This window comes from Neopelma chrysocephalum, unplaced genomic scaffold (assembly GCF_003984885.1).
Source record: "Neopelma chrysocephalum unplaced genomic scaffold, ASM398488v2 Primary Assembly neopelma1_59, whole genome shotgun sequence".
Classification (NCBI taxonomy): domain Eukaryota; kingdom Metazoa; phylum Chordata; class Aves; order Passeriformes; family Pipridae; genus Neopelma; species Neopelma chrysocephalum.
The window spans coordinates 26,212,424-26,348,023 of NW_020897714.1; the positions used below are offsets into that span (position 1 = coordinate 26,212,424).

Sequence of the window (135,600 nt, forward strand, 5' to 3'; positions counted from 1 at the left end):
GGGCAGGGGCACCTCCCAGTAGACCAGGTTTCTCAAAGAGCCATCCAACCTGGCCTTGAACACTTCCAGGGATGAGGCACCCACAGCTTCTCCAAGAAACCTGTTCCCGTGTCTCACCACTCTCATAGTGAAGAGATGCTTTAATGCCACTTCATTTTGTCAGGAACTTCTGTTTACATGGAGGGTGTACAGAACAGCTGTAACAATGAGGACAGCGAATTTTGGAACAAATTTAGAAAAGACTTGGCAAATTCACCATAACTTTGCATAATTTACCGAGACAAGACAGTTTCCCAAAGGTGTAATTCAGCCACATATTCGCTCATTAGAGCAAACATGGAAATGATTGCATACAAATTTCTGACTGGTGCTTCACTATAGGCTCAGGTTGTATGACTTGCACAGTTCCTTTTGATGTTTGATAAAATGGTTGAATTCCAAGCATGGACATGACCCTTGTAGCACTTTTACTTCTGGTCCTGACCCAAATATGTCTTCTCCTGCCACTCAGTAGATTGTTCAGCATCTGTGGAGGGGAACAGGGAGCAGTGGGGAATACACATACAGCAGTAATGTGTGGCTGTGTCAGTGGTGTTCACACACTGATATTTTGCCCACTTAATACCTGGTTTCATGGCAGTGTGGAGGGTATCCTAAAATACATAGCATTGCAGCAATAAGGATGTTTGGTCCAACTGCCAAGCACCATGAGCCAGCTGGAAATGCAATAGTAGACAATTATGAATAGAAGCACTTCAGTATTATTTAAAGTTCAATTTTCTTTGTAATTACTTGCTTTTTAGCTATTTTTTAGATTATGACTATTATTTACTTTTATTTCAGAACAGATTTAGGCTTCAAAAGCCTTAAAAAAATCTCATCTTTATCCAAATTTACATTTTTTTTCTGTTTTCATCCAACCACATGGAATGTAAATTCTTGTTTCCTTTAAATGTTTATAAAATAAACCATGCAAATCAGTAATTTTAGCAGAACAGATTTTTTGTGCTTCAAGTGTCCAGGTTACAGATCATGTTTCATGACAGAGAAAGTACTTAATTCTAACTTCCCATTTTAATTATGTTATTTTTTTAGAAATACTTTTAAAAAAGTTTTTTCTTGTTTTGAGAAAGCATGCTTATGGTGATGTTCAAAACAATAATTCAAATCGCTTTTCTAATTTTCTCTTTTTTTCCTCATAGATTCAAACTGATGCCTCTAAGCTTACTTAAGCTTCAAAGTAGGAGAACCAAAACTTGTTCCTCCTATTTCAAGAAGAAGGTAGAAAAATCTTAGTACAAAAACTGAAAAACTTTAAGGAAGTCTTAAAGTGTGGCACTATCAGAAGGTGGGAAATGCAGCTTTCAAATGAAACACGAACCTTGGCTCTATCTGTGCTCTAAATTTGAAACCCAACTTATTTCTTCAATTTCATCAGGATTTGAAAATTTATAAAAAAAAAAAAAGGATTAAATGGTCATTACTTTTTCCTCCATCTTTGGATAACTGGAAAGCAGATCTCGTTTTGTCAGAGATTTCACTGACCAGACAAAGCTGTGCTGTGCTTCATGGCTCTCAGCCCTACTTTGGGTTGGTGGAGACAGGAGAGGTCACAGCCCCACAGCCACCAGCTGGGAGCTCTGCCCACCTGTGGGCAAGGTCCAGTCTCATGCCCCATATCATTCCTTGGATACAGGCAGCACAAATCCTAGGAGGGAGAGGAAGAGATTGCAAAGGTTGTGGATTCCTCTGTGAGGTCTCCTCCTTCTCCAGTGTCACCAGATTCAGGACTCCACTGACCAAGGTCAGTCCCAAAATCATAGAAGCAGCTACTGCAGGTGGCATTCAGGTAGCAGCACCAGCATTTCACCCTCTCTTGGTCGCAGCCATCCATCGTAGTGAGGAACACAACAAATACAATCCTAGCACAGTGCTTGCTCACTTGAGTTACATTATTTTCTTTCTACCACAATTTGAGATGTATTTTTACAAATTCTTCACAGTACAATTTAATTTCTTATTTCTTAACCTTTTCCAGTGCTTCTCCAAATACTGCTCTGTACTCAGCAAATATTTTCGTTCATTTGATTATATGTAGCCCTCACATATTTACAGATGCTGTTAGAAGGGCTTTTACCCTATAGGCAGAATCTTAGTCTTGCAATCAGTTATACACCAAAATTTGCCTTTCAGAAAACACAAATTCTTTGCATTTGTGCAACTGTGGGACAAGGCATCTTAAATACAAAAACAGCTCCAGGCCCAAGCTAGTGGTCAGAAAGCTCTTAAGAATATGACATCAATTTTCTCAGACAATTTAAACGAAATGCAACAGGCATGCAACAAACAACAACATACCTTCCTAGCTAGCATAGACACCAAACATTCATGGTGTAATTTTCTCACCACAAGCAGCTTCTTCAAAAAAAATAAAAATCTATGTAATGCTTCCTTGTTAAGAACAAACAGTTCATTTAAATAGATTCATAGCTTTCATGCCAAGTTTGAGAACCTGGAAAATTAATTTCTGTGTGGGAGGAAGAAGTGTGATTTTTTCCTTGATTAAACACAACTTTCCTCATTGTAAAAAAGGGGCCTCCAAATCACTGTGGAACTTTTTTCTTTGGCCTCCCAGACAACCTACTGTGGTAGCAGTGGGAGCACATGCCATGTGTGTCCCTTCCTAGGTGTTACTGAGGCTGCAGACTACCTGTGCACAGAGAGCTTCTACAGAGAGCTTCTGTTTCTGCAGTACAGGCTGTTCGTGCTGCTGAAAGATTCCACCTCTCCTTCCACTGTTGTATATCCCAGTGGGCCGTGGTGTACCAGGACACAGAAGACACTGGGTGGTTGGGTTTGACTCCTGGGTGTGCAATTCCATGTTAGTCTGCTGCAGGTGTCAGCGCCCCTCACCACCGCCTGTGGTCCCAACTCCATGTCTCTTACAGGGGTGCTCTAAAGTGCTTTCCCACCTGATTTCAGGAAAATTATTCTGCCCTTTGTAGGGATGGAGTGGAACATGAACTGCTGGGAAAGGGCCTGGAGATGTCCTGCTTTCAGATGTCCTGCTCTGTCCCCTCAGAGCAAGGAGAGGGGATGCCAGCCCAATCCCAGGCAGACCCCATAGTATGACATCCAGGCATGGAAATATGCTAATCCAGGTCAGAGGCTGCTCCACATAGGATCTTGCTTTAACTGTGAAGAGAAGATTCAGGCTAAGACACAGCCACAAGCAATATAAAACACATTTCTCCTTTCCCTGTCACAGTGGTGGAAACTAATTTTAAAAGTATGTGCTTGTTATGAGCCTGACAAATAGCCTTTGGGCGTCTTCCTAATTACTTCAATAGTCTTGGGTGGGGTCATGGACATTCTGGTTACCTTTTTGTACCAATGGGGTCAGCTGCTTCTTTTCTGATGGTGTGTGTACACATGGGAGAAAGAGACAACTTTGGGAAGGTTTTGGCATGCGTGTCTTCTCTACTCTCCTGGAATTCAGTAATGCCTCAGCAGACTATTTAGCAAGCCACAGGCAGCCACAGAGGGATGGCACTTATTATAATAGAAGTAAACTAATGAGAGCATTAGGCAAAGAAGGAGGCAGAGTAAACCACCACAGGTAAACTGCAAAGGCACAAAGTTGGCATACAGTGCTTGGTTCCCAGCTCACCTCTGCTCCTACCATTCCCCCAATCTCAGAAGTTGATACCAGGAGGAGACTGTGGGACAGGGAGGTAGAGAGAGGTAAGAACAGGTAGCTGCTGGTGAAAATGTAAATCCTCCCGAATTTGTGGCTGCTAGGGGGTCACTGGATTGCACTGAGGGAAGCAGCCTCTGCTTCAGCATCTGAATGCCCTACCTCCCTTTCTGCCTGTCAGACACCAAACATAAAGTTCTTCCCCATTCAGCTATCCATAAAGACCTAGCAGCTCTGTTGCAAATATTATTCTGTGATTAAAATGGGACTCCTGAAATATGTACGGGCCCCTTGCTTGAGAGAGTTTCAGGACCAAGCCCTAGTTTATTAGGCAAAAATTAGAGTAACGTCAGAGCTATTATCTCCCTGGGACACATGCTTGAACCCATTTATCTGCTCAGTTTCTTTCTGCTTTCCAACTAAAGACAGCAGGTCATGCACATCCCCAGAGGGAGGGGGTGGAGGGAATAAAAGAGGTTATTGTCACAGAGGCAGTAACCTGCAAAATCTGCAAAGCTGTCTTCATCTTTTCCCTTTGCTGTCCAGTGTTTCAACAACTTAGCTCAGCTGTTGGTGTTTTCCATTAGGCTTACTGTCAAAACAAAAATAAAAAAGGAAGATAGTGGCTGAAAGAGAGAGAGAGGAAGAGAAGGGATCAGCCATCTTTATTTTAGAATTTCATAACGGATTATGTTAAATTTCCTTTTTTTTTCTTCCCCAGCTTGTTAACATTTACATTTAATCTCTTTTTGATAGTTGCCAGAATCTGTTTCAGCCTAATCTGTCTCCTTCCCTTATTCTCCCATTTTAACTAAAATGTGGCATAATCATTAGATCCAGCTCTTAAAAGCACAGAGTCAATTTTACTTTCCCTCAGTTATGCCGTCAACAGCCGGCATTGTGTGAGGAGGCAGAAGGGACCTTTTGGAAGTGAAATGTACATCATTTTGAAACACTCCACTCATCTGGTCCCATGGTTTTAGTTTAATGATCAAGAAATTATACAGGTCACAAAAGGAGGTTATCTATTACTGACCTTAATAGTGACATAGATCTACATTTAGAGATCACTGGGGCATAGAGGTAGTTGAAAGAGGATTTTGTCTGGGCATTTTTTCCTACTCTTTTTCTCAAGTCTTCTTTGGTTCCTTAACAATCTGCTAGCACACAATGCACAAGACTGTTATCATTGTAGCTGTGCCAAACTGTTTTCAGATAAAATTTGCCACACGTGCTTTCAATACCACACCACCCTTCCACCCCTTTTAACACAAGGCATGAGGGCAACCAGCTCCAGGCCAGTGAAGCCAAGCAGTTCCCAGTTGCACCAGCCTGACCAGCAAACTGGCCAGGAGGAGAGACCAGTTAGGGGCCCAGAGCTGTAATAAGGCTACAGGAGTGAATGGAGCCATGCTGGCTGGGGAATCTGTCCTCATCCCCCAACATGGAGCACAGGTTTCTCCTGGCATCGAGGAGGGATAGGGATGTTGACAGCACTATAAGCGCCTCAGTAAATGAGCTTTCTGTAAAAATCAGTGGAAATGCCCAGTATCCTGAGGCTGTAAAGCTCCTGAGTCATGTTGTGGCTAAATCCTCAAAAAACTCTGCTAAAATGGATTTTCTGTTTTGTTTTGTTTTGTTTTTCTTTTTTTTCTTTTTTTTTTCTTTTTTTTTTCTTTTTTTTTTTTTTCTCATCTCCAGCCATGCTCTGCAGTTTGGCTCAAACCTTTTCTTCCATGCTACAATTGCATGTGCATTTGTCAGGACTTTAACTCTTTCACATTTTTTCTCCTGTACTTTTTTTTCCTGCCCTACAGGACTGCACCAGTGGAGATATTCCTTATCTCCCATTATGCATCCTGCATATTCTCCTGACCTCCTAATTCCTGCATGAGGGCACTGTAAGAGCTTTTCAGTGTCTGCTGCATTATGTCAGTCCCACCATGCCAGTGGTGTTGCACAGCTGTCATACTGTGGGCTCCTACAAGTGGGGACCTAGTGCAAACAGCAGGATGGTCTGGTGTGGTTCTGCCCATCTCCCATCATACCTTCCTGTGACTCTGTTGATGGCACCCAGCCTCTGCAGCCTGAGGCCAGATGCATTTGTCTTTCCTATGCTCTGGACAGCGATACTGATGGAACCCCTTTCAGATCCACATTATTAGAGATATAAATTCTGCTCAAGGAAACCTAGTATCTGAAGCCTGGTTAAAAGACAGGATGTCACATTTGTGTGAACACAGATATATGAAAGAGAGACAGACAGAGAGGCATCTTGTTTTGCACTAGGCATTTTCATATGTCTCCAAAGACGATAGTCATAAAACCTGTATCTGTAGATAAAACTACACTGCTTTCTGTTGAGCCTGAACATAATTCGGCTCCAGAGGAAGACAAACTGAAGCCATTTCTTCAACTGTTTGTGTAATCCTTTTGAGCTTTGTGAGATCAACTAAAAGTACTAAATCCAAGCCATTATTGGTTTCGATTTTGGAACCCAAACCTCATTTAATGAGGTATATTAAGCCTAGTTCTGCTTATCATATCTCCTGTTACAGGGGCATAATTAATGCTGAGTGGAAACCAGGTTTCCTGCCCTGCAAAAGATTTAACACTGTCAAAAATGTTAAGACAAATCTAACATCTTTCACAGAAAGTTTCCTTTTGTTAAAGTGGTTTCACTTTCTGTAAGTAGTTACTCATTAAGAAGAAGAGTGAGGAAGGTGTTCACTAGGTTTATAATATTCTCATGGGATATGGAGGAACCAAGCTGGGATCCCTGTCTCCATTAATATGATTTGTTTGAAGGAAATGCAGTGCTTACGGTGGAGGAGCCCGAAGGACTCTCTCTGCATGTAGGCAATAGACAGATAAGGTTCTTGTCTCAAATGTGGGAGTTACAAGGGCTTGAATCCAAGCTTTCCATACCGTGTAGCAATGGACTGTAAAGATTTCATTCACTGAGGACTGAATGCTCTCTCAAATTTGACCAACAGTTCCCTCTGGGGTTTAGGAATATTTCCTGCTTGAAATGGTACACACATTTTCCACTACCTTAAAAAATTTCAGTTTCATTTAATTGGTGTTTTCCAAGAAGAAACATACTAACCGTACAGTTCCCTGTCACCTCTAGATTTACCTGAATCTTGTTGATTTTACTGGTTATAAAAGGGAGACAGTACTTTCTCTCTCCTTCTTGCAGTATGGCTACTGTTATCTGTAAACACTGTTCTTGTTTTAGCCACAGGTGACATAAAAGAAACTGAGTCAGTCTGGCCTCCATGGCAGGTTTTTGCTAATGTGTACAACAGAAAGAGTTGGGAACAGTGATGGTTCAAGCCCCACTGAATTAAAGTAACTTAGCAATAGGGAATTGTTGAGCTCACAGATAGGATCTAGGTCTCAGCGCAGCCCAGTACCATTAGTTCACTGGAGGTTTGGTGCAAGTCGAGCTAATTAGTGTTGTCTTTGTCTCTTGGCACTTGATAGCACAGCCCAGGACGCAAGGAGAAGCTGATACAACCCCTGATGAATGACAAGTCCAGCCATCAGAGAGGTAAGGTTGCTGCAGTGCAATAGATTCTGTACCACTGGGCTTTGTAGGTATGAAAGACAACTTCTCTCCCTGAGGGAGCTGCTCTAAGCAGTGCAGTGTCTCCCTCCATATGATTACATACAGACAGGCAGATATGCCTATATGTGTAGTTCTTCATATAGGGAAAAAAAGGGGGTGAGAATTTGCTGTGTTTTCCATTATATCTGCTTTCAGGCTTTTGTGCCAAACTGAGGAAGGGAGAAAGTGAGGAACCATCCCACACCCTTCTCAGCAACAAGAAAGGTATTTGGTTGTGTTGTCACCCCTGCACCACGCCATACACAATCAAGAAATCTTGGCAGATAATAAGAACACTGTCCTATTAATTTGGGTGGTTTGTGGGTGCTAGGCAGAGCAGAAGCAGCCTGTTCTGGAAGGGATCAGGGAAATGTATCAGGCAGCAGCAGTAAAAGCCCAATTTCCCCCCGAGGCAACGTCTGACACAATTGGCAGCTCATTTCTCCTGCCCTTGGATGTGAGCTGCTTCTGAATGCCTCCCTTGTGCTAGGGCTGGTACTGAGCTAAATGTGGGCCCGATGCCAATGATTACAATTCCCATTAGCTGGAATATACATTAACTTCAGAGGTTGTGGACCTCTCCAGCAAGGGAATTGCCTGCTGTATGCATCCATTATTTTTCTGGAAGAGAAGGAACTCTGTTTCGTGCCTGTTATTCACTCACACAATCTGTTTGTTTTGGTTTATTTGGGGTATTTTTAGGAAGCTGGCACTGTTGAAAACAGTTTTATAAAGGCCCCATGACAGTTTTGTCACCACATTGTAGCATTTTATGTTGTCAAGCTACGTGGCACTGGGTGGCTGAAGCCAGCTGGGGATGAGGACATGCCCCAGCAACAGGCAGCTCCTGGAGCCCAGCAGGATGGCTGGGAGCTTTGAATCTACCTCTGCCCCACCACCTATGTACACACAAGGCAAGAGGATGCCCTGTGAGCCTGAGCAGAGAGAGAGGGAAGAAAGAGAGAGCTGGGAAGAGAGTCTTTTGAAAGCTGCAGTGATTTAAAGCAGTTGTGAGAGCTCTTTTAAACCCAAGGTATTACCTGAGCTTTACACTCACCTTTGCTCCTTTATCCTTGATCAAATCTCCCACCCAGGACAGATTTTAGCTATAAGCCTGAGTTGTTAAATCAATGAGCTGTCCCTTTTCCTGAAGCCTAAGATACAGTCTAAGGCTTTAAGATGCTATTCACTTTACAGCTCTTTATCAAGAAAAATCCTGGTTCATAGGTCTGAAAAAATGGGTTTTGAACAACCATCCAACACTTAATGTGTTCAGATTATTGATTGTTACTTTAGTCTGTGCAGCCTAGGAGATTTAATTGGCTCCAGCCTCCTTTTCCTTTCCTACCTCTGTGTTATTTTCTGTGCTGTCAGTTAAAACTCTGTGTCTCAGCTCTTATCATTATGATCAAGTTGCTATTTCACTAAATGGAGCCAAAGAAAGTCCTGGAGAAGTGAGTAGCTAATATCTACTGTTGCTCCTGTGTGTCCTCACACCTCCCTACAACTGAAACAGGTGTCTTGATTTTTAATTTGAAGGAGCTGTTCACTTTTTTCGTCTCCTAAGGCTGCTAAACAAAGCCATGTGCTAAATATCCCAGTCGGCTATGTCAGTCAGGAATGATTCAGGATGTGACCTGTATGAATAGAATTCTTTCCTCTCTTCCTTCATCTCTATGGCTCACTACAATCATAGGCACAGTATGGTGGGTTGATTGGACACCTAAAGCACCCGAGGACTTCAGCAGAGGTGAAGGCTCATGTGTGCTTAGTATGGCAGAGACAGTCCCTGGCCAAAAGATTTTAGAGCCTAAAGAGATAAACAGATGAGGAACAAGGGCAGCATTGTCCTTCCTTTTCTGCACACAGTGAAACTAGGAAGGAAAAAAGTCAATGTTTTACTCAAAGTTTGCCTTTTTCCCAAAGCAAATGTTTGGCTGCATCACACAAAGAAAGAAATGAAAGGGTCCCTGAATTACTCTTGAAGACCTTTACCACAAAGTTTTTCCTCATATTTCAAAACTTTGCTGCTTCAGAAAATGATAAATTGGTTCTCCGAAGGTCTGTCAGCCAAGTATACTGGTAGCATGGAAAAGTAACTCTTACATTTCTGAAAATCTGCACATTCTCAGTGTATCTGAGGTGTCAGGCACACATCAGACCTCAATTTTTTTAAGGATGTTTTGATTCCCTGCACCCTACATACCTGCAAAGTGGTTTAAGTGGCTTATTTAGGCAACTAGGAACTACCAAGATTTAATTTTGCAGGAGAAATGCAATTGGTTTGTGAATCCTCAGTGTAAAAAAGCTTGATGGGGCAGGGAATGCTCATTTCTGCAGGGGGCAATGTTTCTTATCTGAAGGTTCAGGCTTTTCTTTGCAGGCCACCTGTTGCACCTCTGATTGCTTTGCTCACATGGCTGCCCAAGAAGAAAGGAAGAACTGGACCACCCTTCTTCTTCTGTCTGGAGGGAATGGGTTGAGTTGTCCTCTCATAACACTCCTGTGTTAAGTCACCCACACTCCTCTGAAGAGTCTCACCAGTGCTACACTGGAGCAAACAAGTGGGAATGTCACCGTGTTAACTGGCAGAAGCAGTAGATGGAAGTTTTCAAAATAGGAATCTGACTTTCACATCGCACTTCCCATTGACTCAGGTTTTATCTCAGGTCTTTTACAAAAGAGCCCGGCTCTGTTCAGCTCCTGTGCCTGTATGCTGATATCACAACCTCACCTGCCTCTGGTGCTCGTTCTTATCCCCACCCCTCCTCTCTCATCCTCTTTACATGATCCAATCTCATCCCACTCCCATTTGAGTCTTCACATAATGCCACTGCATTACACCCCACCTCTAACACTATCACCAAAAAAAATCCATCTTTACTGTGTCTCTAATATTTTAGTTTTATAATTATTAGCCAAAGGTTTTGCCTCTCTCTTAACCCCAGAAAAATTTAATCCACAATTTCAACAAGCTGATGAACCTCTGTTTATACTCTAAACTCAAAATCTGTGGAAAGATCTGATCTGGTTATTCTTGATAATGACTTGTGGTAATGAGTTTATGTTTAGCATTTGGTGTTTCTATCTGCCTCAGAGATGGAATTAGTTTTTCTTGATTTTGTATTGTTAAGCTCTGGTTTTGTTTTGTTTTGGATTTAACAATTCATAATATTTACTGAAGAGACTTTTTTTTCTACAGTTCTAAGGATTTAATCATAAAACTCCCTCTGTGAATGTTCAATGCTGTCATTACTGGCTTTGCAGACTGAAAAGCAGGAAATGCTCTGCATAGCTGACCTTGCTTTATGATATTAGCAGTGATTTGTGACAGATATTTCTTGTCTGCTTCATTTCAGACTTCATTTTACAGTAGCACTGCTAATAGCAATTTCTGTTGCTTTACTGCAAGTCATGGCCTTGGTGTTTACATTGGCTTCGTGCCACTGGAGCTTACAGCGGCCAACAGGTCGTAACAAAGCAGAACTGAGGGAATCTTTGGAAAGTTAAATTGTCCAAAAGGGTCGTGCTGCGTTACCCAGCAGGGTCTACATGCTTATAAGCTGGTACAAATCAGCAGACATTCTCTAAGGGAGGTGAAGCTGTAGTGATTTACATCAGCAAGTGCCCTAGAAGCCACAAGGAAAATTAACAGTCTGTATTTTATAAGTTGCAGCAAGAGAAAGAAATCAGCCTCCCATCACTGACTTTCCTGTGGTAGCTCCTGCTGCCTATTGACTGCATCTCCATGCTCCTTCCTCTGCAGATTGTTGTAAGCAGCAGCACCTTGACTGAACAAAAAAAAACCCTTGCATGTTGTCTTGAAAATTTTGGGGAAAAAAGTGGCATCCTTAATTTCTATGTAGTCTAACACACATTTGACCAAAGCGGCCTTACTAGCAAATAATTTTTATGAAGTCTTGGTGTAGCAAAGACCCTGGCTTAGCATTGCTGGGCTTAAAATGTGAGCATGCTTAACTTCATTCTGAGCTGCATTCACAGCCTCTGTTTCAGTATCTGGGCTCTCTGTACAGTGCCTGGGGAGAAAGCCTGATTTCTGAGAATGATTCACATAATCCGAGCTGAAACACAGAGACTATCTAAGTTAGTCAAGAGGAAATATCAGGGAGAAAGGGGCATATTAAATTTTGTGTCTCTTTAAAGCTTAAAGCTAGTGGGAGTTAATTTGTCTCTGCTCAGGTTTTCATTGTAAACATGAGTCCTCTCCTGATTTTTTTATCTAAAGCAGGAGAGGAAGCTCTTCATAGATAGTTAGCATACTCAACTAGGAACCAAGAACCTGGATTCAAATACCTCTTCTACTTGAGGCAACTTGAGCTTTCATCTTTTATATGATCTTGGTGATTAATGAAATATGAATGGAATGTGTACTGCTTCCAAAAAAAAGAAGATGGGTAGGTAGTAAGACCTGCATCTTATGTGTGAGCGCTGTGATCATGGCAAGAGTCATCCTCATATTCCTTCTCTCTGCCACAATGAATATTTAATTACCTCCCCTAGATAGTAACAGATTTAGAAACAGAGTTGAAAAGCTCCATCCCAGAAGATCCTGTAACTCAGGTCTTAGACTATCTCTTATGGTATGTATTCTTATCTCCTTGGGCTGAGAAAGGGTATGAGCCAGGATACCTTATAAAGCAGATGACTTTTTAAGCAAACAAGTCACATAGTAAAATATGTGTCCTATCTACTTCCTGAATATGTGGCAAAAACCTGAAGTGTGCAACATGGGACTTGAGAAGGGGCCTTTCCACTCATGTTTTTGTAAGTATTAAGGTAAGTCTCGATATTTTGTTTGAAATATGAAATAGGATGTGAGCAGCTCAATATTTTCAACGTAGATACAGTGATACAAGCATTTAAGGAGCCTCACAGGGGAACCTTAGGCACACAAGGAATTCAGATATCTGCAAAGCTGCATGTGCAGAATTTAAATTTCAGTTATTTAAATGTAAATCTGTTAAGTATCAGCTCAGCATCTAAGCGCTCTTGTGAATGTGAGCTCAGGCAGCTAGGTGAAGGAGCAAGGGAACTCTGGGGCACAAGGACGACTAAAAGGTGCCTCAAAGTCCCTTCCAACTTCCAATTCCATTGCACTTATGGCTATGTAAGGTTCATCCTGGCTGTGGCTGCTCTGAGGCTTGGTGAGATTCTGGCATTCAAATTGTTGCTGCAGGAAATTGCAACCTCAGCTGAGGGGCCAGCAATAGTCATTATGGACTATGCAGCTGAAATGCCAGTAGTCTAGTTTCAAAGGAAGTTCTTTTCTTCTTCTAGGAGCTTGTGCACAGCTATTTCTTTTCCTCTCTGTGCTCCTAGGTATGAGGGTATTTCTTGGCCTCTTGTGGAAGCTATTTTCTCTTTTTGCTGGAAGGCGCTAATGCTGTATGAGCTCTTGCAGTATCACATCACGTTCTGGGCAGAGGAATGGATCAGCTCTTGGTGTCTACCCTTAGCCCTGCCATCAGTTCATTCAGTGGATGAGTCACTTTGTGTGTATGTCTCCATTTATCCATCTCTATGGATGAAAGGAGATCAATGTCTGTGTCAGGCATATTGTTCCACTGTGCTGGCACTAGCAGACAGATACTGCAATGCCTATGGTGCAGGGCAGGACTCTGGCTGCAGAGCAGTTTCTTGTTCAGAGGAACTTCCCACACACACCGTTTTCCAACTGAAGCAGGGTAAGTCTAAAAAAAAAATCTGTCTGTTTAATAGAATATTTGCAAGGGACTCTCACAGTGACTCAGGTGTCAGGTCAGACTGCAACCCTGCCTTGGGTTTGGTAGAAGATTATCAATGCCAGAGCTGAACTGATGTCATGAGCTGGTATTCCCCAGTGAAACAGATTATTTTTCTTGAAAGTTCCACAGGCTTCTGGTCTTGGATCACACATTGCCTTGTTTCCCCTACCATTCTCTTTTTAGATTATGTTATTTCACGCAATGAGCTACTAAAAAAGAACACAAAGGGCACCTCACCTGATGCACTGGTCACTCCAGAGCATCCCCTGGGAAATACAGGATTTCCACCTATCCAGCCTGCTGAAGTTGTCTTTTCACCATGGCAGCATCTGTGATGAGAAGGAAGACAGTTTTGGTCCTGCTCTCACCCTGCCTGGGCTGCAAAAAAAAAACAACTGGCACCTTCCCTGTTTGGTCTTCATGCACTTCTTTCCACTCTGCCCTATTTCCAGGTTCCTTAAAAAGACTGTGTGGGAGTAGCAGCATACAGAGAGTCGCTGACAGCATCAGGATGAGAATCAAATGGAAAAGTTGCTCCATTGAGAGTTGCATAAATGTCCATTTTCACCTCCAACAGCCTGCCAGAGGCAGCAGTCACACCTTTCCTGTGCCTGAGAGGTCTCACAGGTACTGAGAGCACTGGAGGACTTGCAGCTCCAACACCTAGATTTATGAGACTTGGTAAAACATAAACACTCACCTTAACATGCATGTCAGTTAAGTCACAGTTAAGCACTACACTGATTTAAGACCTGAATATCGAGCAGCTGGCAGACCAGCCCTCAGCCTCCTCACTTCAGCAGCATGGTACCCTCTCCTTCTGGATGCTTCTTCAGGATGAGTTCTTCACTGTAAAGCTCCTCTGCTTGATACTTCCAAAGCAATGTAGGAAATGTTTAATATTTATAAATAGTGAGGATTTCTACCCTGCTTCAGCACTCATTATAGTTGCAGTGATTCAAACCTCCAGCATAGACAGAAACTGCCTTGAGCTGAAACTGAGCAACTATCTAATAAAATATAGTAATGAGATGAATAGAAGCTATACAGTTGAAGTGGCTTGAGCATACTTGAAAGATTTGTTTCCTGGCTTCCTCTGGAGGGCTTTTTAATAGGGAGAATTTGACTCTCGTATGGATGTATATACATCCTTAATTTCTGGGCAGATAAACATGAGTGAGCCCATGCCTGGCTTTAACCCTACATTCAGACCCATCCCTAATGTGTTATGGTAACAAAAGTATATAGAGAGAGAGCTGGTTAGCCACCCTCTTCTTGAATTGCACCTTTTGTCATCTCCTTGGCACGTAAAATACTGTCTTACATTCATGTGCTGTTCATGTGGGAGTAACCTGAGGCAGTTTGAGCGTAGGAAAATCTGTACATGTAGGAAAAGAAGTGGAGTTGCCTTTAGCAAGACAACCTTATTTGACCCTCCTCCTTCCTTTACAGCTGGTGTTTCAGCTGGGACAGGGAAGAATGAGGGGACTGAGGCTAAGGCCAGATGTTGGCATGAGGCATACAGGAGCTGAACAGATTTTCTCCATGCTGTCCTGCCAGTGCACATTAATCCTGAGCCACGGTGCCCTCTGTCTTTCCAGCTCCTGATCCTTTCCCTTAATCCTTCTATTTATACCTTCTGAGCTGGAGCCTCCTTTCTTATGTGCCAGTTTTACACCAGTCTAGATTCATGGCTGCCTGTGGATTTGTTCCTGGCTTACTCTCACCTACAAAAGAAGAGAACTAGATGTATCACTTTTAGGTACCAAACGCAGTATTCCCTATCCCTTGGTTGTGTAAATAGTCCCTATATTCCTACTTTTCATCGATTTGTTCCAACACACAGCAACCTGTTGTTATCCTGGTGCTATATTCCCACACAGCACTCTCTGATGCTGCTGCTGAAGCTGTGCCAGGTAGAGCACATATCTGCAGCTTCCTCCATACTGAGTCAGTCTGGGATAAACTCTGCCAGTGTTGTCTTCCTTGGCATCGGCATCAGCAAGGAGATGTCTACCAGTAGCCTTTTTTTTTTCAGCATCACCCTCTCCACATTCAGCCTGGCTATTGGAGATTGTCCTGAGGATAGTTAAGTGTTCCTCTCGGTATCATTGAAGAGAGTCAGTTAAGGATTTGGACCTTCCTGTTCTCTGCACTGGCCAAATGGAAGAAAAGGCCAGAGCTTGTCTTGCAGAACTGAAGTCTAAGAGCGGCATGATATGTTCTTAATAAAGGAGTGATTATATGAATCACAGTAGCAAAATGTTCTTGCAGAGCACATGCTCCACTCCCTGACTTAAGCATCCAAAGGCAGCTGTACATCATTCCAGAGGAGGGATTTGCCTTAGACAGGGGTTAGCATATAGCCCCCTGTGTTACAGAGGAGTAGCTACAGAGCTAGAATTCAAGAGTGTCTTTTAATGAAGGTACTTGTGGCTGTTTTTTGGACAAAAATAAATTCCAACTGGCCCATATAACAAATGAAACTCAACTACAAAAATGTAATGATATTTATTCACCCAGCTGCCAGCAAACTCACATGCACTATGAGTCATTCCAGATGTGGATAAAAACAAAGTCTGTCTGTGAAAGTAAGTTTCCTGATCCCGAGGAGACTTGGTTTGGGAAAGGAGCTGCACTCTGACTTCAGCTGTACTCAGAAGAACAGACAGGTTCTTCTTCAAAGGGGGAGGGAGAGAGGAAAAGCCATTATTTATTCCTGAAAAGAAAGGAAGTGGGAAATTAAAAAGCTACTATACAGCTAGACACACGTATTTTAAAGAGAAGGATGCTTTGCAAGACTTTGCTGCTGCTGTTGTTCTATTACAGTGCTCATGCCACTGTGACCCACAGATGGAGCAGAGGTAAGATTTAAACATATAAAACTATTTAAGATAAAAATTTGACTTTGTAGATTTGGTCTGAAATTATGCTGTATTATATCTGTGTATATATATACATATATATATACATACATATATATTATATATATATATACACAAGTTGTCCCTCCCAGCTCTGGTATTCTTTTTCTCCATTAAACAGTTCAGTTAAAAATTATATAGATAAATAGAAAAATAGACATGAATAAGAGCAAAAAGGTAAAATTATATATGTATTCTATTATAATAAAACATCCCAAGAACCAAAATTACATTCTTGCACGTTTTCCTTTCTCTCTTCCTTGTCATTTTTCTCCTGCATTAACAAAAATAAATTATGAAACCTTAAAGTAAAAGCCTTTGCAGTCACAGGTGGCATAATCTTCTGCTCTAGCAGGCAGATACCTGGTAATAGTAAAGACATGAATGTCTAGACTGTGTAAGGTGCCTGGGAACGCCTGCTACCCTACCCTGACAGACTAGCACACACAACATAAGGAAAGCCACCTCATGTGTTATCAGGCTTCAGCTGACAATGTGACAATATATAGTTGTGACATATTTGTATTCCAGTGTGTGACAGTAACATATGGAATGTTTTGGGACTATTGGATTGCATAGAAGATGCTTGCTTAAAAGCTAGTGATGATGTCTTTTCCCTTTTTTGGTTTTATTCTCTCCTCTGGTATTTGGCATGCGTTCAGTAGCTGCTGGAACTGGAGAAAGGAAACACCTCCCAGAAGATTTCTTTGCTTCTGATATTGAGATTTGCAGATATTTAAAGGCACCAGAGTGTGCTAAAAAAATAGAGCATTCAGATTCTCCCCTCCTCACTCCAATCTCCCCTGTCTTCCTCATTGCAGCTGGTACCTTTCTAGTCTGCTATTTGGGTTTGGTTTTGATTTTGTAAGAGAGAGAATGGCTGAGTGAATTCATGAAGAGCTACACAATTCTGCTCAGGTTATATGAATTAATTAATTGTTCCTTGCAGTTAGCAGGAGCTCACTGACAGAGCTTTGACCTGGGACTCACAATGGCAGGTTCTTTCCCCAGCTTTTCCACCAGCTTCTTGGATGATACTGCATGAGTCATTATACCTTCATGCACTTTACTTTTCTCTTCCTGTGTAATAGAGGAAATAACCCAAATTGTCATCATAAAATCCCTTAATTCTGTAGGTAAGAGTTTGTGTTCCAGGGATGACACATAAAAAGGTGAGGAAATCAGAACTAGATCTGTATATATTAAAACCCCCCACAACCCTACCTTTTGGAAGAATGATGTCACCTTACCTAAGAAATGGAAAAAAAAAAAAGACAGTCATTTTCATGTAATAATCACTGTGCAATTTAAGGATGTCCTTCACTTTTGCTAACACATTTATTTTAATAAAACAACAACATCACAACCCTAAAAGGAATCCATGCAACTATTAAAGTCCAATTTTAATCACCATGAATATTTAAAGAAAAACATCAGAACTCTATTTTGCCTTTTGGGAAAGAAGATTGTTTTCAAGCTGGAAGCTCTGGAGCTTGTTTTTGGAGACTTCAGAGGGCTGAGAAAATTCATTCCCAATTGTGATAAGGAGTTCAGTTTTCACAAATATTGTCTGCAGATATTTGCTGAGGAGGAAACCAAATTTCTTTTCCATAGCTACTGGGACTATTCAGATCTAAAGATGTTTTAGAGGCGTGACTCCTTCAGCAATAACTACCTCAGAGAACCTCCACTCCCCTGAACTATCTATGTGTCAGCCCAACCAATCCCAACCTAATGTGCAATATTTAGAGAGGGCCAAAGCACTGTCCTAATTTTTGAATTGCTTAGAAACCTAAGATAAAATCTGAGTACTGAGATATAACACACCCTCCCACTCAGAGCTCTTCCCTCTCTCCACAAATGGCAACTGAGTCTTGTTTAGGTTAAACCTCAGTCGTTTAAGTCTTATCCAACTCCTGATCTGAGTTTTGCAATGAAAAAGCAAAGGCAGATCAACATCTGGACTGACGGAAATGAAAGACAGATCTGTGTATAATCTTCATATTGACTAGTAGTCCAAATTGTTTACAAAACAATAGATAGTCTTGCTGTAATTGCCAACAGTCATTGTTTGCAATAGAAATGAACAGTCAATATTGGATACAACAAGGTCTACCTTTAACCGTTTTTTCACTAGAGGGTACTGAGGGAGCTTTGGATCCCCAGCCCAATCATTTAAGCTTTGGCTTAAGAAAAAGTCAGACATAAGAAAAGATGAATGTACTTGTGCTGACTAGTGACTGAGAACTTCAGAGTGCCACCTCCCTTTTTCCCTTTGCTTAGAAGCATCAATGAATGGAAAAAAACCCCCAACATTTCTGGCAGGAAAACAGAGAATGCTTTATTCTTTTCTTTCTCTTTTTTTTTTCTTTTATTTATTCCTTCAGCCATTTGCATTAAAAATCTCACACACTCCTCAGCCTGTCTAGATTGAACTGCAGACATTGGTCCAGAAGTCACAGGCAAAGCTTGATGTCTGGAATGGACATGTTCAGAATAAAAAAGAAAAGATCCAGAGTGATGATAAAATAATTTTCTTGTCATCATCTCAAGTTTCCTTGAGCCTCTTGCAGGCTTGGCTGTATGGAAACAGCCTCTCATGTTTTATGAAGCACCTGTCTAGGGAGAAAAGGTAATATTAGATTTCTACTGTGTTATTCCCTATGCAATGGCAGAGGTGAAGTCATATTAATTTCTTAAGTTTCCAAATAAGAATTCCATATCTTAAGAGATGTTTTTGCTGGAGAAAAAAAGAAACAAATCCTGTTGTTTGACAACAAAAATAAACAAATAAAAAAATCCCAAAGCAAAACCAAAACCAAATCCACACATTCAGCTGTGGTAACTAGAGACACTGTCACTGCTTCCCACCCAGTTGCTTTCATCAAACTTCTTTGACAAGTACCAGTCCATTGGAGAGCAGAACTCAGCTTTATGAGCATTATAAGAATTGTTCGTTCCCTGAGGAGAAACCTTAAGGTAATCCTTATTAGCGCATTTCATCTCAGCTGGCTGTAGTTTATTTGCTGTAAGGGCTGCCTGATTCTAATAAATGGCACACGAACAGTAGCATGCTTGCTGTGTGGTTACTCAGGGAGTGAAGATGCAGATTTCTTATAGTTGTGGCTTTTAGACAGTGGAGAAACAGCTGCAAGGGTAAGTGGACCCTTCAGTGGAGGCGGGAAACAGAGATGTTGAAAAACACAAAATAAGCAGGTAAAACGCTTTTCACTATCAGTGAGAAAAGGATATATTAGCATCACTGAGGTTTCACGCTTCTGGGGAGTATCTGTGCTGTTCCTTCCAGACCTCAAAAGCAGAATTACAGTCCCATCCAGATCTTTATGGTCCACATGCATTGTTTTCTACCCAGTCTCTAGTGGCTGGTGAAAGTCAAATGGCTGTTCCATAGCACCAGGGGGAACAGTTTGTTCTCCTTAAAGAATTTCTGCAGAAGGAGTTACTTGGAGGAATAGAAGGTCCATCCTCCTTAATTTACCCACAATGGTGCAAACTTTTAATATTTGGTCTAGGTTTGTGGTAACTTAGTTTGAGAGTTTGATGGAGCAGCTACTACATGAGCAACTTTTGCCCACTGCTTCTGCCTGTGGGGTTTGCTACCGCAGGCTGGCAGGTCTCTGGTGCCAGGAGAGGGAAGACTATGTAGAAGAGAAAGAGAGACTGGCTGTTGCTAAAAAGTCAGACAGTATTTTTATAAGGAAGCAGTGTTTAGTATATTCTAATCTCTGTGATCATCTGCTGTGTACCGGGTTGCTGATCTTTGCTGTGTGTGCAAAGACTGAGTGCCTTGGAGTTTAGGGCATGCCCTGCATCCCCACAGCTTTTCATCTTATTTACCTCTCTTCCCCACTACATCTCATATTGCATCCTTACAGCCAGGCACTCCCTGCTCAAGCAACTTCTGGGATTCCACCACTGACAGTAACACATTTTTGGCTTGGACAGCATGAGCAAAGAGAATGTGGGCTGAACTCAGCATGTAATTGCAACATAAATGGTCAAACACACATAAACATATGTGCCCAGCAGGCCCTAAGTATACCAGGTTATGGTCTGGGCTTATTTAGGACATGACAAGGTTTCCAGAAGCCTGATCCAAGTGTAAAACAAAATTACATCAGCTGGACCAGCTACCAGAACTTTTTAAAATGCAACATCTATTCAACTTCCTTTAGTTTCTATAAAGTCATTGTTATCCAATTCTTAAAATATGTAGTGCAAATGAAAGATGTGAAATGCTATGAAACAGAGCCAATTCTGTCTAAGCCTGGCTGTGTAAAGAATGTTACTTCTTGTGGAGAAAACGCAATATTTCCCTTTTCTCTGGCTCTCACGTGATCACTTGGAAAATTGCCTCAACTGCCCCAACTTCCCTGCTTGTTGGGTCCATTCCAATGACCTTACTGAAGCTGCAAAATGATTGATGGAGCAGCAGCAGGGATTTTTCCCACGTACCCCGAATCTGTTCCATTAAGTTCATCCAGTTCCTGGGAATGCAGGTTTGTAGTCTGGAGTCCCCTGATGCAAATTATTACTGCACCAACTCTACCTGTAAAAAAAGAAAGGTACTTCCTGAAGGGCTGTCTGGGATTGAAATTTAGAGGAATTAGCTTTGCATCTGGATGACCTGAAGAAGACAAATTATATACCTATGCTTTTACTTCCTGAATTCTTTTGCAAAGGGTTGTGTAAGAGATGAGCATAATTTTAAGTCACAGACCTAAAATTAGATCCATAAAAACCAAACCTTCCTACGCTGTAAGTAGTAGGAAGGAGGCATTAGAAGAATATTTTCTGCCTTTTAAAAAATAAGAAGAAAGGAAAGACAAAAATATGTTTTCAAGAAGGTCTGGAAAATATTTTAGAATTAATGAGCTAAGGAGGCAACTAAGTTATCTGCATGGCACAATGGTGTGTGGAGCAGAGATCACAGACCCAGAACTGAGGCAAGCTGCCTGTCATGCACATCCCAGGGCAGTGCAGGGACTCTAGCTGGTGTGCCAGCAGGATAATAGCCATATGCATGGCATATGCCAAAGGGAATGAGCTCTTCCTTTCAATGGGGATCACCTGGTTGGACCCAGTGCCACACTGATACGATCACACCGCTTCTGGCTCTGACATCTCTGCCCTATGATTTGTTGTGCAGCACAGACAGAGACTTTCCATTCCCTGTGGCAGGTCCCTTGGGCATCAGCTGTGGTGACAGCCTGGAACTATCAAACAAAGTGATATTGGAGGAAGAGAAGAGAAAAGACTGAAGAAAGGCCTGAGAATGGGTTAGTTATTAGTGCCTAGTAAAGCTGCTTTGGTGTTGCAAAAGGTAACTGGAATATAACAGTCTCTGAATGGATTTAATCTCTGTAGGATAAATATCCAATAGGGTAGGGCTGCAACTGTAATCAAAGTCCTTTCTAGCATGTCCTGATTCCTCAAATACTCCTTTAGGGGCAGGATTAATTAATTTAACCTGCATGGAGGATGATCCCTGAATCAAATTCACAGTGGATACCCAAAAGACATAAAAAGGATGCCTAAAAAAAAATCAAAGTCTCTAGTCTCTTCTAGGGCAATGATGCTAAACTGTGATGAGATCAGAGGGAGGATAGATTATGGAGGTTTCCACACTTTAGTTTAGATCGTAGATGGATATTGTGCTCTATAAAAGCAGTCATGCTGTTAGGAAGGAAGGATCTAAGTGATTCTGAGGCTTTATTCACCACAGGAAGCAGCGAAAAAATGGCTAAAGCTTACAGCTCATACAGTCACGAACTGGTTGGCAGAATCAAAACTTAGAGAGGAACTAGACAATTTTGAGGAAATCTAGGTAAGCAACAAGAGGAAGATTCTTTGATATGTACTAGGCTAAATCAGAATTATTTCTGAAAGTGATGCCAGTAGAAACTTCTCAGTGATCCCAGTTCCATCCCAGTACTGAGGACTGGCAAGTCAGTAAGATATTTGCTGCCACGTTGGTAATTTTTGTTTAGGATTCCTGTGTACTGTAATGTCACATCTATTTACCTCAGTCCCAGGTATTGAACTGTCATGGAATCTGGATTAGTTTTCACAAAGGTCCTCATGTCCCAGCTATAGTCCAGCTCAGAAGCACCTCCTGCTGTTCAAATCCCTCCTTACACTTTCACATGGAAATAGCTTCCCTCACCTTTCCTTTAACAACTGCCTCACTGCTGTTAGTGCATGCTGAGCAGCCAATGTTTTCTTCCAAAGGCAAAGCAGCTCTGTGATGAAAGAAGTAACTCATGTACTCATTCACAGACTGTGAGTCCCCTCCTGATTGTTTTATACTCAACTGCTGAGCCTAGAGACCTCAGTAGTACCTGGCATTATGCAAACACACAGAACAAAAAATAATCTTTCTTCTCCAAAGAACTTTCGGTGTAATTTCAGTGTAATTAAGGAGAGGAAATGTTAGCATCCCTTTTCAATTGTGAGGCATGGAGTAATTAAATCACTTGCCCCAGATCTCTTCAGGATGACTGTATGCATGTAGTCCTGTGTATTGTTAATACTTGTGATTATTTTTTCTTTTTTTAAATTCTGTTTCTGAAGCATAAAGTGGTTTTCTCAGAGTAGATTGTGTCAAATTCAGCAGGAGTGTAATGACTTCTCAGGCAGAAAGAAATCCTGTCAGAAGCACTGAATAGTACAATCTAATTGAAAGGAAAGTCAGCAGGTCTTAATGAACATCATCAGGCTGCAGAGGCTCTGATTACCCAAATAGTGGCAGGCAAGATGTAAATTGCTGAGGTAAAGCACTGAGTGTTGCAGCAATTAACTTTGCACGCAGTGCCTGTGCTCAGGTTCAAGGCAGGGCAGGACCCATAGGGCCAGCATAGGGTGCTGGAGGCAAACACTGGTGCTTGCCCTCAGGCACAGTCTGCACCCATTTGAACTGAGGCTCTGTGAAACTCCCCCTCTGCACCCTGGTGGCTCTGCTGAGGGGAGCTGAGTCCACCCAAACTGGAGAGAAGGCAGCTGGGTTCATGGACCTGCCTGCAGCAAAACAGGGAGCTGTGAGAGTGTCTTGGTTTGAAGTGGGCAAACCAGCCTGTTCCTTCCTTTAACTTTAGAAGCACTTAAATGTACAAACCAGCATGGCAAAAGTCAACAGGAGTTTTTCTGCCCTCAGGAATGAGGCCACAATCTCATTCATTATCTGGAATTTGGTTTTCTGTAGTAACCCTGATTGTTAAAATCTTTCATCCCAAGCAAGTTATTTGTTGGTTAAAGGGTTTTTCAGCAAAATGGCACTGGCATGGGTGAAGCTGATGCAGGTTGTCTATATAGATAGCTGATGCAGGGAAGTAGAGGGAAAAATATATCACAGCATCATAAAAGAAAAGGTAGCTTGAGGATATGCTGCACGTAACACTTGTTATTTAACACAAATAAAAATCCCCAAGGGGACCATCATCTGGGATTTTTTCACCCACTGGAAGGAAAGAAAGCCAAGGAAGGGATCCTGTATGTCTCTATTGTCCCTGTATCTCTCAACATACCAAAATCCTGTTCAATTTGGCTGTTGCTATGGCAGCTCTGTGATATATCCCCCACAGCATATTTCCTCATTCAGAGACATTAAACTAGCCCAACTCTGCACCACAAGTTGTGGGGCTATCTTACCTACTTAGTGACCAATTCTCAGCCAATAATCCCTTTTATCCTTCCTGAGATGCTCCAGGCAGCAGGAATAACCTGTCTACCCTTGTCTCTCTATCACTATGCTTGTGGCTGCATGAGCTCAGTGCTGGGCTTGAGACTAAGAAGAATGTAAGGAGAGAAGCAGAGTTAAATAAACTCCAGTACTCCCAGTTTCCACAAACATTCCTTTCCTGTGGTGAAAGCGTATGTGGGGCCTTTCCTGGCCCAGTTTGCTGGTTAGGTTTGGCAGTCTCCCAGTTCCCCTGAGAGCGGCACGCATACCGCTCGTCCTCTGGACATTCCTCCCAAGCCACAGGGAAACAGGTCACCAGCCAGGAGCCAGGCTCCAAACCACTGAGTCTCTCTCTGCTCAGGAGGAGCCAGGTGGATAGCTGAGAAAAAGTTGCTGAGAAAGGGAAAAATAAGTTGTTATAAGTGGTTATTTGGGAAGAAATGGGACAGCGGAGGGGCAATGTTGTGCTGCAGTCTCATGTTGGAGACCCAAAAGCCTTCTGTGATGTCTGCAGATCCATCCACCACCTGGCATGGCATTAGGGAAGCAGAACATTTCAGTTAGGTTTTGCCTAATTGCAAAGAGAGTAAACTGCACTGGACTGGATGTGGATATCTGCTCCAAGCCAGAACATCAGGATTTGATCTCCATCTATTTGACAGGTAGTGGCATGCCACAAAAGGAGTGGATGCTTCTAATCTCTTCTCTGTCTTGGGAAGAATACAGACTTTCTAATCTGGCAGGGATAATTTGAGCCACAAAGAAGGAGACAGAGGCAAAGGCAAAAGACAGAGATGCTGAAAAAGGATAGAGAAAAAGCTGGAGGTAAAAATGGCCAATGGAAGAAAGTAGTATGAATGACAGGAAAAAGGAAGAGAAAGGAAGTGTGGAGAGAGAGAAAATGTGATAAATGTGAATGGGAAATATTAAACCACACATTCCTTCTAGATTGGAGTAGCATTTGCTTCCTTGTTGGCATGGTATGCATCCCCATTTGAACCCACCCTTCAGCAGATGTCCATCTGTCACAGCTGGTCTTCATCTGCCTCTCAGGCTCATGGAATGGTTGCTTTTCTTTGGAGCTGCCACTGCCTTTTTCTCACATAAGCAGGACTTGAGTTTGCTTCTGGTCCCCACCAGCCTCTCAGCCCACCAGGATACCGAGAGACAGTAGTCTGGGCAATTCACCTCCAGTCACGTTATAAAGTTAAAGCTACTGCTACTGAATCATCAGTATGTCAAGATTTCTTCACTTTCCCACTCCTCCCCCTCCTTTGATCTTTTAAACTGTGTGGGTATGCAAAAAGACTTGCCACTGCCCAAGAAGCAGCCTGTTTTATTCCACAGAAGCTGCAAGAAACTTGCTGTTTTACAGGACTGTGGAGCTGCAGCGTTTCCTATTGACATCAATCATAGTAAACAGTGCCACAGCTGCACAAGTCCCTGTTTCTCCCTATCAGTCCCTGAGGAATGGAACAAGTTCTGAAAGCCCTCAGTTTCCTCCCTGGTTTTCATAATGCTCACAGCCGCGACATTACATTTTTGTTTATGCCTGGCTCTGAAGAAACACAAAGTAAGTGTTTATTAAATTTATTTATTAAACACAGATTTTATGTCTGAAGGAACTGTTTGTGTCTTAAGCCCCCTCTTAAAATAAATGACACTTAAGGCATGCTTCATTTTTTATTTGCTGCAATTATGCATGGCTTGGCACTGAACAAACTCCATTTCCAGTTAGACACTACTTGTGTTTAATATAGTACAGCATGTGTTGAGTGAAACCATTCATTTGTCATAGTTGCAGCAACTTCTGTTTTTCTGGATTGCCATGTCAATTTGGCAGAAAGTTTTGGAAGGTAATCAATCTATTGATATAAATGTATACACTGCTTGTTCTGTTGCTTTCTACCACCAGGGTTTTCAATAAACAGAGCTCAAAAGGGGCTAACCTACCTTTCCATGGACTTAGCAAATGTAAAACTCAGTTGTGTCCTAACAAACTTACAAGGATAGGAAAGTATCCAAAGATTTTTCCACACTGGGCTTTCCCATAACAGGAATCAGATACAGGCAACAAAAATCAGATACAATCAGACACAGTTAGGCCCAAGTGGCAGAGGGCACTGTGTGACTGCTGTGTTGGGCTCTCCAGCAGAAGGAGGATGACGCAGTGGCCCTGTTTACACATGGGATGTCTGGGAGAAGCCAGGGTGAAATGAATGGGCAAGAAGGTGTCCGAGCTCGGCTCAGAGGATCCCAGTTTTGACGAACAGACTACAGATATCAGGTGTCTTCTGTCAGCCATCAAAACCAGCCAAAACCTGCTTTCAGACCCAGGCTTGGGGTTTTTAGCTGTTTAATCTAACCTTCCTGCCTTACTGTACCAGGTCACTGTCCCTCACTGTGCCCCTTCTCTCCTTAAAGCCAGTCCTACTGCACAGAGGGAAAGCAGCAGCCACTTGGCTGAGGCTTGGGTAATGCTGCATTCTGAGCAAGGAGGAAATCCTTCAGGAATGCAGAGAGCGGGATTGACATGTTTAGCAATGGGACTGAGAAAGACAGGGCAGTCACAAGCTGGCAGCCACACAGACCGGGGACTAGTCTTGCCATGGTGCTGCAGTTCCACGTTCACAGCAGGGAAATGTTGTGGGCTCCAGCTCATGAAGTTTGTCTTTAAAGAGTCTGCCTGGTATACAGTTAAGTGTAAGGGATACCGTAAGAAATTGTATTTCCCTAGAAAGGCACTCCTTTACTAACCATAAATTGTATTTAGAGAGCAGGCTGCTGGTCATTTGCTGTGAATTTCTGGATACCCTTCAAACCCTGAATAACTAACTGCATGTGCCATAGATCATCCATCCAGCACACACCCGATTATGTCAGCCCTAATCTCTGTGCATGCTGTTCACAGCCAGTGTGGTCCAGCCAAAGTGAACACCAAAGCTGAACAACGTGGACTTATATTCTCCAAAGGAACATATGGGGACTCTTAAGTAAAATATCACCACCAAGGCAAAGAGCTCAGTTTCTACTTGCACAAATTTGGCAGTGAGGTAAATGGAACCAACTCATCACGTCTTAAATACTCCATACCCCTCCCTTTCCGTTTACATATTCAAAGATAGAAATGTGTATCATGTCCAGCTGGCTTTTCACACCTATCTATGATGGAGTTTTTCGCTCCTGGTTGAACTCATGCTGCCAACAAAGATGTAAGCTGTCAGAGAAGCAAATGTATCACTCCTGATGTTTCTGTATATGAATGCTGCTGAACTCCAGGCTGGACCACAGCACCCCCATCACATTGAGTCCTTCTCATTGCAATTCAGCTTGAGAATTCAGTTGGGAGCCACTACTTGAACATATTGTGAGTTTGCTTATCTGTTTTCAAAGCCCAGTGCATTTCCCTTGGGTGCTTTTGCTGACAAAGTAGTCCATGCATTATTTAGACAAAGATATAAATCACCTTCTGTGTCCCTCTCGCAACAAATTAGAGCACTCACACCAGCCTGTCTCTGTAAGCCAATGCAATGGTTAGCAGCTACTAAGCAAAGGAACTCAGCCATGACAAGCTAGTTTACATTCTGCTTCATCCTTAATCCTCAGCACTCAGAGGTCAAAACAGAACTTAAAGATTACTTAGCGTTTAGAAGTATAAATTGGGAGATAACTAGTCCCTTGCCTTACTTTGTGGCTGTGCTAAACATCAATCTACCCCTAAAAATGATTTGTTTGTTGTACTAGTGTGTTCCAGTATCTCAGACAATGATTACCCTAATATGACAAAAGGAAGTCATATGAGGATGATGTAAGATGAATATCAACAATATTCATAACCAGGTGATTTCTATAAGCTTACCTGGGATATCATCATCACTAAAAAGCTGAGGAAGATCTGTCATGCAGAATTTTCACATGATGAAGTCCAGTTTATGCAAGGAGTGCTTCTGTAGGCACAACACAACAGACATCAGACTGACCAAAAAATTTATAGCTAGCAGCCTATACTGATAACCCATGAGTGTACACATGCTGGCAAAAACTTTTCTAAATAGGCCCATGTCAGTATGCAAACTTCAGAGTGTTTGGATTAATAAGAAGAAAGCCCAAATCTAGAAAAAAACAGGATAAAATTTACAACGACTATCACAGCGTCTTATCTAAAATGCTTTTTCACAGTAACAGTGTCTTACTTACCAATCCTCACACAAAAGGAGTTAAATCAAAGAATGAACTCCCCAGCTGGTTTCATTCAACAGCATGCTAGAGGATTTCACAGTAAATCAAGCCTTCCTCCCTATCTCCAAATCTATTCTTCCTAGATTTAGAGCATGAGGTCGTTAACATTTTTCCTTAAACGTTTACTTAGACTATTTTTCCGTAAGCCAAATTCTATTTCACAAGTTCAACTCAAACAACTCTAGAAGAAGAGAAAGTATGTTAAGAAAGAAGAGCACGTAATCAAATACATGGGACAAATTGGCAGGATCCTCTTGGGCTGGGAGCCACTGAGAGATGGCACCTGTAGAGGCAGGAACTGCAGCAGTGAAAGAGGTTGAGTTTTAAATTTCCATCAGTTTCAGGAGCAGCTGTCGGCATTTTGTGCCCTTCAGATCCCAGAAAACAGGATATTTGGGTTATTTTGTTAGCTATAAGATTTCTGTAACCCTGAATCTAACTTTCTTCTCTTCCTGTGGTCCCGAGTGTGCTGCTTTCACAGCACAGGGCTCTCTGTGACCTGGCTGCCTGCAGAGCAGCATCACAGGGCTGGCGGTGCCAGCTCAGGTCATCTGAGGACCTCATCTACAGTGTCCAGCAGCCTTTAGCAATTTGCGACATTCAAAGTTTTGGCAAGGTTTTCTGCATTTAATGGTGAATCCAGTTGTACGTCAGTCTCAGCTTTATTTCAGCAGATTGTGAAACCTGAAAGATCTAGGAATAGTCAGGTTTTAGAAGAGTATGAAATAATAATGAAGAGTGGAAAAATGTCTGCTTTGTAAAATGAAAGTCCCATACATGTGTGTGTGGAGCGGGGAAGGCAGCTATAAATGTAATCCATTTTACCATTCACCCTTCATATTTCTTTGCTATGTTTATGGCAATATCACAAAGACTTTTCTTGGCCCATCATTGCATCTGCACACATTGAAATCCACTGATTAGATTCTGTGGATGATTATATTTGAGTTCCATTAATATTTTAGTATTATTTTCATAGAGATGTAGAAATTACCGTAATAGGGCCCAGACGTTCGTGCAAGTATTTTCTTGACAGAACACAGAACACAGCCTTCTCATGCTGATCTTCACTCACCTCTCCAGGAGAAACACGTGGTTCCCTTGATTCTCACTCAGGGATGGCTAGCTTTCCACCCTTCATGTTCTGCTCAGATGGCAAAGCAACTGTACTAGCCCAGTTCAGAGACATATTCAAATCCATCTTCAGCTCTCAGTCACTTTCTCAGACTTTTTGTCTTTATCATGACTACTAGAAATCATACAATGTTTTGAAAAGGTATTGCCTCCAAAAGTAACACATTGCCTCGCAAAAAGGACCAAGTATCCCTATACTTTTTGTTTACTGGGTAAGGCTGATTTATATACTTTCTCATCTAGCACATATTCATGTTATTAAGAAAACCAGCTGCAGGTGCACTGACATTTGGAACTCTGAACAGCTGGAAATGCAGCTGGGGTTTCCCTGCTTTTGAAGAAAAAGTGAAATCCCAGAGGAGAGGAAGCATAAAACTGGGATTCGTGTATTCACTTCCTAACAATTTATTTCAACTTAGATGGGGATTTGAAGAAAAAGGGAAGACATTTCTGGTTGTTTCTAGAAGGGAAGAGAAAAGAAATTGTCAATATAATGTTTATTCCTCCTCAGTTTTGAGCTGTGATGTTCATATATAGTGAGTATGAGGAATAGCTTGTTGTTTCACGTGTGTGGGTTTCATTGTGTTTCATGTGTTTCGTGTTTCATGTGTTTCTTGTTTCATGTCTCATGTGGGTGAGCAGTTCATATATGAGTAAAACAATAATAGCTATCAGTTTAGTGGCTGCTCCTAGATGGACCGTCAGACACTTAACTTGCTAACTGAAAGCATTCACAAATGGCATAAGTGAATGGGTCCCCACCATTTCTGAGCTGTCATGTGATAAGGAAATAAATTTCCTACTGTTCCCTGATAGGTGTGTTCAAACTAGATCTTTGATTCCTTTCTCACCACCCAGTCTGGGAATAAATTTTACATATTCTTTGTGCTGGTTGAATGTACTCAGGTACAAGTTCAGTGTGATGTAATCACAGAAGGGAAAGAAGTGTTTGGCAGCTAGTGTCCTGCAGATGACCCTCACTGCTAGCAGAAGCAATGACTACCCTACTTGAGGTGGTCATGCACAGAAAGGAGCTTTTGAGCCTGGTGGTTAGATAAAGGATGTGTAGGCAGGAGGAGGGTCTTCTGCTTTTCCTAACTGTGGCTGATTTTTATCCTTATGTCATCTGAGAACTGGAATCATCACCAGATATGCTAAGAACAGTTAGACTACACTTGCACCGTGAACTTCTCACATGTAGAAGTGCTGCTGGCCTCACAGATGTGATGTGAAATGAGGCTGCTAAAATCTATCACTCTTTTTTTGGTTTGCTTTTTCCCTGCATTAGTGACCAGAGAGATTCCTGGCTTAGCTGACTGTGTGGCCACACAAAGCAAGTCAGTACAAAGGGAAGGAGGGAAAACCTCCCTGCAGGCAGGCGTGCTGGACTGCCCCTTGCAGCTACAGCTGTGATTAGGTCAGACTCAGCAAAACCCTAGCTACGCAGTCACCTCTGCCTGCCAGGAAACACAACTATTCTTAACTACTGGACACTTCTTCTCTGTGCTCAGTGACTCAGTTCTGAGGCAACATGTACCTTGGAAATGGTGCAAGGCCCAAGCCTGCTCCTTTGGGATCTGTGTTGCTAATATAAAAAGGGCAGAGTACTGGAGAGAGTGATTTGATTTTGAAGGACTTCCCTTTCAGAGCAGCAATAGCACAATGGAGAAACCTCTCCGAGCTGCTGTAGCTCTGTCTTTTCCCATGAAGCAGAGCTCGGATTTTCATTGCTCTTGCTCCACTGTTCAACAGTAGCGTCATCCACTTCACTCAGCTCCTAGGGCCCTTTCCCACAGCTCAGAACCAAAACACAAGCACACCGCTGTATTCCTTCCTTCACTCACTCACTCCCTTCTCTGCTGCTTCCTGGGAGAAATAGAAGTAGATTGGATCATCGTTATATCCCTTCACTTGTTCATTTGTACAAAATAATTTCAAATGCATCTAATTAAGAGTGCTTTGTGCCTTCACCTTGTGTAAGGGCTGTTGTGAGCAATACAGATAGGAAAGGAGAGGTGGCTCTGCAATGAAGACAGGGATATAAAACACTGGTCCATTTCCCAACTCTGCCTGAAATTTACTGTGTTACCAAAATTATTTATAGCCTATGTGTCAAATCTGTGGAACAGAGTTGATATTTCCTTTCTTTATTGCTGCCTTTCACTCATGCAGTTTTCGTCATAGTCTATCCCCAGTTTGTGGTAATGTGGCAGCAAACTGAAGGACAACAATATATTTTGCTTATTCCTTCTTTCCTTTAGTTTGTCTATGTGCATTTTTTTCTTTCCACACCTTCTGCAGCAGCTTTACTCCAGCATGTTAAAGGCCTCTCCTGGCTAACTGGAACATTTTTTTTTATATGCATAAATAATTCCAGGTAGAGACCCGTCCTTATGACCAAGGGAAGAATAAATAACAGAGTATACATTGCTCCAGGCTGGGAACAGGTGAAAATGCTGCATAATGGAAATTCTATATGAGGGAATAAATTCTCAGACCATTTTAGTTAGTTGATGCTAGTAATATCTTTGAAACCATTTTACTTAAATCATAAATGAAAATACCCTCTGCCGCTCATAAACACAGGCTCAGATACACCATTTTCATCTCTAGTAATATCCATTTCTGTACACATAAGGAGTTTTTGGTCTTTCTAATACGCCTTTACATTTCTACTTTTGCCAAGTAGCTAGAAAAGTTATTACCACTCTAGTTTTTTATATGGAAACTCTGTTGCACTTTAATGTAATCTCACAGATCTCAAGGCATTTATGAAGTCAGAAGTGTATGTTGAAGTGGGTTCTGTTTTATGTGACTGAGATACTCTTTCAGAATATGTGTATTTCTTAAAAAAGAGATAAATTAGTAAAAACTAACTTAGTTTGAAAAAACGGATTATATATTGCACTATGGAATTGAATACAATATGCTATTAATTCTAAGTGTTTAAAACTGATTTTTTTCCTAAGAACAGTATTGCCTGTTGCCAACTTTTATAGGGAGATCTACTTCCTACATCCTTATTGACAAAGCTTGGATTTTCAAGGCAGAGTTTTACTTTTCTTTTAAACATTTTTTTTAATAACTTAAGAAGACGCTAATGTCTATAGTCACTTTTAGCCAGCAGTCAAGAATAAAGAGAGGCCATTGTCACTATTAAGTTTAATCTTAGGAGCTAAAATAGCAAGGATATGAAGCTGAAAGTAAAAAGGGGCAAATTCTCTTGGCAGCTACTTTTAAACATGCACTAGTTCCTGTTGGTTTGTAATTAAAACATTTTCTCCATCTCGCTGCTGTGTTCTCCTAAGGGGCGTTGGGATTTAATCTCCCAATAATGGAGATTTAAATGTATTAAAGTTGGAATGCACAAGTCTTTGCATTGCACTTGTTGTCATGGGAGTGACTTACGTGAGTAACCGCAATTCCAGATACAAGTTTCAGATGCTGGGCTATCGCACTACAGTACTTTTCCTCGCCCTTCTAGGCTTTTGTGTGTGTTTCTCCTATTTATTCCTCTTATTTTTCCTCCAGTTTCCCACTCTTCCAATTTCCCCTGTACTAGGGCAAAGTGTTCAATCATTTCTAATATAGTGGTTTTGATACAGAAGAGCAAAACCTGGTTCTGCCCTGGCAACAGTTGCAGGCCAGGACAGTACAAACACATTGCAGATGGTGCAGATGCACCCTCCTGGGGATGAGGCAAGTGCAGGGCAAGTAAAATGCATAAAACACATTATCATTTCATAATATGGCCCTTTTTGTGATCTACATTACTACTTTCACTGCCCACCACACACCTCTCACAGGTCAACATCCCTTCACCCTGGAGAAAGTGATGCTTTTGGTACCACTGCAGAATGGTAAGGACAGGTATTTCACAGTTAGCCCATGGCAGTAAATGAGGGATAGTGAGTTGTTGCTCTAGCAATGAAGCAACTCAGCATGGACCCACCAAAGAGTCATTTGACAGAAATAAAACCCTCTATGTATGAAATACACTTCTGGTCTGTATGTCAGCCCTCCAGAAGCAAGATTATCGAAGAAGAACATGAAACAAAAGATTTTTTCAGGTGTATGCAAATTTTGACACTCATGTCCTCTTTTCTTCTGTGGTGCATGGTCAAGGAGAGTTCCAAACAGTGCTTCCTGTACAGTGTCATAGAATCACAGAATCACAGAGTGAGTCAACTTGGAAAGGGAAGGGACCACAGTGGGTCAGCTGATCCAACGTCCCTGCTCAAGAATGGTCTTCTGAGAACACATTGCACAGACTTGCATCCAGAAGGTTCTTAAATATCTCCAGTGAGGGAGATTCCACAACCTCTCTAAGCAGTCCGTTCCAGTGCACGGTCACCCACACAGTAAAGAATCCCTTTTTGAGCATTTCAGGCATTTGCCCTACGATCCAAACAAACAATGACTTCTAGGAACTGCCCAGCAGTTTCTGCAGCAAAATAGCTTCAGCCAGCCTAGATCACTCATAATTTTTTCATGGCATAATTATAATGGCTGCTGTGTCTGCCTATACAATCACTTTGTGGACAGTGCTGAGTTTGTTTTCTTTGGAAAAAACTTGAATTCAGCTTGAAGAATCATCTTCATCTTTCAAAGAAGTCAGTGCTAGTAAGAAGATCTGTCACCAAGTTATCAACAAATGTCTTTTTAGTGCAAATTCCAGGCAGATTGGAGAAAAATGTCATGACACAAGGAAAATTTTCAGCTCATGAGTAGAACCAGGATATTCTCTAGGCTGACTAGCATCAAGCTTAAAATGGTTGTGCATATGGCCCAGAAGATGGATTTTTAAACTTTTGTAGAAGCTGGCATAGAAAAGAAAAAAGGGTAAGCATGGTCACGGATGTTTTATATTTGCTTTTCTAGACATGTGATGTTTGGGCTAGGGAAAAAAAATCACACCACTGAAGTATAATTCAAATGCTCTGTTTTTCTGGGCTTGTTATAGGGCAGAACAAAACAACAATAGACAATGAATTTATACTAAAATATTTTACGTATCTTACCATGCCTTCATGAACAATAACCTGTAAAGTTTATGTTTTCCTTTCATTTAGGGCGAGCATGCATATTTGTTTTCATGCGTAAATGCACTCACAGCACTGAAAGTAAACACTTTTATTACCTGCTTTACCAGTAAGATAAAGCCAAACAGGGAGAAATTGCTGTTATTATAATTTGGGATGCACTGACTTCTTTCTATTGAGGTCAAGGAGTCCTGTCTTCAAAAGATTTGAGCAGGAAAGGAAAACTTTTGCTGTGATGGACCAAGCTGGATGTACTGCTAAGCTTGTAGCAGTTTCTCACTTCTAAGGGATGGTTGGGAGCTTCTAGTAAAAAGTCAGTTGTGGAGGTCTAGGAGGACACGGTTTTACAGACCCCTCTTAATTCCTGAAACAACTGCTGGAGAACACATAAAGGAGTTTCAGAGATCACTGGTCCATTTTAGGTCCATCACTGAACAGGAATTTCTGCTGCTTCTGCGGCCACTCCCTTCTTGCACTCCCAGAAAAAGGGGACTGGTCCCAGAAAGCCAGTGATGACCAAAGAAATTATTTTCATGCTTGGTAATCTAAGACATGAGCTGCAACTGCAGCCTGCTGACTGAATTTGGCTTTTAGGACAACTCCAGCTGGACCACTGTCCTTCCCTATGCCTACAAGGGACTCATTTTTTGGTTGCAGGGAATCAGAAGTTTTGGTCCACAAGTCCTTGTTCCTCTGCTCCTTCTGTCCTTCATGAAAGGGGTCCCTCTGAAGCAATGAGATAGCCCTTTTCCATGCCCATGATGGCAATCAAAAAAATTCTTGCTGAGTCAAGTCATAACCCCAGTTAAACTGTGTTCATGTCTGAGAGCCCCAGGGAGCTGTATGAGCTTTGGAGCAATGGTCTGCATGGGACCCAATTCAGCCTTCATACTTTTTCAGACTTCATACCTTTTCACAGGGGAGGAAAAGGGCATTGATGATTCACAAATAACTGAGCACTTCTGCAGCTATGCTCTGTACTTATTGAGCGAACACATCACAGGCAGCAACTGGGAAATCATGAGCAGGTGCATGAACTGGAAAGCAAAACTGAACATCTGTATCCTCACCTATGAAACTGTGTGGAAAACCTGGGAGGGGATCACAAATATTTATCACACAGCTAATGACATACAGAAAATTCTGGCAGAGTTCTAAAGAAAGATGAAAACACCTCTAAAATAAAGCTATTGTCAGCCTCCAAGGTGATATTATATTTAAACCATACAGATGCATTAGCTTAATAGTTAGAAGCAAGTCAACAAGTTGGGAAACATGGCTAGAGCTTTTGTTTAAAAACATGGGTAGTCCTGAGGGAGAGTGGAATTGAGTCAACAGAGCTGTAGGAGACTGGACGGGCTCCTGCAGTAAGCAGTTCAGAGAATAAGAACTTCTGAGCCACATTTTGACAGGTACTTTTAACTACCCTTAGGACTAGACTTGTAGGCTGCCCACCATCTTCAGGCAGAGGCAGTGCTGCACTCCAGGGCACAGGATGAGGCCATTCCAGGTCAGGCAGGTAGGCTTGGAGTGGGTGGTTGCCCTCAAGCACACTGCACTCTCTCATCCACCTCCAGCCCTCACGCCTCAGGGGGCATCAAGGGAGGTCAGATCAAGGACCCAGTGAAGAAGGGATTTAGAAGACAATGAGCCTGGCAGTACACAGATATAGAATAGAAAATATTTTCAGTAAGGATAATCAAAACCTTACTTTTCCTACCTCACCTCTGCGAATCATAGGCTTTTTGTTAAGTGACTGATCAGCCCTGACAGAAGCATCTGCATTGGAGATGTCTTGACACATTTGTAAGAGAAGTATAAACAATAAATCAATAGGAGACTCTCCACTGACTTCAGAGATCACTGGGTTGGGCTTTCTCTATCAATATTAATTAGGGATCTCTGCTGCTTAGATGTTCATGGCTACTGCCATTGAAAAAAATGGCTGCAATATCAACATAAAATGATACATTGCTCTGCATCTTCCTATGAAATAATTGTTTGATAGCATCATAGGGAACTCCCTTGGGGAAGAAAATAGTAAATATTTGGTAAATACAGTAATACTCCCCTGCTGTTCTTTGATGCTGCCCAGACAACTCATGTCAGAGATGGAAATAAATGCAAGAAAAAGTAAAAGTCAGCAGAAACGTCTCAAATGGAATTTGCGATCACTAAATGCAGAAACTGACTGCAAATCTTTCTATTTCTCATCTTTTGTGCTTAACTAATGTGTGTTAAGTCAGTATCATGAAAATCAGAGAGTGCTTGCTCTAAATGCTCATACAGTCTTTGAGGAACTCATGAATTCATGGAGACGACTAAGGAGGGGGTGACGGTGGAAGGATTTGACTACTGTGCAGGAAGAGAGAGAAAGGGTAGGTCTGAAATAAAATGCAGATCAGGAAAATTAAATTACCATGACAAATATATATGAGTTCTAAAAGACTTTCTGAGCGGAGTCTCTAAGAACTGTAACAAAGTTTAATATGTTTTGGGAACAAGATAATGAGAAGAGGGAATCAGTGCTAGCCTGGTCCCTACAGAGGATGGCATGATTCTGTTATGCATACAGAGTCCTTTCTCACAATAGAGAGGCTCAAACTCTTATCCCTTTGAATCTCCTAACCTAATCCATGTTATCCTGGGAACAGCAGGGTAGGAAAACCCTGCTGCTTTCTAAGGCACTACCTGTGATTCAGCAAGTAGGCCAGTACTAAATCGATAATATAGCACTCATTTTTGTGGGAGTCCTTCACTGAGGCTTTTCTGGGTGAGCGATGATGGACTGAATCTAATGACTCCCAGCTCAGCTCCATGGTGGGAATCTGTGCTTGGACTGCAATTTAAAAGCAATCAGTGTGATGACAATAAGCACAACAGCACTGAAGGAAGATACCACAGACACTTTTGCCAAGGCTCAGAGGATATTTGAGATGTAAACCATCTGCATATGTAGAGGTACTCTGTGCTCTGAGTCTGTTTTCACTGAAAGGGCATCTAAAAGAGATGAAAATGAATAGTCATCATTATGGACTGGATTTCTTCCAGCTGCTTAGTAATTAGAGTTTGAATTGCCCAGTAATAAAAGTTTTAATTACTCAGCAATTAGTGCTTGAAGTTTCAAGTGCTTCACATACACTCAATTGCATTCATGAACTGTCAAGAGCAAAAGATGGAGCAGCTCCAGCAAAGCTCTGAGCTCTGAGCGAGAGGGGTAAACATCAGAGATGGAACAGCAGCAGCAAGTGGGCATAGCCCCAGTGGCCAGTCAGGCAAACACTCTCACAGAGCAGAGCCTGCAGGCAGCTTGTGACCTTTCCCAAACCCACCCCTTCCTCGGCTGGGCCAGATGAGGTTCTCAGATGGTAAAGGCATCCTGCTGGCTGGGGAAAGGATACTGCAGAGACCAAGTCCTTTATGTCTCTATTCTTTCTCCTGGTGCATTCATTCCTTCAGGCTTTTAGTCACATACCTTGCAAGTACTATTCAGTTATCATAAATAAGTTTTAAGCTAAACTCACATGGATTGAATAGGAAGCAGCTAGCTCTGTAGGCATCCTATCAAAATGCAGAGTCTGGAAGGAACTGCATATTTGTGATCTGCTTGGGTAACCAAAGAGGCAAGTTGTCTGACAAACCATGTAGTCAGGGAGCAGGGACAACTTTTCCATAAAATAATTACAGTTGCTCCAGCTTTCTTTTTCATGCCCAGCAGAGAGAGTTTTAAATGATGCTCAGGTTTTCTACAGGCAGCATGCAAAATCCATCACAAGAACTTTGGCAAAACAGGACTAAATTGATCTAGTAAAAATATTTCATGGGAAAAAAAAGCTAGTAGAGGAAGGGCGGGATGAAATTGTTCAGAAATTCAAAAGAAGCTGCATGTTCTATTAGATGTTACTCATAATTGTAGAAATCTAATTTTTGAAGAGAGAATCATAATGTGTTTGAAAAGGTGGGAGTTTTCTTTCCTTGTTTCTTACACTGGCTTCCAAATTCATCTGTTGGTAAACAAGAGTTAAAGTGGAGATGTGAAGTTTATGGGGAAACATACCAGTAGTCACATAAGCACAGATTTGAAAAAAACCCTTCCTATTCCTAAGTATTAGAAAAAATTGAACAAATTCAAATTATGATTACCTAAACATCAACATCTAAATAATATACATATAGGATAAAAGAAAACAGAGTTTTCCCCCTCTGCTCTGAAAGGAAGGAACTTAGACCTTTTAACAGCACCTGGTTACATGGTTAGCAACCTGGTTAGTAACTCAAAGCATTTAGGTCATCCCTAATGTAGTGTCAGATATTTTCTATACTCCGGGCTATACAGGTCATTGATTCCACTAATGCTGTACTTCACTGGGGTGCTGATTTCAGGGACTTTACATATGTTTGCTCTCTCATTTCCCTGAGACAGTATCTATAGTACACTTCACAATGGTGAATAAATACCTGATCATAGCAGACTGTTTTTTCTAACAACAGAACACTGTGAAGTATTAAAGTCATAATAAACTGGGATTCACCTTATTGAATGTAGCTGTCTTGTCTAAGCTGGTAACAAGTTCAGTAAATAGATGCAGACATCTGGGTGAATCACTCCTTCCAAATTTAAATGTCCAGGACAGATGAGGTCATTATTCTCTGGTGGAACTTTCTCTATTAGATAAGGAAGGACAATTCTTAGACAATTGAAACCCAGAGCAATGTAGAGTCTCAGAAGGAGAATGGACTGAAGAAAATAGGCTTTGTTGAGTGTCAGTATTGATTTCCCCTTGCACATCCAGGAGAAGGACATGTATTTCAGATAATGTTTATGTTGTAGTTATCATTATTCCTTTCACCTCTGAGGCTGCAACTCAGAGTCCAAGGTTTGGATAATAAACCATTCTGTGTTAGACACCGTATAGATATAGGACAAACAGCTAAGCTCCATCTCTAGTAGGTTGGAGTCAAAGCAGTCCATGCCATGGATTTTATTTACAGTGAGAAGTCATATTGTACAGTAAGTCTTTGCAACAGGCAGTCCTTTGGTTGACTCCTATTGAAAAGTGCTTCCTCTTTTCAGTATTTGGCACCTTATGGAATGTCTCTTTTCTATTATTATTTTCCAGCTGTGCTTTTCCCAGCTGCTCAGCGAGTCAAGAGGTCCTCAGCTGCCTTCCTTAACCCAGTGTTACAAAACTCACTGGAAGATGTGGTCCTGCTTTACGAGGTTCAGTATGTGGGAGCAGATGGTACCTTAAGCCTTAACCAAGACCGGGGTTACTTTCCACACTGGGGTTACTTTCCATACTGGGGTTATCCATTGTCTTGTCTTCATGTCACTTTTACTCATGCCAGAAGTAAACCCATTGCTGACTGTATGATAGATCACCAGAAGGGAGAGAACAGACATATATATATGTGACAATCTCAGTTCTTTGAGCATTTAAGCAGGCAGCAGTTGCCTGCTGTACCTCAAATTTGATTTCTAGCTCACCAACAGACAAAGTGAAAAACAGACCAAAAGGCTTTCCACTGAAATGTACTTTCTTCCAGAACAGTTGTGTATTAAAAACACAGCACATTTAAATTCTTTGGTCTAGGTCTCAGTCCCAAATTATTAAGGCTACAAGTATCAGTAATATCAAAGTAATCCCAAGGGCATGACTGTTTTCACTTGGAAACAATTCAGGTCCCCCCTTTGACAGCAGTGGGGACTGCAATCTGTAAATGACAATCTTGCCATACGGATAGCTAAGGGAAAGTGGCCCACCTGAAGAAGGTGCATGGGTCAGATCTGTCTATCCCACACCTTGAGGAACTGGGATTGGATGTCAAACAAGGGAGATGGGCTGGGAAGCTACTGATGTGCTTTCTCACACAGAACTAGGCTATCCCCAGTAGGGTGCCAGCAGCAACCCTTGCCTGTTTTGGTCAACAGAAGAGGACCTGCTTTTTCCTTTTCCTCTTTCCTTTTCCCCATAGGCTATCTCTAATTTTCCTAGGTAGGTAACACAGGAGTCCAATTTTCACATAGAAACTTTATGGTCTGCCCCACCTCCAGCCAGTGCAATTGTCTCCATTTGACATAAATTAAAGACCTAAGGACATGTTGTTAATGCACGTTTACTCTGCCTAGAGTTTCTTGGAGAAAATAAATAGCTTTCTGTGTTCTGATTTTGTACCAGTTTCTTTTAGCTGAGCTTGACATTGACAAAGGTCAGAGGATCTCCATCAAAGATGAGGAGCTCGCTTCACTGAGGAAAGCTGCTCAGTTTGACACCATCTGCAATGAGATTATCCCCAAGAGCATCACAGAGATCCGCAGGCTGAGTAGCATGCTGTCTTCCTACCCAAGGGTCCTCAAGAAAGAAGACTTTGAAAGGACAGTGCTGACCATGGTCTACACAGCCTACAGAGCTGCTCAGTCCCAGGGACACCAGAAAGACGTTTGGGCTCAATCCTTTGTCAGTCTTTACAAAGCCCTGAAGCACGACTTGATGTTCCCATACAACAAACAGCCATCATAGTGGGAGACTAGATGCAACAACAACTCAGCCACCTCTTTTGGTTGATAATGGACACATGTAGCACGTCCACCACTTTATTCTGTTAAGAGTTTAATAGCCCAGTTTGTGAAAGATTATTTGTTTTCTAGCTCCCTCTTGTGGAATCCACATTATAGTTCCATTTTAAATGGTGCAAAATATCCAGTCCTGAGAATTCAATTTTTGTGCTGGCTTGGAGGCATATTCTGGGACAAGCAAAGAAGTGAGTCTGGGATACACCCAGACAAACCCTTGCTTCATCCTTTGGGTTTCCTAAAAACAATACCTAAGTATACTATGCTTATGCTTACATCCCTATGTGTAAGTGCTGGAGAGTGTTGCTTTCCTACCTAGGGAAACAAGTTCATGTTTTGACTGGCCAGTAAAAGAATACTATAAATAGGTGCAAAGGCCCTCTGTAAAAGGAAGAGGTTTCATAACTCTCAGGCTTCAGAAATTATGCCATATATTATTCATTCCAAATGTTCTTGTAAATAAGCACTCTCTGATTCACTTCATTTGGCTGAGCCAGTTTTTAATTGCAATAACATTTGCAGAAGACAAAGGACTTTGTGAACACCAGCAGCAAACAAAGCCTCTGAACGTATTCCCTGCTTCCTAGAGCTGCCCTCCCAAACAGTCTGCAATTATTCTTTCATTATTTGCACATGGCTTTGCTTCTACTGCTTGTTTTTTTTTTTGAAAGGAATATATATTTGTTCTCAGTGGAATCAAAGGCAAGACAAAGGCCCTGTTTAATTTAATAAATGACACATTTTCCTGGTTCTCTCACTTGAACGTAGGTCATCTAAACCCATGCTTCAGAATCCCACTGAGGCAAGGGAGGAAGGTGCATTGAAACATACCTGGTGCTGAATTTAGCACTGTGGCTCGGTTTTGTTTTTTTTAATAGTAAATTGTGTATTCATTTGAGTATGCGTGTGTATGTGTATGTCTGTGTATGTTCATGCATGTGTGTGCACATAAGTGCTGAGTATGTAAAAGAATCCTAAATTGTTCAGTCAGGGAAAAATTGCATCTGACCATTTAGCAGAAATGCTATTTATCAATTCAGCGGTGTGAATTATGAGTTTGGGAACACCAAAAGCAAAAATTGTAGAAATAGTGCAACTGATTTTAATAAACTTCCAAACAAATCATGGACAGAAAATAGACAGAAAAATAACATATATGTTGTCAGACAGATGGCTAGTTATCAAAAATCCAAACTCTTCTAAATTGAATCGCCTAATTTTTGTGCAGAAGTGATACAAACTCTGTCTTTCAATTGAAATTAATGATGCTTCTACTTCCAGATCATGGGAAAACAGCTAAACATTTATTTCATCCTTTCATACCATCCTTCTCTATCTCTCTACTGGCATAATATTTTAAGGATACAGGCCCAAATCACAAATCCCTGAGGCTGTAGAAGAGACATGAAGATTCCAGCCCAAGTTCTGAATCACGTTTGACTGCTTTTGCATCCCTTGAGCAAAAAGAATTAATTCTACCGTGTCCCTTAACAGGCACACTTCAAGGACTGGAGCCAAAAAATATCTATCCAGCACCACCTTGTTGCAGCAAACAGCAAATAGCACAAGCAGTCAGAGCACACTGGGTTTGGCAATCACATGTGGGAAGATGGAACCACAGCAGCCTTAGGAGGGGCAGTCTGGCCATGGCATTAGCAGCTGGACAAAGGGCTTTTAAAAGACAGAGTCAACCTTGTTTCTCCCAGAAGTTTCTGTATTTGTGTGTATGGTTGTGCACGTCCGCATTTAGACTCACATATGTGTAGGTGCACTTTTATACCTGAAGAATTTTGTTGGCCGTCTTCAAAGTCTGTCTGGCATATGGCAAGGGAAACCAAAAACCTCAATCATAAAGCTACGGGCCACGAATATCTCCATCTTCTCTACTTGCACACACAGCCTGGTTCTCACAAAGCCGACTCGCACTACAGTCCTCATGCTCTTTAAGCCCTGAGCTTTAACACTGATCATCTGTTTGTGTTTTCTTCCCCCACCATGCTTTATAAACACATGGAGGGGAAATGGCTACTGCTTTTCCAGCTCTGCTTCTTGGCTCCCTGAAGCACCACTTGCCAGAAGAGCCTGGAACCAGGGCAATTTATAAATCCCTTACAGCCAATTACTCCAAGTCTGCAAAAATAATAAAAAAGAGAACTAAAGCAAATATTAATTGCTAGCAGTCACCATTCAGAGAAATGAATGGTGACCATACCCAGCCACGCTCCTCACCCTACAAAAGGACTGTCCAGCAGTCAGAGTTTACTCATCGTACAATATCCCATAGAAAAGAATTACAGATAATTTTTACATAGTAAGGTTACTGTACCTTACAAACTGGTAACCCGAAACCTTTATCTCTTCAATAGAAAATAAAGGTTTTATGAGTTTATTTCCCTCCTTCCTTTACTGTGTGTAATGTAAGAAAAAGATTTATTCCTTGGGAATGTACTTGGACTGCCCAGGTTAATTTAACAGAGACTCTCAATGTAATAATAAAAACATTCTACATTAAATACTTGCCTTTGCATTGTATTGATTTCAGCAACAGATTTACTATTTAGCAACTTCAGCTCGAGTAATTGTTTACCTTGGAATGTGAAACTCTTCATGGCAGCAACAGTAGAGTAGAGAAGAGGGAACAGCCCTTCCCTCTGTGGAGCAGGAGTTGGTAATAAAGAGGAACAAGAGTGCCTCCTTTTCCAGAGTTCTGGTGGGAAGGAGCACTCTGCCTTCAGGGCAGCTCTTTGGGCTTAGGGCAGTTCCCTCCCTCAGTATTCCTTAAGGTGCAGGAGTAGGTTGCCTGCTCCCAATCTTTTACATCTTATCTCTTCAGATTGAATCTTCTTTATAGGCCATTCTTCCCTCACAGGCTGGAAAACCATTGCCCCTAAATGGCACCTTTTATCCACCCTTTGACCTTACAGATCATAAAAATGTGAAATAAAGGTTAGATTTTTTTTCATTTAAAATAAAACTATTTTTAAATTTTTTAAGTATTTTAGATTTTTTTTGTCTCTCTGAAACAACCTATAAAACAGATATTTATTGCCTGGCTGCATTGGCCAACCCAAAATCTTCACATTAACTATATTTTTACTTCCAGAACTAGTCACTAAATTTGCCTGAAGGGTCTCAAAATTCTGTTGCTTGATGGAAGTTTCAAGGCATATAGAAGCATTTCACAGTCTGAGATACAATTACTAATTTCAGGAAGAATTCACCTTGCACATCAAACCCCTCTACACATCTGCCTTTGCTAGTTCTCCAGGAGTCATGGTCACAGAGGCATTACAATCCAGTCTGGGGAGTTCAGTTTGTTGTTGACTAGCAGAGGGTGGGGAGAGGATAGGCAAGCACCTTTTGGGGGCATGGAAATTCCTAGATTTGTGGCTTCCTATAAGATCCAGATCAAATGGAGGGATGTCTACAGATTGTGCATGTAACCAGCCAATGGATTCAGCCCTAAACCTATGGTACTTTTGACCCCATAAAAAACATTAATTACAGAAGTGCTGGAGAAATGTTTTTCCACTAGAAGACTAGAGTGGAAAGTCTAAAAATTTCCAATTTGATTTTGAATCCTCTGGTTACTTAGGCCACATTAATCAGTACAGAGATTGTGACATTCAAGGATCGCGATGGAAGAAACATGAAGACAAAAGATACTGTTTAGAAAACAATGATTGTTTATTTATTTATCATCAGTACCGAGACCTTGAAACAATAACAAACTGTTCAGCAACTTAGAAAAGGTCTTTTTGTATATTTGTGTGAATGTCAGAATGAGGAGGTTGTTGATGTTCTCAAATGTTCTGACTGGGTTTTGGACAAGGGGTGGAGCAACTTCTACCTTCTGCAGTCCTCATTGGTGCATTAGAGCTGCATGTAGCTTTTTAACAAATTTTTGTCTTGAGATCAAGTATAATCTGTGCTGGAATTGCTGCCCTTTGAATTCCAAGCTCAGGGCAAAAGTAGGGTAAAGGTAGATACAAAGCAGAAGCAAAGAAATAAAGTCTGAAGGAGCTGCAGATGGTTTTTTTGGTGTTGTTTTTTTTTTTTAAAGAAGGAATACCTGAACATTTACTTCTATGCACTGAACCATAAATTGTTGGGTTTAATAATTTTCCAGCAGAAAAGAAACTGTATTTGAGGCATTCAGACTATCAAACAGAAGGAAAAGGAGCAGCTCAAAACATATACTGCCTGGTTTATGAAAACAGGAGTCACATCTCTAGATGATGGAAGAAAAAAATTTTATAAAACATGGGAATAAGGATACAACACAGCTACAACTGTGAGTCTGAATTAAAAATAAAAATTGTCAAAAGATCACTATGTTCCAACTTGCAAACCTCTGCATGTTACGGTGTGATGATAATTTGGACGTGCTAGTGAGCCCTACATAAACTGAATATCTTTTTAATTGAAAACCTTTTCAAAACAAAAAATTGAAGAATAAATAAATTAAGAGAGGTATTCTAGGTGACTGTATGGGGATAGGAAAAGAGGTGGTGAGAGACCTTTTGGGGAAATTCAGGCACAGGTGAAGGAAAGTTGAAGTGGAGTGGAAGCTGGAGTATCTGAGGCTTGAAAGTTGGAAAAAGTGAAGGTGTGGAAGTCGGAGAATCTGAGGAACCGGAAAAGTATCTGAGGAGAAGAAAGCCACCAGAAAGTAGAAGAGTATGGCAGCGATGAAGGAGATTCTCCGATCCAGAAACCTCCTACTTGTTGTTCTCATTCCACTTCTGCTGCTTCCTCTGCCACTCATATACCCCAGCAGTGTAAGTACATTTTTAATTTTCTTTTTGGCAAAGCCTCTGAGTGCAGCAGTTAGTACTGCTGGATAAGTTTGCAGTGTGCAAAAACAAAGTCAAAGACCTAAAGAAGCATAGATCTTAGAAAAATCAAAGATTCAAATTTGAAGGACTGTGAGGGTCACTGAGAAGTCATCACAGTAAGAACCTAAGCTACCTTGAGTCACGTCACAAGCAGAGCTGAAGAGCCAGGTGAAGCTAGTAAAGCAATACTTTAAAGCAAAAATATCGTATCTCTTCATTTTCTAAAATAATGTCTATGTAGAAGGGGGAACAGAAGAAACATATCCATTAAATTTTCTTTCAGAAGACGTCTTTAAAAGGAATACTTATAGTATTCCTTTATTACAAAACTCTTTAATTTTTAAATAATAAGTATGCATGGAAGGACTTTCAATTTAATGTGGTTTTGTAAGGTGGCAATTCAGGTGAGGCAGGGGCTAGGACACAGTGACAGACATGTAGGACCCTACATGGCATTGACTACTCCAGAGCAGGTGTAGGTATCTCTGCAGCTCTGACAGTGGTTAATAAATGCTGCCTCAGAGACATAGACAGCAATGCAAAGGAGGGAATAGTCTGTGCTTAACACTCAGACCAGAGAATGAGAATGAATTCAGCAGTGTTCCTGACACTGCTTTGGACCTACTGAATACCTTTGACTGCACGGTGAACTCCTCTCTATGCACGTCTCTGCCCTTGTAACCGATAAAATATCAATGATTTCCTACCTTATGCAGATGGTGATATTTAACTTATCAAAATTTGCAATGTATTAAAAATTCTGCAGCTTGTCCTTCTACATAGTCCTAGACATAAATCTGGCCAAATGGTGCAGCAATTTCCATTCTGTCTTCTACACTGCTAAAGATTAATTCTTCCTTACAGTATCAGAGGATTTTTCCATACTACTGCTTTATCAAATCAAAATGCATGGGATTAGAAATTATGTGGCTGTTTTCAAAAATAAAACAGCCATTTTTTTTGAAAGAAATCCAGGATTCATAAAAAGGAAATGTTCCTACACCACTGAACTGTATGTTGCACCTAGAGTTTTCCTGCTCTGAACTTCAGGGTATATCTTGGCTGTTCTCTCATAGTAGTTTTTCACCTCTTCTATCTCCAGAGAGGCAATGAATGACAGACAATTGTGGTCTTCTTCAGAGAACAGAAGGACTCACCCTTTCACAGAGTCTTGTTTTACAAAGTGGCTTTATCTCCCCCCATGTCACTGGAAGTGTGACATAAAAAGATATACTCCCTGACATGCTCATATGGCACTGTAACTGCAGCATGCTCTATGTCCCTTGAGACCCTTCCCTAGGAAACATGACACTCACTGCACTAAAATTTGTCACTCTTGTTTGCTCCTTACTGGATTCAGAGGCATAGGATACAGTAAAGAGGCTTTAATAACCAAGGGAATTGTAATAGCACCAAATGGGTGCTGAAGCAGAAGTTCATAAGAAAGTATTGCTGCAAGAATTATGATTATAAAGTACAAGCCCTTGTGACATTGCTTTACTGCAAAGTGACATGAAAATCCATCAGGTGATGCTTTACATCCACTTTGTATATATGTGAATGACCACAGATGGTAAAGTACAGCTGAGAATCTGACCGAGTGTTGGATAGATGTTTATAGCACTCTTAAGAAAACATCTTCACCAAATAAACTCAGCTGACAGTACTCTATTCAAGTGATTTTGTGTAGAATTTACTTTGCTACAACCCATTGATTATGATTACTTCTTAAACCTGAAGATTAAATTTTATGCCTGCTCACTTATTTATATTTTTATTTATCAGAGAAGTATACTAGCTTTCTGTCTTTCTTATAGAGATCAGAATTACCAGGTCACTTATATTTGCATTTCTGCAGGGAATCAGCATGCAATTTCTTTGATGATATCAGCACATCTCTGGAAACGTCAAAGGAGCATTACATGTGTAGTGGCAAGAGTGATCAAAGGGAGCACAAGGATTCAGAACTGTTTGTAGATATGGCTAATGGGAATAAAGTCCACAGCTTGTTTTCTATTATTTTGTGACAAAAAATGGTTGGGTAAAAATAAACTTGGGATAATTTGTTTGCATTCTTTTTCCCATTCCAGAGTTGTAGCTGAACTTGTACCGCTAGTTTGAATGCACATAAGTGCCTTTCAGGTCCGACACATTTAGGAAAAAACCATGCCTGCATGCAAGATATGCAATGCACACTTTCAAGTGGACCAATTTCCAACACAGAGTTTATTCTTCCTTTTAGTCACTCTGAGATCCTTGTATATTTTAGTATATGAAAGTTTTATGCATGACCCTTAGTATGGATGTTTTAGCCATGACTTCCTTACAGTTCCACTTTTCTTCTCACCTAAGGGACTGACTGAAGGTAGATAATTAGATGATAGTCCCTCCAATGATCACATGTTTTCCTATTACCTGTTTCAAGCCCTGAGATGGGCTTAACAGTAATCTTCAGCTGTAAAACTACAAGTGAGAGCAGTGAAACAGTTAAAATTACACTGCCACTATTTCAGTCTAGTACTTAGTTGCTCTGGTAACCATTAATTAAATATATAAATTCAGTTCAATTAAATAGAAGAGATTAATATGGTTTCTCTTGGAAACAAGCTGGTTTAAAGCACTGAGAAAATAAATAAAGAAAGTTGCTAGACAAGCTGATTAAGTTTTTAGTGGAGATTATCAAGTTTGGCTTTCCTAGTACTTGTAAAACAGTTTTATACCATTTAAAAATGAGCTTTATTTTAGGTTGTTTTATTTTTGTAAAATGATTACAGCCTTGTGTATAAGAAACACAAGGACTCAGTGCCTATCCCAGTTAGGTTTTGGTAGAGATGCAATTACCCTTTGTCCTATTCCATCCTCACTATCAGCCTACTTTTTTGCCAAATACAGAATAGTAATAGAATATAACAAAAATCAATGCTTAGAGAAATTAAAGAGAAGTATATTCTTGGAGTGAGAAAATGGTTTGGATTCAGGTTAGGATAAAATTAATTTTATTAATTTTGGAAAACATATTCCTTGTAACTTACATGTGCACTTCTTTAAAACAAAAATCAGTACTTTTTCATTAAAAGTTATTCTTCTCCTTAGACAACTGCTGGATGTCATACAGAGCCCACACAAACACAGTAGTTTTTGCAGCAGAAATTTTAAAAATTAAATAGTCAGTAGGTCACAAAAATCATCCTATGTTCTGCTCTCTGTGGAATATTAATCATGAAGTATAATATAGTTAAAGGTGACTAAGCAGCAAGTTGGCTAATGTTTATGAGCCAATCCATCAGCTCCATGACTCATCTTGTCTTCCTAGTAGAGATTACCAAAAATCTCTAATGCCTATCATTCACTTGTTAAACTTCCATTTTTAAGTCAAAATTATTTCTTTGGGATTTTTTACAAAGTGGCCACTTGAAATTACTAGAAACTGAAGACCAAACTTTGGAGTTTCAAACAGCATAGCAATTACATTTTATAAAATAATCATAATCCATGAATATTAACAAAAGCCCTCTGACCTCATCCATTCCAATCCAACCTTCTCTAGTTTCTCTTAGAATTTTTTCTTGGAAGCAATGAAGGTACAACTGCAAGACAATCTTTTCTTGTAATGTACTGCTGAAGGACCTCACCAGAAGACTAGTGAAACCTGTACTGCAGAGCTTAAAGCCTAAACCACTCTTCTAGGATAGTTAAGGAAGAGAAACAAATATGCACATTTCTGTGTAGTTCTCAGTACTTATCCATCCATAAAGGAACAATCCAGAGATAAATTTCTCCAATAGCCTTTCAGATACCCTTTATAATCTCCAAAGTAATTAGAGTTTATCTGCTTCAAGGAAGTTGTTTTCTTATAAACTTATTTCAGTTATTTTAGCGGCCCTGCTTAATAGAATCATGGAATCATTAAGGCAGGAAATTCCTCTAAGGCCGTTGAGTCAAACCATTAACTCAGCACTGCCATGTTCACCCCTAAACCATATTCCCAAGGGCCACATCCACACACACTTTGAAAGGTTCCAGGGATGGTGGATCTACCACCTCCCCGAGCAGTCTATTCCAATGCCCGGCCACCCAACCAGTGAAGAAATTTTCCCTAATATCCAATATAAACTTACCCTGGCTTACATGAATTACAACTGTTTAATGTCACACTTTTCTAAAATAAGAATCAGAGCGAGATCTGGCAGCTAATTTAAACACAAGCTTCTGAGCAACCTTGGCTGAAATCCTTATGCAAATAAAGGAAATATTACAAATCAATATATATTCTTCTCTGGTCTCCATTCTGCCTGTTATTACTATAAGATGTACTAAAAAAAAAGAGACGAACAACTGATTGTGGCTCTTTGTTAGAGGTAATGTAAAAGTGACATGTATAAACATGAATTTAATTACAAGCTATTGATTCCACTGAACCCACATCCCTGTATAATTTCACTAGACTTTCCCACCCTGTTCACAAAAGTGATTGAAAAAAAATGAAGTGTGTGTTAACTGATTGAAAAAAAATGAATGCTCATTGATTTACACAAGGATCTGTGAGACTTGCTTGTATGACTTCTTGAAAGCTGCTTTATTTAGAAGTCATCCAGTCAGGAAATGAAAGTAATGGAATTATATTTTAAGACATTCAAATAGCATTTGTGAAGAGTGAATTTTCTAAACAATAGCCATTTGTGAGCTGTGAATCCGTATGACTCAATAAGTTCATATGGAACATCCAGTGCATAATGAAGAACAGATGGATTCATAGATGTTGTAAATCAGTGCAGACCTACCGGCTTCTATAGAACAGCAGGTTAGCCCCAGTACAGGAGCTGGATTCAATATTGAGAAAACAAAAGGAAAAACCTTTTCCTGAGAGTAGTTTCTGTAATTATTACCAAGAGATATCCCTGGATTTCTAAGTATAGCAAACTGAGCCTAAGGAGAACTCAAATAAGTGCCATAAATAAAGACATATCTAGTTGAGAAATGGACCAGAAGAATTCGATGGACTAGTTGTGTTTTTCTGTAAAAATATTCAGCAGGTAGCACCTTTCTCCATCATATCCCAGCTCTCCATGAGTGCTCAGCATGATGTTGTCATGATTTTTTCTACCAGAACCTTGGACAGCAGCAAATTTATTTGAATAGCTCCATTAACCCATTGCCTCTAAGCCTGCAGGTCTGTGGTCTTCTTCCGAGGGCCTGTGTAAATTACCTGAGCAAATAAAATCAGCTAACAAAAATGTTTGCGCCTTGTTTAAAAATAAAAGTAAATTCCTGAACATTTCCCAAAATAACTACAAATTCACACAAATGTGAATGTTCGCATCTGGTCCTGAAAACCACCAGTTCCTGTCCTTGTCCAGTATTGGAGAGAAAAACATGCAGAAATAACATGTCCACAGGTCCAATCTGAGGAGTCATGGTTGAATGCTTGGCAAATATTGGATTATGGAAATCAAACAAATTTTTAAATGAGCTTGAAACCATTATTTTGCTGATAAGTAGGCTTATCACAATGTTTTGCCCTGGCTTAGGTGTGAAAACTTTCATTAGCATCATCCTCTAAAACTGATCTTTCAGATGGTAATCTAGATTTCACACTCAAACAGCTGCACTTTAGGAGGTCCTAATACAGTCCTTTCTGATTTTTTTTTTAAATCCAGGCATCTGCAGTCTGATGAATCCTACAAACAAGTTCACAAAGCCTCCACAGTTGCTGGTGGGGCAGTAACATGTAACCTCTGTGCTCTGTCCCTGCAGGAAGCCTCATGTGCCTACGTGCTGATTGTGACAGCCGTATACTGGGTCTCTGAAGCAGTACCTCTTGGTGCAGCAGCCTTAGTTCCTGCTTTCCTGTATCCACTTTTTGGAGTCATGAAGTCCAGTGAGGTCAGACCATTGTAAACTTTTTATTATCTGATGTTCTTACTCTCAGTTAATTATTTGAATAAGACTAATCTTAGTGCAGTAGCAAGACTTAGAGGTATGGGAGGAAGAAGTGTACATCTTGTAATGTGTAACTCGGTCTGAACAGCTCTTTCTTCTACTGAAGATAGATATAGGATATAATATAGACTATATTAGGCAGGAAGGATGTCCATCCTTTCAGCTACTGCAGCATCAACAATTCCCAAAACACATTGCATCAAAGGATCCCACCTTCAAAACCATATAAAGAGCAGCATGGGATACACTGTGAAGTTTCCTTCCAGTTACATTTGTTATAGAAGATATATAAGGCAAGAGGCTACATATGCTAAAAGTAGTTACCATTTAATGTAAAAGTCTAGATAATTTTGTTGTCTGGGTGAATGTTTAATCCTTTTTCGAAGCTGTGACCTAGTGCTGCATTGTAGCCATGAGTTCTTAGGCAAAGGAGTAGCTGTACAGAAAAGTCTATATGATCAGTTTTGAATATGCTTACCTCAGCGTTTTCTTGAATGTTACTTTCTTTCATGATATGCCAAGAATTTATTTTATTTCATCTACAACTTTTTTTCCCCTGCTTTTTTCTCTCTCTTTTTTTGGGAGGGTAAGGGAGCCTCGCACTTGATTAAAGGACTAGAAATACAGATAAGGACACAGAAGAATACATAGCAACCATAAATTTGTTGAATTTCTATCACAATATAGCACTGGGAATACCGATAAATGGATAGAGAAAAGCATGAACCAAAAATTTTATGACCTGTCTTATTTCTCCCAGTGATGTAATATAATCAGATACATTTCCATACTAACACAATTCAGTAGTTTCCAAGGTTTTTTCCTATCATAAAGGCAAAATAGTTAGGCATTTTCATTAAAAACTTGGAAGCACATTGAAAAGGAAAATTTATTGGCAGCCCGACAGAAATTCAATGTAATATCAAATAAAATGACAGTGGAACTACTGCAGGGAAAATATTATTTGCTTTAGGAACAGAAATAAACCCCTATATTTAAAAAATAAACAACTCTGATGATGCAGCAGTATTTCCAGTCTACTGTTCTAGTGTGACCCAGGGCTCTTACCTAGCACTTTAAGCTACAGATAACTCACAGGGACTTAAGAACATGAGTGTCATATATATGTATGTGGGTATTAACAACTCTATTAACATTCACTGGTTTCGCCAAAATGACTGTGAAAGGAATAAAGGAGAACAAGAGATTCTTTGTTCTGCTGGCTTGATGGATTTCTTTCATTCACCTCAAGATCTTTTTATAACAAGGTAGCAGGAAAATAAAGAAAGTTAATGAGGAAAAAAAACAGTGGAAGAAAATGTGATATTTAAAAGTTCTGGTGCACAACTATGTTGGCCAAGTCTATTTAGGTCACTATGGGGATTTATTAAATAAATGTAATTAAATACATAACTTGTTTCAGATTTCACAGAATAACATTAGTGACATTCTTGCACTTTTATGGAGGAGTGTCAATATTACTGAGGATAGTGGAAAAACTATTGCTTCCTCTGATCTTAAATGCTTTAAAATATTGGCACCTACATTTTGTTAGAAGAATAGTTTTAAACTGAATAAATTATGGTTTTGGAAAAATATTCCAGCAACAGCTTAAGAAGGATTGCATCAGGATGAAATGAAAAATTTAGCTAGGCTCCAAGTACCTGTTTGTATCTTTTATTTTCTCCCATTTTGATGGTTTTAGCTTACCCTCTTTAAATTGAATTCTGTTTCTGGGAACTTTTCCCTATTTTCCTGATAAAATGGAGATAGGTTTCCAATGTGAAAAGTTTTGGCACAGGATTTGTGCATCACCACTGCAATATAAAAACCTTTCTTAGCTGCATTCAAAGAGCATGTCCCACAGGACTCTTTTTCTGAAGCTGCAGGTTCTAGGGATGCCACATTTCACCCAAAAGTTGAACAAGACAGAATAAATATAAACAAGATAGATAATGACAGTTTCAGAATGAAAAAGCAGTTGAAGTACATGAATAAGCTGCCTTCCATGCAGAGTTTTGTCTGTGTTTTTTTCCATGTGAGCCTAGCTGAGTATGACAGATTGACTGCAGGCACTGAACATCCTGCTCAAAAAAGTAACATTTCTCTTGATCTCTTCAAAACTGAGAAGCCTACAAACAATTGGGTATGGAGCCTTGTTATTCATAAACACAACATGAAACAGATTAAAGAGTATATTTTGACTTATGAATTCTTCATGTTCTCCAGCTCCCTGTCATTCTCCAGCTCCCCACTCTCTGGGGAGCAAAAACATGCGACACCACATTACTTCTCATTCAGCGCGCTTTCTGCGTAGGGCAGTTACCGCTTTTTTAACTGACTGCTTCCCCCTGGCCCTTAATGCAGGTGGCTGCTGAATATTTCAAGAACACGACTTTGCTCCTCATGGGTGTGATTTGTGTGGCAGCTTCTGTAGAAAAGTGGAATCTCCACAAGCGAATTGCCCTGCGCATGGTCATGATGGCTGGAGCCAAGCCAGGCATGTGAGTGAACCTTTAACTTCGGGGTAATCTGAGCCTGACAGCAGCAGCTCGAAACAACTCTGATTTTCCCATCCATGGGCACCAAATAACTTGGTTTGGGGGTCTTTTTCATATCTGTCTTTCCTTTCAGAGTTTGAAAGCTTACAAATCTTCTCATCTTCCTTCTGCCACCTCTAACTCCTTGGATTTCCCTGTGTTGCACACCAGGTTGCTTCTCTGCTTTATGTGTTGCACCACGGTGCTCTCCATGTGGCTTTCCAACACATCCACCACAGCCATGGTGATGCCAATTGTGGAGGCAGTGCTCCAGGAGCTAGTGAATGCTGAGGAGGAGTGTGAGGTCATCAGTACTGCAGGCAGCACCATTACTGAAGAAAAGAAGCCAATAGGTATTTGTCAATATTGGTCATTCTTTGCTCATTTGATTAGCAGTGACCAGGCTTGTTGATACATATTATTCAAATTCTATCAAGGTCAGATCTGTCTGACTTGTACTGTCAAAGACACTGATCTGTACTCTTTCCTTTTGTACTCTGATATTCCTTTCAAAAAATGAAAGTTTTAAGATGAGATGGAAGAATTGGAGTTGCAAAACTATTTATACTGAATTAAGGCATCTACTGGAGCTTGTGTGTCATAAACTTTTAGGTCATGTGATTTTACAGGGTTGGAAGGAAACCCATGAGAATAAAGTTCAGGAAATTTAGAAGAGTCCCAAAAGTGTGCTCTTTGTCAATCCCAAAACAAAAAATTGATAAGGGCTCTAAGGTTCATTTTGTTCATTCCTTCCCAGAAACAAAGGATTTAGGAAGAAAAAAAAAAAATCTCTCCTTTCTGTCAGTTTACGGCTTCCAGGCTGAAAATTATTTCATCCAATCTTGTCTACTATATGTAGGCATGATAGTCTTGTAATTGCCAGAGGCACATGATCAGTACAATACAAAATAATAAAATGCTGCATAAAGAGAGCATTGGAGACAGTTTGGACAAGCTTTTGTTTGCAGCAGCCTCTCCAGGTCCAGTGGTGTGACCGAGGAGGTCAGCTCAGTTCTTATCCCAAGGGCTGCTTTCTCTTCCTTTGTTGCAGGTCTCAGCGAAAAGCATGGCCAACCTTCACTGGAGCTTATCTTCATCAATGAGGAGTAAGAATGAACCCTGTACATCAGGACTGGAGATTTGAGCCCTACACAGGTTGCAATGAGAGGAACCCAGGAGTAGAGCCAGGAAGGGCAAGCGGAAGCTTTCAAGTGAATGTTTCACGTGTGACTGACAAGGAAAGCTTACATGATAAATGGGAATAATGTAATGGTCTGGATCTCACTAAAGCTTTGCAGTATTCATTAATTTTTTTTTACACCATGAACATTTTAGGGAGAAGGAAAACATTTCTCAGGATTTGAAAGCTCTTTTGAAGTCTGTGTTTGTGCTATGTAAGAGAGTGCTGTCCACAGACTTTTATTTCTGTTCCCCTTAACAAATAGAGATGGAGAGGATTCAAGTACATATGGAGTGCCCACAGGACATATCCAGAGGGAAATCACTTACAAAGCATTCCTGAAGAAAGTCTGAACTGTCCTCATTTAAGAGAGAGATGAGAGTGGGACGGGAGGGAGGTGGGGGGATGGCGGGAGGGAGAACCAACAGAAAAACATCCCTCCTCCCCAAAAAATTTGTAAAAGATTTCTTTAAATATAGACAAATTTCTTCGGAGGTTTCAAACACTAACAGTTTCAACCAGGTCTCTATTTGAGGTAGAATCTAGTAAGATGAAAAGGGTAAATCAAGCAATGGACTAATTTCTTTGCCAAATTATCAAATTAACCATCAGTTCAAGATACACAAGGGAATACACAAAGCTAATGTCCTAGAACTGTATTATAGGCTAAATCCTGAGGACCATCTTCTTATGAAGCTCCCTTCTGGAGCTCCTTCTATATTGTTCCCAGCTGTTCGTAATAAAAGAGAAGCAAGTTCTTTTACTTTAAATTTTAATTTACTTTAAAACAAATATTATAATTCAAACAGCATAGGTTGAATACTTTAAGTTAACTTGTAAGATCTAAATATTTATCTCGTTAGTCTAGAGACTATTGGGTTCTCCAGTATTCCCTCTGTTATCTCTTTTATATCCCAGCCACATTTTCTTTACAATGTAGAACCAAATTTTCAGTTTGGCATTGTGCCATTAGTCCCTTTAAGCCCTGTTGAAGAGCACATGTCGAATATTTCATACAGAACCATTGTTAAAACAGTATTACTTGAAAAAGAGCTTGAAATTTGGCAGGAAAAGTAGCACATCTTCTGGAATTAAATTCATTGGGTTGTTTGCATGGTCCACACGCTGAAAAGTTGGCAGAGGAAGATCTTGACTAGAATAGACAGCAGTAGTGCTGGATTGTATGGTGATTAACTCCACTGTGAATGGAGTCCTCTCCTAGAATGGGGTATATACTACAAAGAACACAAATATTTTCTTGCATGGAGGTGGAACCCCATTGCTACACAGCTAGAGGTAGAGCTGTGAAACATAATGATGACTCTGACATTATCTGGTCAAGAGACCACATAAGAGGTTCTAATAAACAGTATTCACCATTAAACAGGCACTAGTTCTCCTGCAGAGGTTGCCCCTCCTAGCCATGATGTATGCCTTTTGAAGGAGCTGGGTGAACAGGCATTTATAAAGTATATTTTCCTTTCTTTGTTTTTAGTGCTACTACTACTGACTTCAGCTCCTTGATGCACTCAAAGGTATTGTGATAGGTAGTATCTTCTGAGCTACATTGTCTTCTAATGCAGGAACCATCAGAGTAGAATCCACACAACTCTGAAAAAACCTGCTGTTTCCTTTATTTCAAATAAGTGGTGGTTGTTGGCAGAGAGTACAAATTGCAGAACGTCCTGCTTTGTATGTTACCTATCAGCCTGCTTGCACTAATCAAGTTAGGGAACATTAACTCTGTAATAATAACAACATAAGTACATGAAAATGTAAGTTTGTTGTACTTATTGCTGGAGATCCTGAGATCCAGTCAGTAAAATAACAATTCCATATGTTTTCTAACAAATTCAAATATGATCTTTTATTGTTCAGGTGTTTCTAACTTCATCAGCTGAGACATCTGTAGAACAGACTACACATATCAGAAAGTCATAAACTCTAGAAAGGGACTTGTTAGATTCTCCTACATGACAGAGGAAGAAGACCCAATCTCATTATAATCTGACTTTAAGATAATTTTAAAATAAAAAAAGTTTTGGGTTTTTTTTAACTTTTTTTTCTTTTCCAGCATAAAATTTACAGCTGATCTTTTAGTGGGTTGGATTTTGTTGTTGTAGTTTCGAATTATTTTTTTTTTCTCCAAAGCCCATGACCTTTAGGAAGCATCATAAATTCTTTTCTAAGTGCCCCATGGAACATAAAGGGCAGAAAGGCTAATCCAAAGGTATTTGTCTCCTTACAGAGTATGAATGGTGTGCACATGATAGCCAACCCTATTGGAACAATGAATTCTCAGAGCAATGGGCAGCACCTACCCCAGGTAAGGCAGTGTTAGACCTGGGGCGTGAGGCAAAAATCAGATGTGACTGTCTCCTGCTCCTCACTGTTTCATATTTATTCCTTGTAAGTTGTGTTACATGGAATCATTCTCCATCATCTTTCCTCAGCCCTGGCTTGGCCCTTTGCTAGTTCTTGCTCCCATTTAGATGTGCCCAGCACAGGTATGTTCAGAAGACTCTCCCCCAATAGCTGGGACAATTAATTTAGCTTTACATTCAGTTATGTGATCCCGAGTTTCCCTTATTATTTGACTGTACTAGCCACTTTGTTTCTGCAAATCATCCTTGAAAAATAGCCCAACTCAAAAATAATAATCTCTGACACATAAAATTCTACTCAGAACAAAAACAGCAGCAGGCATGGACCATTAATCTGTTCAGCCAGTTTGTTGGTAGTCTTAGTATCCACCTCCTTTTTGTCTTCCAATAGATTCACCCTCAAAATCCTTCATTAAATCAGTCCATTACAGTATTTCTACTTCTCTTGAGTGGATCCAAGAAGAGATTGCTGTTTGGATGCCAATTTGTATCTTAATCTTATCAGTATCTTAATGGCATAAATTGATGTCCATGAATGAATAGGCTAAAATCAACACATGGATTTTCATTCACAGTTCAAAAGAATCTAAATGTATGTTTCCAAAAGAGACTAATGCACTGGTCCCAATATTTAATTTTCTCTTACACCCATATTAATAAGCATTCAATGGTTATTTTTAACTAATATACTCACTTCACTCTTAACCTGCAGGATTTTAGTCATTTTTATCCTTGTGATGAGGATGAGCCTATAGCATGACTGATTTTTCTAGATAAGCCAAAATAAAAATTTATCTGAATCACTTTCTACCTTTTCCCTCATCCTTAAATTACAGTCCTGGCTTGCATGTGAGGTGCCTTGAAGTACTGTACCTTTCTTCCCGGTGCAACAACTTGATTTACCAACATAGTTTCCTGTCACTGATGAAACAGCTTTTTCTGGAGCAAAATTTTTTGGCTTCTTTTTCTTCCACATTCTCATTACCCAGCTTTTTTCATGCCATTGAAACCCCTAGCACTCCATTCATAATTAGAAACCCTGAGCTTGTAAGTGCAAAAAGTTCACCAAGCCTTTGTCTGGTGGCTCCTCATAAGCCTCAAGGATTATGGATTCCTACTCCTGCAGTGCTGGCATCCCATTCCTGCAGCCTTTAAAGGCTTTTTGTATCCCACTGATATTCCAGTCAGAGCTGGAGTTGGCCCAAACCTTAGCCAGAAGTCCGATTACTGTTTGTCCTACATTTCTGCCACAGACCAGGCAATTTCAGGCCCCTGGACATGTTTCCAGGTCTGATCCCACCTAATCCTTGTGAAGAAAAACCTGCCTTCTCTTATACAAACCTGTTGTTTCTCTGGGGTCTGTATCATTATGGCATTAGCACAAGTTGTGCTGCTGCTCTGATCATCTACTATCTTTGGTGAATGTATCCCCTCACAGACTCAGATACTGGTCCTGCCTCCTGAGCCCTCAGATCTAGGCCTGACTGCTAAGTACCGGTATCAAACCAGACATGACCACATGGTCTGTAAATGCCTCTCACTGAGCATCTCCTACGCAGCAACCATTGGAGGACTGACAACCATCATAGGGACCTCCACCAGCCTCATATTCTTGGAGCACTTCAGCAAGTAAGTGATACTGTGATTTCGTGAGAATGGTGGGTGAGTCATTATCATCTCTGTGGCTTTCCCCGTACCTCAAGGAACCCTCATAAGACAGTCTCTCTGAAGGAAAATTTGCTACTTCCTCTACTGTAATGCTATTACTAATGGTTAATGTTTGAAAGGGGAAGTTTGACTTAACAGATATCCATGTCTTTCTCCCATGCAAAATAAAAATCCCTCAGCATGTGTAACATTTAAGTTTTTCCTTCAACTTCTTTTGATTTGACAAACTGATTATCATGAAGGCAGCAGGCACTCTGGAAAAGTAAACACTAAAGCCATGAAGACGTAGCAAGGAAGATAAAGAAATACTCACAAAAGAAGAAATGTCATATAATCAGCTTTGAGTTGTTCTCTGGGTTCTCAGAGAGTGAGTTCTTACAGTGATTCTAAAGGCATCACTAGTGGTACTTGCGCTGCTCAACACATAGTGCAAAACTAAACTAACTTAGAAATTTGGCCTTATGCATTTGCTTCAGAGAAGATGGGAAGCAGCTCTCTGAATATCTAAGTATTTCCTTTATCATATGCCCAGGACTCTGGGCATGAATGTTTCAATGTCAGAAACATGAATGTTTTTCTGTCTGAAGATTGGTGGTACTTCTATCCATGGACCAATCTGATCAGACCTGATTCTGATCATCTGCTACTGCCTCTACTGCCGTGATATCCTTCATTTCTCTCTCTGAAATGGTGGTAGCAAAGTTCAGAAGTCATGCTTAATGCAAGGATTTGGATTTTACAGAATTTCCAAAGATCTTACTTTTATGACAGTTGCATCAAATACACACATCAAACATCTTTGCCAGAGCCCAGCATAATGCAGTCACCATTTGTGTGGTCTATGATGGGACATACACAGAGATTCTGGGTGTAATCATTCTAAAGTCTGCCAACACTAAAATGAGCTTTGATATGAACCATAGGTAGGGGCAGAATTTCACTGCTGGTAGTAGTACTAGACAATCCAGACCATCTGGTACTAAAGGTTTGAAGTGCTCTATGGCTCATCTGTTGATCAGGGGAGGTCAGTGATTGACAATTTTTGGCAATTGGTTCCGCTATGCATATGTAATGCAGCTGTTGCAAATGCATACTGATGGAATCTTTCTATCATGCCATGACAAATACAGATACATATTTATGTATGTGTAACTATGCACATTAGAGATTCTAACTTCTTATGCATCTTCTTTTTTTCTCTACAGTCAATACCCAAATGCTGAAGTGGTGAATTTTGGAACCTGGTTTTTGTTCAGTTTCCCCATCTCCCTCATCATGTTGGTGCTGACTTGGTTCTGGATGCATTGGCTGTTCTTGGGTTGCAAGTGAGTGAAGTTTGTTCAAGATGCAAGCACTATGAAAGCGGGACATCTGCACCTCCTCTAGAACATATCTCATAAAGTTGCTTTGACTGGCAAATGACAAAATTTAAGGCTCAATTTCCTTCTTCTTGCCAGAACAATTACCAGAGGAAATCTTACTGCTTAGCTGTGCTGCTTAGACAGCAGTGTACAGTATTGCTGCTTGAGAGTGAAGCGCCCAGGTACTGCTGATAGAAATCCTTATCAATCATTCTGGTGGCTTTTTTTTACTCTTATGACAATGAGGATTCCCTTGTGGACCAAAAATCTTGTTAAGAGTCCTTTTGGAAAAGCACAGCTTAAAAGATGGATAGAAAATCAACTGCAATTGAGCAAGCTACTTTTCAGATCTGTCCCCAGATCAATGAAATTAATGTAAGACCAGTTTAAATTAAATGTAAATATACTCCATATGTGTTTCTCTTTAAAGCGGAAAGGACTCACAGCCTAAGAGACAAAAACGTTTAATACTGGTAAGTCCCTAAGCCCCAGAAGAAGAAAAAGGCTCAGTCATCTAGTTCGTTTGTACCATGCATTGTCTTTACAGAGGTACTCAGCAAAGTTAATGAAAATTGCCTAAATGTGTGCATTTAAAGTGGATTAGTTAATCAGCATTAAATTGCGATACAGACACACTTACTCAGAATTAAAGCGACCTTAATTTGATTTAGCTTACTCTCAAAAGTAAACTGAACTGACATCACTATTTCACCTAAGACAATGAATAAATTGATAATGACTTCTGCTTGTTGCTGACCTTGACTAGATTTGAAGAAGTAATTTAGAGGTGAATGGCTCCATGCCCCTTTCAGTCAGTCTCCTGAGTCTTGTAGCTCCAAATTAAAAGGCTAATAATAGTCCCACCCCCTTTTTTAATCTTGAGGAGAAACAGGCCCTAACATGACCCTGAATTACTTTAGTTTTTTTTAAAAAAAGTATAATTGAAATTCCACATTGCATCCAAGACCTCATGCTGATTAATGTTGTTCTAAATAATACCAGAGACTGAAGTATTATCGACTTTTTGAGAAGTACTAGTTGATTCCAAGCCTCCTTAATCTCTGACTGCTATTCACTGCAGTTCATTAAAGAACATATTATGTTAGGAGCTGGGCTACAATACTCTGCCTTCACATCCTCCTAAGCCTGGAAACATGTTGAAACAGCTGCCTAATGCTTGTGCATAAATGTTTAATCAATTCCTGTAATTTTCATGTTATTTTCCTAGGAAGCTCAGTGTTATCAATCTTACTTGGTCCAGCTGGAAAAACATGTCAGACTTGCTTTTAAAGATCTAGGCTAGGTCAAAAGTGAAAGATAATGGACCAATCAAGTGATTTTTACCAACAAAGCAGAGCTAAGGGTAAAATCATTACTATACAACTGGCCACTATAAACCAGCTCTTCTCTTTCAGTCACTGCATTACTGCTGATGGATTTTACTGAAGTCTAACAGCAAGATTTGCAAGGAAATTTAAAGTACTTATAGGTGCAGGGCAGTGCTAATTGAGCTTAAAAAAAGTGCCCATGTGAAACAAAAACCTTGGTTAAGTCATTTTATTAAACAGACAGGGCCTGTCTGGAGCTTGAGCTATGCAAATTCTTTTGAGAATCTGGCCTTAACCAGATATGTGGAGAGAGATTGTAGTCCATGATTTGGCCACTGCTATGGCTTGGGTCTCTAGTGGGGTACCAAATAAGATATTAAAATAGCACAAACTATTAAAGCACCTATTAAGCATCTAAAAGAATTATAAAAGTTGTGTTCCCATGGTACTTCAGACACTGAAGTCCCTACTGCTGCTGTTTCTTTTAGACTGGTTTAGACCGCCCACACTTCTGTGTGACCAAAGATTTATGGCTCAAAGCACAGCTAAGTAATGCTATTGGAATGAATAAAAGGACAGTGTTAAAGTGAGCTTGCAAGTATCTTAATTTCAATTAGGAATGTCCATGCTTTGTTATAGGATGAAGGCAAACTGAATAAACTAACATTCATACAAACGTATAGCAGGATGAATATATCCAGCTGTGAAATGTGTTTGTGTTTTTATGTCTCTGTCAGAACTACAGGTGTGTCTTACCAGGAGAAAACACCAGTCTGACTGCCTTAGCCTCTGTGGCAGAGGCAATGTAATCCTTATCTGGCTGTGCCTGGTTTAGAAACAGCTAGTATTAGCAGAAGCAGACAGGTCAGGGAAGGTAATGGGATCCTAAGCACAGCTTTCCCTCATTATTTACTGTGAATCCTGAATATTCAAGTCAAGTATGGTCTCAAAAACCAGACTAGACCCCAGATATGTCGGATACCCCTGATCCAACTGGAAAGCGCAGTTACCCCGTGAAAAATTTCTGTTGATAGCTGGCCTCTGTCACAATCTTTCCATGTGATGATAGAAATCAGCCATGGCTTGGAGGTTTCTGGCACCAGAAATATCTGGCCACCACCAGCTCTTTGAGGAAGCCTCCACAAAGGGAGCCCAGCCATGGCTCAAGAAGGCTGTGATACCAGTCAGTATTAGTCAGAGCACCCTGGGGACCTTCCAACTATGTCTAGAATTGAATCTCAGAAGAACTTAAAACCAGAATAATCAAAGATTACACACAGTAATTTTCCTTTACATTGGCATCAGGCCTTGCCTCAGTCTTGACTCCCAACTATCTCTGGTGCCAGAATTTTCAGTTTACCCCATTGCTGTTTTTTTCTAATTTTTTTTTTTTTTTTGCCCCTGTATGCCCTTGTCTAATTTTATTGTGTAATGTGCTTAAGTTTTAAGGAGACCTGTTCTGTGAGCAAAAAGAAGAAGACCAAACGGGAAGAAATGTCAGAGAGAAGAATTCAAGAAGAATATAAGAAACTGGGAAATGTTAGGTAAACCAGACCTGCCTTCCTCAGGAATTTGCCTCTCTAGGCAGAACCATCCTTAATTACTGCCCTCCATGTTGCATTTGGCTCATGTAGCTTATTCTAAAACTATCAACCAGTTTTCTTTACTTTCAGGAAAGGAACTAAATGCAAAAGTGAACCAAAATCAAAGACTTTGTTACAAGCATGGGTGTATTTAATAGTTTATTTATTTCTGATGAAAAAGGAAATAAAAAGAAAGATTCAAGTTTATACAAGGGTTCAAAGGTCATCTTAGTCAAGGTTTGTCCATACTTTTGAACTAAGTCATTAAAGGACCCCCCTTCTCAATTCAGGCACATACTTATTTTGGTGCATAGAAGTTCAGTAAAGGCTTTACCCCATGCCATGAGTTGTCCAGCCCTCACATCTGCCCATAATTGTTATGCATGATGGCAAGAAATGTCTCTTGAAAAGATTATTTCACAAGAGTTTCATTTTTTTAAAAGGGATAATCCGTCATAAAATCCCTTCTTCCCAAAACATTTCTGTGCTGTTCAAATGAAATATTGGCAAGTAAACTGGCTGAATACATTGACTCTGAAACTAGACTGTTGTTCAGACTGTTCCTAAATATGAAATCATACTTAATTTAAATCTATGCTAAATTAAAAATCCTCACGTCACCTCAAGTATCCTCAAGCCACCTTGTGTGCACCATCTGTGCTAATTTACATTGTCATTTGCTCTTAGGCTTTCTACACTTGTAAAAATGCAGAGAATGTGTTTACAGTGGAATGCTAATATGAGCTTTACCTTGTGAACACATTTAATCAGATAATAATGCAAATACAAAACAAGCATTTAGAAATATTTTCCTCCAGGTCTTGCCCATGAATGATGGAATTGCAAATATAGATGGATATTTTTAGCCTGTTTTTTACTGGGTTTAAATGATTCCCAGTTGGGAGCCAAATCTAGAATTATTTAATTCAAACTAATCTTCCTTACTATTTTCCATATTTTTTTTTCTCTTTTTGAAGCCAAGTTCTACTTTCCTACTTCTTCTGGAACTTGTCCTTGGGTTTTCAGACAGACCTTTGATTTAATTCCTAGTTTGTTTGTTGGGGTTTTTTTCTTTTATTTCTAGCTATCCTGAGATGGTGACTGGATTCTTCTTCATCCTGATGACCTTGCTTTGGTTTACTCGTGAGCCTGGCTTTGTACCAGGATGGTCATCTTTTTTTGAGAAGTGAGTAAAATTCCCTAAACAACTGCACAGGAATATGGCTTTGCTTCTGACTATCTACAATAATTTTTGGCCTTAAGACATCATCAGCCGCTTTTAACAAGGTGGTGAAAAATAAAATCTTTATTCAAAAATTAGGATTCTTGCTTTTTAAACTACATCTGTCCATATGGGGCAAGTTCTATCCTTTCTTGCTATACAGAGTGAATTAAATAGAGGAAGTAAATTAAACGCATTTCAAGTGTAAAAGAACAAGAGGGTTGGATTTTGAGCTTAAAACATTTTAGTGCATTCATAGAGAAGTTTCACTGGAATAGATTGAACTATAATTAAAATTAAAATATTTGACAAAAAGTGCTTATCAAGAAAATCTCCATGAAATTAAATAGTACAGAGAATAGTGATTAAGCAAATAATTTTTCTTTTATTTTAAATAATATTTAAACAATTTACATTAGAAGTTACTATAACACACATTGCATATGAAAGAACAAGTGATTTGAACTTAAATTTTCTTTATATTTTTACTGCATAAAATTAACTTCCCAATCTAATTTTGACAAAAAACCAATTTCTAATACTGGGATTTTCTGAAGATTACTAAACTTAGGCACTCCTACTTTTTCAGAAAGAATTTTAGACATTTAATTTCAAATCCATCTACAGTCCATTTCTAAAAGATCACTTGGATTTAGCTTTTCCCTAGAATGTGTTTACTGCTTCTTGCTTCTAGTAAGAACACTATTTTTCTGCATCTCCAAGTTAATAGACTTGTAAACCAAAAGGAATTTATTTTTTTCCTTTTCCCCACCTGAATGTTAAAAATTGTTGAGCAGTGATTGAAGTTGGCTACAAGAGTCAGTTTAATAAATGGGGAAAAAAATCCAATTTGTATCCTTGATATGCAGACATATTTTTCTGGTGGGCTGTTAGTATGACTTCAGATGTGGAAATGAAACTGCACCTGCAAAAATTTGCTTGGAGCTATGTATCTTCTTTAGAAATGTTTCTGTTAATGTGTTTTCATAATAACCTCACTGTTTATTTCCTAGGAAAGGTTACCGGACTGATGCCACTGTCTCTCTATTTCTTGGTTTTCTCCTTTTCCTGATTCCAGCAAAAAAGCCGTGTTTTAGAAAGAGGGAAAAAGGTGAGGAGGATCCAGCAAGAAAGAAAGCTGGTACATTTTCCAGTGTCTTTAATGGCACTTTATGTTTTCTGTAAAGATTTCCAAGAAGAGACTTTTATGTTGGTAAGTCAGGGTTCAGTTTCTCCTCTGACATCAGTCCTTCCTACATCAGATCTCCTTTTCCTTTGCTATAATTCATATTGTCTCATTCATAGGATGACAAATAAGTTTTGCATCTGAGACTGCCACCTATTCTGTGCTAGTGGAATTATTAAAATTTAGGACTGAGCTTTAGGAATGGTTCAGATGGAGTTTTATATTTAAGAACTATAATGCAAAATCAGCTGAAGATAAAGCCCCAGTAAAAAAATTGGTCATCACTTATACATCAGAAATCACTGATAATGTCATAAGATAAACATAAAAGAGGTCAGAAAGTGCCATACAATGTTCCAGTTTTGTCCAACGCTTCTCTCATAGTCTTCTTGATAATAAGAATGATTGTTATTTCACATTCATACCTGGGTAGCACTCTGGTATTGATCAGATTGATGTGCCAGGTTTTCAGCAGTGCTGAAGCACTATTTTTCTATGAAAATAGAATTGTCTGTTAGTCTTATGTAGACATTACAAATGTATATAAATATATATTTTTTATACTGTCATATATTATACAGGTTTTAGGAAAAAAATTACACTCTAACTCCTCCTTCAAGAAAATACTCAGGCATCTAAAAAAATTAATGTTCTCAGGTAAAATCTAGGGGCATAAATGCACTTTATCAGGCTTCATTACTACTTCATAGCCCTTCTTTAATAATATAATCCCATTGTAACACCACCTTTGTAGTCTACAGATATATGTACATACATATGTACAACAGAGCCCACAGTCCCTCAAAAATCTATGAAATGAAGCACAAAGGTTTATAACTATTTACATCAACAGAGTAGATGAGGAAGTCAGGATATTTGAAATTAATATGCTGTGTTTTCTGAGGCCAGGCTAATTAGAGAAATAGGCTATGAACTGCTTCTTTGCCTTTCTCTCAGATAGTTCTCAAGATAACTCCCATGCACATTCAATTATTCCTACAAGTGTGAAAAATGTCAATATCTTAGAAAAAGGGCAGTATAATACTGGTCACACATTTGCTTTATTTGATATAGGAGATAGTGAAAAGTCAACAGACATTAACACACTGGATCCCATCATTACCTGGAAGGACTTCCAGAAGACCATGCCCTGGGAGATTGTAGTGTTGGTTGGAGGAGGTTATGCCTTAGCAGCTGGATGCAAGGTATTGATTTAGATTTTTATCCTCCTTCCTGAAAGAATCATCAGCCTGGACTTTTATCCCTTTGCATGCTCTGTAGTTTGGATTTACGATGTGGATAATTCCAAGTTTGTATTTAACCTAGTGCCTACTCCTTGCACTTAATGGACAGCTCATATCTAGCTAACAAAAAGCTGGTTAGAGCTCAAGTAACGTGTGTAAGCATCCACCATTTCAGGTGCTTCAGAATATCTAGATATTCATGTCATATCTGCAGGACCAGCAGGCACGACACAGGATCTGAGGAACACCTCACACTTTCTCAACTAGCAGCTAACTAGACAGAGGGGGAACATCTCAGCTCTCACTGGATGCTCTTCTTTAGGCAACTGAGTGACACTCCTAGCACTGAATGGACGAATCATACTCTAGGCCCTCCTGACTATATCTACACTGAGTATAATTCATAAATACACATTTAACTCTCCTATAGACTCCTACATGTAGACAACTACAAGTATGCATATTAATTTCAAAATTAATTCTACCCAGAATGTGCAATCCTTCATCACCAATTTTCTATACTCCAGTTCACATGCTGAAGAAAAAGGGAAGATCAGCCTTGGTACATTTTTAATGTTATTAACTGCCAAATGTATTTCTTTCTTACTATTTGTTAGGCGCTGAAGTGAAATCCAGTTTACTGAACAAAAGCAAATACAGAAAGCATTGACCTTAACTTTGTTTATTTGTTGGAGGGATTCTCTGATGTAAACTGCCACAAAGAGAAAAATCTGTTTTACAAACATACCAAGTATTCAGCAATTCTTGTGCCTCTGTCCTTTCCCCAGACCTCTGGCCTCTCTACGTGGATTGGACGTCAAATGCTCTCCCTGAGCAGCCTTCCCTACTGGGCTGTAACCCTGCTGGCTTGCATTTTGGTATCCCTGGTAACAGAGTTTGTTAGTAATCCAGCAACTATAACCATCTTTCTGCCTATTTTATGCAGCATGGTGAGTTAAAACAATGACATTTTAATCTGTTGTTCCTGAGAGGCTTGTGGGAATGTTTCAGGATGTCAGGGTATTGACACTCTGTTCAAAAGAAACTCAGCCCCAGTTCCCAAGCTACTGTCCTGTAGTCTTTGGATTAGGAAAAATAATAAACTTGGGCAGCCAAAACCATATTTTAGCACCAAGGAGTTTATTTAATACCTCTCAGACAAAGTGAAAACTTAGCTCCTGCACTAAGGGGTTCACAAGAAAAGGTGATGATGCAATCAAGAAGATAGGTGAATTTCAGATAAAACTTGAGGTACTTTTATCAAGATTATTTTAAATGTCTTGTTCAAAAAAAGTCAGGATACTGTAGACAAAAGCAGAGGAAAGGGATACTAATTTCATTTTATACTGGAATAGCAGTTACAGAAAACCATCTTATATCTTTTCATTTATGTAATGTGAAGCTTTTCTTACCAAGATATCAGGTCATTAACCATCTTTCCATATCACAGCAAGTTTAGGGGATGTTCCAAAGCATGTGAACGGTTCTGAGATAACATGAAGATACGGTCAGATGAAAATAAGTAATTATGTTTGTGTGTCTTAGGAGTTCAGATTTACCTCTGCTCCATGCAGAAAGAGACTCTCCTAAAGAAAAGTTTATACCAGTAATCTACTTCTAGTAGTCTGAACTGCCATCTTATGGCAGTCTCTCTTTTTTGATTGCAAAAGTAACCTAGAAACACTTCCGTCCCAGAAATGATGTTGGCTTTGCAAATACCCTTCCCTTTTCCTCTGACACAAAACTAGGCCAAATCAGTGTAAATAAAAATGCAAAAATTTCACCACTGTTGAAGACTGCAGCAGCAGAGGAATTCTTTCAGCCCACTGTAAAGAACCTTCCATCATCACTGCCTTCTCATCACACAAGTTTGGGCCATGAACAACTAGTTTTTCTAACCACCATTCAGGAGGACTTTACAGAATGGTCCCAGTATATTCAGCAACTGAAAGAAGTAAGTTCTTGATGTTAGATGAAGACTGAAGTGTTAGATCCACAAGACACAATACTGAATAACACAGAGAGTAAGCGGAAGAACAAAGGTTGCCTAATAGTAGCAAATTCCATCCTGCCTCAGTGTGAAATGTTCCAAGAGAGATCCCTGGACCATGACCAGCTCCAAATTACAGCATTTCTCTAAAAAAAAGAAAAGCAACCAAGCAAAAATAGTTTCACACAAGTTTAGAAACAAGGGAGATGAGACAGAGAGGGTCCCTTCATCCTAGTTGTCAGCAGGGGCTTTTATTGATTAGGTGAAACACCTGTCTTTCTCTCTTCTTTCAGTCAGAAACCCTGCTTATCAACCCTTTATACACTCTGATTCCTGTCACCATGTGTATCTCATTTGCGGTGATGCTGCCAGTGGGTAATCCTCCAAATGCCATTGTCTTCAGTTATGGGCACTGCCAGATTAAAGATATGGTGAGTCTTGAGACTGGGTGTATCCTCCCATGCTTCATGCAACCTCAACACCAGTCAATAACAATAATGATTATGCTGGTGCTAATATAAAATAATATTGATCTGCAGAGCAACTGAGCTGCCAGGTTAAGTACATCCAAAAATCTGCTGTAGAATACACGCGTTTATCATCTTTATTTTTTTAATGAATGTAATGGTCTAAAGAGCTTTAGGAGTATGCAATCCTTTGCATTGACCTGTTAAGACAAGCAAAGAAAGCAAGAGAAATTAGATTATCACACAGCTCCGCAGTAAGTCATGTATCATCTTGCTACGTGTGGTATAACTCCCCGCTCTGATTATCTGATTGAGAAGTTCAAGTGACAAACTGAGCAGTTTTCCAATGAACTTTCCAACAGTCCATCTCTGACTATCACTCTTGAATACTCCCACAGTCTATACCCTGATACGTAGTATTCATTGGGCTTTTTTTGGCTCTATATATCACAATTTACCAGACTAGATATGTCAGTATAGACCCTACTGATTTTTTTTTTTCTATGTTAACTGTTTTTGATTAAGTTGTCATTGTGTTCTGATGCATTTTGCTTTTGCAGGTGAAAGCTGGCCTGGGTGTAAATCTGATTGGCCTGGCTGTTGTCATGGTGGCAATCAACACCTGGGGAATTAGACTCTTCCAGCTGAATTCCTTTCCAGAATGGGCAGCGATCAGTAACATCACTAGCCAAACATAATCTTCAGTTGAAAAAAAAAAAGAAAAAAGAAAAAACAAAAAGTGCAAGACCAAAATGAGTTGGGATGAAATATTAAACCTACATTGCACATATGAAAGAGAGAAGAAAACTTGTGTAAACATAGAACGGGGATCCATAAGAAAACCATGAAGAAAATCCACAGGGATATCTTCTGAAAAAACTTTTCAGTTCTGAAAATCAGTGTGAGTTAAAAGGAGAGATTAGCTTTGCTCTATCTTTGCTTTCCCTGGGATACCATAACTCGGAAAAAAAATCACCTTCGAATTATCTGCCTACAGCTTTTTCATACCTTAGAACAATTATGCAGGACTTGTATACAGGACTCAAATAGTAGAAGACAAGTACACATACACTGGTGTACTCAGCAGTGGGATATTCAGTCCTACCATTGACTTCTACAGTGAATGGAGGGGGAGCCTTACTCCCAAACCCAAGGTTTTATAAGCCTACTTCCTTAAAGGCAAATTATTCTTCTTCTTTTGAGGTGACCCATCACTGTGGTGTACAAATCCATTTTCCCACCTAACCCATATGACCTGGACCAAAATACAACTACCAACTGCCAGCTACAGCTCTTCAAAGGGATAACAGAAACCTCCAGAGAGGAAGGAGAATTCTCCTTGGAAGCAGATTTTTTTTTCCCACATCACCAGTATAAATTTCCAGTATTGCAGTACTTGCAATCTCTGTTTTGAAAGGAAGAGTTTCAGAAACAGAAAGCTTTGTTCAATGCCTTTTTTTATCATTATTGAAGTGGGAGTTCTTTCAGCAGGAAAAGCTATAACCAGCAAAACCTTACCAGGCCAAGACACCCACAGCTCTCCTCTCTCTTTGGCTGCTGTTTCAACATGCAGTTACAATTCCCCTGACAGAGAAAGGACAGACTCATCCAAGATGGCACTTGATGCTGCTCCATGAGTAAGAAGGGAGAGGGCTGAAGTGGAGTGGTGCTGCTGTATCTCCTCATTCACTTAAACATCACATCCACCTGCTCTCTACCAGCCCGGAGAACAGAACTTCAAATGTAGGAAAATCTGACATAGAGCAGATAGCTACCAAACCAAAAGCCCACTCTCTTTATCATCAGCAAAGTGAATGCCCTGCTTTTCTGACTGGATCCCTGTGATATTCAGAAAATTTCATGTATTATGTCCTGGTTTTCATAATTTCTTTAATGTCAATACATTTATGCTGTATATTAGGATGATTGGATCTCATGTAATCACACTTTTCAGACATACACTTTAATGGATGTTTATGCTTTCCACTTATAATCTAGGCTCTCCAGTTGGTAGTGTGAATGTCTATTCTGCAAAAATAAAATGTCAATAAAATAAATTATTCACTACTGCACATTCAAGTGCTCTGTGAGAATATAAATAGGATATATTTCACCTCATAACCCACCAAGCCCTTAGGGAAGTAGTGTTGAGACAGGAAGAGGTGTTGGTTTACTGCTTCTGTCAAAACAGAGAGATCCCACACACTTGTCTTGGAAATAAACAGATACACTAAGAAGTCACAGGATGGCAGAGGGGGAGCAAAGCAGGGAAATCACAAAAGTATGTCTTAGCCCTTCCACCAAAAGCAGCAGGCAGCATCTGTTAGCAAAACAACTGCTATTTCTAGTAAATTTCATTTTGAAAAGCAAAGTGTTTGTGCATCAGTGGCTCAGTGCATCCCCATGCCCTCCTAATCCATGAAACAAAACCTCGGCCTCACTTTTTCAACTCTTCTTAACTCACCAGTTCCTGTGTTCCCTCTCTCCTGAGCCTCCTGCTCTGCTGCACTCCAGCACACAAAGCTCATACCTGCCTCTGGGATCCAGATGCTCCCCACCACTTCAGCTCCACTCCCTTGGTATTTTCCTGATCCCCAGCAAGAGGCTGCTCAATGCAGACCCCAACACGGAGCTCAAAGCAGAGGCACTCTGGCCTCCCCCAGCACAAGCTCCACCCTGAAGCCACTGGAACAGAAGGCAGAGGGGTGCAATGCCTGCTCACCAACATGGGCAGGTTTCTCTGTGAACAAGCACTTCAGTAGCTGGGGCAACACCAACAGTCCTGTCCCCACACACAACAAGCAGAACATCTCTCTGTTCACAGTGCCTAAAGTTACTTTCAACCCTTCTCCCCCCACCAAGAAACTCTTTCTGGCTTGCTTTCTTCCTAAGGCTTTAGCTGCTCTGCACCTTTTACTGTGTGCTCATCTTCTAATCCTTTTCACTTCATGCTTCATCCACCAGCACCTTCAAATTGCCTCTCTGCTCAGCAACAAATCACTTTCTACTCTCCTAATACTAATTTCTCAGCTCTGCTCCGGTCCCATCACACCTTGCTATCCCAGACCTTTCCCAGGGGATATCAACACAGGATATTCTCATTTGCGAGAGGTGAGCAGCTGGCATACCAGTCAGCTTTAGGGAGATCTGGAATTACTCACAAATCAAACAGGGTGTCCTGCAACACTTTTCAGTAATAACAGCAATAACAGTAGGTAAATAGAAACTGCTTGGTGCTGTGTTGCACATCTCAAGCAATATTTCTTCAGAAACATTTCCATGAGGCGCTGGCATAGTTTGTGTCTCACGAGATTGGTGCAGAGAATTTGGAGTGGACTCAGGCAATGAATTTCCCCAACAGACTGTTTTTCCTCTTTTGGTGCTCTTGGCACATCTCCATGTTCACAGCTGCTGGCACTTGTCACTGCTGTGTCCCACCAGGCAGTTGCAGGAAGGCAGTGTGCTGTATTGGTCCTTTTTCCATATCAGATCAGTCAGTGCACGCCCCATGCCCAGATTCCACCCTTAGACATACAAGTATACATAGCAGCAAGCGAAGAAGTTTAGGATTGGGCAAGCTGCATGGCTCATAGTGTGACGGCAATGGCTGCTGATTGCTGTTTGGTTATTTTTTTTTAATTATAAAAGACGGCAAATAGACAAAGAAGTGGGAAATTTCCACAGGTAATTTATAGTGCACTGTCACTTGACTTCAAATTTGCCTCTACCAATAACCAAAGCAGAAGTATTTTCTTAAGAAGGGAGGTAAGCCTGATTTCAGATTAAGCAATTTCCAGATGCTTTCAAGATTCATTTTTCAAGATTCAGCATATACATTGAGCCTTGAAAACAAAAGTTCTGCTTTCAGCCCAGAATTTAAGATTCCTGTCCAAAGAGTAGAACCACATTGACTAGAAGCAGTACACTATTTTTATATTTTTATATTACCTTTCACTAAAATCCTCTTAAGGCTACATATATTTTTTTTCCACAGTGATATAAAACCTGATCAATTTAACTGAAGTAAATTGAGGTGATTTATACTGAGGAATTATTCTGTAGCTAATAATGTTTTATTTCTCAGGGAAAAAAGCAGAGCATGATAGCTGTACCTAATACTTATACATGGGCTGTTCAGTTCTCTCTGGATTGCAGAAAATATGAATAATAGAATTTAAAACAGGCCCTTATATTGTTTTTTTTAAAATATATATGTTGATTAATATCTTATTCCTTAGATAGCATCTTTGGGCCCGAAAGGTGCAGATGATGACAGAGAAAGGCTCTAATCTGTGTAACTACATGTTGCAGCATCCCTGTTTTCACACAGAAAACCAACAGAATGTTCCACTCTAGCATTTGGGCTCACAGGGTAGGAAGGTTACTAGTGTAGTTATGGTTTGAGCCAGTGATTTACAGGACTGAGGTATTTAGGTACTTTTCAGATATATTAAAGGCGAGCCGGAATTGACTTTGGAAAGCAATTTATGAAATTTGTTTTATTTTTCATGAAAATAAAATTGATCATCTGTGATTAATGCATGTTTCAGGTAAAAAAGCAGATAACCTCCACAATTATTTTATGACAGTGCAAATTCAATAAAAATTACCTTGGCTTGGGACTTTTTAAAATAAATGTTAACATATACCACCTAGAAGTTTAACAAATAAAATTATATATCTCTTTCTTTGTCCCTCTGAGGCAAAAATAAATAGAATCGCATAGGAAACTTCCTCTGGATTTTATTAGTAATATACACCCTCCCATATCCACCATCACTTCTTAATATTCAAAGTAATTCTGCATCCCATACAGGATATTGATATTGATTTTTACATACAAATATCAATGCACAATTTTATTTCTGCAATAACCCAGGCTTATGAAATCAACACCTTATTAATTCTGAAAATTCCAATTTCTTTCTTTTCAATGTTTCAGTTTCACCAGGGGTGGAGCACACGTCAGGAGACAAGGGGCTGTGGTTCTGCATAAAACAGAACCACTGAACATTCATGTTACTGAAGTTCTGTGAGGTATATCCACCATCTTTACTTGAATTCTGGTACCCAGAAAGCTAATAATTAGTTTTGCTACTGGAATTTTGTATATTTTCAGTACTGACCCTTTACTGTGTTCAATGGAAGGTGGTCTTAGAGGAGCCTTAGGGCAGCATTTTCCATCACAGGACAATAGTCTCAATGCAGAGTAAATATTTTATAAGTCTGTTAGTAGCTCATATATTCCTTTCCTGCTGTTTTGCCTTGAACCTTCAGCTCCTAGGACATGTCTCAAAAGAATCAATACAAAACAATGAATACAATTGTTTTTAGCAAAGGAGGGAAGATTCCATATTTTAGCTGGCGATCTCAGCTATCCACATAGGCATTTGAATGGGCAGAAATTCACAGGACCCATGTTAAGTGGGAAACTTGCTCCTACACAGCGCATCTATCCTTTGCACCCTGCTGTGACACCACTGCATCCAAAGTACTCTGAGCCCCCAGATGCAAGATCTGCATCAAGCAGTCATTATTTGTGCATACCCTCTGCCCTCTGAAAGATAAGGTTAAACTTTAGTATCACCTAGGATAACCTCAGGTGAGGTAAAATGTTATATGGTAGTTGCGAAGTTGACAGGAACTGTGTTATAATGTTTTCCAGATTTGCAGCTTACTATCTGGGCAACAAAAACCCAGCTTGAGCTAAAATGAAAAGTGTTGCAAACAGTGTGAAACACTTCAGAAGTCCTGTCTTTAATATTAATGAGCATATATTGTTTCTACAGCATTACAGCTGTAGCTCATTCACTTCCTAATATGATAGGAAAAAACCAAACAAACCCTAACATCTGCTTGGAATACTCAGCTCAAAAGAGCTCCAAATTACACTTTTAAGAGTAACACTGGCCTGTTTGGCAACAAATACAGATATTTTGAATATTATTTCCCTTCTCATTCTCATGTAAAGAAAGGGAAGAACATAAAGCATGTTTGAGGAAAGAAATAATCCAATTTTAAACAGTAACATGATTTTATATGGCAAGCAAAGAAATACGAATGGGTTAGAGCCAGTATTTTTCAATGGTCTTCTCAAGAATAGGAAAGAAAGATGTGGGAGGGTGGGGAGGAAGTTTAAGGAAACTAAGTTCATCATATCCATGAAAGCATCAAACCAGCTGTGCAGTGCTATCTCACTCTATGGAAAAGCTTTTGTGCACGGAAGGAAATTTTTCAGTCAGGTCTGAAGTCTATGAAAGGTAATGGAAACCTTGCTCAAGAACCAGAGTGTACAATACTACTTCACCAAAAGCTAAACCTCACTGTACTTTATTTGTGAACTGCCTTCACCAAGCACATTCTGGGTATCTTCAACACATACTACTACCACAAGGTTTCTGATAGCTAATGCTAGTTGGTAAAACCACTTCTCCCTGTTTGAGTTTTTTTGAGTGCTTACCCAAGGGAGAGTTGGTAGCATCACTACTAAGATTGTCTGACTTGAGGTGGCTTTTAAACTTGTCAAATAACTCTTTGCAAAGATTGAAAGCTTTTATGTGAGCTACATGTTTCAGGGCAGAGGTGAAAGGAAGGATGGAAAATTGCAGGTGAAATATTCTTTATATATATTTATATTCCTTAAGGAGAATCCTTACATGAGGAATACTTTCCTCTGTTGCATGACTGCATTGTGGAAGAACTCTGTCATCACCAAACTTTGGCAAAAGATGCAGAAGTTTGGTGTATGGTATTCTGTAAATTTGTCTTTAATGATTAGTGAGAACTCCTGAACTTGGAATCCACTCAGATGTATCCAAATAAAAGGCTTTGGGGTCGAGACTGAAAATTACAATTGGTACATAGAGAGTCCTGTACTTAAAAGCTTTCATGCTATGTTTATACCAAACAGTGCACTCCACTGGGTCCACTAATAGAGCAAAACAGTTAGTGCCCAAACCTTGGGATATTTTCCTTCTGAATGTCTCCAGGCCTGTCTAATGGACTAAACATCCATTAGAGATCAAAGCGCATCTTCTGATTTAGTCTCTTCTAAGAGGAATCCAGTCCATGTGCCCTACAGATTTCCTGCGATGACAATCAAAGCATGATAAAAGGACAAATCACTTAGAAGGCACAATCTTTATCCTAACTAAAACACTAATGGAGAAACACTCCAGGTATGCTTTAATCAAGAGCCTGAACTAACAGAGGTCATTCACTATGCTTGTTCCTCCTACTTGTCCATACCAGCCTATCACCAGGTATTCCTAATGAAAGCAAGGAGGATGTTTTTCTGGCACTTTTCTTTGTCCTTCATATCCTGCAAAAGACTGTCAAGCGGACTCAGTGATTTAAGCCACCTCACAGAGCTGATAGAACTCTTCTATTTTACAGGAAAAAATGAAATAAATTTTATTTGGCAGATCATTACATTAATAAGATTTACATCTATTCAAATTATTGCAAATTTTTATTCAGAATTCACAACAGAATTTGTGCAAAGTTATGGCTTCAAACAGAAGTGCTACAATAAGATGCGTATTTTCTCACACACCAGGGTTTTTAGTGGCTGCAGTGGGTGAATAGTAGCATACCAGACAAACAATAATGGGGACAGCAGATAACTAGTTCTAATCCTAAGAAAATACATGGTAGACAACTGGACCAAAGGCAATGGGCTACAGACGATACACATGAATGAGGAATTGAGAATACCAGACATACCTGAGAGAAATACTGAACTCTGGCCCTTGTTCCACACCAAGAAGCAGTAAAAAAAAAGCATACTTAGAACAACTACACACAAACTGGACCATTAAGTACGTAAAATGAATGGTTTGGATTCATAGCCTAACTGCTGATCTCCACCTGCCCACCATTTATGGAAGATAGTTCTTCTCTCTCCCATCCTGCACAGTAATTCAGAGACATCGTCAAGCAACCAAGCAGAAAGAAAAGAAGGGGAAGAGACAGTATAAGAAACAAGAGACAATGGAAGAAACAGTGCATTTGAAATGTAAGTTAAAGTCAAATGTGTGATGAACCGACTGAAGCTGCCATTTGCCGTCTCTAAACCACTCAGGGGCAGGAGGTAGAAAACTCAGGAAAGAAGGAGAGGGTGGGGGGAAAGTGCTTTAAGAGACAGTTTTATTTATCATTATCCTACTCTGATTTGATTGGTAATAAACTCAATTAATTTCTCCAAGTCAAGCTAGTTTTGCCCGTGACAGTAATTGATGATCTTTCCTTGTCCTCATCTTGACCCACGAGCCTCTCCTATTCTTTCCCCTGTCCAGCTGAAGACAGGAGTGACAGAGTAGCTTTGGTGGGCACCTGGCATTCTACTCTCCACCTGTAGGAGTGGAGAGTGTGCTGGTGCTGGTGTTGGCTGGGGCAGAGTTAATCTTCACAATAGCTGGTACGGGGCTGTGTTTTAGGTTTGTGCTGGGAACAGTGTGGATAATTCAGGGATGTTTTGGTTCTAGCTAAGCAGTGCTTACACAGAGTCAAGGCCTTTTCTGCATCTCACCCCACCCCAGCATCCAGGTCTGAGGAGGCTGGAGGGGCACAAGAAGTTGGGAAGGGACACAGCTGGGACAGCTGCTCCCAACTGACTCCAGTGATACTCCATGGTGACATGCTCAGCATCTAAAGCTGGGGAAGAAGGAAGGGGGAGATGTTCAGGGTTATGGCGTTTGTCTTCCCATGTCACCATTACATGTGTTGGAGCCCTGCTTTTCCAGGCATGGCTGAACATCTGCCTGTCAATGGGAAGTGGTGAATTAATTCCTTGTTTTGCTTTACTAGCATGTGGCTTTTACTTTACCTATTGAGCTGTCTTTGTCTCAACCCATGAGTTTTCTCACTTTTACTCTTCCAGTTCTCTTCCTACCCCACTGGCGGCAGCGAGTCAGCGGCTGCATGGGGCTGAGTTGCCAGCTGGGGTTAAGCCACGACAGCCCTGCGACTAGCATAGAATGTGGGATCTGCAGTCTTCCCTCACCACGGGGTCCAAGGCAGACCAGAGCTCAACAGCACATGGGAATGAGACTGGCACCACTTACACCCGGAAAGTGCTGGAGCCTGGCACCGATCCACAAGGTGCGTTTTGTTTCCTTTACCTGGATACCAGAATACTCCTTGCAAGTATGACCCAGGTCTGTTCCCTTTGACATGACCTTTGATCCAGATCCATGACCTGTGACCCAGATCTGTGATCTTTTACCTAGATCCACACTGGAGCAGTGAAAGAGTACGAAGAGCCCTCCCCCTGAGAAGGAAGGAACAGCAGAGACAAAGGCCTTTTACACTTTTTGAAACCAGCCATGTTTGTGCAAAGTCTGCACTGCCGGAAGTGATCATTCAACATAAGGGAAAAAGCAGGAGCTCCCCCCCTCCCACAGATTCATACCTTGACAAATGAAGTTTGGCATCTCCAACAATGGAATTGGATCTTAAAGACAGTGAAGTACCGCTGCTCACAACAAACGACAAGAAACCTGAAAGTTCCTTCTTGATGCATTTAATTTCTTTTGTGAAGTTCTAAGGACTAGGGCATTACAAAGTGTGAGGTACACATAGTAACAGCACTAACAACTCCAGTTGGATCAGGTAAAAATGGGTTACAAAATATTAGGAAAAGAAATAATGAAAAATACAAACAATCTTATCCAGTCACACATCAGCTGCAAATCGAAATTCTGAAACCCTTGAAAATCAGTCCCAGGAAAAGTTCACGGCTGCTCTCTCAAAAGAAGGACATTCCAGTTCTAGGAGACTAAGAGTGAAGGAACCTCCCATGCCAACCCTCTACTTGACCCTTGTTGCCTGAAAGGTAAATTGCATCCTTGATGCACACACAGAGGTGACCTGGGGAACACTGCTCTTTCAGGACTTGTCACTGGGAGGTTTCTTCTTAGCCTCCACATCCTTCTTAAAATCTTCAAGTTTCTTCGCAATGTTAGGAATCTTTAAAGACAAAAGAAAAAACACCCATCAAAACCTACACAAATTAACAAAAAATCCTGAGCTACACGAGTCTCATCAGGAAGGACAATACCACAAACACAGCAAGACATTCTATGAAGTTTAAACTGGTTTCTAAAAGATACTTCCAGTATCTGTTACCTTGCACATAGGTTAAAATCAAAGCAATATCAAACAAAGAGCAGATGAAAGCACCTCACAGGAGGCTTCAGAAAATATTTTAGGTTGTTAAGGCTAGAAGTCAGCCAGTGGTGATGGGAACAGGAGAAAGGAAAAAAGACCACTGTACAGGAAGTTTAGTAAGACCAGTCTGGTTTCCTCACTGAGAGAGGAGGAACTACCAAGAACAAGCAGATTTAAACACTGATGCACAGCCTTTTGAAGGGGAAATTAGATTGCACTATAGTGGTCACAACCTGGGAGAAAAGAGATGTTCAAGAGCATCAATTATGTTCTCAAATTTATTAAGAAATACTCCTGGTTTGTCTTGTGAGAAACAAAATCCCACACTATGGGGAACAAAATCCCACAGTAGAACAAAATTCTACTGCATTGCAAACTGGCAACCTTTTGCAGTTTCACACTTGAAGGAAAATTCAATTTACTGCTTGTAAGCTTCAAAACTTCAGCTTTCTCCTGCAAAGAAGAGAATCTTGATAAAATAATCCAACAGTAAATTTGGTAACTTGAAAAAAAATACTGCAACTTTTAAGGGCGAGGAATAGATTATCTCATGACTCTAGCTAAAACTGGGAAGTGACAATGCAGGATTTTACAAGCTAGCTGATTAAAATTAAATTTAAGACAAGTTTCCACAAGTAGTTGTGGAAAAAAAAAAAAATCATGGGCTTTTACTTCATATGTAACCTGACCACAGAGCAGAAGCTAATCCAAACAGACTGCAGTTCTCCTATTGGATGATCTGAGGCTGATAGTACCAGTAACATAAGTTTCTCTTACCTTCCTTTTCAAAACTAAGCTCTGTTGGAGTAAACGAAATTAAGAGCCCAGTCTGACACTTTAAACCAAACCAAGAGAACTCCACTGCTGTCACCAGAACCCTCCCTGTGCTTACAAATGAGCACACGTGTGTACAGCTGCAGAATTAGCACCTCATTATGACAAGTTTATCTCAGATGTCATCTAAAACAAGTCATCTTCAATACCAGCAATAAAATTACCATGTTCATCCTGCAAGTCAGTGTTACATTCCCAGGGAACCATTTCCTGCAAACTAAAAGCCTGAGTCCCCCTCTTGTGGCAATACTTCATTAGTGCTGCCAGAAAAGCACTATACCATGTTTATGATACATATTGATACATCCATATTCTTATGACTACATTTTTGTAACACTGTAAAACACATACTAGAAAGAAACACTAGCCTTTCATTAGTACTCTCACTGGAGTGACTGACAGGAGACATCACGTGCATCAACAAGGAGCAAAATGGATCAATTTTTTTAAGCAAGATGACTTCAATACTGAAGATGAGAAGAAAGCAAAAGATAAATGCCACCAGAGCCTCAACAACTTTTGTTTTGTTTTTTTAATTTTTTTTTTTAATTAGGCTAATATAGATTGCATAAGAATTAAAAAAAGAAAAAACATGTTAAATGTTATTAACTCCTCTAGCCTGTCAACTAAGTGGCACTGCTCTTCCAAAGAATCCTTCTGACTCTATAGAAGTTTAAAAGCATATGTTGAAGACCCAGCTTGAAATAGTCTGCCTTTTCACACTGAAAACTCTGTTAACTGTTCCTTTCCTCACCATGAAAAAAGAAGGAAAGATAGATTGCAGGCCAATACACTTTTTGAAGTAGGAGCAGGTGCTGAATTTTCAAAAAAAGCCGGTAGAATTTATTTTCATTATTGGTACAGAAGACAAGACATTTCACATCCTCTGAGGATTTTTAATTAACAAACAGGCAGGCTATCGGAGTCAGGAAACCAGTATTTTAGTGCAGGTAAAACCCATGAGCAATTGCTAAATCTTTTCCATTTCTCCTGAGTCTATCTATGTAGATGCCTGAACAGTAGTAAAGGCTTTAAGAATTACACTGTCACAGAGAAGATGCCAGAGAGGTAAATGTTTTGGTTCCACTTTTTTTGTTTTGTTTTTTGCTATTAAGGTTGGAAAAGACCTCCAAGATCACTGAGTCCAACCTTTGATCAAACACCACCTTGTCAACTAGACCAAAGTGGTAAGTGCCACAACCAGTCATTTCTTGAACACCTTCAGGGATGGTGGTTCCACCACTTCCCTGGACAGCCCGTTCCCATGCCTGACTGCAGCGAAGAAATTCTTCCTGAAAAAGTTTGAGTTGCTCTGTAACTGAAGTCAGTAAGATCTGCATTCTGTTTAAATAAAATAACCCAAAATAAAAACCAATTTAGTTCCAAATGAGGGAAGACAGTCTTATATTTTCAGTTCAGAATAGGTTTAACTCTGAGAATACAAGGATACTCACATCATAGTTCTGAGCAAGGTACATCCCAACCACATTGCCAAGAGTAAAACCAAGCTAAAAAGGAAGAAAGGGAGAATAGTTAACATTCTTTAATTAAAAGCATATTTGGTTAAAATACAGAGAGAGGAATATTGCAAGTCATGTAAAAACTAAAGGGTTTCAACTCCGCTCCTACTTAATTTCTCATCTTTCATCCAGAGAGGTCCAGTTTTGCCCATCTCCCTCACCAGGAAGCCTTGCCATCATTTCCAAAACACTGTGCACAGTTGTGGTTTTTAATACATATCTCTAAGACTATTTGAATGAAGCTATGATCCCCTTTGTAAGGTTCTCTGCATATCCACAAAGGCACTACTTCCTACAAAAATGGGGGAGATAGCAACAGGGACCACAAAACTTTTGGTCTGTGCTGGGAAAGCCTAAAGCAACACCCCACTAAAATGATGCTCAGTGCTGGAAAAGGACATACATATATTACTGTGTTATGTCTTTGTATAAAGCAAAAAAAAGGTTCACAAGCTTGAAGGTCAGAACAGAGGCTCTGATTGCACAATGTCACAGTCTCAAAAGGTCTAAGGGTACATCAACTTAAAACTGATGTAAACCTGCTACTTTTCTTGTGCAATAACAGCTGCCCGTCTTCCAGACGGACCCTTCTGATCCTAAGCCTTTAGTTCTCAGCCAAATCCACTCTGATCAAGGGGCTCCTCTGAGGTAGGAAAATACTGTTGGTTGGAAGCACAAATTCTTTTGACAACTGTGCAAACTTGTAGTTGATGAAGGGTGTCCGTAAAAACACACCTGGGAAGAGGGGCAAAAGCAAAAGAGAAGCAGTTTCTAGCCCAAACCCTGTTTGCCAGCTGAGGAAAATTCTCAAGCATAAGAACAGTTCTGCAGTGAAAGAAATTCCTCTCTTCAAAGACAGGTGATAAAATTTTCATTCACCAATATCCCACATTTTTTATTGTTACGCTCCAAAATAAGTATGTTCTATACTAAGAAAGCTCATTTAACTGTTTTGAAAGGGGACACTACTAACACTGTGCTTTTGTTCACTGTCAGCAGACAAATCACTCCCTATGACAGCTGGGGCCAGTTCTATTTACGAAAATTGTTATTGCTCATGGTCACTGCTGTCAAATTAAGACTATTTTGAGAAAAAATAAACCCACTGTCCACAAACAACTTTGCCATCTCATACTGACCAGACATTTTTTCCATGCCAGAAGCAGCACAGAGCACAGCTCGTCTTCTCAGTGATTCAGACTCTGTAAGCATCACTGGTGAAAATCTATCTATAGAAAACTGAAATTTGCTGAGAGGTGCCAAATGAATTACGACTGCAAGTTACCTCAGTATTTTCTTAAACAGATTTTTGGTCTTATTCCTTGTTTATTATTACTTTTTAAGGAGCTTGGCTTTAACAATTTAAGAACAAGTAGAGTCTTTTTTGTGTGTGTATACTGCACTGGTTATCAAATGCTCTTGTAGTTCCAACTATCAGCTAAAGAGGTACTTCAGGAGATACCAACAAATACTGCACTGATGCAAACCAGACTTCTGATTCCTCTTAATGCAAAACATCACTCTAGCAGAGGAGAATTTCTTGTATCTTTAGCAGTGTCTGGGAAGCCACTTGAAAACACAAACCAGGTCCTTGTTTATCCGCAGTTTTCTAGGCTTTTACCCTAGAAAATTTCCAATATATGTCTTATTCTGTTGTGAGATAAATCTTATTCAGTACAGACAGTACTGAGATCAGTACTTCCTTTAAGTGTCTCCTTACTTGAAAAGTCCAGCACTGCACTGAAGACTAATCCACCTGTAACATTTATTTTTAGAGCTGACAATTCAAGCAATGGGAAAAAAAATCACTACTCAGACCTAAATTATATGGAAAGCAAAACATATAACAAATTAAAATGTGCATGTTAACTACAAACAACAAGGCTGATGAGAGTTTAGGGTCTTCCAATTTCTACCCAGCATTTCAAGTTGCATCACTGGCAAATGCTTCTTTAACGATTAACTCTGGACAGCAAAAACACAAGGTTTGTGAGATTATCCCTTTATCTCCCTGCTACAGCCCTTACAAGGGAGAGCAAGAGTCAAACACCCAATTTACACCCAAGCAGGGAAAAAAACCAGAATAAGTATATCTTTTATCTAACTTTCACACACTAATCAAGAAGTCATAAGATATTTTTATCTAGCAACAAAAAAACCATGAGCAGCAAGCAGTAGAGTAGACAAACACAAAAACTTTGAGAGTGGCTAACCATATTCAGCCTTACTGTTTTCACTGGAATGGAGAGGGATTATAAACAGCTACAATAATGACTGAGGCTTTCATCTTTGTTATTATGAAGCTGGGATAAGAAATAGGCCTTATTTATTTATTACAAAAAACAGGCAAGGCTCTCCCAACTTACAACAGGCCATCTCTTCTTCCTCTGTATCAATGCCTGGTATGAAACTTATGAGCCAGTTGAATTATCTTCCCCCAACAAAAGATGAAAGAATATCACTTATTATTTGTACTTACTGGGACATATCAGAACACAATTAAAACCCTAGGGCACCCCTCACATCCCTAGAATGAAAAATGGGAAGCTGTTTCCATGCTTTGCAACAGCACAAACAAGCACGTTATTGGTCAGGGAATTTATTTCCACATCTGGCAGTAAATACCAGCATCGATCAAGTATCGAGTGAAGAGCAGTCAGGCATCTAACTTCACGCACCCAGAGGAGTTTAGGGGACCAGGGGTGTTGAAATGGGAAAAATAAAAAAACATTCAGTCTATTAGTTCTGCTGTTCTTAAGGGGGTGTAATGAAAGGCAGCAATGAAATACGATCCCTTACCCTAACTTCTATATATAAAAATCCGCATCTCCGGCGATAAATTTTTAAGGGTGCACAAAATGGCAAAGGGCCGACACTCCTGCTCTCACCAAAGGAGGGAGGTATTATGCTTACACAAAGAAATTTGAGCAGCAAGCGGAGCATCACCGTGAGCAAGCAGAATCTGCTGAATCTCCAAGGCAAACTAAGGGCACGGCTTGGAGGAAAAACAAGGCAGAGACTCCATTTTCAGAGCAGTTCTGCGAGAACAAGGGGGTCCGGTCCGGCTGCGCACGGCGGGTACTGAACAGCGGGGCCGGGGCGGGTGGGAAGGAGTCGGAGAAGGAAAAACGCCCAAGGATGCTGCGCTGCCGGGAAGCCAAAACTGGGCGCGGCCGCCAGGCTGACACGGAGCCGAGTCACACCACGGTGACCGAACACACGGTGACCGAACGCAGCGCTCCCCTCCCCCGCCCGGGCAGCGGCCCCGCCGCCGCCGCCCCCCTCGCCCCGCCCCGCCGCGAAATGGCGGCGGCGCCGCCGCCCCGCGGAGCCTTACCAAGAACTGCAGCATGGCGCCCTCCTGCCCGTGCTCCCTCCCCGCCCGACAGCCGGGGAAGTCAGGCGGGGGGCGGCGGCGGCTCCCCTTCCGGGCGCCGGCCCGCCCTCGCCGCCATGGCCGGGGGAAGGGCCGCGCCGAGCACCGCCCGCCCGCGCCCCCGGGGCGGCACCGCCGCCTCCGCCACAGCGGGGCCGGGGCCGGGGCCGGGGCCGGGGCCGGGGCCGGGACCCGCCCGGGGAGGGCGCGCCCGCCGCTGCCTGGCGCTGAAGGGATAAGGGACCGTGCAGGGTGGGGGCGGCCGTGGCGGTGTCCGCAGGGCGCCGAGCGCCGTAGGAGCCCGAGTTTTCACTCCACGTGTGATTTCAAGATGGGGTCCTCAAGGACCGGGCGAAATCCTTTATTATCCTGTGTAATTTGAGTGCCCCCGCATCACTGCTTGGAAAATCTCAGCCCCCCCCCCCCCCATGCCGGAGAAGGCTGAAAGAAAGCGTTTGTTTTTATTTATTATTTTTGTTGTTGTTCCTTCCCTGCTCAGCGCTCGCTGGGCCACATCTAGTGTAACACACGGCCCCAAGTTTGGGTCTCCAGGGCAGAAAAGACTTGGAGAAGCTGGAGCAAGCCCAGCAGAGGGCTCCAGGAGGGATCATGCTGGACACCTCCCTGCGAGGAGGCTGGAGGAGCGTGACAAGTGCAGCCATGGCAGGGATAAAAGAACACCGTCGGGCTACAAGGGATATTGGTCAGGTGGGGCCATGGTCTCCGGTGCTGTGCACGGCTGGAGGGTGAGGCGGCAGGGACAGGATGGAACGAGAGGACTGGACTGGGTTTACAGACTGTTTTGTCACCTAGGGAGGCAGGCACAGATTGCCCAGACAGATTGCGCCATCTCCACCTTTAGATGCTTTCAAAACTCATCTGAGTTAAACCCTGAGCAACCCACTCTAAGCTCAGAGATGACCCAGCCCTGAGGAGGAGGTTGGACAAGGGACTTCCTGAGGTCCCCTCCTGCCTGAATCATCCTGTGATTGATTCTACAACAGCTTTTAAAAAATCTGTGCCCCCTGTTTTTTTCCTTCTTCTTCTTCTTTTTTTTTTTTTTTTTAATTTGTATGTTTAGAAAATGAAGAGTATTTGTTCTTTGTGAAACGCCCCGGGTTTAGCTTCTTTTAAAACTTACACTTAATTGAGATTTGGGCAGTAAATGTCAGTTACGAAGATTCCTCCTGCTGAAAGTCAGTAAGATACTGAGGACTCTATTGCAGATCTCATTTTTTCCCACATAGCATTTCAGGTTAAAAAAGAAATAAATTAAGAAAACACAAGATGTGCCTAGTGTGGAACAATTAGGCAACTCTCCCTTAAAAGCAAGTTAACTGAAATTAAGTCTCAGTACCCAGGAAGCTCAAATGCTCCATCTAATAGAAAACATGTAGCTTCTTGCCTTTCTGGGGCAGGCACCTTGTGAGATAAAGAAGTATCTCCTACCAGTTTTAGGAAAGGAAGCACAGAAAGATATTAAGTAACATCTTTTTTTGTTCTGGTGATACTGTAGGTAAGACCCCGACTTGAGACAGCTTTCTCCTGATTTCAGGCGATCCCAAAGCTGCTGCATTGTGCTTCCCTCCCTGGGCCAGATCTGACATCTGAAAACTACACAGAGGTTTGGATGGATGTGTCACAAGAGCCAGGGCTGTGGTTCCTTGCCCTCTGGAATGACTGATTCTCCCAGGAGTTTCAGACATGAGCTTGGTTCTGGAAACAGGAACAAATCAGCTGCTAATAACTATTTTCCTGATGGTGAGGCCTTCTACATGTGTGCAGGATCAGAGCACTAAGATAATATTACAGACTCCAGCCTGAGCACATGTCAGAAATCAGAAGGAGGAAATAAGTCTTTTAGTAATAATGATGCCTCCACATTCACAGGCAGATAAGGCTTTTCCTGTTTTCTGCTCATTTAAAATGTTGTTATTCTGCTTAGACTATAATAAATACAACATGTGTTAGACAGTCCTGGCTCTACAGTACTGTACACAGTTATTTTCCTACATGCCATGGATTTCCTGTGACATTTAATGGACAGCCAAAAAAATTTTTTCCTTTAAAGTAAAACCATTCCGTTCACATCAGCCAATGCTGAATCACTTTGGATTAGAGACTGTAGAGGATGGGTATTATGGATGGCATGTGTCATTGGAAGGAAGAGCTCAGTCTGTTAGTTATAAATGCAACCACTGTGCTTTTATAGTTGGGGGAGGAAGGGAAAAGCCAAACCAAAAAAAACCCAAAACCTTCTTTTTTAGAGGTCCCTCAAATATGCCTTCACTTCAGACCAGACAGTTTCATTAACAGGCAGCACTTACTCCACTCTGGGCATTGGCCATAACTTGGTTGGAGGGCATTTATTTGTTCTTGAAGAAGAGAAGGAATCAGAAAGAGGCCTAATCTCCAACATCACCAGTGCTGTTCTGAACAATGTTCAGGGTGTGTAGGAAGTCCATTGTGCTGCATGGCACCCATTTTGTTTTGCCTGCTTGGGAAGGGGTTGGTTATATGGCCTACTTTTCATTTCCTTTGCTTTTTCCATTCCCTGCTTGTGCTGCAGAGGAAGATACAAGTCATAATCCTTCTCAGACCAGGGGTGCAAGGCTGTCTGGGTCTTCTTTAAGGTAGCTCATGCAGCTTCTTCTTTTGTAGCTACCAGCTTTGGTGACAGAGATTGGTGACTGTGTGGAGAGTAAGGATGGGATGAGGAGCAGCAGCCCAAGCAGGAGTGCATTGTGCTCAGCTGACTACCCCAGGAAAACCTGTGCTCAGTGAGACTGTCAGCTGACTTACAGCATCTTTGCATTAGCTCCTTTCACCTTGCCATCACACAGACATGTCTTAGGAAATAGAGTCTTTTTCTTTGTGAGAAAACGCAGGTCTGAACCCAGAAGTGTGAATATCTTCAGTGTAAAGAAGAGTGTAAAAGTCATGGAGCGACAGTGAGATCCCAGGAGCTACTGCATGCATTTAGTCAAAACCAAAGCTGAAATAACAAGTCCAGTGAGTTCTTCAGTCACTTGAAGATGAGACATAGAGATATTCTGATAATTTTGAACAATAAATATGTATAGGCAAGTTGTACCGGCCACAGTAATACTCATACATACAATGAACAACATCTTTGAAAACAAATTTGTCCCTTGTAACCAAGAATCTAGAAGAGTAAGCTACTTAAAATGAGAAGAGTTGGAAAACTCATTTTTCTAACTGAGATAGGGACAAAAAAATGTATAATTTTTAATACATTTGCTGCTGGTAAAGGCTTTCTCAATGTTACCTACTGTACTCTGGTGTTGTACAAGTATAGTCAAGCCCATGAGGTATGCAGAAAGCTTGTTTGTCAGGAAGTACTGGCTCTTCTACATTATTTTCATTTTCTAAATCATATTTGTAAGTGCATTAATGTTTATTTGATATTATTTTTATTGTGCATGTGCAGTATATATGTAGTCCACTTTAAGGAAAGTGAGAATCCCTTTTTTAAAGAATAGTATTTAATTTACCCAGTTTTTTACAATAAGTTTGATGGTTTATGAATGTACCAGGACAAGACAGTGTTGTATGTTGAGCCCAGCAGAAAAAGAAGGGTGTTTTGCCACAATATTTTGAGAAATGCTAACAAAGAAGAGCTTATATTCTTATATCCACATAAGTCTAGGGGCCTGGATGAAATCCACTCCAGTATGAGAGACGTGGCTGACATGACTGCAGGGCCGCTGTCTATAATATTTGAAAAGTTATGGAGATCAAGGGATATCCCTAATGACTGGAAGAGAGCAGAAGCCATACACATACAGTGATGGAACAAGTCCTCATAGAAGCTATTACAAGCCAAGTGAAGTGGGTGATTGGGAAAAGCCAGCAAGGATTTACCAAAGACAAATTCATGCCTGACAAACCTGATCACCTTCTACAACAGAATAAAATTTTCTGTCCACATGGAGAGAGCAGTGGATGCTGTTTACCTGGACTTTAGCAAAGCATTTGATATATTTTCCCACATCCTTCTCCTGGACAAACTGGCAAGATACAGACTGGATGGGTGGGCTGTCATATGAAATTGGCTCACAGGCCTCACTCAGAGGGTGATGATCAATGGTTTTTGCAGGAAAGACTGGATGAGTTAATTCTTTCCTCCTTGGAGAAAACAAGGCTTAGGGAGTACCTCATTGCAATATTCCAGCACTTAATGGGCAGCCACAAAGAGGACAGAGATTCTCTCTTCACCTGGAGCCACATGGAAAAGACAAGGAACAATGGGTACAAGTTGCACCGGGAGAGTTTTCATCTCACTATTTTATACATCTCACTCTATATTTTATACAGTGAGAATAATCAGTCCCCCTCCCCAGGGACGTGATAGAGGCCCTGTCACCAGAGGTTTTAAAAATGCATTTGGACAGGGTAATAGATAATCTCATAAGCTCCCTTTGCCACAAAATATAGAACCAGATGATCTTTTGAGTTCCCTTCCAACCTTATTCTGTGGGTTTGTGATCCTAAGAGTGAAATATGTTCACAAATATTTGACCCAGTGAGCGGCCAAGCAATGATCTTCTCACTCTTTCTTCCAACTTGCTTTTTCTGTACAGTCAGTAAATATGTTATTCTCTGACTTGGAAAGCAACACCAATAAAAGGTTTCATGTGGAAACTTCTGGTATTTGTGTTGCAAATGTTTGAGGGTTAATTTGAATAAAGCAGTAGTATTTTAATAAAGCAGTAGTAGTGATGATTTAGCCATTATAAAAATGTAAGCAAGGCAGGGTTAGTAAGGAGGAATAGTATTTTAGCATTCTAACTGATATCCTAAGGAAAATTGATAATTGATTCTTTGCCATAGAAGCCCTTTCTCAGATCTGAGTATGATTTAAGTCACAAGATATAAAAACTGATTTAAAAAAAGTGTTCTTCTTTTAACTTCACAATAACTAATATACAACTTTGAATGTTAGTCCTCAGGATACATAAATTTGAACATCCTTTTAATACCAATCCTCATTTCCAATGTTTGGAAAGGGGAGTGGAAACCAGATTTCCTAAGCTGGAAGTTCTGTAAAATAAGCACCAGATGGAGCCAAAAACCCATATATTAGAACTTCTGTTAAAGTTTTATTATGTTTAATCCATATGTTTTGGTTTTAGTTCTGCCCATTTTCTTTGCTTTGCTTTAGTAAAATGTCTTTTATATAATCTGTGATGTGGTTTCAAGGTTTCTGAGGAGTTGTAATTATCCAGGACTTTTTTGTCTTGGCATGGAGACATGCACTATTATAGTACACAATGGATACAGAATGTATTATACACATAATACATATTCAAAAATATGTACTAAGAAATCAGAGTTGCAGGGCAATCAGCTTATCAAAAAATTAACAGAACTTACTGCCTTTAAATATACCAACTGTAATTGCCCATCTGAAAAGAAACCTAATCTCAAATCTTTTCTGATGGAAGTGCAGTTTATTGTTACTTAAACCAGTTGAAAACATCTTCTCCAAAATAACTTCCACTCCCTTCTCTCTCCTCTTAGATGCTCTATCCCAAAGACCCCTTGGAGTTCTCAGATCAATAGCCCAGTACATTTTTCACAGAAGAACAGATGGCATAACTGACTCACCATGTGAGACTGAAGTTGTTTAAGGCGAGGTTTTCAAATGTAGTTATGAATAGAAGAGATAGTTGGTTTATAGTGTCCATATTAATTCTTTTAAAGTAATTTTTTTTGCACAGAGCAGTGAGAGCAAACATAATTCTTGACACCACAACACACAGGCAGTTTGCCTAGTTTGATGCAGGAAAAGAAAAAGTGAAAAACTAGTGCTATTTACTTTATGAAAAAGGGGTTTCTTTGGTTTTGGTTGTTAGTTTGGTTTTTTTTTTAGAAGAAAAGAAACTACATTTTCCTCATAAAGTATGTGAAAGTGTTAAAGTCTCCCTTGTGTTAGCTGTACCCTTGAGTCTGCCCAGCTCTGTGTGAATGATTTGGCAGGGGCAGAGAGAGCAGCTTAGTTCTTCCTGCCAGCCCTCAGACAACCTGCAAGTGTGTGCTCCTCTCTGCTGCCCTGGTAGCAATGGATCTCTAGAGTGAAATCCAGAGCATTCCCTTGTCCTAGAAGTACTCTTTACCAGAAAGACGGAAACTTTAGAGCTCATGAGGAACATGAGCCCCTGGAGAAGCAGAACAGAGAACCTACAGAAGGTCTCTGAGCAGCAGGGCTGAAGGGCAGCATGTTGGAGTTGAGGGCTCTGTCACACTCCTGGGGTGACACAACAGTGCAGGAGCCTGGCCTACCTTCAGTGAAGATTGTTTCTACATTTTCCAATAAAATGAGCAATTGGTCCTTATTCTCGTGACAGGGTCTGATGGCGGATGTCATAATTCAATCTATAAATCTAAATATCTAAAGCTTGTTCCTCTTTAGAATAGCACCACAAGTTGTTTAGCACAAAGGGAGGGACTTACAGGGACTTCAGAAATAGCCCAAAAAACCAAAATACCAGCAGAATTCTCTTTATGTGCAAAATAATAATAATGGGATGTTTCTAAAAGAAACCAACCATGTGAATTTTAAATATTTTGCATGAAAAAAAAGGAAAAAGGTAATTCAACCACCCTTTTCTACTATAGATGCATGAAACTGCATTTCCTGACCTGTAAGTTATTCATTCCACCCTACAATTGAAACTTAATTCTGCGTTTTCACAAAAAGACATCTGCTATCTCTAATAATTTATCATATACATAGCCTACAGATGGCTCTAACTTACCTGCTTGATATCTGACTACACACCTCAGTGCTTCTGACTTCCCCCGTGTAAAAGGCTCTACTTTATCCTTTCCTCTCTATTCCTTCAGGATATTTATATTTATGTGTATAGGCAAGTTATATTTAACTTGGATTCATCTTTTAACTGTTTCACCATGAGGTCAGTCAGGCAGTGGTGCAGGTTGGCCAGAGAGGCTGTGCCATCTCCATCTTTAAATGTTTTCAAGACTCAGCTTCATAAAGCCCTGATCAACCTGGTCTAAGCTCAGAGCTGCTGCTTGGAAGTGGAGGATGGACTAGTGACCTTCTTAGATCACTTCCAACTTGAATTATTCTTATTTATGATTTTACTATAATTTTTGTTTGTATCTGGTCATTCATTTCTTCTTTCTTTTGATGGAGGAAAGAAATTTTTTAGTCTTACCAGTCCTTGCGTACAAATATAAGAAAATAACTGACTACCCTTCCAAGAGAAGTAGAAACCTGTCCAGTAAAAGTTCTAATGTACAAAGAAAGAAAAATCTCAAACCCAGAAGACTGATAATTTTATGTGTAGGCAGAGTAATGGAGGATCTTGAGCGCAAATGAGTCATGATTTTAAGTTTTCACTCTTGAAGCTACAAGATCTAGAAATGTTCTCTAAACAACACCTCCCCCAGCCAACTGAGATGTTCCTGTGATCATATGCCTCTGGGACAAGGAATTCAAGAACTGAAGGCTGAGTCAAGCAAGAAATTATTGAGTAATGATACCTTTGAGCTCTAGCTGCTGGGCTGTGGCCTGACAAGGGCAGTATATGAGAAGATCCTTAATTCTCCTGAGGTTCACAGAGAGGCATTGCATGAGCAGATAGTAGACGTGTAATGAATTCTGCTGAGCCAGACCTGCAGAGGGCATGAGTGCCACTCATGGAGATTTAGCTGACAGCTTCGAGCTGTAGCTGTGTGTGCAGCTGGGGGAGCTCCTGGTTCAGCTCCTCGTGTTCTGGTTTAGAGACAATAATCACAGTCACATCAGATGTGAGACATTGGAAAAATAGTCTCATCACTCATAGGATGACAGCAATCACCAGCACACCAATTTTCTGAAATTGTTTTTCAGAGCAGCACTAGAACCTTTTAAGAATTCAAGTCCTATCAAATGTGCAGGGAAATGAGCAAAGAGAAAAACCTATTTAAAGCTAAGCTTTCTTGCTGTTGTTAGGGCCCTGAGTGCACCAGGAGGCTCCACAGTCTCAACTCTCATATCTGGGTTGTGAGACAGAGCTGGGAGAAACCTCACTGGGGTCCTCCATGCTTTGGGTGTGAAACTGCGTGGGTGCTTCTCTCCTTGGTTTTGTCCAAAGCAAGGCTGCTTCTGTCCCAGTCCCTGTCACAGTCTGGCTGCCTTGTCAACCAGATCCCTGACCCTCTAGGGCCTGCTGGACCACCCACCCTCAGTGCCCAGCATCCTCCTCGCACGTGCTGTGCAGCTCACCCCGCTGCTCCTGGAGCACTTACTTTGTTCTCAGCAGCCAGAGTGCAGTCACTTGTTCCTAAGAGAGTTGGAACATAAAGGAACTTGACTGAGCAACCTTTATGGAAGAAAAATCAATGCCTTCAGAACAGCTGTAAAAAGACCTGTGTGATATAATTAAAAGAATATAATTAGAATGTGACTGGCAGAACACCCAAGTAATGACCTGAGACTGCAGTATAGCTACATCTTCTGAGCGTGAGTGGGGAGGCTGTTTATGGCACTGGATGAATATTGCTCTCTCTGGTGAATACTCCTTGGTGTAATGTTGTGTGTCACAGCTGGGTCTCTGACAGAAAAGCAAGCTCAGAAAAGCTTTAGAGGTGAACTCAAGAACTTGCTTTAGTGCAGAAGAGCTGCATGTTTTTTAAGGCAATGTTAAACGATACTCTAATTCGGCATAAATCCGTGCTGGGATTGGAAAGGACAGTCCTTGTCCTCTCTCCCTTAGGGGAGCTGAAAAACAGGTCTCACTTAAAAAAAAAACCAAACCAACAACCTTTTCACTGCTTAGGTTAGTTCTTCACATGACTGAAAAGTGGTAGCAAGAAGCAGGCACCTGTGAAAAATGACTGTATTAGGACAGCATGTACCATCCTTTTAGTGATAATGTGGGTTTATTTAATATCACCATAGGTTCTGAAGTTCTTGAGTGTGCTTTCTGCTGCCAAGGTGTTGCTGGGTACTAAAACAGTAAAACATCCCAGTGGTATTAGCTGATAGCTGAAGACAAATAAGCTTTCTTTCACGTGTTCAAGAGTCATGCAAAGCTTCTGTAGTTAAGCTAGTGATGTTGTGTACAAGTAAAACACATGTAAGTGAAACAACATACTGAAATTTCAGAGTGATGATCAGTAGGTGGTGCTCTTTTCCCAAGTAAGAATGTAAGAAATATTTTTGAATTATCAAAAATATTATTAATCTCTTTCAATCTTTTTAGTCCAGAATTAGGTGATATTTATTAAAAAAAGTTTCAAACACCTTTTTGCTTTCAGAAGTCACTCCAGACTTTCACTATATTTCATAAGAGACAGAGAGACACTGGTTTATCTGATCCACTTTGTTAAATTTGGTGGAATAATCTAATTGTGGTGTTGCACTTTAACAAGTGGCCCTTCAAAAAGAATAAAATTATCTGTCCGGATTTTAATTAGCTCTCCTCTTTCTATCATGATATTGTTCTGCTTTTTATGAAAACAAAATCAAATAAAACCAACACCCAAACCAAAAAACCTTTTACTGTCTGGTATTATTTTCTTAAACATAATTTCTTCAGTTAATTAAAATAATCTGAATGAACTTAGAGATTAACTGAAGGGTCAGAATATTTTACCACCTGTTCTTCTTAGAGTAGTAATGTCAAAAAGAAGACATTTTTTTTTTAAAGTGCTCCACAATTCTTGTCTTGGAGAGACTTCCAGATTTGCACTGGGAGAAGTTCAGGTGACTTCATGGAACAAATCGCAGAAGTCATGCCTTTGCAGGACTGTGGCTCTAAATATTCAATTAATCTCTGATACAAGAAGATCTACACTGATGCTTTCTGCTGATCCCTGCTCATACTTCTTTTCAGTCTTTAGTGCAAATGATAAACCTTCACACATCACAAAGAATCGAGAGACTCCACTTACTTGATTACAGTTATTTGATTTTCACTTTATGTTTTTCTTTGATGACTGTCATACTCACTGGCAAGCAATCAGAGTTCAAATGCTCCCAGTTACCGAGTAATTTTGTGCTGGTGCTCCTCGAGTTTCCATCACTGCACAAGACAGCCCATTAAACTAAATCTGGGAAGCACAACTTCTATGAATACTCTTTGGCAGCCCTGCCCCTGCCTGCTGTGCCTGGAAATCTCAGAATCCTGCTACTGAGGAATTACAGCCCCAGAGCATCTCAAGCCTTCTCCTGGCTTCAGGGTTTGGGCTAAGTAATTGTTCTAGTTAGAGCAGCCAAGACCAGTTCATCATTGTGTGGGTGTAACCCAAACTGTGTATTCTAAACCCTCTATTTCGTTTCCCAGGAACTGTTAACAATAGACCATTTGCAGCAGCTGCCCAGAGCACACCTGACCCCTCAGGCTATAGACTGGATGTTAAGAAGCCTGTGAGGTAGGAGGATGTTCCTATCCTCACGCCAATGACTCAGGTGTGATAACTCCCCTCTGGGCAGTCATCAGCACCTCCACACCCAGCCTGAGGGGTCATGTTGCTAACGGACCACCAAGGATTCAAAAAATATCGCACAACTCACAGTCACCCATTGTGGACCCCACCCTGGGGGAGGTACTGGGCATTCCCACTTGAACCTGAGTGTATATAATCTTGGGGTCTTGGGACTTCTGGGCCCCCACTCGTCGGATCCAGAGGAGGACCAGAACCTCAACTGGACTGTGACCATCACTCTCGACCAGACGGCGACCACCACGGTCAGCCAGACTGTGATCACCACCCTCGACCAGACTGCAACCAGCATCCTCACCAACAGATCTTCCTTTCCTTTTACTTTGGATTCAGGGAGACCACATGGGGCTCAGCACGGAGGCCAACGAACACCATTCTGTTCGTGCCTCAGGGTGCTGGGTTATACATCTGGGTTTTGTGAGTTAAAACCAATTGTTTGTCTGTATAATTGTATTTATTGTATTATTTTTATTAAATTGTAAGTCTGATTTATAATCTCTTTTGAGTTGGGTTCATTTCTCCTGCAGGTTTACCTTTAAACCAGCACAGTAATTTAAAGGGCCCATTGAGGATTTAGAGTTTCAAATGCTAATAAAATCCAAAAGACTTCAGATGTCTTTCTGAGGCGCTGGTCTTAATTATAGAAAGGCTTGGGTTTTTAGTATAAGGGTTAATCTCATTCTTATCACTATAATATCTGAGAGACCCATCATCTGAGCCTAGCAAAAGGAAGAAAAATGAAAGCCACTTCACGTGAAAAACTCAGACACTCCAAAATGTCTGTAAGAAATGCTTTTTTCCTCATAGATTTCAATGTTTGATTGATAATCTTTATTTTTATCCCATGGGATCTTCAAAAGTATCCTAACTGTGAGGACATCTTGACCTCTTCTCTGTAGGTGTCCAGTGTGTACCAGATTTCATGTGACAACTGCCCCTACAGAATGGAAAATTTACAAGAATTTAATAAAAGTGAAACAAAAAATCTGGAACTCATACTATGCACATAGTTTTTCCTACAATGATTTTTTTTATGCTTTGAATGATTCTTCTGTTAAGGCCAATGTAGTATTATAGGGAGTATACAAATCACTGTGATTTCATACAACTTAATTGAGGATATTATAGGATATGAGACTCTAGCTTAAGCAATTTTTTATTTAGATTGATGAATGTAAGATAAAATCTGTGCTCTGTACTTGTCTGTAATATGTCATTTAGAACAGGTAATTTAGTTCTGTTTCAGTAACTGAGCGCTCCCTCTTTCATAGACTCGTTTAGATGTGAAGAATGAGATCCTTCGCTTCAGTAGCATAATTTTTTAAAATGGACTGATAGATATGTCCCTGTTATGCTTGGGAACATTGCAGCATAGGTTTTAAATTTCATGGATGATGAAATGTGATCAATTTAAAGGCCTAACTCCAAATTATGAAAAGCATTGGGCATTTAGGGCCAAATTTACTAAAGGACTAATGTAATGCCTTGCCTTCTGAAAGGTTATTGAAATAACAAACTGAGATAATCCAGCTGACTCTGACTTGTCTTTGGTAGTGTTTCAAGAAACAACAAGGCAAGTTCATGCTTTCCATTAACAGACAATGTTAATCAGACTGCCATAGTTGTATGCTAATTAAATAACACACTGTGTTATGTGTAAGTGTCATGTAAGCTTTGTATAATATTGCATTTATATTAGCATGGTGTAAAAATCTAAATTAAATTAAATAGCATGCTCTGATGATTATGAATGAGAAGAATTTTACTCTCGAGGAAGCATTTTGATTTATTTTTTTTTAGTTCAGATTGAGGCATCTGTTGCCGTTGATATTTCATTTCCAATGGGAGAGGTTTGAGTAAGCTTAGGGATGAATTGCTATGTGCATTTGATTCTGTGATCTTGTGGGAGGCTACACAAAGGTGTCTTAAGAGCTTTGTGAAGTGCTATTGTGTTGTACAATGTGTACTAGTCCTTGCAAGTCCTTATCATAATGTTCCTGACCTCTGCAAACTGTCATAGGCTCAAACTAGCATATATTTCCTCATTCTCATAATATGTTCTCATAATGAACATATTATTCTTGTTTATCACAGGAGAAACACAAGTGCTTCAATTTTACCTGAAATACTCCATACTGGTCGTGGTCTTTAACAACACATACAGACAGATGTTCTTAATCTGCTCCTGCACGGCAGTTCTTGCTTGTCAGTGCTTAGTGTCAATGTGGGTATTTTAGCCCCTTTTTGTTTTGCTAATTTTACACTGCTTTTTTCAGGAGATCCTGATAGCTCCAGCTGTTTTTCAGTCAGAACTCCTTCAGAACTGTGTTTACAAATGTTTTTTTTTTAATTTTTTTAAATTTTATTATTATTTTTATTTTTTATTATGTGGAAGCAAAAGTTGTTCTTCAGATACAAAGATCTGTGCTTCCCGAGAAGCGTCCTAATATACTGACAGTGGTTGCAAGTTCTTTTCATATTAGTTCGTGTCTTGCTACTTAGGTTGAAGTAAAGAGGTTCTGCCAACATCCATTTTAGAGTGAATATTAATAAACAATGTGATAGCTAATGAGTATGAGCATACAGACTTGAATAACAGGTATTGAATGCATTCTCCTGTTGCCCTAGTAACCATTCATTCCCCACTGAGAATTTAACTCACTATTCAATGTAAATTTAACCCTCAAATATTCAGATATTTCCCTAATGGGAAACATTTCCTAAAGCCTGAATAAAATTGCTGGAAGAAATAGTAGCTAATTTGTAACATTATGGCAAATTTTTGGCTCAATTCCCTGATCACCTGTTACATAACCTAAGTATAGGACACTTTCCCTTACCCTTTTTGCTTAAGAAACATGCACATAAGAGTCAAAAGCCTCATAAAAATCTACTTTATATCTGAGGATGTGCTTCTGTGGAAACCCACAGGTAAATAAGTAAGGCTATTGGTGGCTCTTTAGCAAAATGGTTAGCAAACACAGGAAGATAATATTATTTTCCCCTTCCTGTCCCTCATTTCACAATATATCTACTTGCACATAGAATTCACTTAATCATCAAGAAGAAAGATGGCTAAATATATACCTCTTTCACTTTTTAGCATCTTTCTTTGGTGTAACATTCAACATACCAGCTGTCTGTAGAGGAGCACAAAACTGCAGGTAACTACTGGCAAAAGGTAAAGACAGTTTCAGTGTTACAGTGAGAAAGTAACTCATGGATCTCCTTCTCCTTTTTGATATTTCCATATGATGGCTCTGGAACCAGGAAGCACTTTTCAATTTATGCAACAACCCTTTCATCTCCTCTTGTTCTCAGAGGGATTTCAAGAGAAAGCAAAATCACAGCTTGCAGGTCAAAAGAGGTCAGGCCAGGTCTGGGAGACCAAGAGCTGCACCCTAGGGCACACCAGCCTCTCTAGCAGGCACAGTCTAAGATAACTTAATGGCCCCTCTGTCCTCTCTCTGTACACAGGGTGCCCAGGCAATTATCCTTGCAGCTCATTCCAGAAGCTGGCTCTAATTATTATGGTTACATCTGCTGAGGCATGAAAAGAATTAAGTCAAAACTTAAAGTAAAAAAAACCCAAACAAACAAAAAACCAAAACAAAACAACCCCCCAAACAAACAAACAAAAAAACCTAAAAAAAAACAAAGAAAGAACTAAAGTGTTAAGCTGCAGTTGGAACTGCTTCTATGCTCAGGGAATTTTGCACAATACACTGTAAGTCATATCTTAAAGATACAAAAGGCGAAAGGGAATTTAACTGCTCTCCCTTCATGTCTTCATGGATTAGCCCCTAAAAGACATGATATCAGATGAGCTCCATAGAAGTCAAACCTAAACTAAAAGTTTGTGCTGGCATTGCTCAGGGACATGAGGAGGTGTGATCCCTGAGTGATAGACCTGTGCTAGCAGAGAAACCTTGGCAAGAAGCAGTTATAGAAAGGAAAACCACACTTTAATGTGTCGCAGGGTTCACTGCTTGAAGCGCATCTGCTGGTGCTGTGTTAGCAATCATAGCCCTTTGCATTTACTCTACCCTGGGGTCAGTGAAGCTTCACTAGACACTGTCCTCTTATTTAGATTTTGCCAGATGCATATATTTTTTTTTTTCTTTTCAGAATCTTACTTTGGTGTTTCAAAAGTTTCATTTTCCTTCTGTCTAAAACACTCGGAAGAGCACAGCTGTGTCATGCCACATGGCCCTGTTAAGGCTCTTGATGAGCAGCAACATAGAAAACAAGTTCATTTTGAAAGGTCTATTGAGTTGATGGCCTGGACCTCAGGCAGGAATGCTTAAACACAGTCTGCAGAGAGCCTTGAGACCTCTTTATAGGGAGAAGGGTGCCTGCTGAGAAAAAGAGCATGTAAGCATGAAATGAAAACTTACAGGATTATGCAGGAGCAGATTTGCACAAAGGGAAGAAGCAGAACTGAAAGGGTCTCTCTAAACCTAGTAGTCCTATTTATTTGTGTGTGTGTGTGTGTGTAATATACAATTATTTTGCATGCAGTATGCTCTTTATGTTGTGAATGCCTCAGGTTGACCTAAATGATTTTTGAAGTCCCATTCCACCTCAAATCAAAAGACCCATAGAAACAGCAGAAAAAGAAGTGAATTATGCAAGTACTCTAACTTGGCGAAACAATTTAGTTGCCGTTTTTAAATTATCTTGTCTTTCATACCAGTTAAGCAATTTTCCTGCCATCATTATCTCCATGCCCTCTGCCCAAGGATCCCAGACAGTTTGCCCTGACCTTTCAACCTCAGTGTTTCTGCCTCCTTTACTCCTTTACTCCTTGGCATGGGTTAAAGCCTAAAGCTCAGAAAACCTGAGATGAGCCTTTGCTGCAAAAACAGGCTGCAGAGAAGGTAAAATAAGAACATTCTTCCCTAGTATTTGAATGTGTTTCTTCAAAGAAAGACAGTAAACTAGACAAAACAGGCAAGGTACCATTGCAGTGCTTTCCTTGAAGAGATGACAATAGTCTCTGTGATGCTCTTTGTTCTTTTTTGTGGTCCTTCATTGCTTTCTTCCAGCAAACTCATATAATATTGCACATAAAGTGGAAGCGGAAAAACCCATTCTGAGGAACCTACACAGTTGCAGTAGTCTAGCAAACTCAGCAGTCTAGCAAAGCTCATCAACACAGCTCTAAGTCCGAGACATGAGCTCAAGGGCTTGCTGTGGTCAGGGGCCACTTCCCAGTAGCCTTGGAGTATACAGAGAGAACAGGGCAGCAAGATTTGAATATCTGGCTTTAGTAGCAGGGCTCTCATGCTATGGAAGTGCCATGGTTCAGGGTGATGAGGGTTGCTCAACTCCTTGTATAGTCAGGAACAGCTTAGGGTGCTGAAGGGGCACTACACCTTTTTGTAGGCTTGTATTTGCACACTCTGCTTTGCAGTAGTGTCACCATTCACTTGGTCCTGCAGCGAACTGGTTCAAAAATTAAACCAGGCAAAACCAAATCAGACTTTCCTTCTAGGCCTAATTTTCATTTTGTTTCAGTCCCTGAACAATTTGTTTTCATTTCCTGAGCCAGGTCATAGGATTAGAAAGGTGGGAGAATGCAGCATGCAGCAGGAAGAGGGAGATAGTGTCACATTAGAATAGTTTAAAAGTATTGTACTGCTACATATAGTGGCTCTCACCCTGAACAGAAAACCAATTTATGTCCTGCTTCTTTGATTCTCTGGTAAAATAATGGGATAGAGGGAGTGCAAAAGCTATGAAATCTTAATTTCTTAGAAAATTTGAGTATTGGAAAAAAAGGTTCATTTCATGCACGTGTTTTCCTCTCACTACTTTTGCATTTCATATCTTGCAACAAAGAAAAGTTATTGGCTGTTGCTATGTTGTTAGTAGCAGAATTTGAAAACGTTTTTGTGTCTACAGACTGCGCATGTGTTGGCTCTCAGGTGTTACTCAGATTTTTTTTTTGCTTTCAGAGAAACGTATGGCAACATTGAGAAAAGTATCAAATAACCATCCTGCAATATAGTTTTTGTAAGCATGAAGATCATGAGGCCAGACAGTCAGGTAGCTCTTCGGGGCCTGCTAGGGTGAGAGCGTGAAAAGGAATCAGTGAATAGGCCCTAAAATCCAGAGGGAGAGTTTCTCTTTCTCTTCTTTCTCCTTGTATCTCTGAGACTCACAGGGAAAAACATTAACAGCATGTAAGTTAGCAATGTCGGAAATTGTGGAGAAAGCAATGCTGAAGGGTACAAATGCAGCTGACACGAATGCACTGAAAACTCCCATTATGGATCCCTAAGTTCTTTGGAGCAATGAAACCTTTCTGTGTTCTCTGTGCAAGTGCTGTGACCTGATAAGACTTCTAAATTGTAACACAATGCCAATGGAAAGAAAAGATAAGTGCAGTGAAAAGCAGCACACTGACTAGGAGGTAAAAACACAGACACTGACACTGACACAGGCTTTTCTTTTGAAATCAAACTCATGGCTATTATTGTAACTAACTCATGCTAGTGAGAAAGAGCTGTAAGTGATTTTCAGTCCATTAACATGAAATATTTTTCATTGACACATGTCAATACAGTCCATGACAAAGTCAGTATGATTGGCATGATTTTGCAAATGGGGAAATTGAGGCATAGAGAAGTAAGAGAGTTTGATTCAAGGTCACCCATCTCTCTGACAGTACCACAGTCAGTACAATCCAGGAATCTGTAGCCTGAATCAAACATTTTCTGCAATATTATCTTATTTAAAGTGTGAATGTGGGGGGGGTGGTACTTGACACGTATATGCACACACATCTATACACAAACACTTGAACTAGAAGATATTCTAGAAATATCTGAAGGTATAATTCTGTACCATTCCATACTAGTAATCACCTTGTCAGGAAGGCATTGAGCACATCTCATCAAAGAGAGTTCAGAATAATCTTACCTCTAATCACTTTCACCTTTGCAATCCATTAAAAGGCACATCTCTGTTGTGCCTTCCATCTAATTTTTTTTTAAGAGATCCTACTGATCTGACATTTATTGATCTGAGCTTGTCTTCCGAATTGCTAATTTGTTTATATGTTCCTAAATGACTCTAATCCCGTTTTTCTGCTGGATTCTGGCAGAATCTGAAATAGACTCTTTTTGATAAACAAACATGCAACTTGCATAGTTTTTAAAATAATATTTGATTACTGTTCATCATATTTTTATAAAATACTTCAGTATAGTAAAAGACAACACCAACCTTTGGGTACAATGACTAGTTTTGTAAATGCTGTAACTTATTGTTTCAGTGAACCCATTTAAGTAAGCTGAAGTTAGCCTGCCTAAAATTGTCCCAAGGGAACAATGGGATCTAATTTTCTTTTGTTTTGTGAAAGGTACCTTTTCATTATCACAGACTATGAAAATTAAAGTCATATTGGCTATTATAGAGACTTAATAACTTAATAGTACAGAATGCAAGCCACTAAGAGAAAAAATTCAGATTTTTTTTTTAATTTTTCCTGTTATATTAGTCATGTACTTAATTTGTTGTGATGCTGTTCTGATCCTCTGTGATTTTAAGAGTCAGAACTGATTAGAAATTTGCTAGCAGTGCTTCTACTTGAAATCCCTTTTTTATCCACTTTCTTTGGATATTTGTTTATGTTTTCGTTGGAGATGGCAGTATAATGGTTCCATATTACTGTGGGAGTCAATCTCAGTGTAACATCTCAGAAACTTCTTTCTTGAAGAGATCGCTGGTAATCTTCAAGAGACTTTGCTAGATGACGTTACAAAAAGATCATAAAATCATAGAATTGGTTGGGTTGGAAGGTACCTTAATGGTCATCTAGTTCCAACACCCTGCCGTGGACAGGGACACCTTTCACTGGACAAAGTTGCTCAGATCTCCATCCAATCTGGCCTTAAACACTTCCAGGAATGGAATATCCACAACATCTCTGGGCAGCCTGTTCCATTGCACTGAAATGAAATGCTTGGAGAGTAAATTTGATCCTAACATCTTCTGGAGATATTACTAAGTTAGATCATCAGAAACTAAAGCCACTACTGGGCTATCAGGGGAAGACTGAGGACTTTCAGCCAAGTAAAGGTTCCTGGTGGTGGAGGTGGCACTCTTCCTTTTGCAGCAGATGGCTAAGTGACTCTGGGGTAGGACATGGGCGCAAGCCAGGCGGTAAAAAGGCTAAGCCCACCTGAAGCCACACGGTTTACCCTCCTTGGCAGGCTGTTTTCCTTAGGGATCTACTAAATTCCAGGTCAATTTGTGGCACTTTGCCTGTCTATACTCTCAGGACAAAAACAACCTCTTCATTTTCATTCTGAACCAGTAAGTTTTGCACACTCTTTGGCTGTCTGCAATCCATCTCATTGGGCTTATTACCATCTAGCGACCAACACAAAAGATTTTGCATCTAAGTGCCATGTTTTCAACTCAGAAAACCCGGGAGAAAAGGTCTAGCTCCAGAGAGAATGTATTACCAGCAACTTAAATGGACCAGACTTTCCTCTCTCATCCATGCCATCTTTGGGTCTGTTTGATCACCTCTACGTTTTATCTCTCTGTAACACCCTGTGATGTTCCTCCCTGGTATATGTTTTGGATGCTTCAAAAGCAGAGGGAAGAGATGGAAAATTTGTTAACCACATAAGAAATTCTTCTCTTACTATGGAAGCAGCAAGTCAATCAACTTGAGAAGCTAAAACCACCAAGGAACAGAAATGTTCTCCTCTTTCATGCATAGAGTAAGAGCTGCACTTCTGAGAACTGGAGAAGTACAAAGCCTCTATGCAGACCCTGGGCACTGTAGCAAAGATTCACAGGTGCCTCTATTCTACAGCATTAGCTTTGTGAAATTAAAGCACACAGTTTAAGTTGATACCTAAGAGATATTTATGGCATTTTTGAAATTATATTTATAAAATAATTTAAATGCTATCTCTCCCACTGTAGTGTTGCAGCTATTGATTACAAGCTAGAAAATTAATTTTGCAACTCTCAGCATGAAGAGAAATGTGGAAATGTGGATAAATCTGTGAAGCTTCCTCTCATTTGCTGGTAATTCATAATGTCGTCAGGAATTGTAAAAAATACAGAGGACAGCTCGGTCTCAGAAAACCAGAGGACATAAAGATATCATCTTCTGTGTACGCAGTATTTATCAAGCCTTTGAATGTGAAAGACTGATGTTTTACAAAATTTCTTTGTGGTCAAAATTTACATAGACAATGCTTCATTTGTTCTTATGGATAATCTCAGTGTTTAATGAGGCTCCTGAAGGTCCAACTGAGTGCACATGTACTTGCCTACTACCTGCCAATAATGGTTCATCTGAACATGCACTGCCAGTAAATGGATAAAAACAACCAGAGGTCAAGAGCCTTGACCACAGAAGACTTCTCCTCATTACAGCAAACTGGCTGAAGGCCCTGACAATTTCTTTCATTAAAAGTCTTGCCCATGCAGACAGACTTTTTTCTATCAATGATCCACTTAGAACAGGATCTGTGGAGTAGTAGTTATCTTGCGCTTTTCATTTAGAGTTGTTTTTCTTTCATGTTTTTCCTCTAGGTTTTCTCTTAAGACAAATTTAAAAGGCGCATTTCAATCAAGCAGGCCGATGTTGTCAAGCTCATGCACTGAATTCCCATGGGGGAAAAAAAGAAACAACAAAACTTTCTACTGAAAAGGGAAAAACAAAACTCTCCACTCCAGTTATGTTAATCAGGAATCTGTCTGCAGGAAGGTAACAGAGCTGATTGCTAGTAGACTCATCACTCGCTGCTTCTCAGAGTGGAATTTCTGTGGCGCTATCCCCCTAGTCAGGAGGAAAGGACCACAAGGTTTCTTCTCTGGATTCCAGCGGCAAAAAGTGATTTATTCGAAACTCCTGTAGACTTTTAAGGTCTCCGGGGGAGGGTTTAGAAAAAGGAACGTGACTGGGCAAAGGTCCTGGGGAAAGGGAGTGGCTTCAGGGCTCTGCTAACCAGTGGGGGATACAGGAGGACCAAAGTCCAATAACAAATCAGGGACTGGGGAGAGACAGATGAGACAACCAATAATGCTTGTGCAGGGGCAGGGACTGGTTCAGGGATGGGAGACAACATGGCAATGTGCAGGGAGACCGCATGGGTAAAGGGAATTGCAGAGTTCGGGGGAGAACCGTACAATAAAAACACAAGTAGTCGGTGTTTTTCCACTCCGCTCGATCCCGGAGAGCTGCAGCTGTGATGGACCCACTTCTAGAGTCGTTCTTTCCAGGATCCATAGTCTTTGCATTCTCCCACAGGAAGGGAGTAAAGGGCTGAGTAGAATTAATGGAGGAGAAAAAAAATATTTAATTATTTATATTTGAGTCAATGCACCTGACAGCTTGCACTCCAGGGGTTTTGCTTTCAATAAAAATATACCACCAAATATTGTTAAAGAAACCATACAGCAGCATATCCCCTTTCACAGGAGGCGGGAATATATTAAAATATGCATCAGAATTATACAGTCATAGAAAATACAGATGGAAGGGACCTCATTTAATCATCAGACTTGTATTGGCACCTCATGCTTAAAACATACTTGACAGGCATCTGGAAAACCTTGAGCAGTGGACATCCCAGAGCTTTTTTGGACTAGCAATTCTCTGTCCTTTCTCTCTTGTGAGGAAGCACACACATTTCCCTGAAGCTATGTCCCAGTCTACCAAAACCCAGCCTTTTACAGTACAGGAGGAACATAAAATGAAGCTGAAAGAGGAGTAAATACAACACCTGTAAGATAGTATGGCCTAGTATTGGCTGGTTAAGTTCTGCCAATTTTCCTCTGAGTTGCATGACAGGACTAATGAGAAGTGATGGCAAGAGGCATGGGAGTAAATACAGCTGATCAAGACTGATAGACCATGAAGCTTTCAGGCACTGTTAATCAGAAATTTGGTTAAATTCATGTTTTCCCCTCCTTTTTAGTATAGCAGTTGTTATCATGTGCCCTTGCCACTAGGAGGACAGGAACACCTCCTAAGTGTAGACAGCTTCAACTGTACTCAGAGCAATTTGTTTTCAAACACAATCAGAAATATCTAGAATTGTGGGGTTTAGGTGGTTTTGGTTTCTGTTTTTTCTTTTTTTAAATTCTCTTTTCCATTACCTGTGAAGTACCGTGTCAAGTAGCAGCACATGCTTCATAACACCTTGTTTCCTTCATTTCCTTGAAGCTTTTTACCTGGAGCTTTGTAGCTGTGTACTGCACAAATCCAGACACTCTCCTTATGATGTTTACCTTCATATTATCTAGAAAAAAGGTTTTATTGAAGTTTAATGTCTAGCAGCATCTGCTATTTGAGTGTGATTTTCACAAAAAATGAAGTTACTTCCATAATTGCATTCTTGGCTCTTGAAAATGTATCTGCTCTGTATTTTTAGCAGAAATTTACTTTCTCCCAAAGACAGTCTAAAATATTTTACTGCTTAATTAGGATAATGATATGTTATATTTTTTAGCAGAAAGTGAACCTATTTCTAATTTAAATGTTGTAGTCTTTTAAAAGAACTGATCTCCTTACATTATTCTGGGAAAAGCTACCATTTTATAGAACAGAAGATTCAGCCAAAACTGGTAAAATAATTAAGAATTCCATTTCTGCATAGTGTGCAGCAGGAAACAAGAAACTCCAACCAGTTTGTTTGCTTGACTGAGTAGACAGTTTTAAAAATTACATTGGCGCCTATGAGCACAGAGCTCACACAATCTCTTCTCAGCAAACATGCCCCATGATGGACCCATCTCATATCAAAATAGCCAGGCAAGTCACAGTGCATCCCTAGCATCGTGATAAGGACTCTGGTTTGTTCTCTTTGTTTATGCAAAATTTCCATGGGAGCAGAAGTGTTTTGACTGTGAGTGTTTTCTGTTTGCACAGTAGGTAGGTTTGCTGAGGGAGGAGAAGGGATTAAGCCTGCTGTGAGCTCTGTGCTGCTCTGTATAGGATGAAAGCAAAGAGTTTGGCTGTGCCCTTGTACATCACCCTCCTCCCTTCTGCCTCCACCCTTTACAGGCCGGCTGCAGCCAAGTTTTATTATCCAGTGAGGCTCATTGCCCAGGATCGTGATGCTAACACCGTAAAATCAAGGCAATAATAGGCAAAATCAGCAGGTTGAGGGAGGGAGGATGTCCCCTTGCCTTTAAAGAGCATCCACAGCTCTCACCTTGTTCTCAGTCAGCAGGAAAACATCTCCCCTCCTGTTTAAATGTACTTTTAAACACACTTTGTCAGTCAGAGGGAGCTTGGTCGGCCTCTTTAAGGGACAAAGAATTGGCAGAGAAGTGCCCATTCCTGAATCAATGCTTCTCTGTCGGAGGGTGAAGGATTCGATCTGAGGCAAACTGGAGAGGCAGGAGGATGATTTTAGACAGCAGGCTCGCTGGGTAATATATTTATCTATTTATCATTTTAGGATTTGTTTATAAAGAAACATGCTGGCTTTATTTGTAAATATTTTAAATACTTCAGTTGGTGGGAGGTGTAGGAAGGGTATCCAAAAAGGGATTCTGGACATTTTCCTTGCTGTTCCTTCTGACATGTCAGTTCAGAGCAGTTGGTAACATAGCGACAGGCTGCAGCACTTCATTATCATCACAATCTGCTACCTTTTTAATATAGTATCTGACATTTCAGTCAGACAGAGATCTGTGTCCTTAAGCTGGCAGGAACTTTATGCCTTGCACTCGAGAACATCGTCTTGCTGAGTGTAGGGACCAGTCAGGGCACACACTGCCAGTCTTTATGTAGATATGTCAAAGCATGGCATTCAGGTGAAAGCAAAACATATAAATGTTAATGGAAAATCTCAAACAAGGACCAAGCCATCCTCTGTGGTCTGGCAAAAACATTTCCCTGTTATGCAGTTACCAGCAAGAGCTTCCACAGGTGTCTTATTTGAGAGGAGAAAACCCAAAGGTTGCTTGAACTTTGGTGGCAGAGCTGAGGTACCTGCTGGGGCAGGTGCTTGTGTTGCCTGTGCCTGAGGTTGTGGGGAATGTGCTGACACCAAAAGCCATAGAGGTACACAGGGTTGCAACTGTGCCAGCCAGGCAGGAGGCACAGGCAGGACTGTATTTTTGGGATTGCAGTCCAGGGAAAAATTTGAGCTTGGACAGTTCTGATTTAAAAGAAGTAACTCCACACCTAAGTCTTTTCCTTAGGTATATTAGAGATTTATTATTTTAGACCTATCTTCTTTGCCTGAATTTTTGTGTCTCATTTTGACTGTTCTGTTTTACTCTGCCTACTTGCCCTTATTGGGAACCAGCTATCAGAAAACATAAATAAATGGCAGAAATGGAAAAGTGTAATAATACCTATTGTTTATTTGAATCTCTGCATCTCGAGATATGTATTATAAAATCTTTAATAAAATCAGACCTGGAATGTAGATACTACTCATATTAATTTCCCAGATGGGAAAACTGGGGCACAAGCAGTTACTGGCCATGTACAGGCTTTCCTACCTCTACTGGGTAGCGGAGTGTCTCCCAGGAAGCCTGTGAATTTATGTATTACATGGACATATTCATTCCACATGCATGAAAATGATAGGATTTGGCTCTAAATAAGTAACCTAATGTTGAGATCAAAAAGGTCTGGTTTTGTTGGATTTTTGCTTTGCCACCTTAATGCCACTGACAAGCCAGGTGCTTCCTGTTACAGTCAATTGAGATTTCGGTCTGGGGTACCAGCATGACTGAGAAGTCTGGATGCTGTGTTAGATGCTGATTAAAAGAAGGGTTGCTGTGTTTACCCCAGAAGTAGCTATACAGGAGTAATGTGTGAAATCCTCATTGTTTGTGTTGCTCTCTGTGCTATCCAGCTTGAAAGACTAGATAGGCTTTTGTTAATATTTTAGCAAAGATTATATCTTAAAAGAAACAAATCTTTGATCAAAGCCTAAAATCACCTTATTTGATCTAAGCTGACTTAACAGATAAAACTAAAATAAGAGGATGATTTTCAGTACTCTCAATTTTATCTCAGCTGAAATAGTTTTGCTCAATAATTCAGGTGCTACCACATCCATAATCTTTCTTTTATCAAGGCTAGACTATTTGATTTAATATTAGGTTTAAAATGTCACATAGGGTAACTATAGGGGTTCTGTGAACTGCATTGTTGACAGCACTTTCCTGCTTTCTAATTCTCTTAAACCACAGGCTGATTATGGAAATAAAAGCCTGTAGCCTTTAAATTATACTAACACATGATGTTTATTGCTGTGAAAAGAAAGGTAAAATCTTTTTTCTTATCAAAGAGAAACAAACACATAAATAATAATCCTGATTTGATTTGTAATGAGTATTTAGCATGGTAATGTAGCAGAAACTTTCCAAAAATGCTCCAATAATATAGGAATATTTACCTTAATTTTTCAAAACATTCATGACCTGGGAAAGCATAATTTTCATTGCGAGCTAAGGAGACTTGGATTCCTAAGTCTCTAAAGCCTTTTGGAAAATTATTATTAAATTCTAAGAAGCCTATTTTTCCCTCTAAAACTCTCAGTTGAAATTTAGGGGTTTCTTTAATGTTTTAAACTGCCTTAATACCAATACAAGTTTCCCTCAAAGAGTCTTTCACACTGAACGAGTATATGTGCGAAATGAGTAGGATTTCATGTTACACCAAAATGCTTTCAATTTATTGGAACTTTGATTACCTTTAAAAGCAAGGCAATGGAATTGTTATTTGCTGTTAAAAAAGATCTGTCACATACAGGTAAACAAACCTCTCTGCATAGATCTCCACTACTGCACAAGACTGTCTGTGCCCTGTGTGCCATACTGAGGTGCTGTGCAGCTGAGACTTAGAGAAATCAGAGGGGATTTAGTCAAGTCTTTGAACAGAACAGAGTTATTCAATAGGTTTGTGAGCACCACTAAGAATTCACATAAATGTTTCAAAATAGCTCAGAAGAGTGAGTCGGGCAGTTAATCCCCTCTCCTTCTTTCATCCAATATTGTTCCTGCAGCAGAAAAAAATGATGTCTGGTTACGGAGGCAGGATACTTGGTTAAGTAATCAGTCACCTTTTCAAAGAACAAACAAAGGGTTTAATGAGGAGATGATCTTTTCCCAAACAAAACTCTGTTGTGGTCCAACCAGATGTCTGATTACCACTTTAAAGAATCACTAGTTTTGAAACACAATTTAAGCAATAGCTGTGGTAATGGGAATTGACATAGTTTCTTGTCCTTAGGAAATACCCACCATTGCAGGCACCCACCATAGGCGTTTGTGTTGCCAGCATCCTGACTGATCACTGCAGTACATTAAAGCATGTGATACAGGCCAAGGCCAAGCAGTACTCTGAAGGTTAATGCTTGCATATAACATAGCAAATAGTTTTAATGGCTTATGAAATTATAAGTTTTCTAACACTTGGGACACCACGCTGATGTGGCTGCTAAACAGGGCCCTCATGCATGACATGGGTAAGACTGAACTTGCTCACTGAGGTTCACTGTGTAGTGGGTTGACCCCGGCCAGATACCAGGTACCCACTAAAGCCACTCTCTCTCACTCTTCCTCTGCAACTAGACAGAGGAGAGAGAAAAAAAAACAGCTAAGGATTCATGAGTAGAGATAAGAGCTGGGAGAGGTCAGTGACTGATTACCTTCACAGGCAAAACAAGTGGGGATAGTACTTATATTTATTACTAGCAGGATAAGAGCCAAAGAGTGAGAAATAAAACAGTCTTAAAAAATACCTTTCCCCCCCCTCCTTCCTTCCATGTTCTCCCTCCTCCTCCTCCAGCAGTGCAGGGGGACAGGGAATCTGGGTTACGGTCAGTTGTTGTTTCTGCCGCTGCTCAGAGAGAGGAGTCCTTCACCTGCTCCTGGGAGACGGTCCTTGATGGACCTCTCTAATGTGAGTCCATCCCTTGGGCAGCAGCTCTTCCCAAACTACTGTCCCATGTGTCACTCCCCCATGGGATGCAGTCCTTCATGAATGAGCTGTACTGGTGTGGGTCCCCCACAGAGGCCACAAGTCCTACCCGGGAAAAACCTGTTCCACGGGCCGCAGGTCTCCGGCAGGACCCTGCTCCATCCTGGGCTTCCCACGGGGTCACAGCCTCCTTCATGCATCCATCTGCTCCAGCATGGGCTCCTCCATGGGCCGCAGGTGGGTCTCTGCACCCTGATGGTCCTCCATGGGCTGCAGGGGCACAGCTGCCCTACCATGGTCTGTACCACGGGCTGCAGGGCCTCAGCTCTGGCACCTGGAGCACCTCCTGCCCCTCCTTCTGCACTGACCTTGGTGTCTACCTTGTTGTTCCCATGTTCTCACTCCACTCTTCCCTGGCTGCAATTTCTTCTGTGCAACAATCTTTTGTTCTCAAATATGTTATCACAGAGGTGTTACTATTACTTCTAATTGGCTCGGCCTTGGCCAGCAGCAGGAATTCCATCCTGGAGCCAGCTGGCATTGGCTCCATGGGACAGGGGAGCTTCTAGCAGCTTCTAACAGAAGCCACCCCTGTAACCCACCCCCGCTACGAAAACCCAGCCACAGAAAGCCACTACAACTGCCTGCAAATAATAGAGTAATAAGATACCAAGAGAGGATGCTGATCATGCATTAGTTGATTCAACACACTTCTTGCCCAGTAGAGAGCTAGCAAGCACCAATAGACAGCACTTATAGTCAAAGAAGGACATCACACAGTGAGAATATATCTGGGAATCATCCTAATGCTGTTTCCAGATGTGTTGAGCATGCTTCTCATAGTGATTGGAAGTCACCAGTTTGTTGGTGGTGTGATAAAGCCGGCAGTCAGCTAGGAAATGTCAGGAGATGCCAAATGGCAGGCATGTGGAGAGCCATTGAACTCCAGCTCACTGTCATGGGAGCTGCAAGACAGCTTAAGTCTGCTGTGCAGAGTCAGGTTCCTACTATTTTTTACATTGAGTAACAGAAGTTGGCTGACAAATATCATCAAAGGATATGAAACGAACACTTAGGGCTTAAGAAGCTGAGTATCTTCAGTGCTAAGGCTGTTTCCACTATTCTGCTTGTTCAGTATGAGGGGAAAAGGATTCATCACCAGTATAGCACTAGACTGTGCATTTCTTTGCTGAGACCACTCTAGACTCTTCATCTCACTTTGTAGCAGCTATTTCCCTGAAAATAAGTGCTTACTGAGTGTTGTGGTTTAACCCCAGATGGCAAATAAGCCCCAGACAGCTGCTCATTCGCTTCTCCTGGTGGGATGGGAGAGAGAATCAGAAGAGTAAAAGAGACAACTCAGCAGTTTAAGTGGTAAAACAAAAGCCACACACAAAAGCCAAGCAAAACAAGGAATTAATTCACCGGTTCCCATGGGCTGACGGATGTTCAGCCATCCCCAGGAAAGTAGGAGTCCGTCATGCATAACAGTGGCGTGAGAAGACAAACCCCATCCCTCCAAATGTCTCCCCACTTCCTCCTTCTTCCCCAGCTTTGTGTGGTGAACATGACAACATATGATATGGCATATCCTTTTGGTCAGTTGGGATCAGCTGTCCCAGATGTGCTTCCTCACAGCTTCTTGTGCAGCCCCAGCCCACTCTCTGGTGGGGTGGTGTGAGAGGCAGAAAAGGCCTTGGCTCTGGGTAAGCTCTGCTCAGCACTAGCTGTCAATACTGTTGTTGTAGCATCAACAGTGTTTCCAGCACAAATCCAAAATATTGCCAGTGCTAACTACTGTGAAGAAAATTAACTCTGTCCCAGACAAAAACACCACACCAAGGCAGTCTGGATCTAAAAATAGTGCTGATGCTAATGGAAGAAAAGAATGAGATCTGAATGAAAAATTGAATACATTATATTGATGTTTCAACTGAAGAGAGATTTCTGACAGTACTTCTCCTGCAGTTCAGTAAAACAGTACTTCCATTTTATTAACAATGACTGAAAGAAATAAACAATTACCTACATCTTTTTCTGAGGCAGCAGTTTCTCCTTCTGAAATCCTTATAATGAATTGTGATTGTCTCTTCATCTCTCAAACCAATTTGTTCGTAATTGCTATCTTTGAAAAAGAACATGTTTGAAGATTTCAATTTTCTACTTCCAGTCCAGGTCTTTAAAGCAGGGAGGCAAAAGGAAATGAGTCCAAGCTCAAAATTTCTCCTGTTTTTTGGGGGTTTTGTGTTTCTGTTTTTGTTTTCTTTTGTTTGGTTGGTTTTTTTAAAATTTGGTTGTTTGTTTGCTTATTAGTTTTTACAAAAATAAGAACCGAAACAACAGTATAGGTCTATGCTCCATGATGCTCTTGATCTTTGTAAAACCACAAGAAACAGAAGTTTTCCATCAGAAAACTGTCTAATTGTGAAACATTATACAACTTCATTAAAAAAAAAAGTCTACCTAACTGCAAGTACAGTTCATTTGTATTCTGTGGGGAAAAGAAGAGATATGTGCATCTCATAATTCATTATCTGAGAAAATACAGTCTGTTCATTAAAAGGAAAGGAACCTGCTGTAGGTCATTTTTGGTACATTGCAGAGTCTATCATTGATTCACAGCACAGCACTGAGCAAGAAACTTGATCTCTTTGCAGTCCAGTTTACACAACTATTTAAAAGATGTAATGAAATCTACCCCACAAGGGTTTTTCAAGCCTTGTTGTTTATGAGACACCAGGACAGGACCAGTCACTAGAGAGATTTCAAAGTATAATTAGTATCCTAAGATTACTAGAGCGTTTCATGCTTAGGTGGAATGCAATTAACTCTGTAGGCTGTTTCAAAGTGCCTAAATCTCCAAATTCAATCTATGAAACACTGAGAGTCCCGATTTACAGTAGCACAAAAACTGGATAAAGAAAGGATAAAGAGAAATAAATGAAGATAAGGATAAAGATAAGATAAAGAGAAAACCTGTAAGCTCCTTTGGTTGGTTCTTCAAGCTATGCAGTGAGCAGCAAGTAAATGCCATATCAATCAAATTTGCAGTGATGAATCTGTTTCTCCTCTCAACTGTATACTGAGATATTCCTTAATTTGCTCCATGATGTTGATATCAGGAGTCTTGGATGTAAGGCAGGCGTTTTGACAGTGTATCTGAATTAACTGTTTTCTATGATACTTAACTGAAATTGCACTACACTGGAATATATTCATCATTGCTGCTAATTGCTGACCTGAGTAAAGCCAATGGATAAACTGAATACTCTCCTTCTCGAGTAAATAAAAGGAGCAGTTAAACATTTGGATAGCCAAGGGACAGATGCAGCTCATTCCTGGTGGGAGGCACTGAGCAGTTCTCCCATACAACTCAAGAGAGCAGATGCCAGAGCAGATGTCACGAGCAGGTCCAGGGAGCCCAAATTCACCCAGTCCCATGTAAATATGTGTTTAGTGGTTCAGCTGGTGTGGTGTTGGCTGCTGACAGAAGAGCTGGGAAGCAGAAGGCTGAGCAGAAGATGAACACTATGGATGAGTGGGTTCTTGGGGGGCTGGCTGCCAGGAAGCCGCCGGGGTACAAGCAGATTGTGGAAGGTTGTGCACGTATTTGTGCGTGGCAAAAGTGAGAGCAGCAAGTGTTAACAACACTTTGAGAAAAAGCCAAGAGCTCTTATTTCATTTTGTAAAAACAGGGTTTTCTTTCTCAGCAAAGACATTTTTTCCTGCTTGCTTTCTGGAAAGTTTGACTTAAGGTGTGTTATAGGAGTCAAGTAATAAATTCGGCTTTAACCAGTTTCTCCTTCTGTCAGTACTTGCATCTCACAGTTTTAAAGTTCTGCAGTTATATCTTGGAACAAGGGTTTCTTGCCCTTCCTGAGAAGATTTATTTTTTAAAAATTTCATTGGAAAGAAGTTCAGCTACTGTTTATATGAGTAATAGAGAAGCTGAATATTTATAATTTATTTTTCCTTTGCAGTTTGGGAATTAAGTCTTCTAGATAAACTGAAGCATGTCCCAATTTATTCAAAGCATTCCAAAGAAGAAATGTAGGTTTGTCATGAAAATTTTGGCTTTTCAAAAGTAAAAAAATTGTACATACTTCAATACTGGAAGATGAATGAAAAAGTCAGCCTCTGTTACTGCATGTCTTAGGCTTACTTTGTATTCCTGTAGCCTCTTTCCTTCCTCTTCTTATGTTTATATATTTTTTCTTAGGAATATCATTGCATTTTTTGCTGAAATTTATGTTCTGCAAACCTGTTTCAATGTATGTTTGATTCTGTTCTATTAGAACAATGATTTATGTTCCCATGTTATTTAACAGTCACCTAGACTTGCAGCATCACTTGTGTTTATTCCCTTCAGATATCTACCTGTTCTTCTCCAGAAAGAGGCAAATCTAATTTCTCCTGCATTTTGTTAGAAGTTCTAGAGTTCCTCTGTCACATGGATCATCTTTGGTACTACTTCTTTTTCATAAGGCTGATGGAAGTACCTTTCTTTATTAAAGTTGTATTTTTTCCTTTTTTTTCCTCTTTTTTTTCCTTCATGGCCAACAATGGATAATCTAGATATGATGTCATTTTACTGTCAGTACTAAAGTAGTAGTTTTAAATGTTCAGAACCCCACTACTTGTTTTGGATTGCTCAAGAACTGTGAATTTGGATGAAGATTCAATAACTAAGTTTATATGCATATATTAACAAAAGAGCCAATAGTAGAAAAAATGAGTAAACATAGAAAAGAGATGAAACCAGAATGGTAACAAACCTTGCAGTTTCATCAGGTAGAGTACTGCTGGGTACAATCTTTTTGATGAAATGAAATTATTTGACCTGTGTAGAAAAGGAAGACAATTTTACTGCATCCCATACAAGCTCACCTATAGGAAGGAACTTTGATTGCAAAAGGAAAATGCACTAGAGGGGAATCTGATTCCAGCAGGTGCCTTTCAAGGGTCTGAATCTGTCAGCAGGTCTAGTCACCTGCATCTTACTTTGCAAAACTTTTTTAGATATTTCCTTAAATGTGGGAGTCATTATTTAAAAATGGAGTTGTCAGATATTGTAGAAAGAGTCAGAACACAGCAGTGTTATCAGGAGAACAACTGGTAATCTTTCTGAACTGCCTGTAATCTTAATTTCATCTTCTTCATCACTTAACATCATGCTCAGCTCCCACACTATCCAATGCCATGGAATAAAGGGTGGAGATTTTACTGGTTTTTTTGCTGAGATAGGATTAATTTTCTTTATGGAAGCTCATGTGATGCTGTGTTTTGGATTTGTGGCCAAAACAGTGTTGGTAACACGTGTATGTGTTAGCTGTTGCTGAGCAGTTCTTACACAGCACCAAGAACTTCTCTTTCTCCTGCTGCCCTTCCAGCGAGAGGGCTGAGGGTGGGCAAGAGCTTAGGAGGGTACACAGCCAGGACAGCTGACCCCAAGTGGCCAAAGGGATTTGTTTGTGTGTGCCATTTTGCTTCACTTATTAAACTGTCTTTATCTTGACCCATGAATTTTCTCACTTCTGCTCTTCCTCTTCTCTCCCTCATCCCACTGGGTGGAGGGCATGAGTGAGTGGCAGTGTAGTGCTGAGCTGCCTGCCAGAGTTAAATCACCACAGGATGCCCTTACTATTTTAATGGGTTTCTAAGCCAAAGGAGCAGTTTTCTACGTGACACCTTCCCCTGGCCGTTTCCCAGGACGTATCCTAAACAACAGTTCGTCAACTAGTAGGATATTTGATCGTGTTAACAGCACGATCTGTGTTTTGCAGTGATTACAGAAGTCATCACTCTGCAGATGGCATTTCCAGTCTACATCGTAGATGTCTGATATCACAGAGGCAGGCAGCTTTGTATTGAGTGTTCCAATCAGGAGGTGATCCATCAGCCTTGGAAAAGTGGCCATGACCTCGTATGCTGTGATTTGCATCAACCTCAGAGAATCAGTAAACGGGGAGGGAAGTGAAGGTCTTTGTTGCACAGGCTGTTTGTATGGTCTGCAAATCCTGTTGAAAAAAGAGAATATGACTTGTGAATTTCTGAAAACACACATTTGAAGAGTTTCGTGTAATTGGGAGAAAAAAAAATCTATGAAATTGGGAAAAACCCAGTGCAATAAAGAATTGCCCCTAAGTGAGCTAAAATGTCAACTGCTTCAATTTCTATCAATTCCACACACAGCTAAGTTTAAATATATCTTACAAATTGAGTAAAACACAAATGTTTTAGAAATATGAAGCACTGTGCTGGCATTTTATTAGATACAAAATAGATGATGTTGAAAGCTGAAAAAAGAGTGAAATTTCAGCAAGCCCTGGAGGTGGATGGCAGGATTTGTTTTTCACTTGTCTTCGGTTTCTGGTCTTTGTATTTGTGCATGAGTACAAATACAAAAGGTAAAAGAAATTAAACTGAAAAGGGGAAAATTCAACAGTGAAAAGTAAACTGAAAAGACCATGACCAGGTTGGACAGGATCCATGCAGTGTCTGCTGTGATAAGTTTGAAGAGTCAAGAGGAACCCTTCCCCATCCTGTTTTTCAGTCTATTCCTTCTACTGTTGCTGTGCCCAGATGAAGTTTTTTCAGTGACTACCACTACTTGACTAATTCGTACCCATTTCATACCATTCATTTCCCCAAAAATATCACCCACAAAAACCACTTCTCATGAAAAAGGCAGAAAATTTAGTAATAAATGTGACTACCAGTATAACGGAGACTTTTACATGCTTTATTTAAGGTTTGCATTCTAATCCAGGAGTTTAGAAGGTGACATTTTAAGCAAATGTCACTCAGCAGCTCATATTTCATGCAGTATTTAATATCTCTACTCAAAGGTTACACCTACTGTTGAGAACAAATTATATTTCCCAATGTGTTGAAGCGCTGGGAATGGTGTGGAGTTGTCCTATTTCAGGAGTGGCATTTGCCCCCAAGGAAGGCACTTTTTCTTCAGAGGACTCTGTCTCCCAAACCTCTCTACTTTTTCTATGAAGAGATTTCTTCCAAGAGTCCAGTGTAGTGTACTCCCTTCATCATATGGCCAGACAATGGTTGATTCAGAGGAAAAATAAGCATTTGTGTTCCCTCTGTTGTCCAAATAGGAAATGCATTAAAAAAACAGAAAGCAGCACACGACACATAGAATGGCAGTGAGGCAGCAGTGTTCTTGGTAAGAAACCTGCTGAAAGCAGAAAAAACTTGATAGTAATCGTTTAAAATACATCAAAGCAGAGAGTCAACCAGAGAGTCAATCAGGATAGAAAATTATCCCAGTGTAAAAGGAGGGGAAAAAAAAAAGGAAAAAATTAAATTTTGATGTTATGCCCCAGTTTTCACTGTGGAGAGGTTTAAAAAAGGATCCTGTGTTCAGGTACAAGTCAGAGAACCTTTTACAAAAGGAAAGATCAGCAGAAGAGATATTTAGAACAATCTTATACTGTTGATAATAGCAGTTAAAATTGTTTACTAAAGCATATAACTAACATTTAAAGTAAGACTTTGATCAGAAGACAGACTAGTAAGACAGTTTTTAAGAGTGATTTCACAAAAATATATTTCAGTAAATTTCACTTCTGCAGTAGGAAAACTGTCAGACATTACTATAAATCAGGAGTAGTTTCCCGTTAAGTACAAAATATTGGGGGAAAATTGACATTTTTGTCATGCATCGCAGATCTGTGGAACAGCTAAAGAGCAAATGATAAAAGGGCCTTGGTTCATACAGCGTTATTGAATTTCAATTCAGTTATTGAATTTTTGAAAAGCCACTGCAAATGTAAACAAATGGCTTGCCATTGATATTTTCACTCAAGAGTCTTTTCTAGAGCATGTGCTAATTCCTTGTATTGATAAGTGATGTGAAAGAAGGGGAAATTAGTGAGATGATAAAATTTGCTGCTGACACAAAATTAGTCATAATAGTAAAAATTAAATCCGACTAAAGTTTTTCTTGATGGTCTATGACACAGAGATATAGAGATGTGAAATGAGAAATGAAATTCAGTGTTAACAAACAAAAGTTAATTTGCACAGAAAAAGCAAATACATAAATACCAACATAAGGATAAGTTTAGGGGAAAAAAATTGTCATCAAACAGAATGCTTGGAAAATGTCATAATGCCATGTAATGCCATGCATTCCAGATATTGAACATTTAGTTTAGTTACTCAAGAAGGATAAAGTAGGCGTAAAAAAGGTGCATAGAAGGACAGCATGTATGGTGAGATATGAAGAGAGGCTAAATAGATTAGGAATTTTCAGCTTGGAAAGAAACAGCTGAAGGGAGATGTGAAACTCAAAGCAGAAGAGCTAGAGGTCCTCTGATTTCTCTCAAAACTTATGAACAAGGAAGCTCTTTTTCAGTGGCGAACTGGCATTTTTGGAATGTTTTCTGTAGAACATCATGGGTATAGAAAGTGTTAGCACATTCAAAAGTTAGACAAATTCATCTAAATCCTGTAACTACTCATTTCCCCAAACAAAGCCAATATTCAGGAATAACTACTCTCTCCTTGCTTTTATGCCATGTTCCTTCTTATACAGCTTCCAGCCACAGTTAGAGACAGTGGGGAAGAAGAGTTGTGTTTGGCTTTCATTTCTATCTCCACCTGTCCCTGAATCCTTCTTGTGGGAACTGGGTTCTGAGGAGGCTATAGAAATTCTACAGTGTTTCGGATTAGAGACTGTAGTTTGGAGCATCCTCCCTGTGACCCATGTGAGAAGTATGGGGTGATTCACAGTCCTGTCCTGCGGGTACATGACAGTGGAACTCAGGTAAGATCTTGCTGGATGGTGCAGAATTCTTGTTCACCACAGCAGGACACTGCAGAAAACAAGCCCTGAAGAAAGGATCCCAAATCACCCCCACCAAAGTTCTTTCCTGTATCATAAGACAAAGAATAATTTTTTTTTCAGTGTTCCATTAGAGACACAGTGATACTTGATATTGATGAGAAGTTTATCGATGCCAGTTGAGAGGGAATAAAAGTTAATGTCTCGGTTAAACTACTAATTATTATTTATTAAAACAGTTCCCTGGTTAAGAAATCATGACACTTCTGAAAATTTTCTACCAGGGAAAACCTTCGTTTCACAGCCTAACACCTTAGGAAGCTTATAATGGTGCTGAAGGCCTCCAATAATCCACCCCAGATCTCATTTCTCTTTGTCACCTTTGTGTACTTGATCCTATCATGCTCCAGCTACTCATAATTAAACCTGTCAGTCAGGCAAATATCCTGACACGTCATGAGTGAGAGAAAAGGTAACAGACATTGTGCTGAGGTGTTGCTAATGTGGGAACCTGGGAAATTCAAGCAGTGAAATTTTGACAAGAAGAGGAAAAAAAGATGCTGAACTGTTAAGAGGACTGGGTAGAGCAACAAACTGCCTTTTACATTATTAGTTAGAATGGGTATCAATATAGCATTACCATTGTTGGTGCTAACTAAAATTGCTACTAAGAACCTCAAGCACTGCATTAGGAATAAAATTAAGCTTAAACATAAGGGGATAGGGGTAATGAGGATGGAGTGGGCAACAAAGGCCTAAAAAAGCTTGCGTTGCTTCTTCCCATGTAATTTTTTCTTCACAGAAAGAGATGACAGCCCTCACTTGCTTCATTCTGACATCTTTTCATTACTGCTAAATTTGCTTTCTAAAAATCAGACACCAGAAAAGTTGTCTTTGATTAGAGCAATTTTAAAACTGAACTCATTCTTAAGTACCTTGCTGAATCAGTGCCCAAGTTTTCAGCTCCAGTTCTTGGCCTTCAAAAATATGTAGAATTGTACTATTAGTTTGGTAAACCAAACAGATCTCTCAGGGAAAGGCATATTTCTAGACCTGTGCTTTCACTCTTTCCCTTCAAAAAAACAAACCTAACTGTGTGTTACATATCTATCTAGATTACCAGGGTGGGTTTTTTTCCCTTCTAAACAATTGAATAGATTTTAAGCCCATAAGCATTATCTCTTCTGACTTACCACTTCATCTGACTCACTGAATTTCATCCAGTCGTTTCTGTTTTGAACCTAATAGCCTGTAAATGAACTAGAACTTTTCTCCTGGGTAGATATGCAATCAAGGAAAACATTGATTTTAGATTTGTAGTGTATTGTTTTCAAAAAGTGTTTTCTCTGTGCATCTCTATTTAAAAATCTGACAAGAAAGTATCTTAAAACAGTCTCAGTGTATTGCACTGTCTGGAGAAAGAAATTTCTACAAAATACTCATCTGACAATAAGGAGTGATGCAGAATATTATACTAGTGGAAAAACCCCTACAACTTCATATTCAATTCTTGCTACAAAATCCCCAGAATAATTTCTAAGGGAAGCAAACTTATTATATTATTTCAGGCTTACTTTAAATCTTGAAATTACATAACTGTGTCTTATTTACGAGTGATATGAGAATGCTGTTGTGTTGATACCCTTAGCTTCGTGAAACAGTCTGAGCTGTATTTCTTTGCATGCAAGGGACAGCTTGCTCATGTGATTCACCAGAGTTATTTTTGTGGAGGAATAGAAAGACCCAAACCCAGGTATGGAGCTAAAAATGAGTTCTTTATTCATTTTTAAAAGGCTTCTACTTCAGAAATCTTTGTGTTAAAGTACATAAAACCTACAGCACTGGAGACATGCAAAAAGGGCAGTCTTTGTAGGACCAAACTGGTTTTTTTTGGCGTTGAAAAACACATTGTCAAATAAATTGAGGGTATTAAAAAAAATCATGTAAATTTCTTCTGTTACTGAGATGTTGTCTGTGAGGTTGGGTTACCCTAACTACAAACAGAAGAATGTGCTGAAATTACTTCTGGGCATCAGCCAAATATAAAGACACTCTTTTAAATCTTGTCATACCCTACACACAGACAGGTGAGAGAGTGAAATCTAGGGGCTACTATGCTGTTTCCATGCTGTTATGGGCTTCTGAGGGAGGTGACTGTATCTATATCTATATTTTATCTATTGCATTGTTCAAAGTGATCATGTCAGATCACACATCAACCCTACAGAATGCCTTTAGCTGTGAGTTGAAAGAAATCATGGAAACTGCTAGGTACCTTTTTATCACAGAGTTCACAAAGATGAATTTGCTCTTCTGCCCAGCTCGAACACATGCAGAGCTTTCATGACAGTTCTAGAACTGGAAAGGCTCCTGGGCATGGAGGATTCATGAAAGAGGAAACAAGAGGTGCTGAGGTGAGATGTGGAACCTGTTATTAGAGGTGAGGATGTTTCAACTATGCACAGCATATCAGAGGTGTTAAAATCAAAGATTTGAGTGCATTGTTTACAGTGCGAAAGCCGAAACATAGGAGTGCACAGAGTATTTCACAACTGTTTAAAGGAAACCTGTATGGTGTCAGCTTCTTCTTTCTTCTCTGTCTAGGCTGTAGAGGTAGAGGGATCTTACTAAAGGTCTCTGTTGCATGCCAGAAATGTTAAGAAGCTTCTCCCCGTGGCTCAGCTCTATAGGAGAGCAATCTTTGTTAGTGTAGCTCCCAATGTGGTGCAGCTGCTTCCTGCTAGTCTGGCTAGAAATGTCAGACCACATAAAGACCCGAGAATGAAATAGCTGCAGACAGGTCTTCTCTCATCTGACTTTTCAACAGAGGCATTATTACATTTTAATATTTCCATTTGCATTGCCTGCACTCAAAGCAGACAGTGTACAATTTTATCCTCAAGCACATCTGCTCCACCATACAGTCTATTGCAGTAAACTGAAGGATGCACAATCTGCTTTACATTTTCTACGCTATACATTTTATGGGGTAACATTTTCTGTTGTCTTTCAAAATCCAGCCTAAGAACTTTCAGAAGGTTCACCCAAACAAGATTATTTTTTTGTCTCCCATCTCTAGCTACTTCTGCCATATTTCTCCTTTCTAAGCAAAAAGATAAATAAATCAAACACTTTTATAATGAAAATAGTGTCTGAATGTTAAGTTTCTCAGAGCTCAGCTGCCACCTTTCTAATGGGCTTCTGATGGTTAAATAAGATTTGGCTTTGTTCAATTCACAATTCTTTAAAGTAAATAAAGACAAAAATTATGCAGAAAATATTTTTCTTTAAAATTTCATAGAATTTTCAAAGATAAATTAATTTCAAAGACGGACTAATTCAGATATTTCCCTCCACTGTCTGGAAGAACACTTTTGTAGCTATCATTTAATTATATTTCTCCTATTTCTCCATAGAGTATACACTTCCACATTAGAATCTTTGTTCCTATCCATGAACTCTCTATCAACTTTAAGAGTTTTAGATGCAGATAAGGACAATGAAAAATATACCAGAAATATAGAAGGCTAAAAATATGGTGGAAGAGGAGTTGTCAATTTTTTTTTGGGTCACACTGTAGAAAATAAATGAAACCAAATTACTATAGTGAAGTCTGTTAGCTGACAGGGTTGATTTTTTTTCTCTGTTGGTTTCTATTCCAATCTAACCAGTCAGAGCTTACTATAGAAAACAGAAGATAATAGTGATTTTCCAAATGGAAAAACAAACTAAAAGTGACAAAGTTCTTTTCAATATAGTTGTTTTAACTCTCCCTGGATCATTTTGTTCAGGCAGCTTTTACCATGTGTTCACATGTAACTTAAAAGACCAAAAGACTAATTTTTTAGCTAATAAATACAACACTTGCAACAAATGTGGGTAGAGCCCTTCCCACTTGCAACAAACGTGGGTAGAGCCCTTCCCAAATCTTCGTTCGCGAAGCCTAGCCATGAAATACAACAAACCACTACACTTACCAAACATTTAGTCTGAGCGTTCATGTGCTCACAGCCTCTAATAAGAAACCCACGAGTGTTTGCAGGCCAGGCAGTGGTGAAGGCAGGGGCAACAACCCTTGATTTTGCTGTTTTGTTGTCTTATGGCTCCCCATTTTTTCTTTTGTGGTTTTATACACCAAGTCTCCATGTTGGTGGTTTTCCTCTTAGACTCTCAAGCTGCTATGAGTTCACAGTTTGAACTTCTTTACCTTGCATGACTCTATGCACTTCCTAAGATCCCTTTCTCACAAGAAAACATTACTCTGACATTTATCCCCAGATTTTGTAGCTGGGCTGCATTGGAGCTAAGCCTTGGGCCACAGAGAGCTGCATATCTTGTCAGAGGAATACAGGGAGAGGGTTAGAGCTAAAAATGTGTTTGTTTTGTCTATGTTTATATATTTTTAAATAGAGATGAGTGCAGTGGTTGATCCCACTCAGAGATATTTTTTCAAGGCATCTGTAGGTGCTAGAAGATCTTACATATGTGGTTAAAATTACCAGCCTGCTTGAGTCCTGTTTCCTCATCTGGTTCAATTTGTCTTTACCTTTGAATGACATGAGTTTTCTGTTGAAACGGTGGGAGTAGAAGTGATAACCGTATGCACATCCTCATTTTGCTTTTGTTGGCACAGAGGTTTAGCTTCCTGCCCTACAGGAAACTTTGGATAACTCATTGCCAAGACAACTATCAGTGGGATCAAGGACTTACATGAAAAACTACATTTGCCACAATACTTTAAAACAAAGCACAAACACACCAGGTAGTACGTGGCAGCTCTGCTCCCAGAACATTTCCACAGAAAAAGAAACTGAACCACAATTACTCTGTTCTGTGGAAATCATTAGATGTCTTTACTTCACAAAAGTTGGCTTTCTTCATCTCTTTTTCATTGTACAGAAATAACTGATGCAAATTAAAAGACAAAATTAGAAAAACTAGGAGGGAAGAACCTATACAAAAGAAAATATGCCAGTGTCTTCTGAACAGATGAAATGGTTTGAAGATGCTTAATAGAGCAAAAAGGAGCCCCATGTCATAAAATATGTTGGATTTGGAACAGAGAGCATGCTTAATCCTGTGAGAGTGCGATATGTGCATGATGTACAGATGTGATAGAAATTATTGTCACCATTTATAATATAAATGACCCTATCTGTGTAACAGGGTTCATTACTAGGTAATATCTTATCTGGACTGAAAAATTAAATTGTATAACAACAGCAGCACAATAGTTCCCTTGACAATAGAGCTGCACAGCTGCTAAACTTAAAAAAACTTCTGCAAGGTCATTTAGAGCCCTCCAGAATTCTACATATCCTGTGTTCCTCTATCAAACCATGACACTCACAAACCCAGCGATCGGTAGAAACCACTGTTTATTTTTTGAGTATGTAAGAAAATAATTTTTAATCATTCGAAATGCTACTGTTATTCTTATACGTGGTTCCACTAGAAATCCACTTTATAACAAAAACCCTGGGCTTTTTGAGCAATACAGCTGCCAGAGGATTCACAAACACTCTTAGGGAGATGATGAACTAGTACTGGATTTACCTATTGAAGATGAGCATCTGAGAAGCCACTGTCTTTGGTCACTTCAGACTCTTCTGAGAGTGTCTTGAGGGGGCTTTGTGAAGCTGTGCTGAGTCTTTCTCATGCTAAGCCCATAAGCCATATTCTATTGGCTGAAGCTTTTCCAATTTGTGGATGTCTTTGGCCATATTAAGAGGAATTTGAGAAGAGCTTATGGAGAATTAGAAATCCTTATTTAGAACCCAGTAGCTTAGCTGCTGGTTATTATTCCGAGCTGCTGGTTTTTCTGATATCAATGTCAATGATTTTCTTTTCAGAAAAATTATCTTAATAACACATTGGAAGCAGGAATAATATATGGAACTGTTTGGAGGCTACTTGCTTAATAACTATAATTTCTGTCTAGCCCATCTATTCTGCCTGAATTTTTTTTACAGCTATTCATCTTTCTTTTCTCTCCATTTCTGTTTTCTTGAACTCTTTTCTTTTTTTTTCTTTTTTTTCCTTTTTTTTAAAAGAAAAGTTAAAACATACAAAGTTGAATATTATTTTATGCTGAGGAAAAGTTGTAGCTTTCTCAAAGGGATTTTAAAATTCTTGATACTTAGTATTTCCCAAATTTTGAAATCTACTGTAACACCACTATTGGTATTCTAAGCATAGCTCAACTTCATTTAGGAACTGGAGGACAACAACTGTTGATCCTTTAAAATATCAACCAATAAGTTCAACTAAGATATCTCTTTAGACCATGATCCTCTTTTTTTCCCCATACTAAGTGAATGCCAGTGTTTGCACATCCCCAAAGACAGATTCATTGGGAATATTTGTTCAGTGAGCTATTTTAAAAAGAAATGTTATGCAAAAGAAGTTATTACAGTAAAATTTTATTAAATTTTTTTAAAATAAAATGTTATGCTAAGGATATAGATTTAAAATTAATTTGCAGACACTCTATCCCAAATTTCTTCTGGTAAAATTGGGATTCATTAGATATGAGTTTAAATTTCTCCTCTATGGACAACGCAAAGAGAGAGGTACCTGCAAAACATTGGTTCAGTCCACCAAGACCTTAAAGGTCTGCACAGCTTTGAAGGGAACTTTTAATGAGCAGAATCTTTGCTTAAACGTCTAAAATTACATGAGGCTAAACCAACCTTTGCTTGTCCTATAGACTGTCCTGTCTAATACCATGCAAAGGATTGTCTACTTTTAAGTCCACACAAAGTCAGGTAAGGAGAGGTGAGCTCAGCTTCACCAAAACTTTTGTGGCCAATGCTGCAGAGTCATAGCAGAGTTGACAGAGTAACATTTCTTTTCCTTAGAATTGAAGGTCAACATTATGGTAGGAAAAAAATGTCTGTTTCAACAAACACCCTATGTAGACTAGAAGTTCAGTCAAGGGGTAAAAAATCAGGCAGAGGACAGAAAGAAAGCTACAAAATTTGCTTGGGAGAACTCTTTCATGTGAAATGTCAGGATAAAAAATCAATAGGTATAAATAGGTAAATATGTATATACTTGGAGACACAGTGTTGTGCTGGGAAGTACTAATGACTGCCATCACTCATGGACCTAATGAACAGATAGAGAAGACCTGTTAAGTATTGCCAAATCCATATAGAAACGCTATTTTCTAACTAATTTCTAATTAAATTATAGTTAAAACATTCTATAGCTTTTCTATTTCCTTGTGTAATTGGTGCTTTTTAATGCTTTTTCACTTCCAGGAGTGTACCAAGAACTACATTGGAAGTGTAAGTTCTCTAAACATATCACCTGCAGTAATCTTATGCCTTTACAGCATTTGTTTCTCCAAAAATATTAGGGTTTTTTGCCTGATCCACTGCTTTTTTTGTTCTACAATTTGGCTTTGGGAATCCAGAGATTTTATCTTATAGTTTGGCAAGTAAAAAGAAGTAAAATATGCTAAAAATTATTCTCATTTTTTGCCTTCCAGACTTCATGTGAAACAAGGGATGGATCTTCATTTAGTGTCTAAAACCTTTATTTCACAAATACTTTTAAACTTCTCCATCTACGTGCTGTCACCTCCCCTGAACAAGAAACTGTACAATAAAAACAAGGTATCAACCTAGTTCAGGTTTTCAGTTTAGATCAGTGTCCCAAGCCTTGAGCTGGCCCACGGGAGAGGGGAGGAAAAGGCCACATGGATTCCTTCTTCTTGTGCCAGTTACAGTGTTCATAAGAGCCATGGACTCATGTTCCACCCTCAGCTGTGCACTGCTAGAAAGATATTGAATCCAAAAACTGAATGGGGATGAGAAATAGTGCCATCTTTGCCATGGGACAGAACTGCAGTTGCTACTGTGTGTTGTGAGTAAACTCCACTAAATGTTTTTTTTTTATGGATAGATGTCAGCTATGGAAATCCTTTTTTTCTACTCTCCCCTTTCTTTTGATGCTGAAAGGCATTAAAGTGTATTAACATACAATCTAAAACATCTGTTGGCATTTACTAGGTAAAAAAAGCGTTTACCAAGGTCGGTGCAGATGATTGCTACACCAAGCTGCTCGCTGGTGCTTATAGAAGGTTCTCCTACCTGAATCTCATCCTGTTTCCTGGTTACTTCAATTGCTTTTTTGTGCTCCACCAAGCCCTGACTATCACCCCAGTTTATATAGTGTTCAGAGATAAATTAACAAAGGAGAATATAACCAGCATCTCACAAAAGGATGGAGTATAAAAGATAATAATGAGATCAGTGAGATAGAATCTAATGTTGTCCTAGGCTATATATCTGAAAATCAATCATTGAGCCACTATTCTGGGAAAATAGTATTGAAAAAGTTGGTATCCACTGCAAGAGCACTGATGAACCTTGCCACTAACTTCACTAAACATCAGATGCAATCCAGAGATCCAGGAGCTGATCATGTTGTAGGTGATGGATCAACTGCTTTTCTTGGAGAGATTCAAACTATGAAAGGATCCGTTTCTTTACAGCATTGAAAGATATGAAGTATATGTAACTGGGGTTTATTTTTACAGCTTTCATATCTCCTTTCATCTCCATGCTAAGAGGCTCCCCTTTTAGAGGAGGCCTCTGCTTTCTTTCCCAGGCACCTGTCAAAACAGTAGGTGCACCAAAGTGTTTGCAAATTCCTGAATTTCTGTGTGAAAACACGATACTTATGCCCCATTTTCTGAGGTTCTGTGACAAAATGCCTTTTCCTTGTTTGTTAGAACCTCTCCTAACTAGTTGTCTCCCTGCAAACATAAATACCTATCAAAATAAAAAGATCTCTTATATGAAGATGAAAAGTGTTTAAATTAATAGTGTTTTTTCTACTGAATAATTTGATGGGAAAAACACTTTTTTTATTCTTCTAGGTCACAATTTTTTAGCGCTCCCACAGCTTTTAACCAGCATAAGGTGTTGCACAAAAAGTGTGCTACACAAACAAGAAGGTGATAATCTCTTCCTCCACCTGTTGTCTCTGATCCTGTTAATAAAATCCAGTTTGAGTTTCCGGCACCACACTGGTGGTTAATGTTCATCTTGCTGTTCACCAAAACTCCCAAGTCCTTTCCTTCATGGTTTCTATTTAGCTATCCAGTCTGCAGTTTACTGCATTCTATGGGGTTATTACAGGCCTGCTGCAGGACTTCCATTTGTCCTTGCTGAAATTCATGACATTCTCGTTGACTCATGTCTCCAGCCTGTGAAGACCTATCAGAATGGCAGCCCTACTATCCAGCATATCAGCCTCTCCCCCAATTTGCTCTTGTTTGCCAGCCCACTGGGTGGGTATTCAATGTTGCCAGTAATTAATGAGGAATTTAAATAGTATCAGTACCAGTGTCAACCACCAAGAGATACCACTTGTACCCAGCTGCCAGCTGGACTTTGAACCTGACCATTAGCCCTTTAGGCCAACAATCCAGCAGTTTTCCATTCACTTTATACTCCGACTATCCAAAATATAGCTCTTCAACTTAGTCTCATGGAATACCATACTGAGACTCTTTCTGGAGTCAGGGTAAACAACATCTGCTGCTCTGTCTACTTGTCCATAGATCAAGTCATCTCCTCATGGAAAACAAATCATCTTGATCAGTTGTGCTTTCTATTGCTAAATCCATCCTGGCTGCTCCCAGTCACCTTCTTGTCCTTCAGTATCTTACCAAAACCTGAGGTGAGATTCACTAGCTTGTAGTTCCCCAGGTTCTCCTTGTTGCATTTCCTCTTGCATGCTTTCTTCTCTCAGAGTGAGGATAGATGCCTCAGACTCAATTAAACACCTTTCCTTTTCTTTTCCACCTCTTTAGAGTTGAATCAGATTCTTTATTCATTCAAGAGACCTGAATTTATGGTGAGAAAAATGTTCATTCACATGGGTCTATGTTCATAGCAGTGAATCTGTGACATCCTGATGACAGAGAAGCCTAAAGCGATAAATAGCAGAGGACTGGTTTGGGATTTGGCCTCTGCTTTTGTGTATTAATTCTAGTGAACCCTTTTGCAGGTACTATTTCAGGGTCTCAGCTGGCTTCCTTAGATTGGGGTTTTTTTTGTGTATTGTCACATCCATTATTTTGTGAGATATGAGAAATCTTTGGTTCAGATGCAGTAGTATCCACTCTTTCTCACACACTTATAATAGGACTGCCTTAAAGTTCCATTGGTGTCTATATACAAAATTAATTCCATGGTACCATCTGAATTTCAAAGCATTAAGCATCAGTAAGCACAGTTGGTCATGTTAAACATATTTACACACACAGGAGATAATTTCATCCAGTGAAATATCTTGTTACACAGGAGATCAATTTAGGAGACTGTGTCTGCTGGAAACTCAATTAGGACTAATCAGTTTTATCCTATTAATCTCAGAAAGGAGTTTACTTATACTGTCAATGGGAGGATTTGGACATGTAATTTAAATCTCCTACTTTATTAAGAAGAGGTTTAATCTGCCTATTTCCTTAGGTGTACCTCAAATATTTTGTTTTGTCACATCCCATCTGACAGTTCACAGGGTAAACAGTCATTCAGTTAGGGAATCAAAAATTATTTCTGTTTCATGTAAACCTTCCTACTCTCTAGCATCCTGCTCTGCATCAAAGGAAACAGCAACAGTGTAAGATATAGAATCATGGAATCATAGAATCATAGAATCATAGAATGGTTTTGGTTGGAAGAGATCTTAGATATCATCTAGTTCCAACCCCTCTGCCATGGGCAGTGACACCTTCCACCAGACCAGGTTGTTCAGAGCCCCATCCAACCTGGCCTTGAAGATTTCCAGGGATGGGGCATCCACAACTCCTCTGGGCCCTATTCCAGTGTCTCACCACCGTCACACTTAAGAATTTCTTGCTAATATATAATCTAAACCTCCTATTTTTCAGTTTGAAGCCATTTCCACTTGTCCTATCACTACTTGCCCTTGTAAAAAGCATCTCTCTATCTTTCTCGTAGACTCCCTTCATGTACTATCTTCATGTGTGTCTAAAACTAATACTTAAATCATCTTTCAGAACTTTCAAACCCAGGATTTTGTTAGCTGCCCTTCCAAGTCATATCTAAAAGTCTTTACCCAACCAGTTCAGACTGATCTTTGAGAAACATCAGAGAAAAGGTGAAACCAAAAGAAAGCAAACAAAAGAAAACAACTTTGAAAGGCATAGACATGGCACCACAGTTTGTAATAATCACTTCCTAAGAGAAATGGCAAAGCACATGAAGGAGCCCTGAACTGTTATTATAAAGAAATTAAATATTTCTCTGAGAAGGAAATTACAGGTGTTTTCTATCTAATGTCAGTGCAGGTTATTGAAAATACATTGATGCTTCATTAACAATTTGAGACCATCAAGTGTAAGGATGCTCTTTGTCTATTTGATTCACCTTTGCAAAGAAGAGAAAGAGAAGTGTTACATCTCTCATTTTTACAGCTCAAATTATACTTTTCTGCAGTGAAAAAATTCAAACCTACAAATTATATTTGACCAAGTTGATTTCTGTAACTTGGTGAGGCCTGGCAGCAAAAAGAAGAACTTCTTATAAACCAAGACTGTGTGTAAAACATCCCAGTCAAAAGGACTCATGCAAAGAAATCAGACATGATGATGTATGTTCATGAAGAAAAATAAATTATATTTTCACCTACCCTTATAATGTAATGTGTGTTGATAGGAGGAGACTGAAAACATATTCCAAGGTGCTGTTCCTCCTGAAAAAGCTGCTGCATCATCAGCTGGGACTGGAATTTCTTTAGAAACACATTCATGAAGACTCTTAGCTGCCAGAAATACTGACTGTTTTAATAATATAATCTTTGCTTGTTTTGGGAGGGGATTGATTTTTATTTTTTCAGCTGTTACAACTTGCACATAAAGATTTGTTTTATTTACAAAGGTGAAAAAGTCTGGCATCCTATATGTCCTGAATCCTAAAATGAAATTTAACTGATTTGATATTAGAACCATTTTTAAGTTTGATATCGTAAACCATAGAGTTCATGGTGTCCAGACGTGTTTCTTCCCCTTAGAAAGACTTTCAAAGAAACAAAGATGGAAATGGAGAGTATTTTTAACAGAAGTTCAGGATTTTAAGCCTGCACTCACCCTGTTTAAGGCACATAAAATTAAGTGTCTAAATTTAGAGCTTAAGTTCTCTGTGTTCTCTGTAAAATCAGTGGAATGATTGAGACATTTCCAGAGAGTCTGGACTGATATTTAAAGGTGGCTCTATTACTGTTGAGAGAACTTAGCATTACTAAGTTTCCAACATAATTTTCTCAGTGTACAGCTCTGTGTAAGTCTCCAATATGGAAAGGACTGCAAGGTATTTGAGGTACTGACACATAATCAATCAGTAGAGAGAAATTTAGTATTAGATATCCTTGGAAAACAGCCATTCACAACGGACATTAACAGAGAATAATTTTTTGAGAGGATGAAAACATAAATTGTCTTGTCAAGGCTATTCTATCCATAGATTAACTGTTTTAAATACAAAGAATAGATATGCAAATCACCAGTTCTCCAGATATGATCCATATAATATGTATGTAATTTTTATTGTCTTCTCCTTTGCCACTTCTAAACTGCTTTGGAAAACATGTAAGAAAAAACCCTAATAATTTGCTTTCCTAATAACAATTGGCCACCGATGTTACAGCCATGGTCATGTTAAATGATTCTGAATGAAAATACAATTATTTCTAATAGGAATAGGAGAGATGAAAAAGAAGTAGTTGTCAGTATGGTATGGGACATACTGTGGCAAAGTATAACAAATTCCTTGTCTTCAGTGTCACTATTAGCATCACTCATATGTAAATATAATATATCTGAATTGCTTTCAAGTTATAAAGTGGAAAAAAAATTAATAGTAACTGATTTGTAGAAGCCTGTCTTCTATTTCAAACTCAGAGTAGCTGAAAAATGCACTGAATTGCCATTGATGCAATTCTAATGGAGTTATTTCTGGAATTACTTCTAATTAGACTGATAATCTTATTTCCTGTCTCTTCTCATTCTAGAATAAGTGCAAACCAGCCAAAAACTATTGTGTCCTATGGAAACCTGTATGTCTTATTAAGTCATTGTTTAAAAATAGAGTTTCTGTAATGCTTATGAGAGTCTATGTGCATTTCTAATTGTGACAGCCCTCAAAAGAATCAGAGTTCTCACAAATGTCTGGATTCAAAGAGTAGCCTAAATAAACATTCTGGAAGCTACATCAACCTCAAACCAGTTTATATAATATATTAAGTAAATTATACCTACAACTGAAATCATTGTCCAAACTTGAAAGTTCTCCATTTAGTGATCAGTGTAAGAGCAGAGTTTAGCCCTTCATTCATTTATTTACCTGCACAGTAGTAGCACCCAGTTATATCAGTGAAGAATCAGTGCTCTGTTCTACAAAGACAAGGGAAAGGAAGGCCTTGTTGGTATGAAATAATGCGTGGATGCCACTGCAGCTAGGAAGAGAGAAAAGGAGTTTTTTATGTAGTTAAAATATTATCTTCATATGATATACTGGTTGTCTCTGTTGGCCACCTGTAACAGAGTAATAAGTTTTCTGGTAGAAGGTCTGGATTTAAACAGAAATCGCATTAAACTCCTCATTCATTAATATGAGGTAAGAGGGGAAGTAGTCTGTGTTTCTGTGTCATCCTGGCAGCCTTGTTGAGACTGCCATGGGGGCATGAGAATAGAGTGTACTCATTGGGATAGTGATGAGGCTCTCAGCTTTGATTGTTAGAAGAACAGGACTTCATTACCGATTGTGATCTTTCATTTAGGAGTAGTTCCCTGCAAGGGGCATGAAATAGAAAACTCTGCAGGGAGAAGTGTATCCCTAAATATGAGGTTTTATCTCCAGGTAACAACAGAAATAATTCAACATAAGAAACTTTATCAGGAAATATCTTCAGCCAATTCTTCACACAGCTTCTTCTCATCCTTAGACTGTTCCACAAGGGAAAACTGAGCATGCATGAGAAGCAAACAGATCAGAGATCTGGAGGAAGAACAGAGCCAGGAACCTCTCCCAATGTACTTCCTGCAACCAACTATCTCCTGTTTTAATTAATCGAACACAACTGTGTTTTCTAACGTTCATGAGCAGAATAAAATCCCTCAGTTTCAGTTGCTGCTTTAGCTGCACCACAGGATCACTGCCTTGGAAACTGTAGGACATTAACACAAGTACAGTCAGTGACAAAAGCAGCTTTAGGCTCAGTTACCAGCATGCAAAAGTAGAATTCAGGTCGAAGTCAGGTCCCAGTTTAGCTAGGAAAGATGAATGTCCCCAGAGAATGACTATTTTTTTTGAAACCGGTCAAAGGAACCCCAAAAGCACAGTGAAAATTTATGAGCTCAGAGAGCAATCACAGAGCAAGCATTGCATCCTTCCTTTTTCTCCTGCCTCTTTTAATTCTGCTGTCTTTCAAGGTCAGGAATATGTGGTTTTGCTGTTCTTTGGGATTCATCATCATCCACTCTTTGGATTTAACATCTACTTCATTTTAGTCCAGCTGATCTCCATAGTACCAGAGAAACCATTACGGGCACTACATTTTATATGATTTATAAACATTTTTCTCTCATGCAATTATTACTTATACTTTGAAATGTTAGCATTCACTCTTACCATTAGAGGGCTGTATTGTTTGTTACTTTTTTATCTGTTATCTATTGCATACTTGTTCATATCTGTCAAAAGCCATCTGTAATAACAGCCATGACACAATCAAGTGCTGTGCCTTTCACCCAATAAGTGGCATATATCTTATTCACCATCAATATCAGGAGTCCAACAGAAAGAGGTAGAGTAGTAAATATTCTGTAAAA

At 40.0% G+C, this 135,600-nt stretch overlaps 3 protein-coding genes across 4 annotated transcripts; 2 read left to right on the forward strand and 1 right to left on the reverse strand.

Annotated features, from left to right (window-relative positions):
* Positions 1–15,678: 15,678 nt before the first annotated feature.
* FAM180A (family with sequence similarity 180 member A) lies at positions 15,679–42,854 on the forward strand. Its single transcript, XM_027680591.1, has 3 exons — positions 15,679–15,939; positions 39,234–39,334; positions 40,293–42,854. The coding sequence occupies exons 1-3, from the start codon at positions 15,864–15,866 to the stop codon at positions 40,632–40,634; spliced, it is 519 nt and encodes a 172-aa protein (XP_027536392.1). The 5' UTR covers positions 15,679–15,863; the 3' UTR covers positions 40,635–42,854.
* A 1,737-nt stretch (positions 42,855–44,591) lies between these two features.
* SLC13A4 (solute carrier family 13 member 4) lies at positions 44,592–70,325 on the forward strand. 2 transcript variants are annotated; one of them, XM_027680589.1, is made up of 16 exons: positions 44,592–45,468; positions 51,280–51,408; positions 53,833–53,969; positions 54,177–54,358; positions 55,057–55,111; positions 56,681–56,720; positions 57,434–57,511; positions 59,008–59,198; positions 60,443–60,562; positions 63,369–63,470; positions 64,594–64,695; positions 65,745–65,842; positions 66,992–67,122; positions 67,950–68,111; positions 69,445–69,582; positions 70,179–70,325. In XM_027680589.1, the coding sequence occupies exons 1-16, from the start codon at positions 45,370–45,372 to the stop codon at positions 70,314–70,316; spliced, it is 1,902 nt and encodes a 633-aa protein (XP_027536390.1). In that variant the 5' UTR covers positions 44,592–45,369; the 3' UTR covers positions 70,317–70,325. The 2 variants fall into 2 exon arrangements, with proteins under 2 accessions (XP_027536390.1, XP_027536391.1); XM_027680590.1 differs by having other exon boundaries at positions 44,592–44,981.
* Positions 70,326–79,125: 8,800 nt separating this feature from the next.
* STMP1 (short transmembrane mitochondrial protein 1) lies at positions 79,126–85,601 on the reverse strand. Its single transcript, XM_027680594.1, has 3 exons — positions 85,480–85,601; positions 82,077–82,130; positions 79,126–79,587 (listed from the first exon to the last, which is right to left on the reverse strand). The coding sequence occupies exons 1-3, from the start codon at positions 85,492–85,494 to the stop codon at positions 79,507–79,509; spliced, it is 150 nt and encodes a 49-aa protein (XP_027536395.1). The 5' UTR covers positions 85,495–85,601; the 3' UTR covers positions 79,126–79,506.
* Positions 85,602–135,600: the final 49,999 nt, after the last annotated feature.

Excerpts from the sequence above, each read along its gene's own strand:
- FAM180A (XM_027680591.1), top strand. The coding sequence starts at position 15,864 with ATGCTTTGCAAGACTTTGCTGCTGCTGTTGTTCTATTACAGTGCTCAT. Across the intron at positions 15,940-39,233 it reads GACCCACAGATGGAGCAGAG|CTGTGCTTTTCCCAGCTGCT; the intron begins GTAAGATTTAAA and ends ATTATTTTCCAG. Across the intron at positions 39,335-40,292 it reads ATGTGGTCCTGCTTTACGAG|TTTCTTTTAGCTGAGCTTGA; the intron begins GTTCAGTATGTG and ends ATTTTGTACCAG.
- SLC13A4 (XM_027680589.1), top strand. The coding sequence starts at position 45,370 with ATGGCAGCGATGAAGGAGATTCTCCGATCCAGAAACCTCCTACTTGTT. Across the intron at positions 51,409-53,832 it reads GAGTCATGAAGTCCAGTGAG|GTGGCTGCTGAATATTTCAA; the intron begins GTCAGACCATTG and ends CCCTTAATGCAG. Across the intron at positions 65,843-66,991 it reads TTTTAGAAAGAGGGAAAAAG|GAGATAGTGAAAAGTCAACA; the intron begins GTGAGGAGGATC and ends TATTTGATATAG.
- STMP1 (XM_027680594.1), bottom strand. Across the intron at positions 79,588-82,076 it reads ACCTTGCTCAGAACTATGAT|ATTCCTAACATTGCGAAGAA; the intron begins GTGAGTATCCTT and ends TTGTCTTTAAAG.